At 49.6% G+C, this 140533-nt stretch overlaps 4 protein-coding genes, 1 long non-coding RNA gene and 1 other non-coding gene across 16 annotated transcripts in view; 3 read left to right on the forward strand and 3 right to left on the reverse strand.

Annotated features, from left to right (window-relative positions):
• Positions 1-420: 420 nt before the first annotated feature.
• RCC1L (RCC1 like) lies at positions 421-35543 on the reverse strand. 2 transcript variants are annotated; one of them, XM_049638762.1, is made up of 11 exons: positions 35163-35543; positions 29483-29612; positions 26346-26474; positions 25404-25470; positions 23878-23929; positions 22923-23007; positions 14792-14973; positions 10402-10489; positions 9376-9549; positions 7267-7352; positions 1143-1305 (listed from the first exon to the last, which is right to left on the reverse strand). In XM_049638762.1, the coding sequence occupies exons 1-11, from the start codon at positions 35481-35483 to the stop codon at positions 1228-1230; spliced, it is 1392 nt and encodes a 463-aa protein (XP_049494719.1). In that variant the 5' UTR covers positions 35484-35543; the 3' UTR covers positions 1143-1227. The 2 variants fall into 2 exon arrangements, with proteins under 2 accessions (XP_049494718.1, XP_049494719.1); XM_049638761.1 differs by lacking the exon at positions 7267-7352 and having other exon boundaries at positions 421-1305.
• Positions 35544-49810: 14267 nt separating this feature from the next.
• On the forward strand, positions 49811-101140 carry LOC125928165 (general transcription factor II-I repeat domain-containing protein 2B). 4 transcript variants are annotated; one of them, XM_049638765.1, is made up of 17 exons: positions 49829-50170; positions 51233-51929; positions 60276-60379; positions 69461-69599; positions 72075-72194; positions 75036-75219; positions 75382-75410; positions 77149-77203; positions 77540-77583; positions 80752-80829; positions 83970-84026; positions 86882-86944; positions 94093-94170; positions 95270-95353; positions 96440-96623; positions 96943-96971; positions 99337-101140. In XM_049638765.1, the coding sequence occupies exons 3-17, from the start codon at positions 60281-60283 to the stop codon at positions 100938-100940; spliced, it is 2847 nt and encodes a 948-aa protein (XP_049494722.1). In that variant the 5' UTR covers positions 49829-50170; positions 51233-51929; positions 60276-60280; the 3' UTR covers positions 100941-101140. The 4 variants fall into 4 exon arrangements, 3 of the variants coding, with proteins under 3 accessions (XP_049494720.1, XP_049494721.1, XP_049494722.1); XM_049638763.1 differs by lacking the exon at positions 99337-101140 and having other exon boundaries at positions 49811-50170; positions 86906-86944; positions 96440-98715; XM_049638764.1 differs by lacking the exons at positions 96440-96623; positions 96943-96971; positions 99337-101140 and having other exon boundaries at positions 49813-50170; positions 94979-95363.
• Positions 56811-56918, forward strand: LOC125928683 (U6 spliceosomal RNA). Its single transcript, XR_007459738.1, has one exon. It is a non-coding gene; the product is annotated as a U6 spliceosomal RNA (small nuclear RNA).
• A 4325-nt stretch (positions 101141-105465) lies between the features above and the next one.
• NCF1 (neutrophil cytosolic factor 1) lies at positions 105466-120977 on the reverse strand. Of its 2 annotated transcripts, none has more exons than XM_049638767.1 (11): positions 120866-120977; positions 115377-115457; positions 111993-112062; positions 111730-111895; positions 110464-110522; positions 109650-109772; positions 109124-109231; positions 108170-108287; positions 106608-106715; positions 105914-106047; positions 105466-105649 (listed from the first exon to the last, which is right to left on the reverse strand). In XM_049638767.1, the coding sequence occupies exons 1-11, from the start codon at positions 120935-120937 to the stop codon at positions 105525-105527; spliced, it is 1164 nt and encodes a 387-aa protein (XP_049494724.1). In that variant the 5' UTR covers positions 120938-120977; the 3' UTR covers positions 105466-105524. The 2 variants fall into 2 exon arrangements, with proteins under 2 accessions (XP_049494724.1, XP_049494723.1); XM_049638766.1 differs by having other exon boundaries at positions 111993-112068; positions 120866-120975.
• An 8173-nt stretch (positions 120978-129150) lies between these two features.
• Positions 129151-140533, reverse strand: part of GTF2I (general transcription factor IIi) — a 108634-nt gene continuing 97251 nt past the window's right edge. For all 6 annotated transcript variants that reach the window (XM_049638773.1, XM_049638772.1, XM_049638769.1 and 3 more), the window contains 10 exons: positions 139985-140168; positions 138510-138568; positions 137923-138003; positions 136449-136532; positions 135912-136095; positions 134667-134695; positions 132395-132436; positions 131549-131590; positions 130996-131071; positions 129151-130292 (listed from right to left, as the gene is read on the reverse strand). In XM_049638773.1, coding sequence (XP_049494730.1) covers positions 131013-131071; positions 131549-131590; positions 132395-132436; positions 134667-134695; positions 135912-136095; positions 136449-136532; positions 137923-138003; positions 138510-138568; positions 139985-140168 — 764 coding nt within the window. In that variant the 3' untranslated portion in view covers positions 129151-130292; positions 130996-131012. The remainder of the gene's footprint in view (positions 130293-130995; positions 131072-131548; positions 131591-132394; positions 132437-134666; positions 134696-135911; positions 136096-136448; positions 136533-137922; positions 138004-138509; positions 138569-139984; positions 140169-140533) is intronic.
• Positions 132430-133242, forward strand: LOC125928171 (uncharacterized). Its single transcript, XR_007459582.1, has 2 exons — positions 132430-132734; positions 132974-133242. It is a non-coding gene; the product is annotated as an uncharacterized LOC125928171 (long non-coding RNA).

Consider the following 140533-nt stretch of genomic DNA (forward strand, 5'->3'; position numbering starts at 1 on the left):
TAACCGTCTGACCGTATTTTCCATTTTGCCTGTTTACGGTGTTCCGCCTCCTAGAAGTCAGCTTCGTGACACCTGCTCGAGGGGCCCTTGGCCCCAAGTGACCCAGTGTGCTACACGAGCCTGGCATACAGGGGCTGACAGGAAGCATTTGTTGAGTGAATGGACAAAAGGAAGGGGGTGCAGCCACTGAGCTCCCCGGGTTGTGGCACGATTATCAATTATTTCAGATTTCGTCGTTTTCTCCCCACTGAACTGTGGGAGGACACCCTGTTCAGAAAAATTGCCTTCAGGCAGGACTGTCCCCTAAAGTTATTTGTCACTGGCTTCTAGCTGTCTCTTTGTCCAAAGCCCGGCTTTGGAAAGCTAATCTCTAACTGATCAGGTAAAGTGAAAATAAAAGACTTCTTCAGTGCTCAAAAATAAAAAGGCAGAAAATAGGCTTTATTGCAAAAGAGAGTTCTAAAAGAAGTTTTAAGCAAGAGGACAGGTTATGTTACTCCTTCTGAGCCTCTTCCCCGGGGCCGGCCCTCCCGCCAGGTTCCGCGGGGCGTGTTCAGTGCCCCAAGAATCGGGCCTCGCTCTTCCTCCTGCGGGGGCTCCTCGGCTTTCCCCACCAGACGGGGAGAATGGTTAGGAGGCTCCTGACGGCCGTGGGCCGTGCGTGCCGCCTGGGGCCCACCGGTACTCTCAAGGGACTGCGGCTCGTGTCCCAGCGCGAGCCGGCCGCGGGGCAGCAGAGTCGGGTGACTGGCCGAGGCCACAGCCCGACTCCCTGGGTCAGGCCGGGGCTCGCGCTGGGGTCCACGCGCCAACCGTGAGCTCGGCCGTGGTCAGAAGGTCACAGAAGCCCTGCCGGGGCCCCGATCCCCCTTTACGATCAAACATGCTGTGGAGCTAAGCTTTCCTCGGACCCGCCTCTCCGGCCAGAGATGACCCTGGGAGCCGTCGTGTGTTCCCCGGAAAGAGCGGAGACGTGTGGATTACCCTCGCCCTGCCAGGGCCGCGCGGCCTGGGACTCGTCTCACTGGAGCTCGGCCTGGTGAACGTGGCAGGTCTCACCCGCAGCCAGAGGGACTGAATCGTGGGACTTCTTCAGTACGCTCCTGCTAAGGGCACCGGGAGAGCGTGTCACCCTTCACGAAGGGCCCCGATCCCCTCTGACCCCCTGCTGAGCAGTCCAAGTGGCTCTGAGGCCGGGTCCGGGCTCGAGCCGGTCAGGAAGCAGCATCAGATAAACGACTTGGCCAGAGTCACCATGTGATCCACACCACAAGCCACATCCACGGGCTCCCCGGGCATCGTCACCTGCAAAACAGGACCCAGCACACGGTGAGGGGACAGGGCCGGCTGGGAGGCGGACGGGCTTGGAGGAGGCCCAACCTGGGCCTGACCCCTGGCTCTGCCTCTTGGTAGGTGACTTACCCTCCCGGAGCCTCGGCTCCCCACCCTGCAAATGGGGGTGCTTCTACCTAGCCGGCAGGCGTGTTAAGACGAATAAATGCGACCACCGTGGAAAGAGCCATCCCGACGTCCCACCCGGCCGATGGCAGACGGGACTCTTCATGCCCACCGTCAGAGAGGCTGCTAGAACATGCCTACTCCCCCAAGTATGACCCTGCCAGAGGTTAACACCTGCTCTCACGCCAGGTGCTTGCTGGCCATCCCTAGGGGTCACCACCACGGGTCACTGGGGCAGCTCAAGAAGCCCCTTCTCCTGCAGCCAGGTCCACTTTGGGAAGGAGGCTCCCGGGCCGGCGTCTTCACCCGAGTTAGCTGCCAGCCTCATTCCCAGGTCGGCCGTTTCCCAGATGACAGGCACCCTCGAGGGGTGTCCCCCGTGTGTCAGACGGTGCCAGAGGCCTCGCCGGCAGTCCCATCGGCACTGCCCACCTGCGCTGACATTTCACCGCACGCAGTCCAACCGGCGAGGTGACATCAGGCTGCCGTGGAGGCTCTGGCCTGCTCGCCTTCAAAAGACCTCTCACTGGGGGCGCCTGGGCGGCTCAGTCGGGTAGGCGCCCGACTCAGGATTTCGGCTCAGGTCATGATCTCGTGGTTCGTGAGCTCGAGCCCCGTGTCGGGCTCTGTGCTGACAGCGTGGAGCCTGCTTGGGATTCATTCTTTCTTTCTTTCTTTCTTTCTTTCTTTCTCTCTCTCTCTCTCTCTCTCTCCCTCCCTCCCTCCCTCCCTCCCTCCCTCCCGTGCTTGTACTGTGTTGGTCTCTCTCAGGATAAATAAATAAACTTAGAAAAGAATTTTAAAAATAAAATAAAATGACTCTCGTTGTCCTACAGGCCTTGGAAGTGACCACCCCAACCAGCTCCGGGTAGGCCCACAACTCAAGGATTGGCACGTCCCCATAGCCAAGCCCGTTCTCCAGAAGAGGGGCACTTTTCTTCCTCCTGTGACAATATTATTATCATTATTTTCAAGAGGTGAGCCACTCTCATGGCTCCCCCATAGAATGACATTCAGTGAAAAAGAACGAAAAGGCATTAGATACCTTTTTTCCCCCTGATTTTATTTTTAAGTAATCGCTACGCCCAGTGTGGGGCTTGAACTCACAACCCTAAACTCAAGAGTCGCACGCTCTTCCTACTGAGCCAGCCAGGCACCCTGGTATTAAATACCTTTTGGACGTTTATCAAATGTTCGTTTATTTTGAGAGGGAGGGAGAGAGAGAGCGAGAGAGCGAGAGAGCATGTGCACGTGGGGGAGGGGCAGAGAGAGAGGGAGAGAGAGGATCCCAAGCAGGCTCCACACTGTCAGCAAAGAGCCTGACGCGGGACTCGAACTCACGAACCGTGAGATCACACCCTGAGCCGAAATCAAGAGTCGGATGCTTCCCCGACCGAGCCCCCCAGGCGCCCCCTAAATATGTCTCAGTCCCACCCTGTCAGCATCTCCCCCTTTATTCCCACCTTCCCTCGGAACTGGATTTTTAACTGGTTCCATGGCCTTCCAGACAGGATGCTGCTGCCTCCGACCCGATCCAAATGCTGCCACCCTCCGCCGATGGCAAGCGCTCCGCCAGGCAGCGTGACAGCTGGAAAGGGGGTCCGTAGCAGCCTGTGGAGTTTACTGAGCATAAGAGGGGGAAAGGGCTCCCCCAGATGGCCTGGCCTAAAAGCCCAGAGGCAGCAGAGCCTGCTGCCTTCCGTGTGGGGTGGCAAGTCCATTAGGGGCTCCTGGCCGGCAGGCAAATGGATGCAAGTGATTGAGTCCTGTTACCTGCCCCTCCCTCCCCAAACAAACGTCTTCGGCGACACCCATCACAGAAATCACTGAGCACACTGAGCAGCGCCCCCGGCTCATCGCAAAGGCACAGAGGTGCAGAAAGCAGGCCAGGCTGGCCACAGAGGCAGAAGAAAACAGGTTGCCTCTGGGGTGACTGGGCCCAGACGAACTCCTAGCAACCTTCCTGGGCCATTAGAGCGCATTTTGTTGACCTTTCCCGGGGAGGGTGCCGCCCTCGGCACTAATGTGTCCCCGGCCCCGGGCGCTCTGGCCATTAGGGCCCCGGAGCAGAGCAAACCACCTGGCCCTGGTCTACCGGCTCGGAGGCTGGTCGGGGCTAGGGCTGGCCTCTGAGCCCCTTCTGGGGAGCAGCGGGGTTCCTGTGGTTCCCGCTCCCCCTGGCACGTGGGGGCTCCGTCTCTCATGGCCTCTGAACAGCGTCCGAGGGGAGATTGCCCCCGGCCGTGTGCTCTGTGTCTTCAACGAGGTTGAAGTTCCTAGTCTAAATCACTTTATGCTCACGACAGAATTACTGCAAAGGGAAACAGTTCCAAAAACTGAACCTACATCTGACCTGAAGGTTTGAGCAGAATCCTTCAGGAACATTCCTCTTCACGACGACAGGTGGTAAGACAAACATCCACGGGACAAAGGCAGGGGACTCAGAGGGAACACGGAGCTGGGCTCCCGGCTGCTCCCCAACTTGGCTGCGTCTGCCAGGTCGTTTGTGGCACCAAGAGGTCAGCTCCCCCAGACACCATCCTGGGGCCCAGGGCCCATCTGCCAGCCTGTGTGCCCCAACCCAACCCGGTCCTGACCCGAGGGGCACAGGGCGGGGGGCGGTGCTGCCTGCACACAGAGCCCCAAGTTCGGGTCGCAGCCCCTGCTTCTGAGTGGCCATGAGACGGGGCAGCCCCCTTGACCCCTGAAGTCAGTGAGCCCGGCTGCAGGCTGGTGGGGGTTGGGGGTGGCTTCAGGGGGTCCTGAGGCTGAGGGAGAACAGCAAGGTGCCCAGCACGCCGGAGAGCTGTCCCCTCAGGCAGGCAGCGACGCTGGCCTGGAAGGCCACACTGCCGGATGGGTGGGGCGCGTGCCCCAGTGGCCTGTTCCCACGCCCACGGTGCCGCCATACAGGTCGGAGGGTCCCGTAAAGACCTGGACGGTGAGTCCCCGCCTCTCCCCACCGCTGGGGACCTCCAGCTCCAGCCCCGGGCCCTCCCAGAGGGCGGCACGGAGAAGAGACCACTGTCTCCAAGTCAGACACATCGGAGTCTGAATCCGGGCCCTGCTGCTTCCTGGATGAGCGGCCCTGAAGACGTCACTGACCCTCCCTGAGCTCTGAGTGTCAGTGGGCGGCAGGAAAACCTCCCGGAAAGCTTCCGGAAGGAGAGGGTTTTGAATCGGGTGGCTCTGCGGTCACTCCCTGGGCCTTCGCACTGTCGGGGAAGGCCGGGCTCTGGGAGCCCAACAGCAACAGACTCAGTGCCATTGTAGGAGCTACAAATAAGGCTTTACTGGTTTTCCTCCCTTCTTGGAATGCTTTTATTTTCTTTTTAATATGTTTATTTATTTTGAAAGAGAGAGCACGAGCAGGGGAGGGGCAGAGAGAGAGGGAGACAGAGAATCCCAAGCAGGCTCCGTGCTGTCGACACAGAGCCCGATGCAGGGCTCGATCTCACGAACCATGAGATCATGACCTGAGCTGAAATCAAGAGTCGGACGCTTAACCGACGGAGCCACCCAGACGCCCCGACCTTCTTGGAATACTTTTAAATGAATGAACAGTCCCCCCCCCTCCCGAAGATTAGTAAGAAAACACAGTTTTTAAAATAAAAGTCGCCTGTAATTTAAAAGACAGTGAATGCTGGGGTGCCTGGCTGACTGTACAGAGCCTGCTTGGGATTCTCTGTCTCTCCTCTCTGCCCTTTCCTCACACACACACTCTCTCTCAAAAATAAGTAAACGTTTAAAAAAAAGAAGCGAGTGCAACTGAACAGACTAGAGTGAGGTCCGACTGCCAATAAGAGGCTGATCTGATCTTGAAGGAATCCAGCCCCGCTGACCCCAAACCCGGTTCCTGCCACGGCCCTCCCCAGAGCCCAGCCCGACACAGAGCACGGGAGGGGCCAGGCCCCCAGCACCACCCTCCACAGTGCTCTCCTTCGCCGGCCCTCCCGAACCTGCAAACACGCAGGGCTCGGAACACGTGCCAGGGGAGGACGACGGTCTGGCAGCCATCAGGGGGACAGCCCGGGGCGTCCCCTCCCCAACCACGCGGGTGCCCCACTGGCTGAGTAGGGAGTCCGTGGAGGCGGCTCCGGTCTGAACAGCAGGTGGCCCCGGGCCCCGGAAGCCTGCTGATTCCAGCTCCCCAACGGATGCCAGAGCCCAGCCATTTTTCGCTGGTATGGCGATCAGATTTGCAGTCTTACCTCGTGGTGGACCGTCACTCCGATGCGGAGGACAGGAGGGCAGGTGGGGAGTCACGCCGGTCATACATCCAAACACCCGGCTGCTCTACCGCGTCCCCAGCTTCCCCTCGGAGTGAAGGCAAGCGGGGCCTCTACCTTATCGATGCTCGCATCACCTGGCCTGCCACCCGCTGGCCACAACCGGCTGTCCACTCCTCCCACGTCACGGGAATCCCAGGCTCAGGGGAACAGGCGCGTGAGCAATGAGCAGCCTGCAGACAGCTCTGGTGCACAACCATTTGTTCCCAACCAACATCGAGCCTCAATCCTGCCCTGTGTTCTTAGAGACTGCATACATGGTTTTTATAAAGGGGTCAGGGCCTGCCAAGGTCACAGGGGGCCAGGACGGCGGGCAGCCAAGGGAAAGAGCCCCTAAAATGCTCAAGTGCCTCCAAACGTTTTGCAGGGGGATCTGGATGGGCAAATCCTCATTATTTGATTTAAGTTATAAATTCCTTTTGCATTTTTACATGTCGTTTCAAAAAATGCTTTACACAATTTCAAAACCTATTATTTTTTTTAATTTTTAAAAAATGTTTGTTTTTGAGAGAGAGAAAGCATGAGCAGAAGAGGGGCAGAGAGAGAATCTTAAGCAGGTTCCACACCCACTGTGGAGCCCGCCCGACATGGGGCTCGATCCCATGACCCTGGGATCATGACCTGAACCGAAATCAAGAGTCGGACGCTCGGCTGACTGAGCCACCCGGGCGCCCCTCACAACACATGATTAAAATCCAATGTTCACAGAAAATACTTTAAGCCGAGCACACACACACACACACGTGCATACACACACGCTTTCTATGCAGAGCCTGCTGTTTCCGGAAGGGAACATAAGAAACCAGTGCCAGCGGCTGCCTCCGTTATAAGAGATGGGGGGGGGGGGGGGGAGAGTCTCATATTTATAATACCTCTTGCACCATGTACGTTTGTGCTGTTCTCAAAAATACCAACAGCTTTTTCTGTTTTCAGGAGAACTTAGTAAACAACACTGAGATAAACTACAATTTAAGAGAGAACCTTTCTCCCCTTTAATTTTGAAACGAGCCTTTTTTGTGTAATTGCATCCTCCCACTAAGAAAAACTTATTTTTTTCACTCTGCCGGCTGTGGTTAAGGCACTCTGACTATGAAACAGCCCGCTTTCCTCCGAATTCGCTGTCAAACTTTCCTCTGCACAGGCCTCTGGGGACGGCCCCCCGCACAGCACCTTCTTCGTCTCCAATCTCCCCCTCGCGGGGCCCGGCCTGCGCCCACTTCTCTCCCAGGCAGTGGCGCGTCGTCTCCCCGCTCCACGTGCCCACGGCCAGCCTCCCACGAGGCTTCTCCCAGGGCACCGCGGGACCGGAAGCCTCGGCCGGGCGGGCCGCTCACTCGACGGGCCCCAGGACGGAGCCGAGGGCAGCGAGGAGCTGGAGCCGGGCGCCGCTCGGGCTCCTCACCACGGCGCGGCCTCCCCTGAAGCCTCGGGGCGGCGGGGAGCGGGTCCCCGCGCCGCCACCCTGGGGGGGGGGGGGCCTCCCTGTGGGTGTGGCCTGAGCCCGCCCGTGCAGCCTTACCCTCCACGGGAAATACTGGTCTTCCAGGCGACCGATGCCCAGGCACCCTCGGATGTTCTTGCCCCACACAAACAGCTCTCCTCTGTCTGCAAAGAAAGGAAAACGGTAGCTCGGTTGGGGCCAGGCCAAGGGCAAGTCTCCAACAGGGGGAAGGGTCATGAGAACAGGCTTTCTAGGCACCCACAGGGCCCAACGTGAAATCTCAATTTCTCCCAGGCGTTCACGCTTTCCTCTGAAGGGAACAGTTTACCGCCACCAGAACACGGCCAAGCCCAGACCCGCGCTGTGTCCATCACGTGGGAGGCTGGCACACGCGTGGGGCTCTGGCCACAAGCCCACTCTTAAACACACCCCTACTCAAATCTCGAAAGCTGAGCACCCTCAATCCCCGGTCATGCCCTGGCGGAGTGAGGAGTAGGGCGATGTATTCCTTGCCTGGGTTTCTCTCTATCTCGGGAGCATCTGGTTGAGAGCTACAAAGTGACCAGAGCCTCTCTGGGCCAGGTCTTCGTTGTGTGCTGGGAGCTGGGACACAGCAGTGACCGAACACACACACGGTCCCTGTCCTCATGGGGCTGGAGCTAGACACAAACAAATGAGCAGAACTCACTGTAAAAATGCAGGTTTACAAACTGTAAAACGTGCCGTGAAGGAGGACAGACAGGGTGCCGTGGAGGGCGGCCGGGAGACAGAACCCAGACGGGAACTCTGGGAATGCCAACCTGCCCTACGGAGCCCCAGCCCTAGCAGGGCACCGCCCACAGCCCAGCGCTCGCTTTAGACTTCCGTACACATCAGTTTGGGGTGCTCTGTGACACAGAGAAAAGGCTTTGGTCACGGGGACTAGAAGAAAGGCTGCGGAGAAACCGGGACAACAATAATCTGGTCTGATTAAATAAAGAATCCTTTTGTTCCGAGCTGGCAGATCCCCCTGATCCGACCGTCCTCCTTGGTCCTCCGCCCTCAGATGCGATGTGTCCAACAGACCCAGTCAGTCTGGGCCCCCAAAATGTTAGCAGACCTCAGGGTAAACCCAACGCCGACTCCCAGCTGGGCCCGGGGGCAGGGCAGAAACCCAAACTCTGATGCCCCCCCCCCCCCCCCGGCTAGGGACGGTGACCCCCCACGTGGAGAGTGGCCAGGTCTTGGGGGAAATCTAGACGGGGAATTCACCTCAAGGTGACCCACAATGGCCACACGGCACGACCACAAACAGAAAACAGTCGCCCGCAGGCTAACACTCCGTATGGATTTCCGGGCAGGCGACTCTGCACACAGACGCAGAGGCCTGAAAACATCCTGCGAGACACATCTGCACTGCCTCCAGAATCCGTCCACACCGATGCTTACTTGCTGAAAGCAAAATAAGCTTCAAAAAACTCACGTGACTCAGGACGACCCAAACTCACCGTCCCAGCCCAGATGCTTAAAGAAAAAAAGAACATAAACCAGCCAATTCCTAACCGCGAAACGAGAAAAAGGGCTTCTAATTGCAAGGAAACCGCGAGTCTGCTTGAGAATCACAACACGAAACTCAGTTCAGTCTTCCTATTCGACTAACGTGGGCAAACTGAACCAGCAGTCGCTGTGGTTCAAGAGAAGCACGCAAGCTAGAGGGCCACAGAGGAACCGGATGCTTCACGGCCTCGTAGTCTGGCAAACCTGTGCGCAAACCCCGTCTCGCCTCCCCTCGGTCACGCTCCTGCCAGCCCTCCGGGGCACTCGCGCAGACTCACCTCCACAAAACCACAGGAGGGCCGACAGATCTGCCTCTTGCCACCCCACACGACCAGTTCCTAATTACCCGCCGTGGACTCGCCAAACCTCCGCCGGTTTCCGCCGGCATCCCCAACACGCTCGACGGTCCCTCTCCCACCACCGCCTGGGGTCCTCTTGAGAGAACTCACTTTAACGTTAACCCGACCACAAACCAAATGAACCAAAAACACAACTTTGGGATGAAGAGAAGGTACACATCATACGTCCCCAAGCCAAGCAACTCTGGATTAGCCGCTCTCTTTAATTATCCACGCGGAAACATCACCCCACTGCCTGGGGAGACAGCTAAGCTCTGCCCGTCTTTGGGGCCACACGGGCTCGGTCACTTACTGGTAAGGGCGGCAAAGTGGCTGAGGCCGCATCGGATGAGGGAGACTTGGACTTCTGGGTTGAACTCTGTCAGGCCAAAGAGGGTGGGTGGAATCATTTCTGGAAGTGCAGTTTCCACGAGGTTTGGTCCTTTCCCAAGAATTCCGTAGCCCCAGACAAAAACATGTCCTTCTCCTACATTACAGCAAAAACAACGGTCAGTAAGCCAAATCAAGTGCAGCCCGCCCTCATTAGAAATTCAGACTGTACCACCAAGACGCATTATGTCCACATGGATTTTTTTCCCCCTCCTTGCTTGGCAAGAACATACAGACAGATACTTAAAATAATGTTTCTTTTCTCCTCTTTCTAATTCTTGCTTGTGGCAAATGTCTAGCCGGCTAGCCCACCTCAGGATACAAATTCCCCACATCTTGAGGGTCACCTGGATGGGCCCAGTTCATCAATCACGCAGAAGCCCCATGAGCACAGGGGAGGCCCAGAAGGATGGTTTTCCCCACAGTGACACTCTACGTTTCAAACGGATCCGGAGACCAACCCAAGTACACAAAGAGCCTCTGGCCCGATTTCTGCAAGTCTTAGAAATGATTCTTTTCGTCATAAAAGTTTTTAATGCTCCTCAGCGACCCTAGACACTTAATCCCAGGGGCACAGGCCTCGGTATCCAGACCCTACGGCCCTTCTCCTATCTGCCTTTGCCTCCTGGCACAGCCTCGCTGGGAAGGCAGGGCTGAGTCTCTGGCCGAGGCTAAGGGAGCAAGAGAGACAGCTCGGCCCCTCCGGAGGTCTGCTGTAATGGGCCAGAGTGACTGTGCCCGTCGCTGTCCATCTGTCCACATCTGAATCACGACTATTACCTCCTGCCAACAAGTCAAGCTCTCCCTCTAGTAACTGAGCCCAGTCTAGCTGGACCTTCCCAGGGCCACGCTGCCCCCCCTCCCTCCCTCAGGCTAAGGTCTGTGGCTGTAACGCCAACGGACACTGACCCTTCTCCCGCCCAACCCGCTGGCCGTAGGAGGGTCTCACCATTTAACACCGCACAGCCTGTGCCACCGCACGCGGCCTGCTTCACCCTGCCCACTCCTGAGAAGGGCAAGCACCGGGGCACGTTCACCTGAAGCAGAGCAAGAACCACACTGTTAGGAAGGCAAACTCGGGAATGTTCCGTCTTGTGGACAAAGCACGGAAGTCCCGGTTTGTTCATTCAATCTACAGATACTTCCTGAACATCCAGGATAAACTAAACATCTAACTGGGCACTGGGAACTCGACAGGGAACAGGAGACTCGGGCCCTCTCTCAGAACGGAGTCTGGTGGAGAAAGCAGAAGCCGGTCAAAATTAACATGAAATTAATCTGCGCTGAGGAGAGTCCAGGGTCTCTGAACGTCGGGGAACCTGATCTAGTTTGGGGGTAGGAGCGGTCAGGGAAGCACCAGGAAGGCTTCATTTGATCCTGTGACCTGAAGGATGAGCAGAGCCAACCAGGCAAGGGGAGAGAGGACATCCCAAGGAGTGGAGATGGCACGTGCACAGGACACCTTCGGGGAGTCTGAACAAGGTTGCAGTGGCTGAGCAGACGGGGGAGGGGGGATACGGAGCATGAGCTGGCGAGGAAGGAGGCCAGATCGGCAGGCCCGTAGGCCACAGTAAGGAGCTGGTCTCTATCCTGAGCACAATGGGGAGCCAGCAAGGGTTCTGGGTAGAGAGGCGATGTCAGGGGACGTGGGAGCCAGTGGAGGACCGGGATGTGGGGGATGTGCCTGCATTCCCTGGTGGATGTACCCAACTCACAGCGCCCAGGGACGGCCGAGTGGAAATGGCAGGTGACGCTCACAGATGCGTGACCCTGAAGAACAGTGTGGGCCCAACGTGTGAGCTGGGGAGTCACTGGCACACTGCTGGTAACTGCAGCCACGGGTGCGGGTGAGACCTCTGAAGGGACCAGACACAAGGAGAGGACCTCCAACGTGTAAAGCCCGGCACAGGAGGAGCACCAGAAAACGAGGCCAAGAAGAAACAAAGAGGGAGTCGGGAGGGTACTTAGGAGTCATTAGGGGGCCCAGGGAGGAGTGTTTTAACAGACAGTCAACAGCTCATGATCAGGGTCAAATGCTGCTGCGAGGTCAAGATGGATAAAGGCTGGGATATGTTCTCCAGAGTCTTGGCTATTATGTGAGCAACATGAAGGCCCTGGTAGCCCAGTGAGAGGCTCTCTGCCAAGTGAGAAGGGTGGAAGCCAAGTGGAATGGACTGAGGAGTGAGGAGAGGGAGACAAGAAGTGAATGTGGCTCTGAGAGTTGGCCCTAGAAGTGGAGGCAAGGGTGGGTGGAGATAAGGGGTGAGGGGTGGGGGGGAGTAAAGATGGGGGAAGGGGCAGGGTGGGTAGAGATGGGGGAGGGGTGGGGGTGGTTAGAGATGGGGGAAGGGTGGGGGGGGGACAGACGGCGGCGGGGGATGAGGGGGGGGGGGGGGGGGGGGGGCAGGGGGGGGGGGGGGCAGGACTGGGTGGAGACCAGGAAACCCACACAGGGCTTCTACAGACAAAGGCCACAGGGGGTCAGGGGTAAGGATGGCTGGGGAGGGACCAGTGGAGAAGGGGAGGTTGAAGCTATGGGGAAGAAGGCCCAGTAGGTGGAGCAAAGCTCCTGAGAAGGCGGGAGGAGACAGGACCCGGGGCCCAGGGCGGGAGGTGCCTTCCCCCAGCCCTGCCCCCTGCTACAGAAGGGGTGGGCCTGGCTGGAGTGTAAAGGGCTCGGCATGGGAAACTGGGGGCACTCCCATCTGACAGCACGTGTTCTCTCTACTAATCGGGGGCCAGACATGACACGAGGGTCGGGGGTTTAGAGGATGAGGTGCTGCCCACTTAGCTCTCCAGCAGGACTTGGTGTTGGTGCCTCCACCGAGGCCGAACCCCGGAAAGACAGACCTGAAGTGCTTCAGTGGCGGCCACGAATCTTTACGGAGGTACTTTTAGATGCGGACAGCTGGAGGCTGACAACCCCTCAGTTGACTCAGAAGGAACAGGCGGCCTCACTGATCCAGAAAGCGCCTGCCTGGACGAGGCGAGGCGGTCAGAGGGTCTCTACCTGCCCGTGCTCTGGCACGACGCGCTCGGCAGATGCCGAGGAACACGCCGGCACAGGGCCTCTGGGAACACCCCGCTGCCGTCACCGACAGGACGAGGCTCAGGCCACGGTTAGAGTCGGGCCGCGGTGGGCTGCTTCCAAGACCCACGCCCCCCGCCCCCGCCACGCACACCCGAGTGTAACGCTGCCCTCGTGTGGGGCTGGACCCCCTGACTGGCTTCCGACGAGCAGAGTACCGGGGAAAGCAAGGCGAGGCCACTGCCAAGACTAAATTACGAAACGCTGGCTTCTGTCTCACCGGCACTCTCTCGCCCTCTCCTTTGCCTGCTCTGATGAAGGCAGCTGCCATGTTGGGAGCTGCTACACGGAGAAGCCAGGGACCAAGGGAGCCTTGGCCGACAGTCAGTAGCTGGCTAGCCACCAGCAAGCAACTGGGGCCCCAGTCCAACAGCCCACGAGGATCCGCACCCTGCCGACAAGCACCGGGGTGGTCCTGGGAGCGGGGCTTTCGCCCGCGGAACCCTACGATGCCTGCAGCCTTTGGGGGACCAGGGCCAGAAGACCCGGCTAAGCCACCCCTGGATTCCTGACCCACAGAAACTGTGAGGTAATGAATGCGTGTTGCTTTAAACCCCTAAGTCTGGGGTTTAAACTAAGTTGGGGTTTAAACATATGGCTGATATGCAGCGATAACAATGCCACGACGCCGGACGTGTCCCCCACAGGAAGGCCGCGGGAGCCATTTTTCTCAGGACCGGTAGCAGGAAGTGCAACACTCTTCCCGAAAACAGCATTTGTTTGTCTTATAGAAACAGAGAATCATTTACATGGGTACGTTTTCTTCTCTGCTTTGGCTACTAGGAAGCTCAGAACCAAACCTGCAACTGCTTCTAGCCACTGTGTCGGACCCCAGGGAACGCGTTCTCATCTTCTTCACTGGCTTTTAGTTTCTCTCCGTGCTGATCTCTTTATCAATATACATTTAAAACCCTCTGTACCTTGTCAGCAATTTGGTGGTATTAAGGAATAACGTATGTTTTTAAAATAGTCCTTATCTTTTTTTTTTTCAGTTTATTTATTTTGAGAGATAGACAGTAAGGCACAGACAGAGAGGGAAAGAGAGAATCCCAAACAGGATCCACACCTAGCATGGAGCCCGACGCGGCACTCGACCTCACGACCTCGAGATCATGATCTGAGCCAAAATCGAGAGTCAGACGCTTAACGGACTAAGCCACTCAGGCACCCCAGTCCTTATCTTTTAGAAATATGTATGGAGACTCTTATGGATAAAACATGACGTCTGACCCGAGCCTAGGTGGCTCAGTCGGTTAAGCGTCCAACCCTGGGTTTCGCCTCAGTTCACGATCTCATGGTTTGTGGAGTTTGAGCCCTGCCTCGGGCTCTGGGCTGACGGTGCAGAGCCTGCTTGGGATTCTCGGTCTCCCTCTGCCACACTCGCTCTCAAAAATAAATAAGTAAACTTAAAATATATACACAGACCTGGGATTTAATCCCAGGAATAATCCAGGGCAGAGGAGCAGATGGCAACAAACACTGGCCATTAGGGCATGGGGCTTTTGGCGGGGGGGGGGGGAGGCGGCAGGTAATGAAACTGTTCTGGAATTAGCCCACTGCACAACCTGTGACTCCGCTAAAACCCACCAAATTCTACACTTGAAAATGGTGAATTATATGTTTTCTTCTTTTTAAATGGGCCGTTAGTTGGTAATCGTTGAACACGGCTGAGAGATACATAGAGATTAATCATGCAGGGAGCTCTACTTTTGGTTCTTATTTGCAATTTCCCTTCACGTTTGAAATCCTGCCGTACTGTACTGACCGCGGGTGACTCCCTTCAGTGAGGAGGAGGGCGCGGTGACCGGAGAGGCCACGGGCAGTGGCTTCTGAAGTACTGTGAGTGTCCCACTGCTTGCGGCGAGGGGGCGGGGGACACAGACGTCCTCATCCAGGTGCAGACTCGGGATCTGCACCCTTTTGGGGCACTCATGTTACACTGCAATAAAAAAGCACAGGGCGACCCCACGGGAATGACATGAACAGCCTCGTACCCCTCGTGAGACGGGGTACACGGCCACACCTATCAGCCTGCTCTAGACCAGGACTATCGCATCAAAGGGTTGATAACGATGGCTTTGAACCCACGCTTTCTTTCCGGACTCCAACGAGATGGCCAAGGAGAGGCGGTCTTACAGGTGGCCAGGCCTTCACAGCCTGAAGGCCACACTTTGCTGAAGAACTTCTTATAAACACCCTTAACGCTTCGTCGTCTCCAAATCCCCCAGCCCGGCCGTAAGCGACCGCATACCTGCGTGGAGTCCGTGACAGAGGCCAGCTGCAGGTACTCGGAGTTTCCCCAGCCGAAGAGGCCACCCTCAGCAGACACGGCCAGGCAGCAGTCACCGTAGGTGGCAAGCTGGACGACGTGCACCCCGGCCAGGTCTCCGCCCAGCTTGGTGGGTACGCTGGTGATATTGTAGTGACCCAGACCTAATACAGTGGGGAAGCGTTACTCTCGATTACCGACTCTCGGAACACTTTCGTAGACTTACTACGCGCCAAGCACAGTTTTGAACGCTTAACAAACATCAGCTCGGAAACGAGAATCTGCCTCTGCACTGTCTGCAACTTCCTTCCCCGGGCTCACTCAGTGCAGGATAAACAACGTAACAGTCACTGTTTATTCGTAAAACCCTTGAGACGGAGTCTGATTCACGCGAGAAACCCCTGTGAGACAGAATACCATTACAGTGAGACCAGAAGACCCTATGACAACACACACAAAGAATTCTCAACCAGCGATCTCTAATGTACTGCTGGACTTGTGAGAAGATAGAGGACGTCTCTGAGAGTGTATCCCACCTCAACCCCCCAACATCGCCCCCCAAAATCACAGTAAACCGAAACTGGCAACCTGGCATGGCAGAGGAAAAGACAGGGCTGGCCAGAGGTTATCAGGACGCATATCACTGCCAGCACTGTGATGGCGTTAAGCCCTGGGCAGACCAAGGCAAAATGCACAGCACGGACTCCCGCCTTAAACCAGGCTTCTGTAAATAAACGTTTTTTAAAAACAAAACAAAAACAAAAACACAGGGGTGCCTGGGTAGTTCAGTCTGCTGAGCGTCCGACTTCGGCTCAGGTCATGATCTCACAGTTTGTGGGTTCGAGCCCCGCTCTGGGCTCTGCAGTGACAGCTTTGAGCCTGGAGCCTGCTTCAGATTCTGTGTCTCCCTCTCTCTCTCTCTGCCCTTCACCCACTTGTCCCCCACTCCTCTCTCTCTCAAAAATAAACAAACATTTTTTTAAATAAAAATAGGCCAGGCTTCCGCAAAGGGACCCAGAGCAGCATCAGAATGGCAGCACCCTTTAGCAACAGGTAAAAGCAAATCCGAATCCTCCCTGGAGGAATGCATCTCCAATTAAGGCCCTGAGAATTTCCACCAATTCAATTCAATGAAATATGAGCCCACAGTCAAAACTTACTAAACACATAAGGAAGGATGCCCCTATGAGTCAGAGAGTAAAATGAACCAACAAACTACCAACTGACGGCCTCCAGGTTTCAGACCCTGGGATTATGATGTACAAAATAAAAATAACTCTGTGTGCAATGTTTACGCAAATAAAAGCAGGAATACGAGGCTATCGAAAATGGCCAGGTACATCTGAAAAGGAAGCAATAAGAAATGAAAAAAAAGACAGTTAAAATTCAAAATCCAAACGGATGGACAAAAAGGCAAGCCACCGACTGGGAGAAAACACATACAACACTAGAACTGCAAAGAATACAGATGAGGATAAAGAATTCCTAAAAATCAATAAGCGAAAGACACATAAGTCAACAAATGAGCAAAGAACACCATGTACATTTCAGAGAAGAGAAAATAAGACTGGCTTATAAACGTGTAAAACGGTGGTCACTCTCAAGCAGTTTTTCGGAAAACGAAATTGAAACCTCAATGAAATACGATGTCACACCCACGAGACAGGGAAAAACTTCAAACTGGACAATACCAAGCCCTGACGAGGCAGTGAAATACCACCCTGTGGCCGGGGGTGACTTATTACGACTATTTTGGAAAACAACCGTTTGAAAACAGCTCTAACCCACGACCACTCAAGGCATCTTCACAAGAGAGACGAGAGCTGTGGAACACGTGACCAAGAAGACAGACAGACGGCCCCGGAAGCACTGCTTGACATGTAACAAAAAGTTGTAAACCATCCAAACATCCATCAACACGAAACTGAATAAATGGAGGTATATTCCGTGGTAGGATGTCATCCAGCTATAAAAATGGACTGCATTCAGCAAAGAAGCAGAATACAAAATCAACACAAAGAAATCAACTGCCTTTCTCTACACTAACAACGAGCAATCCAAAAAACAAAATTAAGGGGCGCCTGGGTGGGTCAGTTGGTTACGCCTCTGACTCTTGATTTCGGCTCAGGTCATGATCCCCGGGTCACAGGATTGAGCCGCACAGTCAGCACCTGGGATTCTCTCTCTCCTCTCTCTGCCCCTCTCCCACTTGTGCACGTGCACACATGTGCATTCTCGTTCTCTCTCTCAAACAAATATTCTTAAAAAAAGAAAAAATAATTAAGGAAGACAATTCTATTTACAGTAGCATCCAGAAGAATAAATACTCAGGAATTAACTCAACCAGCGATGTCAAAGACGTGTACAAGGAAAACTATGAAATACTGCTGACGGAAATTAAAGAAGGCATAAATATGTGAAAAGACATCTTATGGGGGCGCCTGGGTGGCGCAGTCGGTTGGGCGTCCGACTTCAGCCAGGTCACGATCTCGCGGTCCGTGAGTTCGAGCCCCGCGTCAGGCTCTGGGCTGATGGCTCGGAGCCTGGAGCCTGTTTCAGATTCTGTGTCTCCCTCTCTCTGACCCTCCCCCGTTCATACTGTGTCTCTCTCTGTCTCAAAAATAAATAAACGTTAAAAAAAAAAAAGACATCTTATGTTCATGGGCTAACAGATCTAATATTGTTAGGACATCATTACTATTCAAAGTGATCTACAGACTCAATGCAATCTCTACCAAAATCCCAATAATGCTTTTTACAGAAATATTTATCCTATTATTCATACGAAATCTCAAAGGACCCTAAATAGCCAAGTGATCTTGGGACGACTCACACTTCCTGATGTCAAAGCTGCAACAGTCCAAACAGGGCGGCAGTGGCATAAAAGACAGACATAGAAACCAATGGAATAGAACAGAGAGCCCAGGAATGAGCCCTTGCGTTTATGATCATGTGATTTTTGACAAGAGTCCCAAGACCGATGGGGAAAGGGTAGCCTTTTCAACAAACGGTGCTAGGAAAACTGGATATCCACCTGCACAGGAATGAAGTTGGACGCCTACCTAACACCACGTACAAAAGTTACCTCCAAATGGATCAAAGACCTACACACAAGAGTGAAAACCATAAAGCTCTTAGGAGAAAAACAAAGGGCGAGAGCTTAACGACACCGGGTTTGACAACGACTTCTTGGAAATGACCCCAAAGGGATAGGCAACAAAAAACAGACAAACCGGACTCACTACCAACAGGGTAAGAAGGCAACCCACGGAATGGCAGAAAACATTTGCAAATCATATATCTGATAAGGGATCAATATCCAGAACATAGAGAGAACTCCTAAAACTCTACACCACCACCAACAAACAAACAAAGAAAACAAAACCCAAAACCCCAAACAACCCAATTAAAAACTGGGCAAAAGGACTGGAACACACGTTTCTCCAAAGAAGACATCCAAATGGCTGCTAAGCCCAGAAAATGATGATCAACATCACTGAACACTAAGGAAATGCAGATCAAAACCATGAGTTATCAATTCACATCCATTAGGACAGCTTCAATCAAACAAAACAAAAATTGAAAGTGGCCACCTGGGGCGCGCGGCTGGCTCGGTCAGTGGAGCGTGTGACTCTTGATCTCGGGGTTGTGAGCTCGAGGCCCACGCTGGGTGTGGGGATTACTTAAAAATAAAAATCTTTCTTTTTTTCATTCTTTTTTTTTTTTTTTTAGTTTAGCTTATTCATTTTGAGAGACAGTGAGCGAGCCAGGGAGGGGCAGAAAGAGAAGGAGAGAGAGAGAATCCCATGCAGGCTCTGCACTGCCGGCACAGAGCCTGATGCAGGGCTCGAACCCATTAACCACGAGACCATGACCTGAGCTGAGATCAAGAGTCGGACGCTTACCCGACTGAGCCACCCAGGCGCCCCTGAAATAGGTCTCAAAAGTCTACGTCTTTAATTGGGTAGTACTCTCACAAGTGTTGATTTTATTACCACGTTTTATAATTTACATTTATGTTGCCTATCGCTATTTTATTTTTTTGTATTTTTTTTAAAGATTTGTAAGTAACCTCTACACCCAACAGGAGGCTCGAACTCACAACCCTGAAGCCAGAAGTCGTATGTTCCACCGAGCCAGCCAGACGGCCCACCTGTTGTTTTTTATTGAGATAAGGTTCCCATGACACAAATTCACCATTTCCACTCTTCTGAAGTGTACAACTCAGCAGTTTTTAGTACATTCACGATGTTGTGCCACCGTCGCCTTTAATGAATTTAAGGACATGTTCGTCACCCAGAAAGAAATCCCCTCCCCGTTAAGCAGTCATTCCTCACTTCCCCCCCTCACCCTCAGCCCTGGAAGCCACTATACTTTCTGTCTCCATGGATTTGCCTCTTCTGGGCACTCCGTATCAATGGAATCCCACAACATGTGAGCTTCTGTGTCTGCCTTCTTTCACTTAACAGCATGTTTTCAAGCTTCGTCCACGTTGTAGCGTGCATTAGGGCTTCGTTCCTTTTTAGGGCTGAATGATATTCCACTGTATGGATATACTACATTTGGGAGCTTGGTTGGGTTAGCCTGACTTTGGTTTGGTCTGGTCTGGAAAAGGCCCAACGCAATTCGTCTCCAATCCTTCCCTGCACCGTCCCCGGGATTCCCCGTGTAGCTGAGCGGGTGAGCGGCGTGTGCGAATCCGGGCTTAGGGGGATCTGAAGTCCGAGTGTGCGACTCTGAGCTCTATGCCCTGGAAGTGCTTCCACAGGGCGCTATATACAGTCTGTATAGCACAGGACTGGCAAAAGGGTATTTGTGTAAATGACACCTGCCACGGGACGGACGTGAGAGCAGGCATTCGGGGTTGGGCCGTGGACAGAGATGAATGAGGCTGTGCTTACTTCTTCTACTGCTGGAATTTTTCCCTGGTGTGTTGGCTTTTTTTTTTTTAATTTATTTTTTGACCCCCCCCCCCCCTTTAAATAAAATGAATGTGTGCCGTTTATCCATTCAACAGCTGATGGACATTTGGGCTGTTTCTACTTTTTGGCTGTCATAAGGAATGTTGCTGTGAACATTTGCGCACAAGTTTTTGTGCAGACAAATGTTTTCATTTCCCGTGGGTCCCCGGCTAGGGGTGGGACTGCTGGGTCAGATGGTAATTCTCTGCTCAACTCTCTGAGCACCGGCCAAACTGTCTTCCACTGCAGCTGCACCATTTGACAATCCCCCCAACAACGTCTGAGGGCGCCAATTTCTCCTAAGCCTTGCCAACGCTTGTTATTTTCTGGGTTCTTTAAATAGTAACCATCCTAATACATGTGAAGTGGTATCTCATTGTGAAACCAATTTGCATTCCCCTAATGACTAATTAATGAGGATCTGTTCCACATGTTTATTGGCCATTTTGTAGATCTTTGGAGAAATGCCTTCACAAAACTTTTGCCACTTTTTTTTTGGGGGGGGGGGGAAGAGCAGGGGGGAGGCAGAGAGGGAGGAAGACAGAATCCCAAGCAGGCTCTTGCACTCGACACGGGGCTCAAACCCACGAACCATGAGACCACGACCTGAGCCGAAATCAAGGGCCAGACGCTTAACCAACTGAGCCACCCAGGTACACTATCTTTTGCCATTTTTGAATTAGGTTGTTTTATCTTGCTATTGGGTTGTGAGAGCTCTTTATATATTCTGGTCCTAGACCCTTATCAAATATACAACTTATGAATATTCCTTCCCATTCCGTGGGTTATTTTTCCACTTTCTTGGTAGCATCCTTTGATGCATAAAACTTTTTCATTTTCGTAAGCCCAATTTACCTATTTTTCCTTTTTGGCTTATGCTTCGGGGATCATATTTAAGAAATTGCTGCCTTGGGGCGCCTGGGTGGCTTAGTCGGTTAAGCGTCTGACTTCGGTTCAGGTCACGATCTCACAGCCTGAGTTCAAGCCCCGCGTCGGGCTCTGTGCTGACAGCTTGGAGCCTGGAGCCTGGAGCCTGCTTCGGATTCTGTGTCTCCGTCTCTCTCTCTGTCCCTCCCCCGCTCGTGCTCCGTCTCTCTCTCACTCTCTCAAGAATAAATCAACATTAAAAAAAAAAAAAAAAAGAAATTGCTACCTAATCTGAGGTCACAAAGAGTATACCCACGTTTTCTTCTAAAAGTTTTACAGTGTTAGCTCTTAAGTGGACTTTGATCCATTTTGAGTTCAAGTTTATTTATTTATTATTTTGAGAGAGCACACATGCGTGCACACATGAGTGGAGGAGGGGCGGAGAGAGAGGGAGAGAAAGGGAGAGAGAGGGAGAGAGAGGACCCCAAGCAAGTTCCACACTGTCAGCACAGAGCCCGATGCAGGGCTCGAATTCACGAACCACAAGATCATGACCTGAACCAAAGTCAGATGCTTAACCGACTGAGCCACCCAGGTGCCCCATTTTGAGTTCATTTTTATAGATGGTGTAAGGCAGAGATTCAGGTTCGTTCTTTGGCATGTATGTAACCAGTTGTCCCAGCACCGTTTGTGAAAGACTTTTCTTTCCCTCACTGAATGGTCGTAGCATTCTTGTCAAAAATAATGGATCATGTAAAGAAACTACGGTATACAGGTACAATGGAATATTACTCAGCCAGAAAAAATAATGACATCTTGCCATTTGCAACAACACGGATGGACTCTGACAGCATTATCCTAAGTGAAATAAGTCAAACAGAGAAAGACAAATACTGTATGGTCTCATATATATGTGGAATGAATGAATGAAAGAGAAAGAAATGGTGAAGGAAAGGCAGACAAACAAGCTCATAGATCCAAGAGAACAGACTGGTGGTTGCCAGAGGTGGGGGTGGGGTGTGAGCAAAGTGGGTAAAGGTAGAAACTTCCAATTATAAAATAAGTAAGTCCTGGGGATGTAATGTACAGCATGACAACTACAGTTAATAATACTGTACTGCAGGGTGCCTGGGAGGTCTGACTCTTGATTTTGGCTCAGGTCATGATCCCAGAGTCATGGGATTGAGTCCCACATTGGGGTTCAGCATGGAACCTGCTTAAGATTCTCTCTCCCTCTGCCCCTCCCCCACTCGTGCTCAAGTGCGCGGGCGCTCTCTCTCTCTCTCTCTCTCTCTCAAAAAATAAAAATAAAAAAGGGCACCTGGGTGGCTCAGTCGGTTGGGCATCTGACTTCATCTCGGGTCATAATCTCACAGTCTGTGGGTTTGGGCCCCGCGTCGGGCTCTGTGCTGACGGCTCGGAGCCTGGAGCCTGAATCGGATTCTGTGTCTCCCTCTCTCTCTGCCCCTGCTCACGCTCTGTCTCTCTCCCTGTCTCTCAAAAATAAATAAACATTAAAAAAAATTTAAATAAGACGAGCACATAAAATCACACCTATGGTATTATTATGATATAAGAGAGATGTACATGCATGAACAATAACTGGAAGAAAACACAAAACAGTGAACAAAGGTGATTTGATGCAGTGGTAGGATGATGGACGATTTACACAACACTGAAGTCCTAAATTTGAAAAACAAAACACACACAAAAAAGAAATAACTCCTGGGGCGCCTGGGTGGCTCGGTCGGTTGGGCGTCCGACTTCGGCTCAGGTCATGATCTCGCGGTCTGTGAATTTGAGTCCCGTGTCGGGCTCTGTGCTGACAGCTCAGAGCCTGGAGCCTGCTTCGGATTCTGTGTCTCCCTCTCTCTCTGCCCCTCCCCTGTTCATGCTCTGTCTCTCTCTGTCTCAAAAATAAATAAACGTTAAAAAAAAAAAAAATTAAAAAAAAAAAAAGAAATAACTCTTAAATGTGAAGGCCCTCCCTTCAGACAAATACCAAAACAAGAAAAGGATTAGATAAGCAGGGTTAATACCTCCCGCCCTTAATCACGTTCTCGTCAAAACAGTTAAATTGAGCTCCCTTTAGATGGCATTTGTGCAGCTGTTTGTTGAGCAGCGGCCGTAACCCTGTCCCCAACCCTTCATGGGTTGTTCGCCGTGGGAGCTGGGGGTGAGGGGAAGGAGACAGAAGAGTCTAAGGAAGGGGGGTTCTGGCCCACGAGAGCCCTACAGTCCACAGCCCCCGGGGCGCCACCCCGGGGTGGGGGTAGGTCACCCACCTGTTTGCCCGTCGGCACCCCAGCCACACGAGTACACCTCTCCTTTATCTGTCAGGAACAGGCTATGGTCCTGGCCACAGACGACCTACCGGACAAACAGAGAGGAGGCCGATGAGAAGAAATCCACGGAGGCGCAGGATCCCGGTGGACGGACCCACAGCTTGCCACGAGCCCTACAGCAGCGAGCGAGACGGCCGGGTCCGGCAGGCTGCCCCGCTCGGCCTCCGCATCTTACTCATCCCCAGTCCGCCTCAGCCTAGCGTTTGCGTCCCGCTCCCTGAAACTGCTCCTGCTACAGCCAAGTGCCAGATGTACCGAGGAGACCTCCCCTCCGCCCCACCCCTGGGGAACCTCTCCCTTCTCCTTAAGCCTTTCTTTCCCCCCTTCCGCTCCTCTGCCTCTCTCTTTGGCTCTAGCTCACCATCTGCCCTTCTGAGCCCTCAGGCTGCACCTCCTTCTGCCATGAAACCTCTCCTACCACCCAGCCCCGGTCTATCTGATACACCTGCTCTCCCTCCCACTCCACCCCTGGCAGACTTAACAGACCTCCTGCGCTCAGAGCCCTTCGTGTACGCACCCGCTTATGTATCTAAGGATTTTTCATAAGTACTTACCACGTGCCAGGCACTGCACCAGGGATGGAAATAAAATGGTGGGCCAGATGCAGCCAGCCTGGGACACACACAGAGCGCTGTGGGACACTGTGACACAGCTAGCCTCACTTGTCTCTGCCCCCTAGAGGGTTACCCCCAAACCTTATTACACTCTGTACCCCCATAACCTAGCATAAATCAACCCTCTCCTGACCTACAGGAGGCAGCCAAGACTTTTTACTAGAATAATTCACCAATTCAGAAAACTGCCCTAACCGAGTTGCCGTCACCCCACCCAGCTTTCACCCCTGCAAAAGCACCCCCGGGGGCTGGCTGAGTGGCTCTCAGCACGTGTCCCTTACCTGAACCACCTGACCTTCGAAGTCCTGCAGTCTAGTGACTCTGTGACTTTCGCTGCAGCCAGAAGCAATTTGGGGAGAAACAAGAGATACGGTCACGGCAAGCACTGTGTGGTCCCGCCCCCTCTTGTCACCCCTGATGGCTGCCCCCCACAGGCACACAGTAACTATTAGGGAAATTCTCAAGGTCAAATGTAAGGCAGGGGTAGGCCTAAGCATGAAAGTAAAACAAAACAAAACAACATCCCTTCGGTGGTTTTTTTTTTTTTTTAAGTAGGCTCCACACCCAATGTGGGCCTGGAACTCACCACGACCCTGCGATCAAGAGTCACACACTCTACTGACTGAGCCAGCCAGGGGTCCCCCCTTTGGCAATTTTAATACGATGTCAGAGATGAGACTGGAGTTTAGACCCAACAGTATAATGTAAGGAAGGAGAGGGGAATTCTTTTAAAGACTAAAACAAACAAGGGGCTCCCGGGTGGCTCAGTTGGTTGAGCGTCCGACTTCGGCTCAGGTCATGATCTCACAGTTCGTGGGTCTGAGACCACATTGGGCTTGCTGCCGTCAGCGTGGAGCCCACTTTGAATCCTCGGTTCCCCTCTCTCTCTCTGCCTCTACTCTGCTCATGCTCTCTAAAAAATAAGCAACATTTAAAAAAGTTTATGTGTTATACATATATTATATATTATATATATTTTATATTTTATATTATATATATTTTATATATTACATACATATTTTATATATTATATATATATTATATATATAAACACATAAAGAATGGAACAGAGAGGAATTTTAATTAATTAATTTGGTAAAAATAAAAAACTAATTGGAGGGGCACCTGGGAGGCTCAGTCAGTTGAGCATCCGGCTCTTGATTTTGGCTCAGGTCATGATCTCACGGTTTGTGAGTTCAAGCCCCACATCAGGCTCTGCGCGGAGCGTAGAGGCTGCTTGGGATTGTCTCTCTCCCTCTACCCTTCTCCCCTACTTGTCACTCTCTCTCTCTCAAAATAAATAAATAAACTGGGGCGCCTGGGTGGCTCAGTTGAGCATCCAACTTCAGCTCAGGTCATGATCTCATGGTTCGTGGGTGTGAGCCCCGCGTCGGGCTCTGTGCTGACCGCTCAGAGCCTGGAGCCTGCTTTCGGATTCTGTGGCTCCCTCTCTCTCTGCCCCACCCCCCGCACTCATACTGTCTCTCTCTCTCTCTCTCTCTCTCTCTCTCAAAAATAAACATTGAAAAAAAAAATTTTTAATAAATAAACTTAAAAAAAAACCTAACTGGAAATAAGTTCTACACACCACAATCAACGCTAGTCCGCCCTCCCTTCCACCAAGCTAATGTCCGGAGCTCAACCCACAAGGGAACGATGGCACAGCTTTCCAGTGACTTCTCACTGCCCCTCTCAGGCATCAGGAAGCCTGCAGTTCCCTGCTCCATGGGTGCATCACTTAGTAACCACAGAGAAACGTTAAATGCTTAACGCAACTTGGGGAAGGGCAGTCCTTTGGGGCACTCACCTGTAAATTTCATCTTCGACCACGTTTCTTCCACACTGCCCGTAAGAATTGTTTCCCATGCTGAAGACTGAAGAATACCACCACCGATTAAAACCATTCTGCAGGTTCACGGGATCCCCGCACGTCAGGACTGCAAGGCGGTCTCGGAAGTGGTCTTAGTCCAACCGCTCATCCTCACCGCCTCCTGACCTCCTTCTCTGACAACCCCAGCCCGGCAGGCACACCCACAGGCGTGCTGGGGTCTAGCCCCGCACCAACAGCCCGGGCCACCGTGACTGTTCCTTCTGCCTTCCCCCCCAGGCCCTCGTCCCACCTCTCGAGAACTCCACGTTTGAGGCCAGCCCATCCTGGGGAAGGCCCCAACAGCCCCACTCCCTGGACCTGTCACTAGGTTGCCCTCCACGTCAAAGCTACTCTTGAAAGAGTTCCTGAACTCCACCGTGGCCTTTTCCCGCAAAGCATGCTTAGCCAGAAGATGAAATTGGAAAAATCTAGTCCAGTGGGCCTTTCCGTAGACACCACCGGTCTTCTGGAGAAAGTCGGTGTTATCTGGACTCCGAAGCCCACCAAATGAAACAAGTATTAGCAAACGGGCTTCTTTCAGTACAAGGGAAAGAGCTGTCTCCACACACGCACGCGCACACACGCCCCCACAGCCCAGCTCGGGGACTTCACAGCAAAGCGAGCAGGAGGCCTTGCTGCGGTATGCGCGGTCACATTTCCAAATCCCTAAGGTTTTCGAAGAATCGCAGAGAGGAGAGAACACAAAAGAGCTAGCAGAGTCTGCCCAACGTGGTGACCCTGAGCCATCCTACCGATTCGCTGGGGAAGTGCCGACAGCCTCACTGATGAGGTGCGGTTCAAGCAAACGAGCCACTGTGGACCCAAGGGCAACCGCGCGGCTCCCCCACTCCCCCGGGAACCCGGAGCAGGCCCGTTCACCTCCTTCGCGGTCTGTGAGGATGAGGGAATGGGCTCTGCCGCACGAGACCTGCAGCACCTGCGTGTCCTGGGGTCTGTCCAGAGGCAGCGGCACAGGCGAGGGCTCCAGCACATACTCGTATCCCCTGGCTGAAACGAGGACGGCCGGCGTCACAGCACGTCACACTGGCGGAGAGGCACAGCGCTTCGGGCGTTAGAGATCACCCCCCACACCACAGTGCCCCGCGGCCAGAGATGAGAGCGGCTACTCAAGGCACGCAGGCGAGGGGCAGAGCGAAGCCCAGAGGCCCGGTCCCCATTTCTGGACCCACGACACCCTCCAGGACGCATCGGGCGGCTGAAAATCAGACAGAGTCTAATTAGCCTCCCCGCGTCAGCGAGCACCATTTGCGCCCAAAGAAAGGAAAGCATTTTGCTCCTGTCATACCCACTACCATTTCTCAGGAAGGAAAACAGCAGCATATACTGGGCGATACCACTTATGTTAAAGCTGCTTACGCTAGAAGGAGGCGGAAAGAACGCGTAGAGGCATCCGCTTGCCTATACGCTAAATCCCTCTAGAAGGAGACAATGGAAGCTGTGGACAGGTTGTCTTCCCGGGGAAAAACCGCGTGGCTAGGAGGGCAGAGGCAGAAAGCAGCCTTTTCACCATACATTCTACCGCACTGTTGGGATTCTAAAGGTACACGAATATGCTCTCTGGTCAAAAAAAAAAAAATTTTTAGGGGCAGCTGGCCGGTTCAATCGGTAGTGCGTGCGACTTGATCTCAGGGATTGTGAGTTCGAGCCCCATGTTGGGTGTAGAGCTTTAGTTAATTAATTAATTAATTAGGAATTTCTCATTTAATTTAATTTTATTATTTATTATCTTTTTTTTAGGAAAATGTGAATTTTAAGTAAGCAAGTGAGGGAGAACGTTTTTTATTTTATTTTATTTTTTTTTAATTTTTTTTTTTTCAACGTTTTTTATTTATTTTTGGGACAGAGAGAGACAGAGCATGAACGGGGGAGGGGCAGAGAGAGAGGGAGACACAGGATCAGAAACAGGCTCCAGGCTCCGAGCCATCAGCCCAGAGCCTGACGCGGGGCTCGAACTCACGGACCGCGAGATCGTGACCTGGCTGAAGTCGGACGCTTAACCGACTGCGCCACCCAGGCGCCCCGAACGTTTTTTAGAAGTCACTCTACAGAAGAACCCTAATGTTCTTTACAATCCTGCAGGAGAAGCCAGAATGGCCTACGTGGGGAATTCCCCTTACAGGTTTTAAACAAAGAGCTTTTCATTTTAACATCTGTAATGTTGACTGAGGTTAAGGTCTGCAAGTACCAGTTCTCAACTTGTCACTAACAACTCCCGTGGTTTCTCCTATGGACCCCGTGTTTAAAAAGACTCTACCGAAAAAACGGCACTGTTACGGTCACAAGAGCACGCTTGCTCATTTGTATTCGTCAGCGACTGATAGAATATTCAGAGAGACCTTTCGATCAGCATGGAGTAACTGCTTTATCACTATGAGATGATGTCATTCGAGGCAAAATCAAAGAAACTGGGCAATGCTGTCAGCAGACGCAGCCTCATTAGCTGAAAATATGTGGTGCTTCCAAATACTAAAGAGTGATTCACATACCCCATTACTCTCTGCATAGAGCCCGAAGGGCCTGGGAAGCAGTAATTACCTAACATTTAAAAGGAATCTGGGTCTAAAAAAGAGGGGAGGGAGGGAAGGAAGGAAGGAAAGAGGGAAGGGTTGGAGGGTCAGTGGGTGGGTCCGGCTCTAAATGCAGCTATCAATTGACAGGAAATACAGAGGACAGAGGATCGTGTTAAATGGCACCACAGGGATACATTCAGCAAACTCCAGACTGGAGAATTCTATAGGGTAACCAGTGTGGTTTCTCTTCTTTTTGTTTTTATTTTTCAAAGATTTTATTTTTACATAGTCTCTGCTCAACCGACTGAGCCAGCCAGGCGCCCCTCGTTTCTTTGTTTCACAAATAAAGCTGGATGACTTCGTTGCCAAAGTCATTTCTTCGGCCAATAAGCCTTGTTCAAGGAAAAAAAGATTAAAATAGACTTAAAAGAAGTCTTATCAACGGGGGGGCGCCTGGCTGGCTGAGTCGGGACAGCCTGTGACTCTTGGTGCCCCGTGAGTTCCAGCCCCACACTGGTGTGGAGTCTACTTAAATAAATAAATCTGTACATACATACGTACATTGGTCTTATCAACTGATTGCAATGCCAGGACCTTATCTGGATACTGATTCAAACAAATGTTTAAAAACTGAAATAAAAATGTACCGACATTGATGAGACAACTGACCGCTTGAACACTGATTGGATATTTGATAATATGAAGGGATCGTGTTGTTCATTATTTTTATGCACTTGCTGTTTTTTAAGGGTCTTTTATTTATTTATTTTTTAGATACATACTGAAATGTTTACTAATGAAATTAACAATGTTGGGATTTGCTTCAAAACAAATCAGGATTGAGTTGGAAACTGAAGCTGGCCACAGGACATGGCATGCTTTACAGGACTCGGCCCATGTCTGTGCGTGCCTCTAGGTGCTCCCAGTAAAGGGCACAGCAAATGGAATGTGGCATCTCACAGCCGAGACTTCAGGACTGACTTATAAAAGACTCTCGATATAAAACTAAGTGGGAAAAGGCAGAAAACATACAGTGATCCAAATTGTGCAAAAAACGGGCACATGACTAAGAGAACAAGGAAACAACAAAAAGGTTTATCCAGGCGGTAAAGGTACAGCCGGCCCCCCCTTAACCATGTGGGATACATCCCAAGACCCCCAGTGGATGCCTGAAACCTCAGATAGGACCAAACCCCATATATACTGTTTTTTCCTGTACGTACATATCCATGATAAAGGATAAGTTATAAACTAGACTCAAAAAGAGGAATACCCTTGCTTATCAGCAAATGCTCTTTAGCCTAAAGGTTCAGTGTCCTTCCCAATGAGGCTGATAATCTAGTCCAGATGGTCTCAAATAACATCCGTTTAAGACGCTATCTTTTCTGTTGTCCCAGTCTGGCTTATGTAATCATGTTCTGGAAAACAAAAGGGAGCTCTCTCAGACCAATCACGGCACAGGGAAGCCAAGGTGACAACACTCACTAGTATCCTTGCGGCTCCTGTGAAATCCAAGCTGGGAATCTTTGTTGAGTCCCATGCCCCAGACTTTCGTAACATCCTTGGTTTTAGAGGACAGCAATGTGAATCCGTAGCCACAGGCAGCAGATGAAATCTGAAAAAGAGTTCCATGAAACACTGATTTGTGATAATCGAGTTTTCTCAGCAATAAATGAAGGTTCTTTACCCAAAGAACACGTGCTATTAACGTAGCGAGTTAACATTTTTCTTTAAGATTTTCTTTAAATCTCTACACCCAACATGGGGCTCGAACTACAATCCCTGAAATCAAGGGTCCCATATTCTACCAACTGAGCCAGCCAGGTACCCCAAGTATAGCGACTAACATTTGCCGAACATTTATTGTGTTGATATGTAGTATCTCACTTAATCTTCATAAACACCCGAGAACGAATTATTATCATCAACCCCATTCACCACGACACGGTCTTACATGGTAGTAAAGTGAAAACTGCCTTTGTTTGAATCTCAGGTCTACCCCTTACCAGCTCTGTGACCTGAGACAGATCACCTCTCTGTAAAACAGAAACAGTGTCTCTCGTACTGGGTTGTTGTAAGGACTAAATGAGTTAATAAAGCTGAAGCCTTATGATAAATAGTATGTGACTTCACCTAGAGCTGTACAATGTCCTGGTAATTATTATTGTTGTAGTAATAACAGTACTCTGCAGATGGGAAAACTGAGGTTCCTAGAGATTAACTACAGGCTATTGCTTCCAGAGAGCATGCTCTTAACCCTTATGTGGCACTGTGACATTCTCAAACCAGTGCCTAAAGAAGAATTCGTATCACAGCTACGGTGAATTTATTTATTATTTTTTTAAGACTTTTTTTAAATGTTTTAATTTATTTTTGAGACAGAGAGAGACAGAGCATGAGCAGGGGAGGGGCAGAGAGAGGGAGACACAGAATCAGAAGCAGGCTCCAGGCTCCGAGCTGTCAGCACAGAGCCCGATGCGGGGCTCGAACTCACGGATCCCGAGATCGTGACCTGAGCCGAAGTCGGATGCTCAACCGACTGAGCCACCCAGGCGCCCCAACATTTTTTTTTTTTAAAGTCATCTCTATACCCAACACAGGGCTCAAACTCACAACCCTGCAATCAAGAGTCATGTGCTCCTCCGACTGAGCCAGCCAGGCGCCCCCAAAATATTTCTTTTAAATGTGGTTTGCTTTTGCCTTGTTTTGTTGTCATCCACATGTGATTTTCCCCTCCTGTTGCCTTGTGATATCTTCTCCCACAATTTTCGTATGGAACTTACACACATGCAGCCATGTTCAAAAAACCTCAGTTCTCTGGCCTTCTGGAGCCCCTACACTTCTGGAATGGCTCCAACTCCACAGAAATGACCCAGTGAGGAAGCAGGAGACACAGAAAAGGAATAAATCCTTAGGTGATACCTGGCACACTACAACTATTCTCTTTGCTTGTGATCATCTGTTTATTCAACAGTCAACAAATATCTCCTAAGTACCTACTATAATATTAAATCTACTAACAGGCGAAAGGACTTTGAATGATACCTACACACAGTCAGCCTTACATAATTTTTGTGGTAACGTGCCATCGGGGGACTTCCAACTACAGACCGTGAGATCATGACCTGAGCCGAAGTCAGGCGCTCAACCGCCTGAGCCACCCAGGCGCCCCACTTTGTGGTATGAAGAGGTTAGCAAATCTCTCCCCCCAAAAAAGTACAGAATTGGACAAAATTGTAAAACAACAACCACCAAAAACAAACAAACAAACAAACCTCAACCATTTCAGGGATGGAGAAATCAAAGGCAAATAGACTGAGAAATATTTACTTGTGAAGCGCCGGGGTAGCTCAGCTGGTTAAGCATCCAACTAACTCTTGATTTCAGCTCAGGTCATGATCTTACGGTTTGTGAGTTCGAGCCCCGTGTCAGGTTGATAGTGTAGAGACTGCTTGGGATTCTCTCCTTCCCTCTCTCTCTGCCCCTCCCCTGCGTGCATGCTCTCTCTTTCTGAAAATAAACAAATAAACATTAAAAAAAGAGGAAGAAATGTTTATTTGTGAAAGACTGCTAGAGGGGGAGCCTGGGTGGTTCCGTCGGTTAGGCATCCGACTTCGGCTCAGGTCACGATCTTGCAGTCCGTGAGTTCGAGCCCCGCGTCGGGCTCTGGGCTGACGGCTCAGAGCCTGGAGCCTGCTTCTGATTCTGTGTCTCCCTCTCTCTCTGCCCCTCCCCCGTTCATACTCTCTCTCTGTCTCAAAAATAAAATAAACGCTAAAAAAAATTTAAAAAAAAAAAAAAAAAAGACTGGTAGAACTTCAGGTAACAAGAGCGGGAGTCTGCAGGTTTCCCGTCTGGGGCTGCACCATCTACTCCACTTCAGTGCACGAGTTTGAAAAGGCCAGGGTTGATCACCTTTGTGGCCAGGAAGGAAAGACGTACTTTAGGATATAAGGTGAAAACTCATGCCTGGTAGTGAACTCAGCGGGAAACAAACAAGGAAAACAAACCCACAACTCAGCCAGTCTGTGGTTGCGATCCTGACCGGGGGCAAGGGGAGAGGAAGACCAGCCAGAAGGGTAATGGAACGATCCTAGAAATGAAGTTGTCACAGAAGGCTCTCCACACATCCACGGCTGACAGGCAAGCTCCACGAGGGGACATGGGAGACCTGAGCACACAGGGCCACGTAAAGCCGAGGCAGACATGAGAATAGCCTGATCGCTGAACGTGGTCTCCAAACCTATACTCAGAATCAAAGGTAGAAGGTAGAAACCTTAGAAGCCCAAAGTGTTTGAGCACAACCTCTGGCCAAGTCATCGGCTGACCGCAAAAGTACACGGATGGGGGCGACACTCAAGAAGCCAGGCTAAAAAAAGGAGGGGGAGGGAGACAAATCAAAAACCTGAACAAAGACATCAGTGGCCGTGCACCGCAGGGGAGATGGATTCTACAGACGAATACAAGTTACTTAAAAAACCACAAAACAAACAAACAAACAAAAACCTCAAGGGAAAAATATCAGAATCCAAAGTTTTAACCAAAAAGGAAAAGAACTGCGAAGAAACAAGAAAGTGTGAACTATACAGAAGGGACAAAAGCAGCTGACAGAAACCAACACTAAGGGGACACATGCTGGATTCATCAAAGACTTCAATAAACCATTGTTCAAAGAATATTTTAAAACCGTGTTTAAAGAACGAAAGGAAAACATGATGACAATGACTTCACAGCTATGGAATCTCAATGTAAAAATAAAAACATTAACAAGTTAAATGGGGGGGGGGGGGAGGGACACCTGGCTGACTCAATGGGTACAGCATCTGACTCTTGATCCCAGTGTCATGAGTTCAAGCCCCATGGTGAATACGGAGCCTACTTTAAACAGTTAAACGGGGGGCGCCTGGGTGCCTCGGTCAGTTAAGTGTCCGACTTCGGCTCAGGTCGTGATCTCGCGGTCCTTGAGTTCGAGCCCCGCGTCGGGCTCTGTGCTGACCGCTCAGAGCCTGGAGCCTGTTTCAGATTCTGTGTCTCCCTCTGTCTGACCCTCCCCCATTCATGCTCTGTCTCTCTCTGTCTCAAAAATAAATAAACGTTAAAAAAATTAAAAAAAAATACTTAAAAAAAAAGTTAAACGGTATTTCTAGGGTTGTAAAGTACAGTAACAGAAAGAATTCTCTAACAGGCTCAGCAGCTGATGTGAGATGACAGAAGAAAGAAGCAGTTCACTTGAAGAAATATCAAGTGAGATTATTCATTCTGAAGAACAGGGCGTAAAAAGAAGAAAAAAGAACAGTGACTCAGAGACCTATGACCTAGGACACAACATCAAGTGTACCAACATCTATGTAATTAGAGTCCCAGGAGGGCAAGAGAGAAAGGGGAGGAGGAGGAAAAACAAAACAAAACAAAACAAAACTTTAAAAAATGGCAGAAAACTTACAAATTTTGTGAAAACATAAATCTGCAGATCAAAGCTACTCAATAAGTCACAGTTAAACTGTTGACAGGCAAAGAGAAAAATCCTGAAGGCATCAAAAGAAAATGGACTCAGCAAGGACAAGGGAACAATAAGTTTAACAGCCAAGTTCTTATCAGAAACAAGGGAGACCAGAAACCAGAATGACATATTCAAAGTGCTGAAAAGATAAAAAGTGTCCACCAAGAATGAATTCTGATAGCAGGAAAGGCCCAAACAAAGACTGAGCAAATTCAGTAGACCTTAACAAGTCCTGAAGGGGGGCCTTCAGGCTGAAATGAAATGACAGAGCACCCGTTAGCGGAATTATAAAGGTAACTACAAAGCACTGCATGAATAAATCTTTTCTCTTTTTGTACCTTAAATGATTTAAAAGACAACTGCATAAAACAGTAATGGTAAAATTGCATTACTGGGCTTAAAATGTATGAAGATGTAATGTGTATCACAATAACCACATAAAGGGGAGAGGAAGAAATGGAGCTTTGCTGGAACAAAGTTGCTCTAGTTTTTTTCAGAATTAGGTCATTATTAACCTAAAGTAGACTATGATAAGTTAAGACGGATATTATAACCTCAAGAAAGACCTCCTCAAATGTACAGCAAAACACCCAACAAAGGCATTTAAAAGGTACACTAGAAAAATACCTATTTAACACAAAAGAAGGGAGCAAAGGACAAACAGAGAAACAAGAAAGACATAGCAAAATGGCACATGTGATCCAACCACCTCGGTAATTACATTACAAGGACGTGGACTGAGTGACATCAGTGAAAATGGAAGGGCAACAAAGAACTGGCAAGCGTCAGAACCAATTTTTTCAGAACTCTGAAAATTACCCAAAGACTTAAAGCAATCTAGGGAATGTTTACTCAAGAAAAGCAGCTGCGTTTCAGTAAGAACCGCAAGCTCTGCAGCATTTTAACTCGACCTATTCCCATCCACCTCTGCTCAGCTCTGCAGTGGCTCTGAAAAGCAACAGCTCACAATTACAGCGCAAGCCAGCGGTCTTGCAGCCACTGGAGGGGTCAGAAAGGGACTGAAGCAACTTCAAAGCTCCACTCCCGGGGCATTCCCAACCATCTGTCTGGTGGATCCCCGGAAGACTCCATTCACAAGGCTCCATTGATTTGACCTGACCCAAATATCACTCGGTGCGAACAGCCTTTACCCCCAGGGATATCTGTTGAAAACAATCAGCGGCTAACGACGAACACTGCAGCTGCCTGAGCAAATAATATTTTAGCCAAGAAGTTACGGACTAACTTGACCTGACATCAACTCCGCCAACAGCCGAACACACATCCCTTTTCAGGCACACGTGGAAGATTCTCTAGGGTAGACCGTACGCTAGGCTACGAAACAAAGTCTCGATACATTTAAGAGGGCTGAAAGTAAAGAAGGTACATTCTGTAGCCACAACGAACTTAAACTGTAACTGATCACAACCCCGACTCCGGGGGTGACGTGAGAAGGACGCCAGTCGGGCACAAAACGGGCACGTTTCGGCCAAACGATAAATGCGAGCAGCGCCCTAACGCCTTCCCCTGCCGGGCCTGCAGCCCGCTCGAGGGTCCTCCTCCCTGACGTCGGACCACCCGGCTTCCCAACTTCTCGCAGAGGGCCTCGGGGAGCAGCGGCGGAGGCCGGAGGGCGCGACCGAGAGAGGGAGGCGCGGCCCGCACCTTCTGGTCCAGCTCCAGGCGGTAGGGCACAGGTTGGATCCTGCGTCGAGGCCGCGAGCCAGCGCGAGGCTCGGGCCCGGCGCCGGGCAGCACGAAGGTGGGCACGCCCAGCGCCCCCGAGAAGCTGAAGCCCCACACGAAGATGCGGTCGGCACGGGCCGCGCGCTCGCCCACATATTGGAACACGGGCGTGTCTGCCTCGCGCGGGCTCCGCGAGCGCCCGGCCGCCGTCCAATGCCCTCGCCCCGGCCTCAGCTCCGGTCCCGACCCGCTCAGCCGCCACCCCAGTCGAACCCTGGCGGCCAGCGCCGCCAGCCCCATCCTTAGCTCCACGCCTCAGCGCCTCCTGGGCGCCGCCATCTTGCGTGACCCTTGGCCCCACTCCGTGACGTCAGAGTCCGAGGCCACGTCGCCTACTGGCTGAAGGCAAAGGCGCCGAGGGCTGCCATTGGCTGAAGGGAGGCGGGGGGCGGGGCGGGGCGGAACCGGGGAGCGGCGGGCCTAAGTGGGCGGAGTGCCGGACTGGGAGTTCGGTCGCTGATCTGCGCTCCTGAGCGCGGCGGGTCTCCGAGCTGCGCAGCCGGCCGAACGCCTCGTTATTGAGCTCCGGCAGGAGCGGAAGGCCTTTGTTGCTTGTCGATTAGCAGAGGTAAAACTTAGAGGTGGCCCGCTCTGCGCGACTCCCTTGTGGTGGTCTCCCCTTGTCCCTGTTTTCCTGCCTTGTCGCAGCCTTCCCGTCCGCTTCCAGGACAATCAGTCGTGCTCCAGCCAGAGCGCGCTAGAGTGCAGCTCTTACGGGCGCGGGCGCTGACCCTGACCCTGCCGTCTTCCAGAGTGCTTCCTCTTCCCCAGCTCAACTCGCCCCACAGCCCCGCACGCCACTGGAGTCAGGTAGCTTTACTTGTAATTTCCGAATCCCAGGGCCGCTTCAGGCCTCCCTGCTTTGCACAGAGTGCCTCGAATGTTCTTCCCGCCGCCCTCTTCCCTGCAGATGTCTGGCAGACTCCTGCTAAGATCCGGCACCTCCTCAGAAGTTCCGTGAAGGAACCGGGGGACCTGGGTCTAGTCCTGGCTCTGCTACTGACTTGATAGGTATCTTTAGCAAGTTGTGTCGTTTTCTCTGGATCACACCTCTATAGGAAGGTTTAAAAAAAAAAAAAATCAAAACGTGAAATGAATTTTTTTAAGTGAATGAGCTATCTAGACTTGACCTCTTACAGCCCGTTATGATCCATGATAGATGTTCCCAAATACTAGTCCCTAATGCTGAGGACAGACTGTCCCGAAACTGGGGACCCCGGAGGATGGTAGCGTTCCAGAACAGCAGAGCCAGGTAGCTGGACTTCGTCGTCACAAGTAAGGTAGGTAGAGTTGGTAGATGAAGCGAGGACAGGGTGGCAACCACAGTGGCCATGACACCAGCGATCTATGCCGTTGGCTGTCCGACCATGATATTCCAAAGGAGGAGGTATAAGGGCCGACAGCTACAGTGCTGCCTTGACTTGAGGAACCAGAAAAAATCTGACCCAGTTCTCAGACCAGAGTCCAGCAATTGTAAGGGAGGTAGAATCCACTAGAGGAGGGACCCCATAGAGCCAGCACAAGTAGAGGCAATACTCTAATCATTCCCCAAAGGCATTTGTGGTTATTTACCAGAGTTATACACTGGAGAAATGTGTGCAGTGACCCCAGAGAACCTGAAACGCTAGCAAGGACCCCAGTTAGAGTGGGAGCTTACGGGGCCAGGCAGAGGCATGTCTCTCAGTGGGTCAGGGTGTGCGTGGACCCCCCCTGTGGAAATTTCCTTGGTTCTGAGCACACAATTGGGACAGACATACTCAGCAGGAGGTTCCCTCCTCCTGTCTTGACTCAGCCAGCATTAAATCAGGAGCCAGACCTGAGTGCCATCTTCAAAGATGAGGATTCAGGGGTGGTGGTTCCCTGTCTTAACCCCATTCAGTTCACTTGTTTGGCTCCTGCAAAAGCCAGATAAACTACATAAACTTAGCCAAGGGCATATAGCCCAATCATCACTGCTGTGCCAAGGGTAGCGTTTTACTGGGCCAGATCAACACAGCTTCTGGAACTTAACTATGGGATACTGATCTGGTGGATGGGTTTTTCAATTCCAATGGTAAAGACGCTCAAAGGCAGTTTGCCTGTATGTAAGAAGGACAGTATTGGGGCGCCTGGGTGGCTCAGTCGATTAATCATCTGACTTCGGCTCAGGTCATGATCTTACAGCTTGTGGGTTCGAGCTCCACGTTGGGCTCTGTGCTGACAGCTCAGAGCCTGGAGCCTGCTTCAGATTCTGCGTCTCCCTCTCTCTGCCCCTTCCCTGCTCACTCTCTGTCTCTGCCCCTCTCTCTCTCTCTCTCTCTCTCTCTTGCTCTCTCTCAAAAATAAATAAACATTTAAGAAAAAAAAAAAAGGACAGTATTATACATTAACTTTCCCTGCCCTTTCACTCCTGGTACCTCCCAAATTAAGTATCTGTGTACAAGATCTTGTCTCCAGCTCTGCTTTTATTTATCAATCTGAGACATATATTGATAAAGAAGAATTATGTAAATGTTATCACATTGGTGAGGGTTCTCCAGAGAAACAGAACTAGTAGAAACAGGAGTCCCATGATCCACCTGCAAGCTGGACACTCAGGAGAGCCAAAGGTATAGTTCCCAGTCTGGGTACAAAGGTCTGAGAACCAGGAACAGTGGTGTAAGTCCCAGGTCAGACACACTCAGAAATAATGTTTAACCGTCAGTCTGGGCATCCCATAGCCCAGCCAAGTTGATGTATTTAATAGCATAATTAACCATCTCAGTTATTAACGTAGTTATAGAATGCTTACTCATGAAATGTGTATCCGGTTTTCAACTGTTCCTGCACAAACAGGACCATCCTTTTATCTGAGTTCATGGCCTCAAGTATCTGTTCTTTTACTGGCCATGATGATAGATTATGCTTTTAAAACATCCTTACTTGTCAGAATTTAAAAATTGATAACCTAGGGGCGCCTGGGTGGCTCAGTCAGTTAAGCTTCCGACTTCAGCTCAGGTCATGATCTCGGTGCTTCGGGCTCTGTGCTGACAGCTCAGAGCCTGGAGCCTGCTTCGGATTCTGTCTGTCTGTCTCTCTCTCTCTCTCTCTCTCTCTCTCTCTCTCTCCTCCTCTCTCCCTCCCCCTCCCCTGCTTACACTCTGTCTCACTCTCTCTCAAAAATAAATAAGCATTAAAAAATGTTTTTTAATTGATAACCCTACGTAGGTCCCTTAAATTTATTTATTTTTTAAAGATTTTATTTTTTTAGGGGTGCCTGGGTGGCTCAGTCGGTTAAGCATCCGACTCTTGATTTTGGCTCAGGTCTTCATCTCATGGTCCCTGGATTTGAGCCCCATGTCGGGCTCCACACTGACAGCACAGAGCCTGCTTGGGATTGATTCTCTCCCCCTACCCCTCTCAAAAATAAATAAATAAATTTTAAAATTAAAAAACAAACAAACACATTTTTTTAAGTAATCTCTACACCCAACATGGGGCCGGAGATCAAGAGTCATGTACTCCATCAACTGAGCCAGCCAGCTGCCACTGGTCTCTTGAATTTATAGAACATTTGACTGTTAAGGTATATCCAAAAGATAGAAGCATTAGTTTGAGATTAAGGGGACAAGAGGCACAGTGATGGATTCCGCAATGTGAGCCACAGCCACTAGGTGGCAATGCTTGCCCATCAATTTTGTGTCTCTTGTTCACCAAGAAATGGGATAAAATCGACTAAAAGCCGGTTTTGCCAATGAAGAGCTGGGTTTGTAGTGACAACTGGGCTTTTATATTTTACTATCAAAACCTGGTTGTTTTATATACTGGCTGTATGCTAATTCTTGCGTTTCTGTCCATATGGTTGCTGGGGAAAAAGATGGTCCTACAGTGAAATATCAGCTCCCCTGGAGTATTAAAATATCTACTAGTGTTAACCAAGCTCAGTTTTTCCCCCCACCTATGATGACGTTTTCCTGTAGACGTTCTCATTTCTTTGTTACATTGGGATAGCTGAAATTCTCTGGTCTGGGAAAGAGTGAACCTACCGAGCCATATATACTTTAATTATTGTTATTAACTTTTAATTATGCAATTAATATATGATGAAGTCTCTTTGTAAAATAATTACTTAAGTGATTTATACCGATAAAGGTAAAGGCTCCTTCCCCTCTCCCCCGTGTTTATTTTTGAGAGACAGACAGTGAGCAGGGGAGGAGAAGAAAGGGAGAGGGAGACACAGAATCCAAAGCAAACTCCAGGCTCCAAGCTGTCAGCACAGAGCCCAACGCGGGGCTTGAACTCACAAACTGAGATCATGACCTGAGCCGAAGTCGGACGCTTAACCAACTGAGCCACCCCGGACGCCCCTAAAGGGTAAGGGTTTCTTTAACCATAGCCCCACATGTATCCATTGCCATAGAAAAAATATTTTTAAGTTGTTCTTGCATGTGTGTTTAAAGAAAATGATGTAATATGTATCTCATTCTGCACCCTTGTCTTTTCACTCAAAACTATGTTGGAGATTATTATTTTTTTTTTTTTTTTAGTTTATTCATTTTATTTTGAGAGAGAGGGAGAGCATGAGCAGGGCAGGGGCAGAGAGCGAGGGAGAGAGAAAGAGAGAGAATCCCAAGCAGGCAGCGTGAAGCCCAAACTCACAAACTATGAGATCATGACCTGAACCAAAATCAAGAGTCAGACACTTAACCAACTGAGCCCCCCCAGGAGCCTCCATTGGAGATACTTTCATAGCAATTTATTTTCACTTAGCCCATTCTTTTTCACTCTTGCATATTAGTTTGAATAAGTCTTAGTTAACCATTCTTTTGGTGGATATTTGGGGTTTTTGTTTTGTTTTGTTTTGTTTTGTTTTGTTTTGTTTTTGCTATTACAATATTACAATGAATGTTCTAGTACATGTTTCCACTTGCACCTGTGTGAGGGTATCTCTTGGGTAGATTCTGGTAGAACTGCCAGGTCATAGAAAATGCTCATTTTAACTTTTTTCTTTCTTTTTTTTTTTTTAAGTAGGTTCCACACCCAATGTGGGGCTTGAACTCATGACCCTGAGATCAAGAGTCCCACGTTCTGCTGACTGAGCCACTCAGGTGCCCCTGGGAAATGCTCACTTTAAAATTTCTGATAGCTATTTTCAATTCGTTCTCCAAAAGTTGTGCTTCAGGAGTATGAGTTGATTCATTTTTTCTGTATACCCAGCACCTGATAGAAACTTTTTAAAATGTTTGTCAGCCCGATACCTAAAGCATAGCTCTCACTGATTTTTTTTTTTTCCCATTTCTATAATCTCTAGGAAGGTCGAATAACTTGTGGTTACTGGCATTACATGAATTGTTTGGCCATTCATATCCTTGGGCACATTTCTGTTGAATTGTCTCGTATTAATTTTGGGGAGTACTTGATATAATCTGCATGAAACCTTTTGTTCTGAGTTGCAATATTTTCTCCTGTCTTTTTGCTTAATACGTGGTGTCCTTCTTTCTACAAAATTTTATTTTCATGTAGTCAGCACTAATCTTATCCACTAGAGCTTTTCTCTTTATTGCTTGCTTAGACTACCGATTATATAATTATGTTGTATAATATTTGTAAAACACCTAATCTAGTACTGCACTTTTATTTTTTATATTTAGATATGGAGTTAACTTTTGTGAATGGTATGATTGTATATTTATTAATATTTTATCTGATATATGATTGTCCCCAAATAATTAACTGGCTATAACAGACTTTAAAGATTTAAAATGTCATTTATTTATAGGGGCCCCTGGGTGGCTCCGTCAGTTAAATGTCTCACTGTTGATCTCCGCTCAGGTCTTGATCTCAGGGGCATGAATCCTACTTTAAAAAATTTTTTTTTAATGTTTATTTTACAGAGAGAGAGAGACAGAGTGTGAGCGGGGGAGGGGCAGAGAGAGAGGGAGACACAGAATCCGAAGCAGGTTCCAGGCTCTGAGCTGTCAGCACAGAGCCCGACCCGGGGCTTGAACCCGTGAACCGTGAGATCATGACCTGAGCCGAAGTCCGACACTTAACCGACTGAGCCACCCAGGTGCCCAGGCATGAATCCTACTTTAAACAAACAAATAAACAAATAAACAAAATGTCATTTATAACATATGATGCATTTCTATATACAGGGGTCAATTTTTGGAGTCTGTTCCTTCTGATCTTTTCTTGAACTAAATACAAGGGTTCCACGGCTACAGCTTCACACTATGCTTTGAGTTTTATTCAATCAAGTCCTCTTTGTTCTTTTACAAAATTGCCTTTGCTACTCATAATACTGCCATATAAATTTTAAAATCATCTTGTCAGTTGCATGAAAGATCCCCCTGGGACTTTTGTTGGAACTAGATTAAATGCATGACCTAATTGACATAAAATCACTAACAAATGCCGTTTAACAATCTTGAGTCTTCCCATATCACATAAGTGTGTGTACTCTCTGCTTGAATGAATTCAACCCTTTGCTTATAGGTAAGTTTGTCTATCAGTTTTCTGAGAACAGAACCTTCCAAAGTTTTAGGGCAATAATCTCCAAATCACTTTGATTATATATCCATATGGGTAAAATTTGTGAGCATGAAAAAACACATATGAATTATTTACACACATTACTGTCCTCATATGTACTTTATGAAACATACGAAGATACTATGTAAATAGCGTGATAAAGATTAAACAATATTTTTTTTAGTAAATAATTTTTAAATGAATGTCCTACTTTTTTTGATTTTTTTATTTATTTTGGATTTTTGTATTTATTTTGGTATTTATTTATTTTGGAAGAGAGCGAGAGCATGCACCCGTGTGTGAGCACAGAAGCAGGGGAGGCACAAAGAGAGAGAAAGAGAGAGAATCCCAAGCAGCTCCACACTCCATGCTTTGCCCGACGTGGGGCTCGATCTCACAACCGTGAGATCGTAACCTGAGCCGAAATCAAGAGTAGGATGCTCAACCCAACTGAGCCACCCAGGCACCCCTGTCCTGTTTTGTTTTCTAAACCATTTACTCTCATTAAAAATAGTACTGGTAAAAAAAAAAAAAAAAAAAAAAAAAAAACGGCCCGATTGGGATCAATAAAAACGCCAAATAGCGTCAAAAAAAATAAAATAAAATAAAATAAAATAAAAAATAAAAAAATAAAAAGAGTACTGGTTAAAAAAAAAAATAGGAATGGTAGGAAGCTAGCAGTCGTAAGATGACGTGAGAAGAACAGTGTGACGCACGTGCTTAACTTCATGATACAGAAATGTCAACGGCTGAGTCATCAATATCGGGGTAAATTTTTGTATAATAAATTGCACTCATTGAAACTGTATAGTCTGATGAATTTTGAGAACTACTCACTTGTGTGAGCACCACGGCAGTTGAGGTGCAGCATGGTTCCATCCCCCTAAAAGCATCTTCTTGTCCTTTGTGGTCAATCCCTTTTTCCACCGCCGGCGCTAGGAAATTGCTGTTTCCCCACACTGTGCGATACAGTTGATCTTTGAACAGTGGAGGGGTTGGGGTGCCCAGCCCCCATGCAGTCTAAAATCTGAGTGTAACTTCAGACTCCCCCAAAAAACTTAGGTAGTAATAACCTACACTTGACTGGAAACCTTACTGACAACACAGTCAATTAGCATACATTGTATGTTGTATGCACTATATATACTGAATTCTTCCAGTGAAGTAAGCTAGGGAAAAGAAACAGTCAAGAAAATCATTAGGAAAATGCATTTACAGGGGCGCCTGGGTGGCTCAGTCATTTGAGTGTCGGACTCTCGATTTCAATTCAGGTCATGATCCCAGGGTCATGGAGCCCCACATTGGGCTCCATGCTGAGGGCGGAGCCTGCTTGAGACTCTGTCTCCATCTCTCTCTCTCTCTCTCTCTCTCTCTCTCTCTCTCTCCCCCTCCCCCCCCCTCCTCTGCCACTGTCCCCCACTTGTGCATGCTCTCTCTTTATAAAATAAAATAAAAGGGCGCCTGGGTGGCTCAGTCAGTTGAGTGTCTGACCCTTGATTTTGGCTCAGGTCATGATCTCGTTTAGTGAGTTCGAGCCCTGCATCAGGCTCTGTGCTGGGCATGTGGAGTCAGCTTGGGATTCTCTCTCTCTCCCTCTCTGCCCCTCCCCTGCTCGTGCGCTCTCTCTCTCTCTCTCTCTCTCTCTCTGTCAAAAATGAATAAACTTTTTTAAAAGGTTAAAAGTAATAAAAAGGAAAATACATTTACAGTACTTTTTGTTGTTTATTGAAAAAAACCCACATAGAAGTGGGCCCGTGCAGTTCAGATCTTTTTATTCAAGAGTCAACTATAGTTTGCACTTTCTAGAATTTTATAAATGTACAGTCATAAAGTATGGATTCTTTTATGCCTGGCTTCTTTGACTAAGCATGATGAATTTGGAGATTACATGTACCCATAATTCATTTCATTTTCATTTTCTTTTTTTTTTTTTAAGTAATTGCTATACCAAAATGGGGCTCTGGCTCATAACCGTGAGAGCCAGAGTCACGTGTTCTACCAACTGAGCCAGTCAGGTGCCCCAATTCATTCATTTTTAATTCTGAGTACTGTTCCATTACATGGGGTACCACACAATTTGTTTCTTGATTCACCGGCTGATTGACATTTGACTTGTTTTCTGCATTCAGATATCATGAACAAAGCTGCTGTGAACATTGGCGTACGAGTTCTTGTATTCTCCTATATTCCTTTTATCTTGGGGGTAAATTCTTGTGAGTGGCATGGCTACGTCATGTGGAGGGAAATTCTCACCTTTAAAGTGTTTGTGGTCAAATATACATAACATAAAATGCATCATCTTAACAATTTTTAAAGCTACAATTCAGTGCAATAAGTTGAATTCACAGTGTTGGGCAACCATCACCACTTCTATTTACAAAACTTGTTCCTGACCTCCAACATTGTTACAATAAAGCCAGCTTTTATCAGTGCCCATACACTTCCTTTTGTTGAGGTCTTTATTTCTCTGTATGGCTTCAAGTCACCGTCCAATAGCTTTTCATTTCAGCTTATAGAACTCATCTGAACGTTTCCTGCAGGGCAGTGGTAACAAACCCTCTCCTTTTGCTTATATTTAGCAAGGGTGTCAGGGCCATTCAGTAGGGAAAGGACAGCCTTTTGTAACTTTGGTTTGTACAGGTTTTCCTTTCTACAGGTTTTAAGAGAGTAATGCATTTAAAAGAATTATTAGTTTGTGTTTCTGGGCACACAGTGTATAAAGATGTAATTTTTGTGACATCAGCGATCAAAAGGGCGGGGTTGGAGCTATTAAAGAGCCGAGTTTTCAGATGTCGTTGAAGTTAAGCAAGTGTAAATTTAGAGTGTTACAACTTTAGGATGTTAAATGCAATCCGCATGGTAACCCCAAAGAAGATAGCCATAGAATTTGCACAAAAGGAAATAAGAAAAGAATTTAAACATTTCACTATAAAAGTCAACTAAGCACAAAAGAAGACTGTAATACAGGAAATGAGGGACCAAAAAAAGCTGTAAGGCACCTAGAAAACAAGTAGTGCAATGACAGAAGTAAGCCCCTCCTTATCAGTAAGTGCTTTACTTTTTAAGGAATCTCTACACCCAACATGGGGCTCAAACTTACAACCCCAAGATCAAGAGTCACACTCTACTGACTGAGCCAGCCAGGTGCCCCAATAGTTACTTTAAATGTAAATGGATTAAACTCTCCAATCAAAAGATAGAGATTGACCAAAAGATAAAGACACAAGATCCAAATGTTTGCCATCTATAAGAGGCTCACTTTGCATCAAAGACACAAACATTGAAAGTGAAAAAATGGGGAGTCCTGGGGGGCTCAGTTGGTTAAGCATCCAATCTTGCTTTCAGCTTAGGTTGTGATCTCATGGTTCATAAGATTGAGCCCTGAGTTGGGCTCAGCACAGAGCATTGGAGCCTGGTTGGAAGTTTTTATTTATTTTTATTTAATTTTTTTAATGTTTATTTTTGAGAGAGAGAGAGACAGAGTATGAGTGGGGAAGGGCAGAGAGAGAGGGAGACCCAAAATCCAAAGCAGACTCCAGGCTCCGAGCTGTCCACACAGAGCCCGATGCAGGGCTCAAACTCATGAACCTCAAGATCATGCATGACCTGAGCTGAAGGCGGACCCTTAACCGACTGAACCACCCAGGTGCCCCAACACGGAGCATTAGAGCCCACTGGGGATTCTCTCTCAAAATAAATAAACTTGAAAAAATAAAAACTAAAAAGAAAGTGAAAAAATGGAAAAAGATATTCCGTACAAATAGTAACAAAAGAGCAGGAATGGCTATACTGATGCCACACCAAATAGACTTAAAAACAATTCCAAGAGACAAGGAAGGACGTTATATATTAACAAAATATAGCAAGATACAATAAACATTCACCCACCTAATGATACACCACCAAAATATATGAAGCAAAAACTGACAGACTTGCAGGGAGAAACAGACGGCTCTGTGATAATAATTAGAGACTTCAGTACTCCCGTTCATAACAACGGATCGGGCAACCAGACAGAAGGGGATAAATAAGGAAATGGAGGCATCACTAAGACAATAAACCACCTAGACTTAACAGACATATACAAAATACACTTACAGGAATAAGCTGGCTCTAAAAAGGCAAGTGCTGTGTGACTGCACTTATAAGGCACTTTAGTAGGCAAAGTCACAGACAGAAAGTGGAATGATAGTTGGGCAGAGGGAGAATGAGGAATCCTATTGAATGGATATGGATGGAGCGTCAGTTTCACAAGAGGACAAGAATGACAGAGATAGATGGTGGCGATTGCACATTATGAAGGCATTTAATACCACTGAACTGTACCTTGAAAAATGATTAGGATGGGGGGTGCCCGGGTGGCTCATTTGGTTAAGCATCCGACTCTTGATCTCGGCTCAGGTCACGATCTCCTGACTCGTGAGGCTGAGCCCCACATCTGGCTAGATGTGTAATAAATACATCAGGTCATGATCTCATGATCTGCGAGTTCGAGCCCCGCGTCGGGCTCTGTGCTGACAGCTCAGAGCCTGGAGCATGCTTCAGATTCTGTGTCTCCCTCTCTCTCTGACCCTCCCCTGTTCATGCTCTGTCTCTCTCTCTCTGAAAAATAAATAAAAACATTTTTAAAAATGTTTTTAATAATAAATAATTTTTTTAAATGGTTAGGATGGCAAATCGTATGTTGTGTGTATTTTACCACAATTTTTTTAATTGGGGGGAAAAGCTTATTGGGAATTTTTATATCTGTGTTCATGAGACATAGGTCTTATTAGTGCTTTTCTTGTGATGTCTTTGGTTTTGGTATCATGGCAATGCTGGCTTCCTAGAATGAGTTAGAAAGTATTTCCTCCTCTTTGGCCTTTGAGAAGAGTTTGTGTAGATTTTTTTTTAATGTTTATTTATTTTTTATAGAACACAAGCGGGGAGAAGAGAGAGAGGGAGACACACAATCTGAAGCAGGCTCCAGGCTCTGAGCTGTCAGCACAAAGCCCGACGCGGGGCTTGAACCCAAAGACCATGAGATCACAACCTGAGTTGAAGGTGGTTGCCCAATGGACTGAGCCACCCAGGTGCTCCCGTGTAGATTGCTTTTTACCTTAAAGTTTTGGTAGATACCATCAGTGAAATCATCTGGGCCTGGGATTTTTCTTCATGGGAAGGTTTTTAACTTAACTTTCAATTTTTTAAATAGATACAGAGTTATTCAAGTCACCTAGTTTTCTTTTCTTTTTTTCAAATTTTTTTAAGTTTATTATTTTGAGATGGGGGGAGGGGCAGAGAGAGGGAGACACAGAATCCAGAGCAGGCTCCAGGCTCTGAGCTGTCAGCACAGAGCCAGATGCGGGGCTCAAACTCTCGGACCACAAGATCATGACCTGAGCTGAAGTTGGATGCTCAACTGATTGAAGCACCCAGGTGCCCCAAATCACCTAGTTTTCTTGAATGAGCTTTGGTAACTTGTGTCTTTTAATTTTTTTTTTAAACGTTTTTTATTTATTTTTGAGGCAGAGAGAGACAGAGCACGAACAGGGGAGGGGCAGAGAGAGAGGGAGACACAGAATCAGAAGCAGGCTCCAGGCTCTGAGCCATCAGCCCAAAGCCCGACGCGGGGCTCGAACTCACGGACCACGAGATCGTGACCTGGGCTGAAGTTGGACGTCTAACCGACTGAGCCACCCAGGCGCCCCAACTTGTGTCTTTTAAAGAATTTGTCCATTGCACTCAAATTGGCAAATTTAGTGCCCAGACTTGCTCGTAATTTTCCCTTATTATTGCATTTTTTAAAGTTTTATTTATTTATTTTCAGAGAGAGAGAGGGAGCTCAGGTGGAGGAGGGGTAGAGAAAGAGGGAGAGAGCGGGGAAGGGAGAGAGAGGATCCCAAGTAGGTTCTGTGCTGCCAGCGCAGAGCCCAATATGGGACTAGAACTCACAAACAGCGAGATCATGACCGGAGCCGAAATCAAGAGTAGGTTGCTTAACTGAGTGAGCCACCCAGGCTCCCCTATTATTGCGTTTTTTTATTCTCGTGTTTGTCTTTTAGTTGTTTCAGGCGAGAAGGTGAATCCAATCCTGGTGACCTCATCTTGGCCGAAAGCATAACTCAGGACCTTTTACTTTTGTTCTGAGACGGAAAAGTTACAGGACAACCGTGAGCAGAGGAGTGAAACGAGTTACGGGTTCCAGGATTTTTCCAGTTGCTGTGTTAAGAAGGGTCTGAAGAGAGTTAAGGGCAGGATCAGGGAGACAAATTAGGAGTCTGTTGCAGGAGACGATGGCGGCTTGGACCAGTGTGGTGGTAGTCGTGGTCGGAGGGTACTTAGGAAATCGGAGCTGACTGGCTTGTCTGAAGGATGAGCAGCGGGAATGGGAGAAGCGAAGTAACTGGAAGAATGGCGCTCCAGTAACTGAGATGGGAAAGAACTACAGGAGAATCCCCAGAGAGGGTGGGTCGCGTCTGGCTTGAGCTGCCTCTTCCTCCTCCACGCGAAGTGTCAAAGTAGCCAGTCGGTTGTACAAACCAAGCTGGAGGTGAGCGGGCAGGGCTGAAGATACGTACTTGAGAGGCATCACCATATGGAAGGTTTGTAAAGACCTGAGATTGGACACAGTCATCTAAGGAGTGGGAGCAGGCAGCGAAGAGATCCAGGACAGCCCCGGCGAATGGTCATGTCAAGTGCTGACAGATCAAGCGACTCACAAACTGAAAAATGGCGAGCGATGCGGGGGTCACTCATGACCTTGGAGTGAACAGTTTTAGTGGAGTGGGGTGGGGGGCTAACTGGAGCGGGCTCAAGGGAGAATAAGAGGAGAGAAATCAGACTCTTGTTGATGTCAGCTGCTCTTTCAAACCACTGGCGTGTTTTGACATTTTAAACAAATGGTTCGAAACATTGAAACTCTTCCTGTGGAAGATTTTAAAAAGCGGATTAGAAAACTGTTTCCAGGTTCCTTGTCAAGTAGGAGTTTTAGGCCGCTCCTTGTTTTTGGCAACAAAACAGAACCAATCCTCCTTACTCATCAATTTCATGTTTGTGAATTCACCTACCGACTCATGCTTTCTTGGTCATCCTCAGACACGCGCCCAGTGGCAAGAAAACAACTGGGCATTGCCTGATGCACACTTCCCAGAGGAGGTGGGCACGCTTGTGTTAGCTCTCGCACTGTAAACAAGTGTCCTTTCCCTGGTCTTTTTTTTTTTTTTTTTTTTTAATGTTTATTTTTGAGACAGAGCATGAGTGCGAGAGGGGCAGAGAAAGCAGTAGACACAGAATCTGACACAGGCTCCAGACTCCGAGCTGTCAGCACAGAGCCTGATGCAGGGCTCGAACTCCCCAATTGCCATAGCGTGACCTGAGCCGAAGTCAGACACTCAACCGACTGAGCCACCCACGCACCCTTCCCTGGCTTTTTAATGCTACGTTTTCCACATTTTGTGCCTCTTGTTGGTGATTTTGCTGCTTAAAGTGGCTCTCAGACATAGTGCTCAACTGTTGTCTGGTGCCCCTAAGCACAAGAAGACTGTGATGTGCCTTAAGTAGAAAATGCCTGTGTTAGGTAAGGTTCCCTCGGGCATGAGCTGTAGATAGTGCTGTTGGCCATCAGTTCAACTAATGAATTGACAATGCATGTTACATAAGGTGTCTTTGAACAGACACACACATAAAACAGGGTTACGTATTGACAGGTTCGCAAAAATGTCATGACCAGAGGCTGGCAGAAACCTAACCTTGTATTACCCTGCGGAGTAGTGGTTCAGTCTTGCTCATTGTTTGCCTAACTTCATAGAACACAACTCTTTGGGATGAGGAGAATCAACTGTAACATAATGGGAATATTTTCCAACATCTCTTTTAAAAATAACATCAAGGGGCACCTGGGTGGCTCAGTCGGTTGAGCGTCCGACTGCGGTTCAGGTCATGATCTCATGGTTGGCGAGTTCAAGGCCCACATCAGGCTTTGTGCTGACAGCTCGGAGCCTGCTTCGGATTCTCTGCCTCCTCTCTCTCTCTCTCTCTCTCTCTCTGCCCCTCCTCTGCTCTCTCTCTCTCTCAAAAATAAATAAACATTAAAAAATAATAAAAATTTTAAAAATTAAAATAATGTCAAAAAAGCAGGCACTTTGAAAAAAAATTTTTAATGCTTATTTTTGAGAGGGAGAGACAGGGACACAGAATCTGAAGCAGGCTGCAGGCTCCAAGCTGTCAGCACAGAGCCCAACACAGGGCTGGAACCCATGAACTGCGAGATCATGACGCAAGCCGAAGTTGGATGCTCAACAGTCTGAGCCACCCAGGCGCCCCTGAAGCAGGCACTTTTCTAATTAAGTTTTATTTTTTTTAATCCCAGTATCGTCAATATACACTGTTATATTAGTTTCAGGTATATAATACAGTGATTCAACACTGCTGTACATCACTGAGCGCTCGTCATGGTAAGTGTATTCTCTTTAATCCCCACCCCCTCCCCTCTAAGTAACCAGCTTGTTATCTATAGTCAAGAATCTGTTTCTTGGTTTGTGATACTTTCAAAATTACTTGTTGAATTGTTAGCTTTACTCTGAAAGGATATGGTTTTTTTTTTTTTTTTTTTTTTTTTTTAACGTTTATTTATTTTTGAGACAGAGAGAGACAGAGCATGAACAGGGGAGGGGCAGAGAGAGAGGGAGACACAGAATCGGAAGCAGGCTCCAGGCTCTGAGCCATCAGCCCAGAGCCTGACGCGGGGCTCGAACCCACAGACCGCGAGATCGTGACCTGAGCTGAAGTCGGACGCTTAACCGACTGAGCCACCCAGGTGCCCCGGATATGGTTTTTTTTTAATGTTTATTTATTTAGAGAGAGAGAGAAAGAAAGCGTGGGCAGGTGAGGGACAGAGACAGACACAGAGAGAGAGAGAGAGAGAGAGAGAGAGAGAGAGAATCCCAAGCAGGCTTCACGCTGACAGTGCAGAGCCCGACTAGGGACTGGATCTCATGGAGTGTGAGATCGTGATCTGAGGTGAGATCAAGTCAGATGTTAAACCACTGAGCCACCCAGGTGTTTGTTTTTTTTTTTTTTTTAACAGCATCTGCTAGGAAGCATATCTTTGATAGACACAGAAAGAAAGTCTCAGCAAATTTGAGACACTTGTCTTTTTGCAAAATAAATGTATATTAGTGGGGCACCTGGGTGACTCTGCCGGTTACCGGACTCTGATCACAGCTCAGGTTTTGATCTCAGGGTTGAGTTCTGCCCTGTGCTGAGCTCTGTGCTGGGAGTGGAGTCTACTTAGAAGGAAAGACAGACAGAAAGAAAGCGTGTACTAGAACATATAAACTGCGAGACAGTAATTACCTGTGGGGAAGAGAAGGGAACAAGAACAGTGCCTTCGGTTGTGTCTCTGTAATATTTCTTAAAACTATGAAATAAATATGGCACACTAGGTTACATCTGAGCGATGGGTAGGTAAATGGTTTCTGTTCTTTTCTCCTTTTGGCACAATAATACACGTAAAGCGTAACTAAGAAGAAATAACACTACTGTAATCCTGGGCTGTTTGCTGGAGCGCCACCACCAACGGATGAAAGGCTCAAGATTGGTTGGCGATGGCACTGACCCTACCAAAAGGTCGGGACACGCCGTTACAGTTCCTGACAAATAACTCGATGGCTTCAAGGCAGAGTCTCGGGTCCGTCGAGTTGCAACCTCACCGCTTTAAAGCCACAAGCTACAGGCGTGCAAAATACCATATTAAACAACTGCACGAAAGGAGGCCCACGTCTGGGGGCGGTGTGCAGGGGTGAGGCGGGACACATGCCAGCCACTCATCAAAGGCTGGGGACCGAGGCGCACGCCTGGCCTTCTGCGGACCGCGGCTGAGCCTGCAAACAAATCCGGCGTGCAGCTCCTCTGGATTCCACAGCACCGGAAACGGCAACGCCCACTGGGGGCGCTGCGGACCACGAGTGGAGGCTGCCTTCCAGGAAGCCAAAAAAAAAAAAAAAAAAAAAACCACACACAACGGGGGTGGGGGGGTGAAGAAAGAAAGAGAAAAAGGAGGGATAGTGGAGAGCCGGGCCCCGGCCGCCGCCCCCACGCCGCGCCCCGCCTCTTCGCCGCCAGGGCCGCCGCCGCTGCCCACGGCCGCTCCCCGGCGGTCCAGCCGTCAGACCCCTCTGCTGACCCGGCGCTGCCCGCCGCCGGGGACCTCAGGTGCGTACCCGGCCCCCGCCGCGGCCGCCATTAAGAGCGGGTGCCTCTCCTGGAACTTTCTACGCTCGCGGGGGCTGGCCAGTGGGAAGACTGGGGCGGGGGAGGCAGGCCGGCCGTCCAGGCGCACGGCGGGAGGCGCCCCTGTCGCCGCCCCGGCGGCCCCAGAACCCCGTTCCCCGCGGGGCCGGGCTCAGGAGTGGGGGTGGGGCAGGGAAACCCCGCCGCGGGGACAACGGTCGCGCGCACGGACGCGCAGCCCTGTCCTCTCTGATTGGCTGGGCGGGGGCGGCGGGGGCGGGCGTCTGCAGGCTCTGGGCTCTCTGGGCCCAGTGCGCGTGAGGTCACGCTCGGCCTGGCGTACGTGGGGCTCTCCCGCTGCGTGCGGACGTGCTTGATTGGGTAGGTGAGGGGCGGGGCCGCGGCTGTTGCCTGGTAACTGCCGGGGCGACACGGCGAAGGCGTGGGACTCCGCCCCCCGCGTCGCGCGTGGCGAAGGGTCCCCCGCGTGGGTTCTCGCGTGGATTGTAGCAGCGAGCGGACTGGGGCGCCCTGTCTGTTAGAAGAGGAGCCACCGACCCCGTGCTGCGGTCCGTCTCGGTGATGGCTTAGAGTTCAAGGGCGGAAGGGCATTCTCCGCCTGTCAGACCCAAGCTTAGCTGTTTTAGTAACGGCTTTATTGAGATAGGTCGTCAGGTGCGCCTTTTATAGTGTATGATCCATGGTTTTGGGTCCACTCAGAGAGCTGTGCGGTCACCACCGTCGTATCTCAGCACTTTTCCGTCACCCAAAAAGAAGCCCCCTTCCCCTTCCCAGCCCCCTGCAACCGCCAGTGTCCTGTCTACCTAGGTGGTTCTGCCTGTTCTGGACGTTTCCCGGTAGATGGGCTCATCCTTAGGAGTCTGTGTCTTTAACTTTTTTTTTATGGCTGAGTAGTGATCCATTGTATAGTATAGATATGCCATGTTTCCCCCTCCCCGCCAATGGATATTTGGGTTGTTTCTACTTCTTGGCTGTAATGAGTAATGCTGTACGATGGACATTCGTGCACGTGTTTTTGTGAGGACCTGTTTTTTACTCTTCGGTATATACCACGGAGTGGAATTGCTGAGCCCAAATGTGCCTTTCGAGGGGAAAAGGTTTCATGTTTTGGTGGCCTGCTGGTAATGGTTTGTGTGACTGGCACAGGGGGCCTTCAGTACCCACAGGACTTGGTGTCAGGCTGCAACAGGTGTTAAGCTGCAGTGCTGATGTGGACTGGTTCTCAGTTCTACCTGCCTGCCCGTTACTTCCTGAAATGGGCTGCCTGAGCTCTGGGTCTTTACCAGGACCTTTACCCGGAATGCCTGGACATTCTCTTCCTCATTCTCAAGCTGCCCAACTTGGAAATCATGCTGGCGTGCCTTCATCATCTTATCCCTTTCGGTTACTCTGTTTCCACATGCCCTGGACCATTTCAGGGGTGGTCTGGCTTTCATTTAGCCTTTATTACCTGGTATTCCGCCCGGTCTATGGAGGTCTGTCCCACTTGAGAGCAGTGGAGGTAGAATTTATTCACCTTTCTTTCTTGGTGCCCTTCCTGTGAGCAGTGTACGCCAGGTGCTCAAAATGTGTTTTTAAGTTTTTATTAATTTTGGCTAAGCTAAAGTTCTTGACTAGTTGTTAATATTTAAACTTGACTAATCTTACTCTGTGACCTTGAAAATACATATTATTTCTTGTTCTCTTCCATATTCCTTGCTAATTGCAGAATAGAATACCTTGTTGTCTTGAAATTTATTGATATTTATTTATTTTAATTTTTTTAATCTTTATTTTTGAGAGAGACTGCACAAGCAGGGGAGGGAGACACAGAATCCAAAGCAGGCTCCAGGCTTCCAGCTGTCAGCACAGAGCCTGACGCAGGGCTCACTCATGAACTGCGAGTTCATGACATGAGCCAAAGTCGGAAGCTCGACCGACTGAGCCACCCAGGCGCCCCTATTTATATATTTTTTAATTTAATCTTTCTTTCATTTTTGGAAGGAAGAGAGCGCACCAGTGGGGGGCGCAGAGAGAGAGGGGGACAGAGGATCCAAGGCAGGCCCTGCACTGACAGTAGAGAGCCTGATGTGGGGCTCAAACTCACAAACCCCATGCGGGGCTCCAGTCCATGAACCGTGAGATCATGACCTGAGCTGATGTCAGAAATGTAATGGACTGAGCCACCCAGATGCCCCTGTTATTTTTTTTAACGTTTATTTATTTGTTTTGAGAGAGAGAGAGAAATCATGCGCATGAGCCAGGGAGGGGCAGAGAAAGAGGGAGAGAGAGAATCCCAAGCAGGCTCCATGCTGCCAGCACAAAGCCTGATACGGGGCTCAGTCTCACGAATTCTGAGATAATGGCCTGAGCCGAAATCAAGAGTCGGACGCTCAACTGACTCAGCCACTCCGGCACCCCTGTTGTTACTTTCTTTTAAGTTTTTATCTGGCTTTATTGAGATATTATCGGCATGTAACGTTGTGTTAGTTTTAGATGTACAGTGTAGTGATTTGCTATATGTATGTATTGCAATATGGTCACAACTAGTTTAAGCAACATCACCTCATGTAAGTTACAAATTTTGTTTTTTAGTGTTTATTTATTTTTAGAGAGAGAGAGAGCACAGACAAGGGGCAGAGAGGGGCAGAGAGAGAATCCCAAGCAGGCTCCGCACCGTCAGCACAGAGCCGGACAAGGGGCTCAGTCTCATGAACCATGAGATCATGACCTGAGGTGAGGTCAGGAATTGGATGCTTTACCGACTGAACCACCAGGCGCCCCACGCGTTGTTGTTTTCTTGTAATGAGAACTTCTAACATTCATCCTCTTAGCAACTTTCAAACATACAGTACAGTGTTGTTAACTCCAGTTGCCATCCTGTGAGTCATAGCCCCAGGACTTCCTATTTTATGACTGGAACTCGGTACCTTTAACCCCCTCCATACATTTGTGTTGAATGGTGAATAGGTCCACTTGAGTTTATAGTTCCCACTTACTGTGGCCCGAACTTTGGAGAAGGTGACAACTCAGGAACTTAATTAAAATCAAGGTCTCCGAGGGGCGCCCAGACGGCTCGGTGGGTTGAGTGTCCCGACTTCGGCTCAGGTCACGATCTCCCAGTTTGCGCATTCGAGTCCCGCATCGGGCTCTGTGCTGACAGCTCGGAGCCTGGAGCCCACTTTGGATTCTGTGTCTCCCTCTCTGCCCCTCCCCTGCTCGTGCTCTCTCTCGCTCTCAAAAATAAATAAACATTAAAAAAAAAGTTTTTTTAATAATAAAATAAAGGCCTCAGAGACCTGAAAAATTCACCTTTGGAAAGGAAAACCCAGAAACAGTCTGAAAAATAAACTGGGCCACTATTTCAAGATGTGAGGGGTTTGCCAAATGGAGCAGATGACATTCTAAATGATGAACAGTATAGGTGATGGAAGTGAATGCTGGATCAGGGATGGGCAAACTTCTTCTGTGAAAGGCCAGATAATAAGTATTTTCGGTCTCTGTCACATGCATGCAACCCTGTCTTTGCAGGAAAGCAGCTACAGCTGAGATGGAAACATCTGTGTTTCAGTAAAACTTTATTTACAAAAAGACGTGGCAGTCTGGATTTGACCCACAGGCTGCAGATTGTTTACTCCTGTTCTAGATGTTTGCTTTCCATTAGCAAAATTTTGCATTGAGCAGGAGAGACCCACAGCCCTCAAGGATTGCTGGGAAAATATGTGAGATTTGAGAGGGGTTTTGTTTTGTTTTGTTTACATCTCCAGTCTTAGAAAAAAATTGGGGCCCCTGGCTGGCTCAGTCAGAAGAGCCTGTGACTCACTCGATCTCGAGGTCAGGAGTTCGAGCCCCACATTGGGTATAGATTGCTCAAATAAATATACTTTTTAAAACCCAATAAATACAAGAGCAAAAGGTTAAGCACTGTGTAAAATCTCTGATCTAAAGGAACATTGCTTATTCTTTAGATTTGAATAGAAAAGAATTAATCACCAGGTAAGCTTTGGGAGATTTTACTCTGTGGTACAAGCTCTCACCGTTAAGGAATTTTAGCTTTGTTAGAATGAAACATGAGGACCCCTGGGTGGCTCAGTCAGTTGAGCGTCCAGCTCTGGATTTCGGCTCAGGTCATGTTCTCATGGTTCGTGAATTCAAGCCCTGCATCAGGCTCTGTACTGACAGCCTGGAGCCTGCTTGGTATTCTCTCTCTCTCTTTCTCTCTCTCTCTCTCTCTCTCTCTCTCTCAAAATAATAAACTTTTAAAAAAAGGGGGGGGGGGAGAATGCAGTGATTTTTTTCCTGGAAAATGTTCTCAGGGTGGGAGACCCCAGATCAGCTTCTAATCATGTTTCGTTGTATTGTTTTAAGTAATCGCTACACCCAGCACAGGGCTTAAACTCACGACCCCAGGATCAAGAGTCACATGCTCCAGCGACTCAGCCAGGCAGGCGCCCCCAGCTTTCATTATTTCTGATGCTCCATTACTGGATGGGGTCTTCTAAGTCAGAAAATTGAAAAGACAAGGTTCCTGCCTGCATTCGTTGCTAGGTGAAGGATGCAACAAAACGATAGTTATGCAACACTCGCTTTTTTGTCATTGCGGGTAGCGCAGTGGATACCAAGTGATCATATCCTTTTCAGTTCCACCTCGCTTGATTTTGCCTATTATGTATTCTCTTGTAAAAACCGGAGTTTTGACATCACAGTCCTCTTAGGGATTACTGTGGTGTAATTAGCAGAAATGATACCTGTACCAGGGGCACTAACAGATGTCAATCAAGCAGCTCACTCTTGGGTTTTGCAGGCAGGCTTTGCTAGAACCGTCTCCATGCAAAAAATCGTGCAAAAGGAGAGATAACGACGGTGCTTGCTTCAGCAGCTCGTACGCTCAAGTTGGAACAACACGGAGAAGAGTAGCACGGCCCCTGCACGTGGATGGCACACAAAATGAAATAGATACAGTGGTGTCCATACCTGCACTTGACTTAGGAGAGTTCAGCCATGGTCGAATTGCAACAGTGAAAAGAGGAAAATCACTATTTAAATATTTTAGGCACCTTCTGTCGTTCCAGTGGAGGAACATCCGACTTACGAGCACGCAGGACACAGGAGCCTGGAATATTCCAGTCCCTTAAAGGGTCTCAGTTCTCAGGGGCCTCTCAACAGGAGCATCTCAAAGCACCATATGGGATTCCAGTGTTTTAAAATGTGCTTTTTGGGGCACCCGGGGTGGCTCTGTCGGTTAAGCGTCCGGCTCTTGGTTTCGGCTCAGGTCATGATCTCGTGGTTCGTGGGTTTGAGCCCCGCATCGGGGCCTGTGCTGACAGTGTGGAGCCTGTTGGGCTCTCGTTCTGTCTCTCTCTCTCTCTCTCTCAAAAATAAGTAAATATATTTTTTAATGTGTTTTTTGGGGGGTCACCTGGCTGGCTTGGTCGGTGGGACGTGTGTGACTCTTGATCTCAGGGTTGTGAGTTCAAGCCCCAGGTTTGGTGTGGAGATTGATTAAAAATAAAATCTCTAAAAAAATGTGTGTTTTTCATACATCGTGGCCCCTAAACTAGTTCACTGGATGATTAATGGAAGAAACCATGTCAACGCTGCAGGGAAAACTGGCTGGCGGGACTCCATGAAGGGTTACGATCAGAGACATGGTCACAGTGAATGTAGTAGTCCTGCCATCAACACGTGAGTCATCAAACAGTGGCATTTCGTGTTCCAGTAGCTGCTTGGTGACCAGCCAAATAGGTGATAAGATTTTAGACAGATGGAAAATATTAAAATTGTGGCTGAAAGACATGAACTCTGAAGATACAGTCATTGATGGCAAAATTCGGAAAGAAAAGGGAGCCCTCCCCCGACCCAAGAAGAATGGCCTTCTGATACGCAGCTCAAAGTCACTCTGAGTGGTTGACATGTTTCAGGACCACCGCCTTGAAAAAATGTGCGTAGTGTTGGCAAAGTTGCATCGGGTGATAAAGAGCTAGAAGTCAGCTCCCTAAACAATTAACTCATAGAAGGAAAATGTTCCCTCTGGGACAGATAATTTATTGCTTCCTAAGATAATTTTGACCATGGGTGAATTTGCCTTTGGACGTACCTACTTCCGTTATAATATGGGACTCTGATGTAGGAAAAGTTTGGGTTTGTTTTTTTTTAATGTTTATTTATTTATTTATTTTGAGAGAGAGACAGAGAGCACATTTGGGAGCAGGAGAGGGGCAGAGCGAGGGGGGAGAGAGAATCCCAAGCAGGCTCCTTGCCATCAGTGCAGAGCCCAATGTGAGGCTCTACCTCATGAACCATGAGATCATGACCTGAGCTGAAATCAAGAGTCAGATGCTTAACTGCCTGACCCCCGCCCCCACCCCCCTACAGCTTTTTGTTTTGTTTTGTTTTGTTTTGTTTTGTTTTTTTAGCTGACAACACTCTGTCAGATAGGATACAGAGCACTTGAAATTCTCACGTATTAGCAATAGGAACACAAAATAGTACAGCCACTTTGGAAAACAGTTTAGTCCTTTCCTATAAAGCTTAAAAAGCCTACTTCTCTTGGGGCGCCTGGGTGGCTCAGCCAGTTAAGCATTTGACTTCAGCTCAGGTCGTGATCTCACGGTTCATGAGCTTGAACCCCGCATCCAGCTCTCTGCTGACAGCATGAAACCTGCCTTGGATCCTCTCTCTCCCCGTCTCTCTGCCTCTCCCCTGCATGTGTGTACATGCGCGCGCTCTCTCTCAAAAAAAAATTACAGATCTTACACTCAAAAGAATGAACTTTACATAAATTATACCTTAATTAAAAAAATTTTTAAATGACACGAACAGGTCTTTCTTTAATAACCAAAGATGTGAAATGTAATCCTACTAAGGATCTAGTATACAGCAATTATAAATAATTTTAAAATAAAAACTTTCCTTTATTTAAAAGGAAACTGCGAGTGATCCATTTTTTTGACCATTTTTTTCCCTTGCTAAATAAAATCTGCAGACATAAACAATGTTTGAGTTCAGAGATGAGTGCCCCACTTTGATTGCTTTATGCTCCGCTTCATTGAGAGACCTCTGTACTTGGAGGTTATTTTAAGCACATGGAACACCATGTCCTTTTTCATGTTACAAACCACCCACACATAAACAGCTTATAATTACAGACTTCTACTTGTTCTCAAAAATGGGTGTGATAACAAGAAGACACTCAAAGGTTTTAGGATCATTATTTAAAAGCTTCAAATTGGGGGTGCCTGGGTGGCTCAGTCGGTTGAGCCTCCGACTTGGGCTCAGGTCATGATCTCACGGTTCGTGAGTTCAAGCCCTGTGTCAGGCACTGTGCTGACAGCTCAGAGCCTGGAGCCTCCTTCGGATTCTGTGTCTCGTTCTCTCTCTCTGCCCCTCCCCTGCTTGTGCTCTCTCTCTTTCTCAAAAATAAATAAAAACATTTAAAAAAGAATACAAAAAAAAATACAAGCCTCAAGTTGAAGTGTGTATATTTCCTCAATCACTCGTGGCCAGGTCATGCCTGGTACGAAGTCACATTCTATTTCATAATAGGGAGACTGATTTATAAAAAGTTTTAACCAAAAACATTTGCATCCTAATGGTTCTGCTAGCCTATGGTCTGTCTCAGGAAGAACATAAATCTAATTAAGGCATCCTCAAGTGTCTTCAGAGAATTTATTTATTATTATTTTCTTAATGTTTATTTTTGAGAGAGAGAGACAGAGCGTGAGCAGGGGAGGGACAGAGAGAGAGAGGGAGACACAGAATCCGAAGCAGGCTCCAGGCTCCGAGCTGTCAGCACAGAACCCGACGCGGGGCTCGAACTCACAAACTGCAAGATCGTGACCTGAACCAGTTAGACGCTTAACTGACTGAGCCACACAGGCACCCCTATTTTATTTTATTTTATTTTATTTTATTTTATTTTATTTTATATTTTATTTTATTTTATTTTATTTTATTTTATTTTATTTTATTTTTTTATTCTATTCTATTCTATTCTATTCTATTCTATTTTTAGTGTGTATTTAGTTTGAGATAGCACTGGTGGGAAGAGGGGCAGAGAGTGAGGAGAGAGAGAATCCCAAGCAGGCTCCACGCTGTCAGCATGGAGCCTGAAGCGGGGCTCGATCTTATGAACCATGAGAGCATGACCAGAGCCAAAATCAAGAGTTGGACTCTTCACCGACTCAGCCCCCCAGGCGCCCCGGTTTCTTCACCCATAAAGGGAGGTGGCAGCTAGGTCATCTGTGAGAACCGTCCCAGCTCTAGATGCGTACTTAGAGGTCACTGAGGATTTCTACCACTCACTGTCTTGTTACTTCTCTTGGACAGGGATCATGGCCCAGGTGGCGGTGTCTGCCCTGCCCATGGAGAACGAGGAGGCCTCAGAGAGCAGGATGGTGGTGACGTTCCTCGTGTCCGCTCTGGAGTCCATGGTGAGGCGGTCTGCGGTTCTGTACAATGTCCCCTAGTTGGACCACTGTCGAAATCCTAGAGCTGGGCCACACTCTGACGCTCGGCCGCAGTTCTGTACCCTGTCTGTGTAACCGTACCCTTCTGCGTAGAGGTCACGGGCTGGGCAGGTGATTTTAAAGCCGCTTCTTACATGGTGGAAGTAATTCTGTCAATGTGAACTTTCCGGATCTGAAAATTTAATGAAGGCACCTCTCTTCCCTTGTTTGAGAACGTTTCTGCTCTAAATTCAAAAGCAAACCAATAGGCTATTTCTGCACGTCTATTTAGGTCCGATGTGCAAAATGTACCTCGTGGGTAAAAACATGGTGAGAAACATGTATAACCTCAAAGTGTCTGATTGCAAGATACTTACCGATTAGAAAGGGAAAATCAGCACCTTAATAAAAGTGGAGAAACCTGAGAAACACCCCCTTTAATCAAGCGATCAGAGTGGACATCAGCAGTAATGGGACAGACCGACATCCCACGCCTCCCGACGTGACGCTCCAGGCGGGGGCTTCACCATTTCTGTGCCATTCCTGCCCAAAACGCATGCCGAATCTAATGGGGAAACACCAGGCAAGCCAAATTAAGGGACATTCTACAAAATGACTGGGCTGGACTTTTAATAAACATCAATGTCACGAAAGACAAAGACTGGAGAACCATTTCAGATCGAAGGACAACTGAAGAGCCAGGACGTCATGTAGAAACTGTGACCCTGGGCTGGATCCTTGACCGGAAAAAAATAAATAGATTTTTTCTTTTTCTATAAAGAACACTACTTTTTTAAAAATTTTTTAATGTTTATTTATTTTTGAGAGACAGAGACAGAGAATGAGTAGGGGAGGGGCAGAGAGACAGGGAGACACAGAATCCAGAGCAGGCTCCAGGCTCTGAGCTGTCAGCACAGAGCCGGACATGGGGCTCGAACTCATGAACTGTGAGATCATGACCTGAGCCAATGTCGGATGCTTAACAGACTGAGCCACCCAAGTGCCCCTCTATAAGGAACGTTATTGGGTCTGGGCCCCTGGCTGGCTCAGTCTCAGGAGTATGCGACTCTTGATCTGGAGGTCGCAAGTTCAAGCCCCACATTGGGTGCAGAGATTACCTAAAAGTAAATAAACCTTTAGAAAAAGGATATTACGGGGTCAGCTGGCAAAATACCAAACACACACGAAGCTCCCTCTCATGCACACGTACATGTGCGCACACACACGCGCGCTCACACCCCTAGAACCATCATGTTTGAACTAGAAAACCAAATGTAAAGAGAAATTTTGAAAGTAACCCGAAGTAAACTGAATAATGGCCCCCAAGATGTCTGTGTCCTCACCCCCTGTGCCTGTGAATGTTCTTACTTGGCAAAAGGAACCTTACAGATGTGATTAAGTTAAGGATCTTGAGATAGGGACATTATCTTAGGTTATCTGAGGGTAGATAGATAAAACTGTTTTAAAAAAAAACTTGGAATAAATTTTAAAAGAAAGTGTCAGTGTCTGTTTGAAGAACAAACTAGAAATGTTTTACTCAAGAACTGACCATCTTCCTTCCCTTGACAAATGTTCATAAAGTGCCTTCCACGTCTGAGCCCTTTTTTAGGCACTGGGGCCACAAGCTTTTTGAAAAGACAGATAAGGTCCTCCTCAGACGATCCCACGTCCTATTTGGGGAGACAGACGATAAACAAATTCCATGTGGATGTTTATATTGGTAAAGATAATAAATAACAAAAACAGAGGGTCAAGAAACACTTGGAGCGAGAACAAGTGGTTATGGCGGGGTGATCTGGGGGAGATTCTGTGGGCAGTTGCCTTTTATGCAAAGACGTGGATGAACTGAAGACGTAGGCCAGGCCGGTATCCAGCGGCAGAGTGCTCGGTGAGAACAGCTTGTGCAAAGGCCCCGAGGTGGAAACAGGTGTGGTATTTTGGAGGAGCATCAAGAAGTCCAGTAACGCTGCAGCAGGGGGAGGAAAGGAGAGGTGGCCAGAGGTAAGATTAACAAGGCACCAGGTGGCCAGATCATGTAGAGCTCGGGGCTTCTCTCCTCAGGGCTCTGGGAAGCCATTGGAATGTTCTGAGTGAAGGAATCATTTGGGGGAGTGGTTCCAACGGCAGTGGACTAGGCTGGAAATGGTGGAGGTGGGGAGAAGTGATGGCTCCAGAAGGGTCTGTGGAGTTGACAGGACTTAGCGATGGGTTGGATGTGAGCCGTGAGGTTTTCTTGGGGGAAAAAAAAATCAAGAGTATTTTTCATATTGTGATAAGGTATATAAAGATCACAAAATTTACTGGTTTCACCACTTTTAAGCGCACAGTTCAAGGGCATGAAATGCAACCGCATTGATGTGCTGCTGTGGTCACTGTCCCTCTCCAGAGTTTTCCGTCTTCCTCAATCGAAACTCTGTCCTCATTAAACAAAATTACTCCCCACCCATCCTTCCCCTAACCCTATGGAAATCAAGTAGAGTTGTGTTGTTGTTGTTGTTGTTGTTGTTGTTGTTGTTGTTGTTAAGATTTTATTTTTAAGGGGCGCCTGGGTGGCTCAGTTGGATGAACCTCTGACTCTTGTTTTCGGCTTACGTCATGATCTCACAGTTCATGAGTTTGAACCCCACCTTGGGCTCTGTGCTGACAGTGCGGAGCCTGCTTGGGATTCTCTCTCTCCTTCTCTCTCTGTCCCTCCCATGTGCTTGCTCTCTCTCTCTCTCTCTCAAAATAAGTAAAATAAACTTTAAAAAAAAATTATTTTTTTAAAAATAAATAAAATAAAATTTTAAAAGATTTTATTTTTAGGCAATCTCTACCGCCAATGTGAGGCTCGAACTCACAACTCTGAGATCCAAGAGTCACATGCTCCACCAACTGAGCCAGTCAGGCGCCCCTGATTTTTTATATAATACACTTTTATTTAGGAATACTTCGTTTTTATTTTTATTTTGAGAGAGAGCGTGCACGCGCAAGCAGGGATAAGGGGCAGAGGGAGAGAGAATCCCAAGTAGGCTCAGACCAGAGCCCGACGCGGGGCTCAATCCCACGACCCTGGGAAATGACCTGAGCCGAACTCAAAAGTCAGACGCTCAACCGACTGAGCCACCCAGGTACCCCTGTTTAGGAATACTTTAAAGATTTACGGAAAAGTTGCAGAGTGAGAGATCTCCCACGTGCCCCTCACCTGTCACTTACCTAACTACGGCACATTTGTCCAGATTGATAGATCAGTATTGCTCTCTCACTACTAGCCAGCTCCATACTTTCCTCGATTTTCATCAGCATTGTTTTGTTTTGTTTTTTTCAACCTGTTATTGTTTTTAATTTTTTTTAACATTTATTTTTTGAGAGACAGAGAGGGATAGAGTGTGAGTGGGAATGGGACAGAGAGAGGGGGAGACACAGAATCCGAAGCAGGCTCCAGGCTCCGAGCTGTCAGCACAGAGCCCGTTGTGGGGCTCGAACTCACGAACTGCGAGATCAGGACCTGAGCCGAAGTCAGATGCTTAACCGACTGAGCCCCCCAGGCGCCCCAAGATTTTACTATTTTTAAACGATCTCTACACCCAGTTTGGGGCTCAAACTCACAACCTTGAGATCAAGACTCGCACGCCCGTCCTTTCTCTGTCCAAGGTCCACTGGTGGCACCACATTCCTTCCGGTCATCAGGTCTCCTTAGGCGCCTCTCATCTGTGACAGCTTCCCAGTCTTCCCTTGTGTTCCATGACCTTGACGGTTTAGAAGAGGACTGGTCAGGCCTTATATCGAGTCTCTGTCAATCTGGGTTTCTCTGAGGTTTCACCTCCTGTTTGGACTGGGCTTTTGGAAAGAAGACCACAGAGGTGAGATGCACCCCCCCACCCCATCACATTGTATCGGGGCGCACGACATCACCGTGACCTGTCGCCAGTGGGGCTCACCTCGGTCTCTTGGTCAAGGCGGTGTGATGGTTAACTTTATGTGTCGACCTGACTGGGCCACGGAATGCCCATTATTTCTGGGGGCGTCCGTGAGGGTGTTTCAGGAAGAGATTAGCACTTGAATTGCCGGGCAGAGCAAAGCAGGTGGCCCTCCCCACCATGAGTGGGCGTCACCCAGCCCGTGGAGAGCCCGAATAGAACAGAAACTCAGAGGAATGGTCCAGTCCCCTTTCTGTCCGACTGCTCGAGCGGGGACATCCATCTTCTGCCCTTGCCCTTCTGGCTCTCGGGCCTTTGGACTCAGAGTTGAATCTATACCGTCAGCTCTCGGGCTCTCAGAACTTAGAACTGCCCCTCTTGCGTCTGCAGCTTGTGGACGGCCCGTCATGGGACTTCTCAGCCTCCGTAATCGCATGAGCTAATTCCTTATAAGGACCCGCACATTAGCGAAAGAGAGAGGCAGAGAGAAAGAGAGATCGATTATCTCCTAGTAGGTCTCTCGAGAGAATCCTAACACAAGTAATGTCTGCCGTGTTTCTTCATCATACAGTCGCTGTATTTCCCCCTCCATGTCTGGTTCTTGGGAAGCAGGTCACAAAGTCCAGCCCACGACTGATGATCCTCGTAATGGGAAGGTGTCATGGCCTCTGTCACGGTGCTGGTGGGAGTATGAGCCCCGCTGAAATGTTACCTGTAATATGTTTGAAGAAGCTGACAAGAATTGGGGGGCGCTGGGGTGGCTCAGTCGGTTGGGCCTCTGACTTCTGCTCAGGTCATGATCCCAAGGTCGTGGAATCGAGCCCTACATCAGGCTTGGCATTGAGTGTGGAGCCCACTTGGAATTCTCTCTCTCTCTCCCTCTCTCTCTCTCTCTCTCTCTCTCTCTCTGCCCCTCCCCCCCCACACACACACACTCTATGTGTCAAAAATAAATACCTATTTTTTTTTAATGAGTGACTCTAGGGGCACCTGGGTGGCTCAGTCAGTTGAGCATCCCACTTCTACTCAGGTCATGATCTCACAGCTCATGAGTTTGAGCCCTGTGTTGGGCTCTGTGCTGACAGCTCAGAGCCTGGAACCTGCTTCATAGTCTGTGTCTCCCTCTCTCTCTGCCCCTCCTCTGCTCACCCTCTGTCTATCAAAAATAAATATTAAAAAAAATTTTGGGGGGGGTGCCTGGGTGGCTGAGTCAGTTAAGCGTCTGACTTTGGCTCAGGTCAAGATCTCATGGTTAGTGAGTTCCAGCCCCGCGTCAAGCTCTGTGCTGACAGCTCAGAGCCTGGAGCCTGCTTTGGATTCTGTGTCTCCCCCTCTCTCTGCCCTTCCCCCGCTCGTGCTCTGTCTCTCTCTGTCTCTCAATAATAAATAAACATTAAAAAAATTGTTTTTAAATTTTTTAATGAACAACTCTACTGGATACCAGGTTCTCTATTTCAGATAGATTAAATGCCGAATGTCAGGTTCATTCGACACAAACACAGAGAGATTTGCCATGAAGCTAACAGAGCTTAAACTTCCTGCCCTCCTCTTACAGTGGCCCCTCCCGTGGCTGTGGGAGAACCCCAGCAATATGTGCATGTATGCATTTGCACAGATTTCTAGGTAAGATATTTTCTTTTTTTTTTTTTTAATTTTTTTTTTAACATTTATTTATTTTTGAGACAGAGAGAGACAGAGCATGAATGGGGGAGGGTCAGAGAGAAAGAGGGAGACGCAGAATCTGAAACAGGCTCCAGGCTCTGAGCTGTCAGCACAGAGCCCGATGTGGGGCTCGAACTCACGGACTGCGAGATCATGACCTGAGGTGAAGTCGGCCGCTTAACCGGCTGAGCCACCCAGGCGCCCCTCTAGGTAAGATATTTTAACCACATCAGCTAAAACCACATCGCTGTCTCCTCTCACTTTCTTGCTGCCACAACCCCTGTATCTGTTTCCCGTTGCTGCTGTCATTAAGTCCCACGAACGTAGTGCCTTTAAACAACATGCACTTACTTCGAGGCGCCTGGGTGGCTCATTTGTTTGAGCGTCCCACTTCAGCAAAGGTCACGATCTCGCAGTGTGAGTTCGAGCCCCACGTCCGGCTCTGTGCTGACAGCTCAGAGCCTGGAGCCTGTTTCAGATTCTGTGACTCCCTCTCTCTCTGCCCCTAACCCACTGGCATTCTGTCTCTGTCTCTCTCAGAACTAAATAAACATTTTAAAAGAATTTAAAAAACAACAACAACATACGCTTACTGTTAAGACAGTTCTAGAGGTCCGGAGGCAGGAAATGGGGTTTTATGGGGCTCGGATCAAAGGATCACTGAGCCTTCATTCCTCCTGGAGGCTTCCAAGGAGAATATGTGGCTTGCCTTTTCCAGCTTCTGAAGGCTGCCCGCATTTCTTGACTCATGCTCCCTTCCAGCAAGGGTCCACTCTGCCCTCTGCTTCCCTTGTCACCTGTTCTTCTTCCTCCTGCCTCTGGCCCTTACCAAGAACGTGGTGACTGCATTCGGTCCACCTGCATAGTCCAAGATAACCTTCCCCAAAACAGTCACATCTGCAAAGTCCCTGTTGCCACAGGAGGGAATATATTCACAGGCTCTGGGGATTAGGATATGGACATCTTTGGGGGGACATTATTGTGCCTCCCAGGATCCCCTGTGGCAGGGGATACTGGAGTGGACACAGGCACCTTCGGGGTCTCAAAAGGGGAAGCTCCGTTGCATATACGTTTAGTTTTAGTTTAGCTTCTTAGGTGACTTGCTGTCATTTCTGTGTCGAGGTGAGCTATTGCTAGGGACCCCAGCATGGGAACGGTTTCCAGGAATATTCTTACGATCCAGTGGGTCCACTCACCCAATGATGGGACATCAAGGGGTATGTTACGACCTGAGGTCACCCTGTGGTGTGAATATGTACTCAACTCCAGAAGGATGTGGGGAGCAGAGGAAAAACAGGTCTTAAATGTGCAGAGCCAGAGGGGCCTGGGTGGCTCAGACGGTTGAATGTCAGACTCTTCATTTTGATTCAGGTCATAATTCCAGGGTCATGGGATCGAGCCGTGCATCGGTCTCCACACTGAGCATGGAGCCTGCTTAAGATTCTCTCCCTCTGCCCCTCTCCCCCGCTCATGCTTGTGCGCGTCCTCTCTCTCTCTTTCAAATGAATGATTGAGTGAATGAGTGAGTGAATCAATGAATGAATGAATGAATGAATGAAGCCAGAAGCTAGTCCTGGAAAATCCTTCCAGTCGTTAAATGGGTAAATTGTAAATAGGGGACTTGTTTCTCTCAAGACAGAACTCCTCTCTGGTCAAGAACAGACTGTCCACTGTAGCATCTGCAGTCATAAATGCACCACACGTTCTTTTAAATCTGTGGAAGGAATTGCACAAAGTAGAATCTTTCAGAATTCTCGTCTGTAGGGCATATAGCCTATAGCACTGTGATGATAGCCGGCGTGTCTTACATAGGAATTTTCATGTTTTATGCATCCCTACCATCAATAATAAAAATGCAGTCAACCATGTTGGAGGAAATATTAAGTTATCTCTCTGTTCTCTCTATAGAAAATATTACAGAATTATTGTCACGGGAAGAGGCAATCAAAGAGTCTGTAGCCAAAAATGTAGGGGAAGAGGGCATGTTGGAGAGGCATGTCACTGGTAAAAATACTGCACCCAATTTCGACAAGCAACAAGCAATTCTCTGGCCCCAGTGTCCTGCAGTTTAACTCAGTTCTGACTCTTATCTCTGTGGAGAGAGTGTCAGATCCCACAGGTTAAGGGCTCAACCCTCCGAGGCCGCCCATCGCTTCAGACACTAACATCAAATCCAGGTTGCCAGCTGGGCTTCTGACCGATGGCTATAGATCGGAAGTTCCACAGCCCCCCACGTTGGGTCTGCTTGATTGGCTAGAGCAGCTCACAGAACCCAGAAGCATTTTACTTACTGGATTACTGGCTGATTACAAAAGGATGTAACTTAGGAACAGCCAGAAACAAGAGATGCAGAGGGCAAGGTAGGGGGAAGGGTGCGAAGCTGCCGTGTCCTCGCCCAGCTAGCCACTCTCCCTAAATCACCAAGTGTTTACCCACCCGGGAGCTCCGACTCTGTCCTTTCGGGTTTTTATGGAAGCTTCATAATATAGGCACAGTTGATTACAACACTGGCCATTAGAGATTGAAATTAACCCCTATCCCTCCTCTCCTTCCCAGAGGCCAGGGAAGCCACTCCTCCAATCACGCGGTCGGTTCCCCTGGCCACCAGCCCCATCAGGTGCCCACCTGGAGTTACCTCATCACCCTTGACCAAAGACACTGCTCTCAGGAAATTCCAAGACTTTCAGGAGCTCTGTGCCAGAAACAGAATGGATGAAGACCAAATATGTATTTTTTAGGTGGCTAATAAAAATATGGCCTTCTCTGGGTTGTATGATGTTTATAGTATTTGCTTAGTGGATGCGTTTCATTTTTCTTTCCTGGGGGACTTTTCTTATTTAAAAAAAATTTTTTTACCTTTATTTATTTATTTTTTTGAGAGACAGAGAAAGAGCACCAGTGGGGAGGGGTAGAGAGAAAGAGACACACACACACACAATCCAAAGCAGGTTCCAGGCTCTGAGCTGTCAGCACAGAGCCAGACACAGGACTTGAACCCACGAACCATGAGATCATGACCTGAACCAAAATCGGACACTTAACCGACTGAGCCACCCAGGCGCCCCTGTATTTTTTTTTTTAATTGAGTAATCTCTATGCCTAACATGGGGCTCAAACTTACAACCCTGAGATCAAGAGTCTCATGCTTGAGGCACCTGGGCGGCTCAGTCAGTTGGGAGTCTAACTCTTGATTTTGGCTCAGGTCATGATCCCAGGGTCATGGAATCGAGCCTTGTGTTGGGCTCCGTGCTGTCAGTGCAGATCCCGCTTGGGATTCTCTCTCTCCGTCTCTCTCTGCCCCTCCTCTGCTTGCATTCTCTCTGTCTCTCAAAATAAACAAACATTAAAAAAAAAAAAGTGGGTGGCTTCAAAAAGGAAAGTTAAAAGAGTCTCGCGCTCTACCAACTGAGTCAGCCTGGCACTCCTATATTTTCTGCTTAAAGCAGAGCCTCTTAGGCTCCGCAAAATCTGGTATATAATACTTCATTCTTTGTTTCTATTTCAGTGTAAAGAGCTGGCCAAGTCCAAGGCAGAAGTGGCCTGCATCGCAATGTATGAGACAGACGTGTTTGTTGTTGGAACCGAGAAAGGACGTGCTTTTGTCAACGCCAGGACGGATTTACAGAAGGATTTTGCAAACTACTGTGGGTGTTAACAGTTTTATCCTTTGTATTCATGACTCTTAAAATACTTGCAGGGAAGACTTATGTAATGTTTTCTTCTACAACAGTCTCAGCAGGGGCACCTTGGTGGCTGTTGGGTGGTTAAGCGTCTGACTTCGGCTCAGGTCACAATCTTACGGCTTGTGGGTTCGAGCCCCGCATTGGGCTCGACAGCTCAGAGCCTGGAGCCTGCTTCAGAATCTGTGTCTGCCTCTCTCTCTGCCCCTGCCCTGCTCGTGCTCTGTCTCTGTCTCTCTATCTCTCTCTCTCAAAAATAAATATTTAAAAAACCTTTTTTAAAAATAGCCTACACGTTATCCTGAAAATGGTTCTGATACGTCTCTTGACTTGGCATACCAGCAAATATCTGCTTAACACTGATAGGTCCAAGAAACATGGTCAGTGTATTCTGTACTTTGTCCTCAGAGGCACCCTGGTTTTATAAAATAAATTTGAGGAACATAGAGTAAATTGTCTTTGATTCCTAAAATAAACCCACATTAAAATAAATTCTTATTTTACTTGTTCCCAGAGGAAAGGGAATAAAAAAAACTCTGGGCTCGTCAGGTGGTCCATTGAGTTAACAACCATTTTCTCTTTTTTCGCTATGGGACCTTCAGAGCCTTTTCTCTTTTCTTTAACGTTTGTTTATTTTTGAGAGAGAGAGAGAGACAGAGTGCAAAGGGGGAGGGATGGAGAGAGAGACACACACAGTCTCAGAAGCAGGCTTCAGGCTCTGAGCTGTCACTACAGAGCCCAGTGTGGGGCTCGAACTCACACACTGTGAGATCACCACCTGGGCTGCAGTCAGACGCTTGACTGACTGAGCCAACCAGGTGCCCCTTTAGAGCTTTTAATGTGTTATAAGTGTCCAGCAGCTCTAGTGAGTGGATGTGGCCACATGCAACAGAAACTAGGATGTTAAAACCTACACCTTGTATAGCAATGGTCTCTACCATGGTAGGTCATCCACCTAGCACCTTAGTATTTTCTGGAACCAAGAAAGGAAAAACAAAACCCACCAAAGTTATGAGAGGATGTAATGTCATTAGGACTGTGGAGAGAGACAATAGATGAACATAGCTGTAGATGTTTCCAAAGGTCGTCAGAGGGGATGGGAACATGAATAAATATTTACATATGTCCAGATCATCAGTATGTATGTAAGGGAGAGAGGGATTGATTGATTCAGATTGGTTTCCAAGACCAAAATTATAGTCTCCACAATCAGGAAGATAGATTCAAATATGAAGCAATCTTTAAATAATACAGTAAGTGTATAATAGATGAACAGGAAGGGTGTCCTCAACTCATTAATGTCAGTTGCCAGATGGATGTCTAATCGTTGAGATTTAATTACAGACTTTTTCAAGTTTCCCAGTTGCATACTCATTTTTCAGATATAGGGCTATTCATACTTTCTATTTCTTCAGTGCCCATTTCAGTAAACTTTATTTTCAACTTTATTGTTTTTAAAAAAAATTTTTAACGTCTATTTATTTTTGAGAGGGAGAGACACAGAGTACGAGCGGGGGAGAGGCAGAGAGAGAGAGAGGGAGACACAATCTGAAGCAGGCTCCAGGCTCTGAGCTGTCAACACAGAGCCTGACGCGGAGCTCGAGCTCATGAACTGTAAGATCACGACCTAAGCCGAAGTCAGATGCTTAATACACTGAGCCACCCAGACGCCCCTCAACTTTATTTTTAACTTGTTCATTTCATGTACGTTGTTGAATCTGTTGGGGAAAAAAATGGTTTACAGTATTTGCTTTGTAATTTTAATGTCTGTGTTGATGTCTCTACTTTTGTGACGGTGAAGGTCCTCCTATGGTCACTTTCAGACCGTATAGCAAATAACATTTTTGTTATCGTTTCCTTTGAACTACTACTATTCCCTCTGTGTTGAATTATTTATAGTTCTTTATCAACAGATTCATTTCAGAGGTGACCACCATGTTATACTATCCTGTTCATCATAAATACCCTTTCTTGGGGCGTTTGGGTGGCTCGGTCAGTTGAACGTCCCAGCGTCAGCTCAGGTCATGATCTCGTGGTCTGAGTTCGAGCCCCATGTCGGGCTCTGTGCTGACAGCTCAGAGCCTGGAGCCTGCTTCAGATTCTGTGTCTCCCTTTCTCTCTACCCCTCCCCCACTCATGCTCTGTCTCTCTCTCTCTCTCTCTTAAAAATAAATAAACATTAAAATGTTTTTTTTAATGTTTATAAAAAAATCTTGTTTTAGGGGCACCTGGCTGGCTTAGTCGGTAGGACATGTGAGTCTTGATCTTGGGGGTCGTGTGTTTGAGTCCCACGTTGGGGGTAGTTTACTTATAAAAAAAGATCTTGTTTTATGTTTATCCATTTCCCCCTCTTTCCGGTATAATACCAGAAGCGTAGACATTGAGGGAATGTTCGGAACAAGCGCTTGAAGACTGACTGTGCCTGTCGCTTGTTTACAGGCATTGCCGAAGGGGTGCGTGAGGCCAGATCCCCATGTCCTGCGAACGGGATGCAGATCGATTCAGGAGAAACAGAAATACTCAGAAAAGCAGTTGAGGACTATTTCTGCTTTTGTTACGGTAAAGTTCACGTCACCCATTAGGATCAGCATAGGTCACTAAGGAGCTGGAGTGTTACAGATCACTTTATTGGTGTGACTGTTTAGATGCCACTAACATTTAAGACTCTACATTCTCCTTAAGCCAAGAGCCAGATCTTCAGGACCAGAGGGCGCCTTGCAGAAGACAGCTTGATCTCTGCTGGTCCATAGAAACCTCTGATTGATCAGCCTTCATTCTTCATTCTTTGCTTCCATTTGAGGGAGCCCCCACTGCAAGGCCAACGCAATTGTACCTGACCTTTGAACCATGCAGGGGATGGGACACCCACCCCACTGCGGTCGAAAATCCATATCTAATCTTTGACTCCCCCAAAACTCAGCTAATAATAGCCTGCTGTTGACTGGAAGCCTTACTGGTAACAAAAACAGTCCATTATTACCTCTTTCGTATGTCATACGTATTACACAATGTATTTCTGCAATACAGTAAGCTAGAGGAAAGAGTTATTAAGAAAATTGTCAGGAAGAAGGGCATCTTGGCCGGCTCAGTCGGTGGAGCGTGTGACTCTTGATCTGGGCGTTGTAAGTTCGAGCCCCACGATGGGTGTAGAGATTACTTGAAAAAACAAATTCTTAAAAAAAAAAAAAAAAGAAACAGAAAATCATAAGGAAGAGAAAATACGTGTGTAGTATCATGATGTGTTTATTGAAAAAAGTCTACGTATATGTGGACTTGAGCAGCTCAAACTTGTGTTGTTCAAGGCTGAACTATATTAAAGACATTCGCTGCTGGTTCAGGCACCAACCTCAACCTCACCAGTCTCTCCATGTACTCATGTCTTTTTTTTTTTAATGTTTATTTATTTTTGAGAGAGAGAGAGAGCACGTGAACAGGGGAAGGACAGAGAGAGAGGGAGACACAGAATCCGAGACAGGCTCCAGGCTCCGAGCTGTCAGCACAGAACCCGACACGGGTTTCGAACCCACGAACTGTGAGATCATGACCTGAGCCGAAGTCGGACACTTAACCGATGGAGCCAGCCAGGCGTCCCTCCATCTACTCATGTCTTCCACAGGCATTAAGAGGGATTTTTCTTGTTTATTTATTTATTTAATATAATCTCTACACCCAATGTGGGGCTCAAACTCATGACCCCAAGATCAGGGGTCACATGCTCCATCGAGTGAGCCAGCCAGGCACCCCAAGATAAGGATTTTTTTAATACCTATGCAGAATTTTATCTCCTTTTATTATTAAAAAAAATTTTTTTAACACGTATTTATTTTTGAGAGACCAAGAGAGACAGAGCATAAGTCGGGGAGGGGCAGAGAGAGAAGGGGACACAGAATCTGAAACAGGCTCCAGGCTCTGAGCTGTCAGCACAGAGCCCGACGCGGGGCTCGAACTCACGGACCGCGAGATCATGACCTGAGCCAAAGTCACACACTTAACCCACTGAGCCACCCAGGTGTCCCCTATTATTTTTTTTATTTGAGAGAGAGAGAGAGAGAGAGAGAGAGAGAGAGAGAGAGAACATGTGCACACACAGGGACAAAGGCCAGAGGGGTAAAGAGAAAGAGAGAGAGACAGAGAGATTGAGAGATAGAATCCCAAGCAGGCTGTACATTCAGCACAGAGCCTGACGAGGGGCTCCACCCCTCAACCCTGGGATCGTGACCTAAACTGAAATCAAGAGTCAGATGCTTAACCGACTGAGCCACCCAGGCGCCCCCTGGGTGGCTCAGTCGGTTAAGCATCTGACTCTTGATTAGGCTCAGGTCACCGTCTCACAGTTCATGGGATTGAGCCCCAAGTTGGGCTGTGTGTTGACAGTGTGGAGCCTGCTTGGGATTCTCTCTCTCAATCTCCCTGTCTCTCTCTCCGCCCCCTCCCCCTGCTCTCGTGTGCCTGTTCTCTCTCTCAACACAAATAAATAAACGTTAAAAAATAAAATAAAATCTTAAAAAAGAAAAGCTGGGTAACTCAATAACCATACAGGCGTTGGGCTTAGTTGTGACACAAGCGCCTGCCTTAGCCTCTCAGAGTCCTGTCGTTTTTAGAGAGCGTCACACGTTTATGGGACCTGCAGGTCCCTGTGAGCATTTGACTGTGGGGGACCTCGAGCCTAGGGGATCTCAGAGTCTCAGGCTACGCTTCTGAGAGAAATGGGGCTCCTGCACCTGGGGGCTGGCCAGCCAGCGCAGCACGACTGACCCGGCCCCAAGATGGTGACCCGAGGCCACGTTGACTCCATAACTTCTCCACAGGCAAGTTGGCCTGAGTTGTGCAGAGCCACCTAGGGTCCTTGTGGACCTTCGGGTGGGGGCTCTCATCCTCTTTGGGCACTGAGTAAGCGTGGGGCACCCTCTGCTGCCCTGGGTGTGCCACCTACAACCGAATGGAGAAGACCTGTTATTTCCTCTTTCTTATGTGAAGATGTAAAGTAAAACGTCTCATAAGCTTTTCCTGTGGCCCTTTGGGAATTCTATTAACGGGTTATAGAGGACTAGGATGCTTCAGCTGTTACTGTGGCTTCAAAGCCGGGCATTGCCACCTGTGTTTCTTTCTTTTTTGTTTGTTTTAAAGTGTATTTATTTATTTTGAGACAGAGAGGTGGGGGGAGGGGCAGAGAGAAAGGGGGAGGGACCCCCCAGCAGGCTCCGAGCTGTCAACACAGAGCCCGACGCGGGGCTCGATCTCACGAACTGCAAATCATGACCTGAGCCGAAACCAAAAGTCAGACGTTCAACCGACTGAGCTACCCAGGCGCCCCAGCACCTGTGTTTCTTTACTGCACTGAATGCAGCTGACAGGTAGGGTTTATGTTCGTACCATCTAAAGACATCTCCCCTCTTCTAGGCAAAGCCTTGGGGACCACAGCGATGGTGCCTGTTCCGTACGAGAAGATTCTGAGGGACCCAGCGGCCGTGGTTGTGCAGGGGCTTCCAGAAGGAGTGGCCTTTCAGCACCCCGAGAACTATGGTCTCACCACCCTGAAATGGATTTTGGAGAACAAAGCGGGGATTTCATTCATCATCAACAGGTGGCAGGCTCTATCCCCCTCATAAAGCGTAGTTCATTTGAGGATAAACTGACAGCTTAATTTCAATTCGTTTGTTAATTATGTCCTCTTACACTTAGAAGTTGGTTATTCAAATGTTTAATCTGTCTTTCATGTCGGGTAATAGTGTCGGTTTTCTTGCAGACCTTTCGTAGGTCCAGCGAATCAGCTCGGTAAGTGACAGCTTCTCATAATCGGTGACTGCCTTTGGCTACTAAGCCAGTCCTGCTTTTCTTTAAAAAAAAATTTTTTTTTGTTTTAATGTTTCCTTTATTTTTGAGAGACTGAGAGAGACAGAGTGCAAGCGGGGGAGGGGCAGAGAGAGAGGGGGAGACACAGAATCCAAAGCAAGCTCCAGGCTCTGAGCTGTCCGCACAGAGCCCGATGCGGGGCTCGAACCCACGAGCTATGAGTTCCTGACCTGAGCTAAAGTCAGATGCTTAACCGACTGAGCCACCCAGGCACCCCTCCAGCCCTGCTTTTCTTACTTGAAATGCAAGTCTGGTACATTCTAAAGCTTGTGTGTCCCTTGCCTGCTCACCATGGAGGAAGTAACTTCTGGCACCCCGAGGTGGGGGGGGGCCATGCCTCTTGTGGGGTGCTCAGCTCAGGGAAGGACACACCCCGACAAGAGCTGAAGGGATTCTGCTCCCAGGTCTGAAGCCGGCAAGCTCCCACGGCCAAGCTCCTAGGTCTCAAGCCGGCAAGCTCCTACTGCCCACAGAGGACAGTAGGCCTATCTTGTCCTCGAGTCCAGGGTCATGAGGATGCTGGGTCACTTGATAGTCCTTTGACCCCCAGCCACAGGCCGGGCATCATTGGGTTCAGGAGTGGATGGAGGAGGTATGGCCATTTCTCGTGCTTCTGAGACTCACCGTCTAGAAGGAGCAAGTCTGTCCAACAGAGAACCAGGGGTGACCCGAGGTCTCCCCAGGACGCCCGGCGGAAATCCCCGGGAGTCCTGGGGAGGGTTTAGAGTTGTATGATCAAAGGGGCTTTGTGGAGCCACCAGGTGGCTCTCAAGCCGAGCAGGGTCTCAACACGTTGGTTCTGCCGGGAGGCCCATCCACGTGCCCAGGCAGAAAGCAACGTGGATGGGTGTTTGAGGCCGAGTTTGAGAACCCGGGGCCCTTTGTAATCTCCTCAATTTACGACGACGAACGGACCAAAAGAATAGCAATTTTTCCAGAAGCGTTTAGAGATCCACCTCTGCCCACTTCTTATTTTCCCAGATTATTAATCTGGAACATAGCTGGAAACTGTGGGCCGTACCTGTCCTGGAGAGACCAGGTCTGTCTAAGAGGGTGCTGTGCTGAGACTACCTAGGTACAGAGACAGGATGTCCAGAGAGGGGTGGGCAGAGTTCACGAGGCGCACACGGGAGCACACAGGGCTTGGGCTGCTCACAGAGCCAAGTCCGTTTCCAGAGCAATGGAACGTTCCCAGAATTCCCTAGCTTATGTTGAAGGGGAGACCTGAGGGGGAGGGGCGGCGGGTGACTGGGCGACCATTGCCCCAGACGGCTTGTATTTTCATCATAGAACAGTAATAGCCGCACCCGCTAATTCATTGCTTCCGGCATACCCGGCATGGTTCTGTGTTCTTTGCACGTTTTAATTGATCCTCACCCAACCACCATTTTCAGATGAGGAAACTGAGGCCCAGGAAGGTTTAGTGACTTGCTGGAGGTCGCTGCGGCCCCTGTCTACTCCTCAGCCCCCACTCTGCCCACACACACGGCACGAGGACACGGGGGCCTCTTTGAATTGGTCTCTCCCCACTACTATTCTGTAAAGGCCTGGAGCTGGAGTTCTGTTCTCTCTGTATTTACTTTCACGTTACGTGCCTTCGAATGGTGTCATTTTCAAGGTGCAGAAAGGGGCTAGTGTGTGTCTTTTTACTCCTGCACAGGTGGGTCTTTGGTGGTCACGGATGCGAAGAGATCGGTGACGTCACCAAGTGAAAGGTAAGGGAAATAAAAAATAAAATCCATATCTAACCCCAGAGTGTTAGTTTTTAGACCATGGAAAGTTTCCCTTGTTTTGTTATATATTCTTTATTCAAAAGGATGTTTGAGGTTTTAAGACTATGTTCAATGGACTCCTTTAATGGTATAACAGATTATTAAGAACGTTAACGTTACATGAATGAGTTAGTTTTGCGTTGAGCTGGATGGCGGGCAGGGGAGGTAGGACGGCGTGGAGATCTGGAGATTGGGGGGTTTGAGTACAGTGCGTCCGGATTCCCATGGTCACGTCTCACCGGCCGGCTTGTCTTGACAAGGGTTCCCTTCTCCTTGCAGCTGTGGCCCCATCAGTGTGAAAACTGAACCCATGGAAGATTCAGGTACGTACACGGATGCTTATAGAATCGAGTATTTGGCAGATTATCATTTGATCCCTTTCTTTTGTTTTACTTCTAAAACATGGACTTGCAGTAAACTAAGAATGGGGGGCAGGGCACTTCCTCAATTTGGTTTTAAAAAATCTACAAAAAGCCGAGTGAGAGGCTAGAACCTTTCCCACTGAGGTCAAGAACGAGGAAGGATGTCCCCTCTTGAACTTCCTTCCAGTGTTGTACTGAAAGTCCTTGCTAATGCAATAAGACAAGAAAAGGAAATATAGGGCACGCAGATTGGGAATGATGAAATATAACTGCCTTTGTTCACAGATGACATGGTCATCTATATAGAAAATCCTGGGGCGCCTGGGTGGTGCAGTCGGTTGAGTGGCCGGCTCTTGATTTTGGCTCAGGTCATGATCTCACGGTTGTGGGATCGAGCCCCGCATCGGGTTCTGTGCTGAACGTGGAGTCTGCTTGAGCTTCTGTCTCTGTCCCTCCCCCTGATCACTCTCTCTCTTTCTCTCTCTCAAATAAAAATAAATGTTAAAAAAAAAAACCAAAGAATTGACCAGTGAAAGGGGTGGTGGTGACTAGGGCACTAAATAACCTCAATAGGGACCTTATCCCTGCCTTCCCCCACTCCTCAAAGAAAGAAAAATGGCATTGATTAGAGGGGAAATGTTAAAAGATCAAAAAAATGTTTTAGATGCAAATGCTTGAGGGATGGGAAAATCTTTGAAAGCATTAAAGGGGCAGAGGTTAGAAAGTACATAAAACCAAAACTCAAAATTCAAGTTAATAAAAATGAACACAAGCTGGGGCACCTGGCTGGCTCAGCCGGAGGAGTGTGTGACTCTTGATCTCAGGGTTGTGTGTTCGAGCCCCATGTTGGGCGTCGAGCTTACTTTAAAAAAAAAAAAAGAAGAGCCGTGCAGTCGGTTAGGCGTCCGACTCTTGATTTCAGCTCAGCTCATGATTTCATGGTTCATGAGATGCAGCCCCCCTGTCAGGCTGTGTGCTGACAGCACGGAGCCCCCTTGGGATTCTCTCTCTCCCTGCCCCTCCCCTGCTGGTTCTCTCTCTCTCTCTCAAAATAAATAAACTTAAAAAAAAAAATAGGTCTCTTTTTGTCTTTAAGCTCTAAACTGAACCCAGGGCTTGAACTCACAACCCCGAGATCAAGAGCTGCACACTCTTCCGACTGAGCCAGCCAGGCGCCACGAGGCCTCTTTGGTTGATGCTTCCTTTTGGAGATGTGGTTCAGTTTAGACAAAAATGTGCTCCCTACTAACATGACTCTCTACCTTGGATTTCATGATGCCATTCAGCTCGCTGCCAGATGGCCCCTGAGAGCCTCATTTCTTGTGATATTTCTGCACCCCTTGCTACACAGAACAAGTGTCAAAATGGTTTTGAGTTTCAAATTTCTCTCTTTCTCTCTCTTTCTCCCCAAAACAAAGTGGCTTCAAACAATGATTAGTCTTTTGTTTTTCTTTTATTATGTTTATTTATTTTATTTTTTTTTTTCCAACGTTTTTTATTTATTTTTGGGACAGAGAGAGACAGAGCATGAACGGGGGAGGGGCAGAGAGAGAGGGAGACACAGAATCGGAAACAGGCTCCAGGCTCCGAGCCATCAGCCCAGAGCCTGACGCGGGGCTCGAACTCACGGACCGCGAGATCGTGACCTGGCTGAAGCCGGACGCTTAACCGACTGCGCCACCCAGGCGCCCCTGTTTATTTATTTTTGACAGAGAGAGAGACAGAGCACGAGTGGGGGAGAGGCAGAGAGAGGGAGACACAGAATCCGAAGCAGGCTCTAGGCTCTAAGCTGTCAGCACAGAGCCCGACGCGGGGCTAAGCTGTCAGCACAGAGCCCGACGCGGGGCTCGAACCCACGAACCGTGAGATCATGACCTGAGCCGAAGTCAGATGGATGCTTAACTGACTGAGCCACCCAAGCACCCCCAAACAATGATTAGTCTTTCTGGCAATTCCACACATTGGCCGGGCAGCTGTCTGCTCCCAGGTGACCTCGCTCCTGGGTCCGAGGCCGCTGGGAGAGCCTGGCCTCTGTCCGCTTGGTCTCACGTCCCCTGGGAGCCCGGGCGCGTTCACACGGCCACTCAGTTCCGAAGCAGCAGCTCGGACGCACCTGCACTCTTCAGGCCTCGGCTCGCGTCCTGTTGGCCAACGTCCCATTGGCCAAAGTGAGCCATGAGACGAGGCCCAGCTTTACAGGATGGAGAAGTAGCCTCCACTTCTAGAAAAGAGCAAGAGAGACATTGCAGACAGGCGTGCACACCGGGGTGGGAGAAACCTGTGGCTAATTTTGCAGGCTACCACACCTTTCCCTGATGACGGCTTTTGGTTTCACTAACGTAGTTCCCCCAGGTTTTGAAATTTTGAAATTCATGTCATTGTCGTAGGTAAGATTACACGTAGCCACCGAGTGATGTATGGAAGGCTTGAATCACCGTATTGTACCCCGGAAACTGATACTACACTGTGTGTTAATTAACTGGAATTTAAATACAAACTTTACAAAAAAGGGGGGCGCCTGGGTGACTCAGTCGCTTAAGTGTCTGACTTCGGCTCAGGTCATGATCTCGCAGTTCGTGAGTTCGAGCCCCGCGTCGGGCTCTGTGCTGACAGCTCAGAGCCTGGAGCCTGTTTCAGATTCTGTGTCTCCCCCTCTCTGCCCCTCCCCGCTCACTCTCTGTCTCTCTCAAAAATGAGTAAATGTCAAAAAAATTAAGGAAAAAAACCTTAAAAAGGTGACATGTGCAAATGCATATCGCATTGGAGAAGAATATTTTACCGTATTTTGCATAAACGCACGTATGTACGAAGCCTCCTTGAAAAGGAAAATGTTCCCAAACTGGGAACCAGACCTTCTTCTTCCCTTCTTTCCCTCCCTCCCTCCTTCTGTTCCTTTCTACATCCTTCTCTCCTTCCTTCCTTCTTTCCTTTTATATTGATTTTATAGTGTTTTGGTTCTGTTACTTGTATTGTTATACGGGAAAGCTGACTGTTCAGTGTGTGAGCCCCACGTTGTTTTGCTGGCGATCACGTTGCCCTGTTCATCAAGGCAGAGCCTGGAACTGTCCCAGCCGGTCCTAGTTCTCTGTGGCCTAACACGCGATTTTATGATTTTCATTGCTTCCAAAGGCTCGGCACCGAGAGCGACGGCTGTGTCAGTCAAGAAGGAGTCAGAAGATCCTAATTACTATCCGTCTAATATGCAAGGTAATCCCATTTCATTTTCATTTCCTTCCCCAAATGTTGTTTGTGACAGGAAGTTTTTGTGTCGTATTTTTAAAAATTAATTTGTTTTGAGAGAGAGGGAGATAGAGAATCCCAAGCCGACTCCACACTGTCCGCGCAGAGCCGGACGCGGGGCTTGAACTCGCAAACCACGAGATTGCGACCTGAGCCGAAATCGAAGAGTCGGACGCTCAACGGGCTGAGCCACGTAGGCGCCCCCGAGATGAGAAATTTTAATTAGCCCCCATCTGGAAAACAGGCCGAAGCAATACGTTTACTGGGATGTAGCATACTGCCATTTAAAGTAAAGCATTTTACGGTTAGGAAATAGATCCGTGTTCAGCCTAAATCCGCATGCTTCGAGGCAGACGTGAAGACAGAGGTATCCTGGTGCGTTTTACTTGAGTTTGTCTGTTAAGTATTCTTATTTTGCATGTTCTAAAGTATGTCCTCCTAATCCTTTGCTGTCCTGTCTGTCCCCTAAGTTACTGAGAAAATATCGAAAGATCAAGACATTCAGGTACCCTGTTCTTAATAATATTTGCTTCATTGATGTCATACAATTTAAACGGCGGAACAGCAGACACTGATTAGCTGGTGGGCGGTCTATGCACTCGCCTGGCTTGGCCCTGTCCCCAGAGACCGGATCCCTGCCGGTCCCCGACGTGGTACCAGTTTGACGACGTGGTGTTGTGCGGGATGGTTCTAAATCCTCGACCGAGACCAGGTTTGAAGCGCTTCCTACAAAATCTTAATTTTGAAGTTTTCCTGCAGCATTACAGAGCTCTGTAACGTAGACACTTTTTTCAGAATACCTGGGTGGCTCAGTCAGTTGAGCCACCCCCTCCTGGTTTTGGCTCAGGTCATGATCTCAACAGTGCGTGAGTTCGAGCCCCACGTTGGGCTCTGCGCTGACAGAGTAGAGCCTGCTTGGGATTCTCTCTTTCTCTCTCTCTCTCTCTCTCTCTCTCTCTCTCAAAATAAACAAACCGCTTTTTTCAAAAACTCTGAAGACCAGTGAAAAAGTGTCCATTGTCGCGGCACCTGGGTGGCTCAGTCGGTAGAGTGTCCAACTTCGGCTCAGGTCACAATCTCACTGCTTGTGGGTTCGAGCCCCACGTCGGGCTCTGTGCTAACAGCCTGCTTCCGATTCTGTGTCTCCTTCTGTCTCTGCCCCTCCCCCACTCACACTCTGTCTCTCTCTTTCTCAAAAATAAATAAACATTAAAAAATATTGTTTTTAAATAAAATACTTAAGGGGCGCCTGGGTGGCTCAGTCAGTTAAGCAGCCAACTTTGGCTCAAGTCATGATCTCATAGTTTGTGGGTTCGAGCCCCGTGTCGGGCTCTGTGCTGACAGCCCGGAGCCTGGAGGAGCCTGCTTCAGATTCTCTGTCTCCCTCTCTCTGCCCCTCCCCCACTTGCATGCTGTCTCTCAAAAATAAATACACATTAAAAGAATTTTAATACTTAAGAAAAAATTTAACCAAAGAATTGCAAGACTTGTACACTGAAAACTATAAAACGTTGTTTAAAAAATTAAAGGAGATCTAAATAAACGGAAAGATATTCTGTGTTCACGGACTGGAAGACTTCCTTAAGATTGTTATGGAAATTCAAGGAACCCGGAATAGCCAAAACAATCTTGAAAAAGAACAGAGTCAGAAGACCCACATTTCCTGATTTCAAAACCTACTGCAAAAGCTACAGTTATCGACTGTGGTCCTGGCATAAGGTTAGACAGTGGATATTCAGTGGAATAGATTTGAGAGTGCAGAAATAAACCCCTATCTTTATAGCTACTTGATTTTCAACAAGGGTGCCAAAACAATTCATTGGGGAAAGAATAGTCTTTTCAAAAAAATGGTACTAGAATAACCAGCTTTCTACATACAGAAAGATCCATTCGGACCTCTACCTCACACCATATACAAAAACTAACTCAAAATGGATCAGAGACCTAAATGTAAGAGTTAAAAATTCTCATGCACTTAGAACTCCTAGACGCAGATGGTTGTGACCTTGGATTAGATAATGGTTTCTTAGCTAGAGCAGCCAAAGGAAAAAAATAAATTAAACTTCATCAAAATTAAAAACTTGTACTTCAAAGAACTCTATCAAAAAAGTAAAAAGGCCACCAATGGAATTAGAGGAAATGTTTGCAAGTTATATATCAGATGAGGATATCCTATCCAGAATAAGAACTGTTTTAACTGAACGACGAAAATGCAAATTATGCTATTTAAAATGGAAAACGGGGTGCTGGCTGGCTCAGTCAGTGGAGCATGTGACTCTTGATCACGGGCTTGTGAGTTCAAGCCTCACATTGGGTGTAGAGATTACTTACAAATAAAATCTTTAGGGGTGCCTAGTTGGCTCAGTCAGTTAAGCGTCTGACTTCGGCTCAGGTCACGATCTCATGGTGCGCGAATTCGAGCCCCACATGGGGCTCAGACCCTGGAGCCTGCTTCAGATTCTGTGCCTCCCTCATCTCCCTGCCCCTCCCCCGCTCATGCTCTGTCTCTCTCTCAAAACCATAAATATTTTTAAAAAAAGAAAAAAGGCTCTGAAGATCCCATAGTGAAAAAAGGGGGCACAGAAAAACAGGATATGGAGTTGGTGACTATTGGCACCAGGGAAGGGCACGTGGAATTATTGTACCATCCCTGCTTCTGTAGGTGTGAAACTTCTCCAGAGTGCAGGTAAGACAACAAAAGACATAGAGAAAGGATCATTTGTGTGAATTTTATTTCAAGGAGTTGAAGTATTTTTCATGTGCATTCCTGCGTGGGTCTTGAACTATTTGGACGGTTTTAAATGGATTCTTGTTTAGGGGAACCTGGGTGGCTCAGTAGGTTAAGCGTTCAGCTCTTGGTTTCGGCTTAGGTCACGATCTCACAGTTCGTGAGTTCCAGCCTCGTGTCAGGCTCTGTGCTGACAGTGCAGAGCCTGCTTGGGATCCTCTCTCCTTCTCTCTGCCCGTTACTCTTGCTGTCTCTGTGTCTCTCAAAATAAATAAATAAACTTAAAAAAATTATTTTAAATAACAAACATAAATGGATTCTTGTTTACATTTTGCATTTTGCCCTTTTTAAGTATCTGTATCATTTGCTTCCCTTTCAGACAGCCATCATCCTTCTGGGAGCAGTGACGTAATAGACATGGAATTATCCATGGAAGGTTGGAAAAGCCATTTTATGCTTTTTTCTTTTTTCTTTTTTTTTTGGTTTTGTTTTAGTCTACAGTATTTTGCAAAGAACACAGTCTTTGAAACGCCCATGACACATGTTTGAAACTAAGGCAGCTTCCTGGCATGCCTTCTTAGAAAACCAGATGAGTCTTAGCCCTAGAATGTGGCTCTGGGAATCTGTGAGTCTCTTCCTTCTCCGACCTGTAAGAGATTCTACGTAAAGCACCTGGATTAGAGGTCGCGTGGTGAGAAAACTTCACATCTGTGTCATTTGTTGCTTTATTCTTTTCTCTTCTTGAATGGGTATACCAGAATTCTTTTTTTGTTAATGTTTATTTATTTTTTGAGAGACAGAGCATGAGCAGGGGAGAGCAGAGAGAGAGGGAGACACAGAATACGAAGCAGGCTGCAGGCTCTGAACCGTCAGCCCAGAGCCCGACGCGGGGCTCGGACTCACGGACCGCGAGATCGTGACCTGAGCCGAAGTCGGCCGCCCAACCGACTGAGCCACCCAGGCGCCCCAGCGTTGTTGTTTTTCTAATGTTTATTTATCTGTTTTTGAGAAAGCACAAGCAGGGAGGGTGCAGAGGGAGAGGGAGACAGAGAATCTGAAGCAGGCTCTCCACTGTCAGCACAGAGCCTGATGTGGGGCTTGAACTCACTAACTGTGAGAACATGACCTGAGTCAAAGTTGCACACTTAACCGACTGAGCCACCCAGGCATCCTTGTGTGGTCTTTTGTTTTTGTTTATTTTATTTTATTTTATTTTATTTTATTTTATTTTATTTTATTTTATTTTATTTTTAACATTTATTTATCTTTGAGAGACAGAGGACAAGCAGGGGACGGGCAGAGAGTGGGGGAGACAGAATCCGAAGCAGGCTCCGGGCTCAGAGCTGTCAGCACAGAGCCCGACGTGGGGCTCGAACCCACAAACTGTGAGATCATGGCAGATGCTTAACCAACTGAGCCACCCAGGCGCCCCTATTTATTTATTTTTGATGAGGGTCATACAGAAAGGGGGAGGGAGAATCCCAAGCAGGCGCGGGGCTGGAATCCATGAACCGCAACATTGTGACCTGAGCTGAAATCAAGAGTCGGACACCTTACGGACTGAGCCACCCAGGCGCCCCTGTGTCATTTTTAATAGCTTCTCTGAGGGGCGCCTGGGTAGCTCAGTCGGTTGAGCGTCCGACTTCAGCCCAGGTCGTGATCTCACGGTTCGTGAGTTCGAGCCCTGTCAGCTGTGCTGACAGCTCAGAGCCCAGAGCCTGCTTCGGATTCTGTGTGTGTGTCTCTCTCTGTCTCTCAAAAAAACACGAATAAACGTTAAAAAAATTTTTTGTAAAAAAAGATAGAGGAAGGCTTACATGGGAATCCGGGTAGAACTAGTATGGAGTGAGAATCAGAGAGATGTCACTGGATGTTGGCCTTTGAAATACTTTGTTTCTGAAGAGATTTTTTTTTTAAGTATTTTTTTTTTTTTAGTAATCTCCCCACCCAGCATGGGATTCGAACCCACAACCCCAAGATCAAAAGTTGCACACTCTACTGCCTGAACCAACCCACGCCCCCAAGAAGTTTTTTATTATTATAGTACAGCAGGAAACCCATTTATGATACACCTGAATTCGTTTGATTTGGGTTTTTTTTTTTTACCTTTTTAACTAAAGATTCAGAAAAAGCTGCAAGAAGAGTCAGAGAGGTCTGGTGTCTTCACCCGTTTCCCCCCAAGCATTACGCGTTCCATTACCACAGTCCAATATCCAAACAGCTGATTTGTTTTGCGTCTTTCTCCCTTCGTGAACAATTAATGGAAGGTATTTTTTTTTTTTTAGTGTTTATTTATTTTTGAGAGAGAGACAAGAGTGCTTTCTTTGATCCCTGTGATTCCTGACAACAAGGAAACGCTATGACCACAGGAATTCCATTAGATGGACATTCTGTGTCCCCTGACGTGGGTAACCGGGTGTTGTGTTATAAGATCTGAGAGTTTCTTCTCTCCCCTTAACCCTTATAAGGTTGTCCTTTCTTACCCTGTGATCCCTTTGAAAGTTAAAATTACAGGGGTGCCTGAGTGGCTCAGTCCGTTGAGCGTCCGACTTGGGCTCAGGTCATGATCTCACGGTTCGTGAGTTCGAGCCCCACGTCGGGCTGTGTTCTGACAGCTCGGAGCCTGGAGCCTGCTTCAGATTCTGTCTCTCTCTCTCTGTCTCTCTCTTGGCCCCTCCCCCGCTCATGCTCTGTCTCTGTCTCAAAAAAAAAAAAAAAAAACATTAAAAAATTTTTCTTTTAATTTTAATTAAAAAAATTTTTTTAATCTTTTAGTAAAATAAAAGTAAAGTTAAAATTACCTTCAGGGATGCCTGGGTGGCTCAGTCAGTTAAGCATCCGAGTCTTGATTTTGGCTCAGGTCATGACCTCATGGTTCGTGAGTTCAAGCCCTGCATCAAGCTCTGCACTGGCAGCAGGGAGCCTGCTTGGGATTCTGTCTCTCCCTCTCTCTCTCTTCCCTGCCCCCACTCGTGCTCTCTCTCTCTCTCTCTCTTGAAATAAATAAATAAACTTTGAAAATGCTTTCAGGTTTAGGGGCGCCCAGCTGGCTCAGTTGGAAGAGCGTGCGGCCCTTGATCTTGGGGTTGTGAGTTCAAGCCCCACGGTGGATGTAGAGATTACTAACAAAATAAAAATAAACAAAATTGTTTACAAAAATTACCTTCACGTTTATACCTCTACGTGTATTAAGTATGACACATGTCTAAAATGCCAGGATAAGCTCCTCTTGGAAGGCGAGATTACATAATAACAGATGTCATTTTAGAAATCTTTTTTTTTTTTTTCAAGATTCCACTCTGCTTGTCCCATCAGAAGCGTGTGAGGACCCCGAAGCCGAGGTGAAAATTGAAGGTCAGTTGCCTAAAGCCTTGTCAGAGTGACACGTGGCTGAGTGTGGCGTTCATCCATTCCTAAAGGGGTTATTGGGGGGGGGGGGGGTGGTATATGTGGGGGGGGGGTGTGTATGTGGGGGGTGGAGGTGTGTGTGCGTGCGTGCGTGCGTGCGTGTGTGTGTGTGTGTGTGTGTTTTACGCCATGCACATCAGCACCAGACTGTCCGCCCTCCCCAGTGAGGGAAGAAGGAAGGGGGATGGGCAGGGAGGGGAAGAGGGAAGGGGATGGGCAGGGAGGGCTGCATTCCCCTTAGAAAACACACCCCCACTTCCGCTAGATGGATGAAGAGTTTACAGATAACAACTGATCGGGCCTAGAAGCAGTAAACTCCGTTCAACGGCAAGTATCTCACAGAAGTCAAGTTCGAAGTGTGGTTTTAAACAGATTTATTTTTAAGATCCACCACGTAAGATAATTTTCGTTAAAAGACTTACAAACTGACGTGTAATCTGTTTGGGTTTTGTTCAGATGTCTGTTTCAAAACCACATCCAAGGGGCGCCTGGGCGGCTCAGTCGGTTGAGCGTCTGACTCTTGGTTTCGGCTCAGGTCATGATCTCACAGTTCGTGGGTTTGAGCCTCTCTCTCTCTCTCTCTCTCTCTTTTTCCTTTGCTTGTTTGTTTTGTTTCTTATATTCCACATATGCGTGAGATCATATGGTTTTGTCTTTCTCTGATTGACTTATTTGCTTAGCATTATACTTTCCACATCCATCCATGTTGTGGCAAATGGCAAGGTTTTGGTTTTTTTTTTAATTTTTTTATTTTGGGGAGAGCACACGTGGTGGAGGGGCAGAGAGAGGGGGACAGAGGATCTGAAGCAGGCCCTGTGCTGACGGGCTGACGACAGTGAGCCCGATGTGGGGCTCGAACTCCCGAACCACGAGATCGTGACCTGAGCCGAAGTCAAACGCTCAACCGACTGAACCGTCCAGGTGCCCCAAGATTTCGTTCTTTTCTTTATGGCTGAATAATGTTCCATTGGATATGTATATACATCCCTTCCTCTGTGGATAGACACGGGCTGCTTCCATAATTTGGCTATTATAAATAATGCTGCGATAAACATCGGGGTGCACGTATCCCTTTGAATTCGTGTTTTTATGTTTTGGGGGTAAATACCCACTAGTATGATTACTGGATCGTAGGGTAGATCTATTTTTCATTTTTTAAGGACCCTCCACGCTGTTCTCCAGAGCGGCCACACCAGTTTGCATTCCCACCAACAGGCAAGAGGGTTCCCCTTTCTCCGCATCCTCGCCAACACCCGCTGTTGCTCGTGTTGTTGACTTTAGCCATTCTGACAGGTGTGACGTGGCATCTCGTTGTGGTTTTGATTTGCATTTCCCTGTTGCTGAGTGACACTGAGCATTTTCATGTGTCTGTTGGCCATCCGGATGTCTTCTTTGGAGAAGCGTCTGTCCACGTCTTCTGCCCATCTTTTAATTGGATTATTTGGTTTTTGGGTGTAGAGTTGTATCAGTTCCTTATATATTTTGCATACTTCACGCTTTATTGGATCTGTCATTTGCAAATATCTTCTCCCATTCAGTAGTTTGCGTTTTAGATTTGTCGATGGTTTCCTTCGCTGTGTAGAAGCTTTTTGTTCTGATGTCGTCCCAACGGTTTACTTTTGCTTAAAAGCAAGATTTCCCTCGCCTTGGGGGACATTTCTAGAGAAATGTTGCTACAGCCGATGTCGGAGAAATTACTACCTTGCCCTCTTCAAGGATTTTTATGGTTTCAGGTCTCACATTTAGGTCTTTAATCCATTTTGAGTTTATTTTTGTGTATGGTGCGAGGCGACGCAGTTTCATTCTTTTGCATGTGGCTGTCCAGTTTTCCCATCACCATTTGTTGGAGAGACTGTCTTTTCCCCCTCATATATTCTTTCCTCCTTTGTCGAAGATGAATTGACCATATAATTGGGGGTTTAGTTCTGGGTTTTCTGTTCTAGTCCATTGATCTATGCGTCTGTTTTAATGCCAGTCCCATACTGTTTTAATTACTACCGCTTTGTAATAGAACTTGAAATCTGGAATTGTGATGCCTCCAGCTTTGTTTTCGTTTTTCAAGATTGCTGTCCGAGGTCTTTGGTGGTTCCATACAAATCTTAGGAGTGTTTGTTCTAGTTCAGTGAAACATGCTCTTGGTATTTTGGTAGGGATCGCATTGAGTCTGTAGATGGCTGTGGGGAGTATGGCTATTTTAACAATATTTGTTCTTCCAGCCCATAAGCATGGAATGTCTTTCCATTTCTTTGTGTCGTCTTGAATTTCTTTCACTGGTACTTTTAGTTTTCAGAGTACAGGTCTTTTCACTTCTATAGTTAAGTTTATTCCTAGACATTTTATTGTTTTTGGTGCGGTTGTAAGTGAAATTGTTTTCTTAATTTCACTTTCTGCTGCTCCATTATTAGTGCACAGAAATGCAACAGGTTTCTGTATATTGGTTTTGTATCCCGCAACCTTAGTGAATTCCTTCGTCCATTCTGGTAGTTTTTTGGTGGAGTCTGTGGGATTTTCTATATATGGTATCATGTCATCTGCAAATAGCGAGAGCTTTATTTCTTCCTTACCAATTTGGATGCCTTTTATTTCTTTACATTATCAAATTGCTTACATTATCAAACTCTTTCCATTATCAAAAAGGGAGTCCTTTTTAATTTAGAGATAATATTACTTCTCATGAAACACCACAGGGTCTGGATTGATTTTGCCACGATTAGGGAAATTTTGAGAGCAAATGAATGCTCCCATCTGGACTTGATTCTTCCATTTGTACTTCATATATTTGAATTCTAAAAATGGTGTCATCAAGTTCATTGTTCTAGGGGGAAAATCCCTCTCGTCACCATTTTTTTTTTTAAGTTTATTTATTTTATTTTGAGAGAGAGTGTGTGTGCATGAGCAGGGGAAGGGCAGAAAGAGACGGAGTTAGAGAATCCCAAGCAGGCTCCGTGCTGTCAGCTCGAAGCCCAACTCGGGGCTCGATCTCATGAACTGTGAGATCACGACCTGAGCTGAAATCGGGAGTCGGCCGCTTAACCAGCTGAGCCACCCAGGCGCCCCTCATCACTGTTTATAACAGAGAAAAAGCAGGTGTGGCATAAGTGCCCAGCAGTTAGGGAAAGGGTCGTGGCCACCCGCTGGGGAAAATGCTCATGGGCATTCCCTGAAAGTCAGCTGTCTGGCTCAAGACAAGTTAGAAACAAAACAGAGGGACACTCGAGTCATAATTTACAGTAGGATCTCAATTTTGTTTAGAAAGAAATTTCATATAGAAAGAGAAAACTTAGGGGGCGCCTGGGTGGCTCAGTCGGCTAAGCGTCTGACTTCGGCTCAGGTCACGATCTCGCGGTCCGTGGGTTCGAGCCCCGCATCGGGCTCTGGGCTGACGGCTCAGGGCCTGGAGCCTGCTTCGGATTCTGTGTCTCCCTCTCTCTCTGCCCCTCCCCCGTTCATGCTCTGTCTCTCTCTGTCTCAAAAAAAAAAAAAAAGAAAAGAAAAGAAAGAGGAAACTTAGGCGAAAATACAAAAAGAAAGAAAAAAGGAGCCATAGCCACCAGTATTAGAATTAACGTGATTTTACTTTTCTTCCTTTTGCCTTTACCGTTCCCCCACCCCGCTCCACCGGAAGCATAGATTCTTTAAGTATTAGGGGGAAAAGTCAGGTCCTGATTGGTTCTGTGTGAAGGGACCACTTCTCTGCAGGGTGTTAACCCTGAAAGCTTTATTGGGAATTATGTGGCGATGCCATCAGGATAATTAGACTCGGAGGAGGTGCTTTCCTGTCCGGGGACAATGTCCCTGACGCCCCAGCCAGCAGGGGTAGATGGATTTTCCCTTAGGCGGGTAGATGTGTGCGGATTCACTCACACCTGAAGTCAGGGGGGCCTCAGTGGGTTTAAACGTGATATTTACATTGCCCAATTTCAGAGCCATCATAAGGCCTCCGGTACCTCCCATTCTGAGCCATACGGTGTGGGGCTTTTTCCCCCTAAAACCCCACGAAAGGAAACCCTTAAATTACCTTAAATGCTTTTTATTGTGGTGAAACTCACATCACATAAAATTAACCATTTTAGAATAAATGATTCCGTAGCAGGTAGTACATTAATGGTGTTGGGCAACCACCACCTCTATCGCGTTCCAGAACATTTCTGTCTCCCCAGAAGGAAACCCTGTACCCATTACCATCCCTCCCCATTCTCTCCTCCCCACCCCCCGTCACGGTCATCCACCAATCTACTCTCTGTCTCTGGATTTACTTGTTCTACATAGTTCCTACCGGTAGGATTGCACAATGTGTGACCCTTGGGGCCTGGTTTCTTTCACTTAAAATCTCCAAAGTTCAGGGCTGGGTGGCTCCGTTGGTTGAGCATCCAACTTCAGCTCATGTCATGATCTCACGGTCCAGGGGTTCAAGCCCCGAGTCAGGCTCTGTGCTGACAGCTCGGAGCCCGGAGCCTGCTTCGGATTCTGTGTCTCCCTTCTCTCTGCCCCTCCCCCGTTCATGCTCTGCCTCTCTCTGTCTCAAAAATAAACGTTAAAAACAAATTTTTTTTCAATCATGGTTTATCCGTTCTTCCATTGATGGACGTTTGGGTTGTTGCCTCACAGTACTTCTAAGAATATAACAGGGACGCCTGGGTGGCTCAGTGGTTAAGCATCTGGCTCTTGATTTCAACTCAGGTCATGATCTCATGGCTCATGAGTTCAAGCCCCATATTGGGCTCCGTGCTGTCAGTATGGAGCCTGCTTGGGATTCTCTCTCTGCCTCTTCCCTGCTCGTTATCTCTTTCCCTCTCTCCCTTTCTCTCTCAAACATTTTTAAAAAAATATAGCGGAACATGTCAACTCACTGTGTCGTACCCCTGAAGCTATTGCGATGTTGTATGTCACATCTCCTTCAATTGAAAAAGGAAATGGGGGAGCCTGGCTGGCTCAGTTGAAAGAGCGTGTAACTCTTGATCTCAGGTTCATGAGTTTGAGCCCCACATTGGGTGTAGAGATTTTTTTTTAAAGAAATAGCTTTTTTTATTTTTATTTTTTTTTTCAATGTTTATTTTTGAGGGAGAGAGAAAGAGCGAGCAGGGGAGGGGCAGAGAGAAAGGAAGACATAGACTCTGAAGCAGGCTCCAGGCTCCAAGCTGTCAGCACAGAGCCCAACATGGGGCTCGAACCCACGAACTGAACCATGAGATCATGACCTGAGCTGAAGTCGGACACTTAACCGACCGAGCCACCCAGGCGCCCCTGGGTGAGCACCTTTAAACTAACTTACAGTTGAGCAGTAACTAAGAAAGACTCGTTTACGTACAGAGATAGTTTTAGGAGAGTTAAGGTTTACACCCATTCGTGAAAATACCATCCATTTATTTGAAATGCGCGGGGCCATCAAAATGGGTTAACTGCCAATTTATGCATTAATTACAATCGGATTTTGATTAGTTTGCAAATCATGCTTAGTATGTTTTATGACAGATTTTACATGTTGAAGAGTCAGTTTTATCTTTATTTTTAAGTTTATTTGGTTTTTTTAAGTAATGTCCACACCCAGCGTGGGGCTCAAACCCATGACCCCAAGATCAAGAATCACACGCTCCTCTGACAGCCAGCCAGGTGCCCTTGGAGGAATCAGGTTTAAGGATAAAACATTAGTACTTTATCAGATCATAATGCCTTATCTTCTGACACTGTTTCTTAATTGAGTCTGGTGACCCAAATTAGTTCTGGGCTTTTTGGAGGCTCGACGGCGTAAAGTGCCCTGAAAGATTTTTTGTTTGTGTGTTTGCTTTTTAATTTGAGAGGCGGTGCGGAGGAGGGGGGAGGTGGAGGTGGGGGGGGAGACAGAGAGAGAGAAAGAGAGAGAGAGAATCCCAAGCAGGCTCCACATTCAGCATGGAGCCCGACACAGGGCTCGATCCCACAACCCTGGGATCGTGACCTGAACTGAAATCAAGACTCAGACGCTCAACTGACTAAGCCACCCAGGCGCCCCGGGAAGGTTTTTCTTACTTCAAGTTGATGATGGAAATTGACAGTAGTTTCAGTAAGCTCTTAATGTTCAACCAGGTTGTTAAGGATAGGGCTTTCCAGGACCTACTAGATTTACCAGAAAAATGAGTCATTTTGAGGTCAAGACTTACAAACTTTGCCACATTTCCTCCCCAAATTCTGTGTTTGAAGCAGCCCCGGAACACTGCAGGATAACCTAATGGCTTTTGTTGACAATGTGGCTCATGTCCCTTTGAGGTCTTGCTCTTTAGATGCAGAAAACGGTGGGGCGCCTGGTGGCTCAGTTGGTTGAGTGTCTGACTTCAGCTCAGGTCACGATCTCACGGTTCGTGAGTTCAAGCCCCACATTGGGCTCTATGCTGACAGCTCGGAGCCTGGAGCCTGGAGCCTGGTTTGGATTTCGGATTCTGTGACACCCTGTCTCTCTTCCTCCCCAGCTTGCTCTCTCTCTCTCTCTCTCTCTCTCTCTCTCAAAAAATAACAGTAAAAAAATTAAAAAAAAAAAAAAGCAGACGCCAGATGATGGATCGTTCACAGAACACATGGATTGAGCTTTAAGTTCTCAAGGGACTAGAAAGTTCCTTTACATTTCCCACATATAACTTCACTTGTGTTTGTCGTTTGACCAGAAAACGTGATAATGTCCACTCTGCTTTTGTTCTTTAACCCTGTCTGAGCCTTTCCTTGACTGCCTGTTAAATCGTTTTTCAGAGGACGTATGCTTCTTAAATGTCCTCTTGGCCATTTATGTTCTATTTCCCCTCCCCCTCCCCATCCCCCTCCTTTAAACTGAGTAACAACAAAGAAAATACACGTTTAAACATCCCTTTGAAGTCAAATTATACCGACTGATGCATTAGAGGCTATGAACTAAATAAAAACTTAGGCTCTTTCCCCTGTGACCTTGACACTGAACTGCAGAGACCCAACTATCAGTTATGCCGTGGCGCCTTGTTATTCTGCAGCTAATTGTTCTCTGAAGCTTTAAAAATCGAATCTGTGCTTCTGACCAAAGTAGCACCTTGGCATTTTTAGAGGAGAATTGGCCTAATTTGCTTCGAGTTCTAAATTTCAGTTTCTACTTTTAGGAAGGACAACTGCCTCGGGTATTACACGTTCCGCGGTGGGTGTTGAAGATCTTAACATCGTTCAGGTGACAATTCCAGGTATGGAAGCTTATCTGGCTTTATCATTATTTATTTTCTATGTTTCCTTTTGTTCTATTTTTTAAAATATTTTTTTGTTTTGTTTTTGAGAGACAGAGAGAGACACAGCATGAGCGGGGAAGGGGCAGAGAGAGAGGGAGACACAGAATCCAAAGCAGGCTCCAGGCTCTGAGCTGTCAGCACAGAGCCCGACGCAGGGGCTCAAACCCACGAGCTACAAGATCGTGACCTGAGCCCAAGTCAGATGCTTAACTGACTGAGCCACTCAGGCACCCTCCTTTTGTTCTGTTTTAACCATTTTGTGACACGGGTTAGTCCCTCAGAGCTGATATTTATCTATTGATTTATTTATTTATTATATTTTGCTTCACCCTGTCAGCTAAGCAATGACAATTCAGAAATAAAAAATACGCTACAGATTGTCACACACTGCATATCTCGCTCATATCAGACATCATCAGATCTGTTTCTTTTCACAGCCATGCCCTGGAATTACCTGGAAAATACCCGCCAGGGCAGGCAACTCCAACCACCAGCTACCGTTAAATTGGAATTGGCCACAGAGGTGAAATTTATCTGCTTCCTGCCAAGCAATCTCTTCTGAATACATATATCTAAGGTCTATCTGGAGAGATGCAAAAGAATCTAATAACCTAGTTTCTCCAAGGAAAGAAACAGACTGAAGAGAGGGATGGGAGAGAGATGTTTCATTGTACACTATTCTGTGTCTCATGAATTTTGAACCATGTAATTTCTTTCTAATCCTACTACATCTTCTTCCTTTTACTTGTCATATTGCATTGGCTAGGATTGCTAATGTTGAAGAGTATTGGTGAAAGTGGACATCCCTGTCTTGCATGATGTTGAAAATGTTCCGAACCTAAAGTAGTATGGAGTGTGTTTACATGGAGTTATAATTTGGCAAATTCTCTGTCATCTGTAGCATTTTCAAAATGCTTAATTATTGCTAAAACTAGAATGATAAGCCAGGTAAAGTGTTTTTTTTCATGTGCCATCAGGCACTTCCTCCAACAGCTTTCATGGGGGCAAATAAATACATCAATAACCCTTGTTTGCTTGATTGTCTAATTATTTTTAGATAACGAGAAGGACCAATTATCCAGCATTGAAAAGATAAAACAACTAAGAGAACAAGTCAATGACCTCTTTAGTCGAAAATTTGGTAAGTTTTTATATTGTTACGTATCCCAAATGTGTATTTTGAAGTATTTCTTTTTAATTGAATACTTTATCCAAGAAATTGATCTTTCTGGGGGCACCTAGCTGGCTCAGTCATAAGAGTGTGTGACTCTTGATCTGAGGGTCATGAGTTTGAGCCCCATGTTGGGTGCAGAGATTACTAAAAAAATTTTTTTAATAAAATTAAAAAAAAATTTTTTTTGGGCGCCTGGGTGGCGCAGTCGGTTAAGCGTCCGACTTCAGCCAGGTCACGATCTCGTGGTCCGTGAGTTCGAGCCCCGCATCAGGCTCTGGGCTGACAGCTTGGAACCTGGAGCCTGCTTCTGATTCTGTGTCTCCCTCTCTCTCTGCCCCTCCCCCGTTCATGCTCTGTCTCTCTCTGTCCCAAAAATAAATAAAAAACGTTGAAAAAAAAAATTAAAAAAAAAATTTTTTTTTTAATGTTTATTTTTGAGAGAGAGAGAGAGAGATAGCAGGTGGCGGAGGGCAGAGAGAGAGGGAGGCACAGAATCAGAAGCAGGCTCCAGGCTCCGAGCTGTCCACGCAGAGCCCGACGCGGGGCGCTCCAACTCACAAGCCACGAGATCATGACCTGAGCCAAAGTCGGACGCTCAACCGACTGAACCACCCAGGCGCCCCAATATTTTTCCAAAAAGAAATTGATCTTTCTACGAAGGGGTTATGATCAAGATGCGTGTGTATTTTTTCCCAAAGAGCTTTTACACGCACACACGAGTTACAATGATAATAGCTATTTTTGATTTCCTTAGTTCTTACCGTGGCTGAACATTGCTTTTAGCACTCACCTGTGATTAATCACGTACCCTTCACAAACCTTTACCCTATGGATGCTATGATTGTGTCTCTTTAACGGAGAGAGGAACCGGATCTGCTTTACGGCCCGTTGCCAGTTTCCCAGTCAGTAAGATTATTCGAGAAGTAGTAATGGCTGATTGCCCGTGTTGGTCACTTGGCGAGAAGGATTTTAACCTCTTGGCAGTAACCCCACGGTCTGGGCAAAAGTAAGTGACCCACTCAAGTAGGCCTTTCGTTGTCTGTCTCATCCCAGGGGAAGCAATCGGGGTAGATTTCCCCGTGAAAGTTCCCTACAGGAAAATCACGTTCAACCCCGGCTGTGTGGTCATCGACGGCATGCCCCCGGGGGTGGTCTTCAAAGCCCCCGGTTACCTGGAAATCAGCTCCATGAGAAGGATCTTGGATGCTGCGGAATTTATCAAATTCACAGTCATCAGGTGAGTGAGAGCTCCCAGCTTGGCCACGAGAACCAACGTGCGGCTCGCCGTGTGCACAAGGTGGGCCTTTTTTTTTTTTTTACCCCAGGAGGTGGGCGGTGGGTCCCTGAAGCCAAGCTTCTGTGCCAAGCCGCCTCCCCCACTGAGTTTACCGTACTCTGCTCCTGGGAGCCGTGTGTCCATGTCCCTGGTGACGGCGGCGGCCTCCCCACTGCACCTAGCGTAGTGTTGACGCTCGCCGAAGCCCGTCAACCAGAACTGACCGGGCAAGAGGGGCCAGATGACCTCTGTTGCATTCACCGTGTCTCTTTCTCTTCAGACCGCTTCCGGGCCTCGAGCTTAGCAACGGTGAGTATCCCGGATGGCGAGCAGGGCGTTCCGGCACCCAGCGTGCGGTGCGACGCATCTCGGTGGGCACTCCTTGCTTCTTGAGCCTTGAGCCTTAGAGCAAAGCATGGTGCTCTCTAGATGCAGTTTCTTTTTTCCCCGCTGGCGATCAGGTCCTTTAATTCTGCTGCTCAGCCAGGCATTTCTTCTCCCGCAATGGTTTGGTGCGGCTCACTGGTGCGCCCTCATCCGGGAGCCCTCCAGGGGCTGGTAGGTTGATGCTGAACTAGCCCATCCTAGCCGGTAAATAGGGCCTGCCCGGCCACCACAGCTCCACCCGTCCCGTGATCCCCCACCCAGATCTCCCCACAGTTCAGACCCGAAAGGGGTACCGCCTGGCACAGACAGGGGCTCCCAGGGCCCCCTCAATCTGTTCTGACAGAGCAATGCCCCAGCCACCGTGCGTGGCAGATATCTCCCCTGGAGTCCTTGCACGCAAGTTAACACCCTGGAGGGTGAGTAAAGCAGGTGGAGAGCTGTTCGCAAGAGTGCGAGTCACGAGGGAACCTCCTCGTTTACGGTTTGAAAACAACGAAAACACTCTTGACAAACGCCCGACTGTTATTCCTAAACTCACCTTGTTGCCAAATGAATTTTTTTTTTTTTTTTTGGTACGTTTTTGGTAGCTTTACTGGGGCATGGTTTACGTGCCGTAAGACTCGCTTGTGTGCAGTGTGCACACGTCAGTGATTCTTGGTAAATTTACAGAGTTGTGCAACCGTCACCACAATCTAACATTAGGACATTCCTGTCACCCCCAAAACATTCCTTCTACCCATGTCCCGTCGTTTCCCGTTCCCGCCCCCAGCCCCAGGCAACCACCGAATTGACTTTCTTTCTGTCTCTGCCTTCATTTTCTTAAAGTGAATTTTTAGGCCTGTGTTTTCTCCCAAGTAGAGCTCACCTGCATCGTGGCCAGATTTCTTTAAATTTCAAACAAGTAAGTTCTGTGCGGTCCTGTGGCTATCTATGACCATGGTCTTTTGTGACTCACAGCAGGTAAATCACGCGCCTTCTGTGGCCATCCATGTCTCTGTTATTTCAAAGTTCTCTGGAGACCCAAATGAAAAAATATGCATTAAGATGCAAACATACTGCCACATCATTCTTGCTTAAACCAGATGTGGCAAACATAGGTCCTTGTTGAACTTTACAAAAGATGCCTTTCTTTTGGCTCATGTACCTTTTTTTTAACTTTTTTTTAAAGTTTATTTATTTATGAGAGACAGAGAGACAGAGGGTGAGGGGGGAGGGGCAGAGAGAGAGGGAGACACAGAATCCGAAGCAGGCTCCAGGCTCTGAGCTGTCAGCATAGAGCCCAACTTGGGGCTTGAACCCATGAACCGTGAGATCATGACCCGAGCCGAGGTCAGACGCTTACTGCGTAAGCCACTCAGGCGCCCGTGGCTCATGGACCTTTTAAAAATGGGAACATGCGGCCAACATTGAAAAGCCAGGGACTTTTGCAGAAAAAAAAAAAAAGAAAAGGAAAAAGAAAGCCACAGACTTTTTCATAAAAGTCTATTTCTGGGGGTGGGGGGCACCTGGCTGGCTCAGTGGATGGAGCACGTGACTTACTCTTGGGGTCGTGAGTTCGAGCCTCACCTGTGGTGTAGTTTACTTAGAAATTAAAAAAAAAAAGTCAATTTCCAAAGTTTCTTTTTTTTTTTTAATTTTTTTTTTTTTTTAACGTTTATTCATTTTTGAGAGAGACAGAGCATGAGCGGGGAAGGGGCAGAGAGAGGGAGACACAGAACCCAAGGCAGGCTCCAGGCTCCGAGCCATCAGCACAGAGCCCGACGCGGGGCTCGAACTCACAAACTGCAAGATCATAACCTGAGCCGAAGTTGGTCACTCGACTGAGCCACCCAGGCGCCCCGTTTTTTTTTTTTTTTAATTTTTTTTAATGTTTATTTATTTTTGAGACAGAGAGCATGAACGGGGGAGGGTCAGAGAGAGAGGGAGACACAGAATCCGAAGCAGGCTCCGGGCTCTGAGCAGTCAGTACAGAGCCCAACGCGGGGCTCGAGCTCACGGACCGTGAGATCATGACCTGAGCCAAAGTCGGAAGCTCAAGCGACTGAGCCACCCAGGAGCCCCTCCAAGGTTTCTTTAGAAATCTGAAGATCTGGCCACCGTGGGCCCACGTTCCCTCCAGCGGCAATTCGCTGGAGCGGAGGGTCTGGCTGTCCCTCTCCGCAGGGGTGGGTTAACCATGCCCATCCCCCAGCCGCTTTACCCCTGACATTTATCATCATGCTTTTGCAATCATTTTTTGTAAAGAGAAAAAGTGAACTATTTCTTGTCTCCGTGTCTCTATCAAAAGTGGGAAAGAGAAAGATAGACCAGGAGGGCCGCGTATTTCAAGAAAAGTGGGAGAGAGCGTATTTCTTCGTGGAAGTGCAGAACATTCCTACGTGTTTAATATGCAAACAGAGCATGTCGGTGTCCAAAGAATACAACCTCCGACGTCACTATCAGACGAACCACAGTAAGCACTACGACCAGTACACGGAGAAGCTGCGTGATGAGAAGCTCCACGAGCTGAAGAAAGGACTCAGGAAGTACCTCCTGGGGTCCTCAGAAATCGCGGGTCCCGAGCAGAAACAGGTGTTTGCGAACGCGAGTCCCGACAAAAACGCTGCCGCGCAGCCCGTAGAAGACGTGGCTGGGAAATTATGGGAGAAGTTACGTGAAAAAATCAAGTCGTTTGTGGCTTATTCCATTGCAATCGACGAGATCACGGACATAAACAACACCACCCAGCTGGCCATATTCATCCGTGGCGTGGACGAGAATTTCGACGCGTCGGAGGAGCTTTTGGATACGGTGCCCATGACGGGTACAAAATCCGGCCACGAGATGTTTCTGCGGGTCGAGAGAAGTCTTAAGAAGTTTCACATCGACTGGTCAAAACTGGTAAGCGTGGCCTCGACCGGCACCCCCGCGATGGTAGACGTGAACGACGGACTGGTCACGAAACTCAAGTCCAAGGCGGCAACGGTTTGCAAGGACTCGGATCTGAAGTCTGTGTGCTGCATCATCCACCCGGAGTCCCTCTGTGCGCAAAAGCTGAAGATGGACCACGTGATGAGCGTGGTGGTGAGCTCCGTGCACTGGATCTGCTCCCGTGGCCTGAACCACAGCGAGTTCACGACTCTGCTGTACGAACTGGAGAGCCAGTACGGCAGCCTGCTGTATTACACCGAGATTAAGTGGCTCAGCCGCGGGCTGGTGCTCAAGAGGTTCTTCGAGTCGCTGGAGGAAATCGATCACTTCATGTCATCCAGAGGGAAGCCCCTACCTCAGCTGAGCTCTCAGGACTGGATCCGAGACTTGGCCTTCTTGGTCGATATGACAACGCATCTGAACACCCTGAACATGTCCCTGCAAGGGCACTCGCAGGTCGTGACGCAGATGTACGACTTGATCCGGGCGTTCCTCGCCAAACTGTGCCTTTGGGAAACTCACCTGGCGAGGAACAACCTGGCCCACTTCCCCACGCTGAGGTCGGTTTCCAGAAACGAGAGCGACGGCCTGAACTACATTCCCAAGATCGTGGAGCTAGAGACTGAATTCCAGAAGAGGTTGTCCGACTTCAAACTCTACGAAAGCGAACTGGCCCTGTTCAGCTCCCCTTTCTCGGTGAAGATCGAGAGCGTGCACGAAGCGCTCCAGATGGAGGTCATTGACCTGCAGTGCAACACGGTGCTCAAGACGAAATACGACAAGGTCGGGGTCCCGGAGTTCTGCAAGTACCTGTGGAGCACCTACCCCAAGTACAGGGTCCACTGCGCCAAGATTCTGTCCATGTTCGGGAGCACCTACATTTGCGAACAGCTCTTTTCCATCATGAAACTGAGCAAAACCAAATACTGCTCCCAGCCGAGGGGCCCGCAGTGGGATTCCGTGCTCCACATCGCGACGTGACTTTGAACGCGTCCCCGGCCGCGCGAGCCTGCGATCCCCTCAGCCCAGGGGATCGTGAGGTGAGAACGGAGTTATGAAAGGTCGCCGTTTCCTGTTTCTTCCCCACTTTGACTCGGAAATGGAACTTGCCGTATCCCTGTTTGTATGACATTTTATGCTTCACCCATAGTCCAGTAAAAAATCAATACTGTTTTCTTGTATTTCTCTGGCGGTCCCCTTTTCTTAACGCCTGGCGGGTTTCACTCGTTCACCAACGCGCCCGACCCCCGCCGGCGTTGAGGCTGGCACGCCGAAGGTTAAATCAGTCAACAGAGAAACAGAGAGAGGGGTGTAGATCATGGAGGGGTATATTTGCACACACATCGGTCTCCCCGCTTGTTACACGGCGCCCCATGTGCTCTAACGGGTTTGCGAGCTTGGGGACAGTCCGCTGGAGACACATTCACATACTCCTGTATGACCTGTCCCTGCCTCCACGCCAACCCACAAAGGTAGGACTTACCACTGGAAAACCCCAGAAAACAAATAACACGGGCTTTCGAAGGCTAAGTTACTGGTCAAGCCTAGGCTTGAAAGTTGTCTTTTTTTTTTCGGTAAACTTATTTGGAGGGGCACCTGGCTGGCTCAGTCATGAGAGCACCTGACTCTTGATCTCCAGGTGGTAAGTTCGAGCCTCGCGTTGGGTGCGAAGATGGCTTTAAAAATAAATACACTTTATTTTAAAATAATTTCTTTTTTAAAAAAATGTTTTTATTTTGGGGGCGCCTGGGTGGCTCAGTCGGTTGAGTGTCTGACTTCGGCTCAGGTCACGATCTTGCAGTTTGTGAGTTAGAGCCCCGAGTCGGGCTCTGTGCTGACAGCTCAGAGCCCGGAGCCTGCTTTGGATTCTGTGTCTCCCTCTCTCTCTGCCCCTCCCCTGCTAGTGCTCTCTCTCCTTTAAAAAAATAAAAACATTTAAAAAATTTTTTATGTTTATTTTTGATAAATAGAGACAGAGCGCAAGAGGGGGAGGGGCAGAGAGAGAAGGAGACACAGAATCCGAAGCAGGCTCCGGGCTCCGAGCTGTCAGCCCAGAGCCCGACGCGGGGCTCGAACTCCTGAGCCAGGAGATCGTGACCTGAGCCAAAGTCGGACGCTTAACCAACTGAGCCACCCAGGCGCCCCCTATTTTGAAATAATTTCAAATATGTAAAGACGTTGCAGAAATGAGACTGGTACGAAGAATACTTACATGTCCTCTTGCCAGATTCTCACCTTGTTGAACTTTTACCCCTTTGCTTTACCACTTGTTCACCTGGTTTCTTTCATGTGCGTGTGCGTGTGTACACAGCATTGCCTGCAAGTGTGCACGCCTGAGTGGTTTACATACACCGTCTACCCCTGACTACTTGTGGGAACCTCTTCCGAGAACGGGGATATTCGCTCACACAGCCACGAGTTAGTCACCAGCTGCAGAAAATCGAACATCGATGCGGTGCTTTGATCTCGCTCACCGTGGGTGCTCCAGTTCCCTCCCACTTAAGCCAGGAGCGTCCTGATGACCTTTCCTTCACAGCACCTTCCCCGGAGGGGTGGCCTCTGAATGCGTGTGTGCGCACCCGCGCACGCCCTGTGCTTAATCCCTGTTGGCGCTGGAATTAGTGACCCAAAATTGTGACTACTTTCCGGATTGGAGGAATTAATCTGACCAGGGAACGGTGTCCTGCACAAGGCACCCGGCCCCAGCTGAGGCCTGAACCCATGGCTTCAAACGCAGGGAAAATGACCCCAGCCCGGCAGTTTCTGTCCTTGACGGGGCTGACCGCAGGCACAGCTGGGTCCGGCTGGCTCAGAGGCTCCCTTCCGGGGAGGGGGCGGGGCGGTGGTCTGGTTTACAAGGGGGTCGGAGGGGACCCGCCCCTGGTGTACCTGTGACGTTAACACCAGGAGGTGTCGCCCCGTGGACCCCCGCAGGCAAAGATCGGGCCCCCTCGTTTTACAGACCGGCAGTTAGGGCTCAGAGTGATGAACCGGCCTGCCGAGGCAGCACAGCAGAGAAGTCGTCAGGACTCACACCAGGTCTGTGTGACTCCAAAGTCCATGCCGTTCCGTGACAGGTGGCTGTCCTGTGCAGCTTCCTGGCAGTTAGCCAGGTGATGCCGAGGGAGGGGCTAGCAGGGTTCAGCCTGGGCTGCCTTCTGTGACGGGACCATCCGCGGGCTCTTCTGTGTTGAGTCAACCCTTCTGGCTCCAGCTTCCTTTTTTTTTTTTTCTTTTTAAATTTTTTCTTAAGTTTGCTTATTTTGAGAACGAGAGCGTGCACAAGTTGGGGAGGGCAGAGAGGAAGAGCGAGAATCCTAAGCAGGCTCTGCACTGTCAGCACAGAGCCCGACCCGGGGCTCAAACCCACGAACCGTGAGATCATGACCTGAGCTGAAACCAAGAGTCAGACACTTAACCAACTGAGCCACCCAGGTGTCCCCCCCACCCCCCACCAGCTTCCTTCTTTACCCTACATGTGTGTTGGGACCACAGTGGCCCAGCACTGCCATTCATGTGACTGATGTGACTGAGCCAAGCCTGGGAGAATTGAATGAGCAGGTGGTATTCTGGGGTCGTGGTGATGGGGTGTCTGCAAATGAGAGCACGTAGGAGCGGGGTGGTCTGGCCCAGCCCGGGAGCTGGGAACTGGATTTGATGACCTCCATCAATTCCAAGGGCAAAACCCTACTGCACCTGTCCCAAGACCTGTCTTCTCATCCCAGGGTAGACACAGGACACTAGTCACTCCTCCAACACAGCCCTGGGGCAGGTGGCTCAGAGCTCTGGAAGCAAGGCCCCATGTCACCTCCCCCCTCCTCTGAGCACCCATTGGCCCCAGCACCACCACTAGGACTGAGCCACAGGTCAGGAGCACTGGGGGGTCAGGACAAAGTAATGGATCCGGTAGGGCTTTGGAATCAGAAAGAAAAGCCTGGCTCACCTCCCAGCTCTGCCACTTGCTGTGTTACCCTAAACAATTGCCTACAATTTTCTGAGGCTTGGTTTCCTTGTCCATAAAGTACCTACCTGACAGGTCGCCCTCAGAACCAGAAACCATGTAAGGAGCCCGGCTTTATGCCTGGCCTCAAGAAAACTGACCGCATAGGGCACTTGGGCGGCTCAGTCCGTTAAGCATCTGACTCTTGGTTTCGGCTCAGGTCACGATCTCATCGTTTTGTGGGTTCGAGCCCCACACTGGGCTCTGTGCTGACAGTGCGAAGCCTGCTGGAGATTCTCTCTCCCTCTCTCTCTGCCCCTCCCCAACTCACGCCCTGGCTCTCTCTCAAAATAAGTAAAATTTAAAAAAAAAAAAAAAATACTGGCGGCACACACACCATGCCCCTAACTCAGACCCAGACACCTACAGGCACACCCGCCCAGTGCTCTCTGTTGGCTCCACGGGGGACAGCAGAGGCCCCCGGACATGCCCCCCTGACCTCAGGCCCACACACCACCGGGGCCTACACATCAGCACATGACAGGGGGCATCATGAGGCCACCTCCAAGGGGACCAGAAATACAGAAAAACATGGGGGAAAACATTTGATCAGGACTTTAGCTAGGAGACATTGAAACTACAAATTATGAAGTATTATGAAAATATTTTATCTTATACAGTTTTTTTTTAAGTTCCAATTGCAACTGAACAAACAAAGGGCTTGGGGTTGTTGGTGTTTAATTCTCCCACAGCTTTGTAAGATAGTCCTTGACGGGCTGGACTTTTCCAACAAAGCGGGTCTGCAAAAAGCAGTAGAGCACAGGGCTCAGTGATTTTCTCAAGGCCTTTTGGGGGTCAGATTATCCTCTTGAGAAGCATCGGTCTGCCGATTTTCCCCCACCTCTAAGGGGCCAGCCTTGGCCACCCTCAGGTGCCTCCTTCCACGAGCAGGAACAGCTCTCCCTGCTACCCCATGGCCTTCCCCACAAGCTGCATCTGTTCCCAGATTGCAGCCCCAGGTTGCACCCTAGTGTCTTTGCATTTTGCAAAAGATCGACCAGCAAAGACTTTGAGGCCGTGGGCTGGCAGCAATGCTGGGGTAGGCCGTGAGGATCTGTTCATCACTGAACAATTGCTTTCTGGAACAACCTCCAAACCGGGCAGCGTCTCTGAATAATCAGAGGCGCTTCCTACCTGTACCTCAATTACAATTTCTCTTTGTCACCTAAGGTGCAAACACCGCGCGCTGTGGCACCCTTCTTCAGTGGGACCAAAGTTTCCGCAGGCAGTGTCTATCCAAACGGCCAGCGGGCGGACCGCGGGTTCCTCTTGCACCCGACCCTGTGCAGTTCTTGCAACTCCCCCCACCCCAAATTCTGGCCCCAGCAGAGCTCACAGCCCTCAGTCCTAATTCTAGAAATACGGCGTGCCCAACCCAGTCCGGCCCGCTTCTCTACAGAACCTCAGTCCACTCCAGGCAACATTTATTGACAGCGGTTAACAGGTGGGGCGGGGCCCGGGGCTGCCGGAAGCGTCCGGACCTCAGGATCTGTACAAGTGTATACTGGAAAGGGGCGGGACGGGGCGGAGGGGCCAGGGCGCCATCTAGGGGAGACGCAGCGGCCTCAGACTGCGGACGCCAGCTTCCGCTTGGTGCTCTCGCTGCAGCGGTGCAGGATGAGGTCTGCGCTGGGCCGCGGGGGCACCGCGGGCTGTGGTTTTGCGCCTCCAGTCTGCGCCTGTTCCCTTGCTGCGGAAAGCCCAGACCCGTGAGCGGCCGGGCTCCGCCCTTCAGGCCCCGCTCCGCCCTTCGGGCCCCGCCCCGCCCTCCAGGCCCCGCCCCGGGCACCGCCCACCACCAGGCAGCTGCAGACACTGACGCCGCCGGCTCCCAGCGCTCTGCGGCCCTGGCCGCGCCTGGCCCCGCCTCCAGGCCCCGCCCCGTCTTCCAGGCCCCGCCCCGGGCACGCCCCACCCCACCCCCGGCCGCGGGAGGCACTAAGTCCAGGGCTACCTGAGCGCTGCGGCTCCGGCCGCGCCTGGCGGCGGCGCTGCTGCAAAAAACGGACACTGTTGCGCCGATAGGTGTCCTGGCTGAGGCGCTTCCGCGACCGCTGGTGGATGCTGTGTGCGTTGCGGATGGACGACCTGGGCCCAGAGGGATGGGGACGTTGCTCAACTCCTGTGCGTCCCCCCCCTTCCCCCTCGTCCCTGCCTGCGGGGACTCGCACGACCGCTCCTGGAGTCCAACGACTGGCCGGGGGCAGTAGAAAGCGGGCCGGGACCCCACACGGCTGGGCGGGGCATGATTGCGGCTACCCAGCGCCGATACGGACTCCAGTCGGGTCGCAGAGCCCAGGTCTATTTCCCACGCCCTTCGGCGGCCTTCAGCCCGTGTCCTCCCCAGGAAGACCTCTGCACTGCCGCCCCCCTCATGGGCGGTCCCCAAGGACTCTAGGCATCGACGCCTACGCCTACGCCTTCACCTCCACCTCACACCCCTGCTTTCCCACCGCCCCCGTGCCAACCCCACGATGAAGGAGGGCACGTCCATCCTCGACCCAGTGAGGGTGCGGCCTCCCCAGCCTGTCCCTGCCTCCACCCCGGCCTCCCTCCCCAGCGCTGGCAATGCAGGGCCTGGACCGACCGGGGGACCCGTGGTACACCCCCCCTCCTCGGTCCCGCCCAGTCCCGGGACGCTCGCTCACCTCCGGGGCGGCGCCCCTCGACTCTTGATCTGGCGTTGGGCCTGGGCTGCATCCTGCCCAGACTTCTGTAGGTACATGGATGGAAAGTAGCCTGTGATGTCGCCTTTCCTGCAACAGAGGCAGCCCTTGAACCCCAGGCAGTCACGGCAGGGAGTAGGGGCCTCAGACGTGGGGGGCTCAGGGATCCCTCTAAACAGTCCGGGTTAAGGCAGCTGGGAGGTTGCAGACACCCCGGTGCCCGCGGACACCAGACCCTGCCCCTCTGGGCCTCAGTTTCCTCATCTGTGCAACACAGGCCCCCACAGCTGTGATGGTGGTAGTGGGAGGAAGTCAGCAGGTCCACCTTGCCCCCCAGGGACATGTGTTTGCAATGAAGCATCTGCAACAGCCTGTTTGTCAGATTTTTCGTTTATGGTCACTGCTTTCTGTATCTAAGAAACTTTCTGCCCATCTCCAGGGCACCAGGTTCCCCTATGCTTTCTTTCCAAAAGGTTTCTGTGCTTGGCGAGACCCACGACCCATCCCGAATACATGTGAGTGCTGTTGGGGTAGGGGCCTAGACGCCTTCTCTCCATGTGGACGCCCAAATGTTCCAGGACCACTTGTTGAAAAGATGTTTCTTTCCATTCTCACCACTATAATTTGAGAGCGAGAAAAAAAAAACAAAACACTTTGCATAATACAAACCTCACTCTGTAAAACTGATTCCTCTTGGCTGGTGGGAGAATCACAGGCAGATTCTCAGAGGTGCGTGGCGGAGGGGGGGAGGGGGGTTAAACTGAGTGATGGTCAGAAAGATTGAGAAACCCTGCCTCGAAACCTCCAGCCCAGGGCCATGCTGATGGTGGGTACCGTGGCCACAGGCTCACTGGGGCCCTGGACAGACTCAGGGCTCTGAAAAGGTGGGTATGGACCTGGGGAGCCCCAGTGGGCCCAAGAAAACAGCTAAGTCCTCAGGGTTCTCCTTTTCTCCAGGAGGAATGAACAGATAAGAATCATTTGCAACAGGGGCACCTGGGTGGCTTGGTCAGCTGATCGTCGGACTCTTGATTTGGGCTCAGGTCATGATCTCATGGCTTGTGGGATCGAGCCCCCCAAGAGGCTCTGCACTGCCTAATTGGGATTCTCTCTCCTCTCTCTCTGCCCCTCCCCCACTTGCATGCGCGCATGCTCTCTCTCTCAAAACAAATAAACTTTAAAAAAAGAATCAATTGCAGCAAAAGATTTAAAAGGAAAAGGGATGACAGGGCCTGCCTCTACCAGTTCGCAAATACAATAATGAACACAATTGTGTTGTTTATAGAAGGACTAATAGATGGCGAGGTGACCCCAAGTCTCAAAGGAAAAAAGGTCCCCACTCAGACAAGGACACTGAACCCCGAAAGACGGGCGGGGTGGGATTATCCCTGGTCTACCACCAAAATGGAGACTGAGTCCAGAGACAGGCAGTGGCTTACCCAGAGTCACGCACCCCAGTGGGCACGGACCCCAAACGGGCCCTGCCCCAGGCCAGGGCTGGCACTCAGGGTGGGCGCAGCGGGGAGGGAGGGGTGCTCTCCTACCTGACGACCCACCAGCCATCCAGCAGCTTGTGAATGACATCGATGGTTTCGCCCTCCTGCAGGGACACTTCGTCCTCCATCTGGGCAGTGTAGGCTTTGATGGTGACGTAGGGCTCACCTGGTCGTCCGCGGGAGCAGGGACGTGGTGTGAGGGTCCGGCTGCCCCCCCACCCCCGGCTTGCCTCCCTTCCTCTCCTCTCTGGGCCTGAGGCTTCCTGCAGCCCCCGCCCCCGCCACGCCCTCCCTCCTCCGCACCTGCTCCTTGTGGTCTCCCTCTGCAAACTGCTGCCCCCCACCGGTGAGGGGACGCCACTACACCCAGGGGCTCCCACCTCCCACCACCCGCAGCAGAGGGGCCCAGGCGCCCGGATCCCAGGAGGGGCCCGGCAGGAGGTGCAAGGGTGGAGCGCCCATCCACCTGTCACCTGAGCCCCTTGACGCCCGCCAACTGCCCACATCCGGAGCTGCCTACCCAGTGTATAGACCTTTCCCCGCTTTTCCAGAGAAGCCACAAATCCACACACCGTTGTGAGATCTCTCCCTTTTAAAATACGGGCAACCAACTCGAACTCGTCTCAACCTCCGCCTGAGCCCCATCCGGCCCAGGGGCTTCCAGTCAGCGAGGATGCCCCCGCCTCCAGGCAGTACGCCTTCCGGACCCTCACCCGTCGGCTTCCCGCCGGCCCGGGCCCCGGCTGGCCCCACCACCTGTCTCAGGCTGGCCGACCTCAGCGCTTCACCTCTACTCTACCTGCCGCGTCTCCGTCCTAACCAAGGGCACCACCTCCTCCCGGGGCCCTCCAACCGGACTATGGGGTGTCCACCCTGGCTGCCCCACTGCCCAGCCCACAATCCTATCCAAGCCCACGGCGGTCACTTCCGGCTTCTTGGCATCCCAGGGCCCCTCCGGTCCCTTCCCCTCACATCGTTATGGTCGTGGAGGGCAGGCGGTACCTTCATAGTTGGGCTCGGGGTCCTCTGCCTCATCAGGACTGTCCAGGGGCTCCAAGTAGGATGCGGGGACCCAACCTCGCTTTGTCTTCGTTTGGCAGAACCACCAGCCTGTGCCAGGCGTGCAAGGTGGGAAGTCTGGGCGGGCCCGGCAGCCGCCCCCCTCCCCCAGGGTGGTAAGGACGCCCCGACATAGGCACAGAGACACCCAACACTAGGATTCAGAGATGTCACCTTCAGCACACGCCATGCCCAAGTGACACACAGCCACACACACAGGTCACAGGGTGAGAGCTCAGAATCTGCCTCACACATGTCGTGACCCGGCCACCCGGGGGGGGACATAAGCCCCGGAGGTGCACGGGTGCCCGCAGCCTCAGCTCGGGGACAGAGCGGGGAGGACAGTCAGGGCCCCCGAAGGAGCCACAGCCCGTCAGGTGGGGAGGAAGCCCCAGGCCGTCCGAGAGGCTCGTGGCCACGGCTGCAGGCACCAAGGGGAGGGAGGTCCCGGGAGGGCGGGGAGGCTGACCACTCTCGCTCTTCTCCACGACGTCCACCACGTCGCCCGTGGCCAGAGCCATCTGGGAGCCCGAGGTCTTCTCGAAGTCAGCGATAGCGCGGTACGTCTGCAGGATGATGGGGCCCGTGATGTCTGGGCAGAGGGAGGGCAGGGTAAGTGGACGCCGCGGGGCTGGGCTGCCTCCTCCCGGTGGTCCCCTGCGTCGGCCCCCGGGGCCCTGGTGTCCCCGCCCCACCCAGCTGCAAGCACGCCAGAGGGGTATGCACCCTGCCAGCTGGAAAGCAGCAGGGACAAGCTAGTTAAGCCCCTGACTCTCGGTCTCGGCTCGGGCCATGGTCTCACAGTTCGTGGGGTTGAGCCCCAGGATGTGCTCTGCGCTGATGGCTCAGAGCCTGCTTGGGATTCCGTTTCCCCCTCTCCCTGCCCCTTCCCTGCGTGCACTCTCGCTCTTAAAATAAAGAAACTTTTCTTTAATGTTAAAAACAACAACAATGATCATGCAGTAAAGATCACACACGGTCATGCCCCTGTGTGAGCCATGAAGGCCACCTTGGCCCCCAGACCTGTTCACTCACTCAGCCACGACATCCCCGGGCTGTGGGCACCAGGGTCGTGCTGGGCAATGCAGCCACAGACATGAGCCCCCAAAGCTTCACGTCTAGTGACCCCCCCAAAGATCCCCACTCTTTAGTGCAGCCGAGACCCTTCAAGGCGCCTCTCCCCCACCCCCGGCTCCTGTCCCTGTACAGCTTGCACTCGGGATCTCTGATCACGTTCCCAGACCCCACAGGGTGACCCACACGTGACTGCCCATGTCTCTCACCCGTGACGCTGTTGTTCTTGCTGTCTTTGGGCACCAGGTAAGTCTCTGGCTTTTTCACCCTGCAGGAAAGAATAGTCCGGGTTAGACGGCTCAGAAGCCCCGGGCAGACCCACAGAACTCCCCAAGAGGAAAAGGAAGGTGGGATGGGGGAGGGCACTGTGGAGGAAAGGGCTAGAAAGGCCCCCCAGCCTCCGGCAGACCCAAAGAAGAGAATGCACTCGGGTCCAGGTAAGGATGCACTCCGGGATGGAAAAGCCTCTTGTCACCTCAGGGGTCAGCCCCCTCCTCCTGGGGCCTGGGGAGAGCCGCCAACGGGGAGTGGGCGTCCCCGCCCCCCAGGCCCGTGGGAGCTGCCCCGCCCGGGACCAGCGGTGCGTTCAGGGGTCGGTCCACACTGCTGGAGTCTGTCCACGGCATCCTCACCCATATTCAGTGAGCAGAGAGGACGGAGAGAGGGGCCACCCCAGCAAGACGGCACATCCCCCTGAGAGCTCATGAGGCTTCTCGGATATTTCCATGCTGGGCCCTGAGTACAGGAGACCCCAGGAGCAGGACAGGCGGAGAAGGAGGTGACAAAGCAGAGGCGTGTCCCGCAATTAGCCGTGACCACCAACCCCCCACCCTGCTGGGGCTCTGAACTTCCCAGTTGGTAATGCTGTCCACGGCATCCATTTCTGCATCTGGCCCTTACCACCCCGGTACAGACGGGAAAACTGCTCTCAGAAGGTTCGGCCAGGCTGAGGATCTACGATCTCAGGGTCCCGGCCCAGGGAGCCCCGCCCCCCCTGGCACCGGACTCCAGGGAAGAGACTTGGCAGGGCACCAAGTGGCTCAGTCGGTTGAGCGTCTGACTTGGTTTCAGGTCAGGTCACACTCTCGTGGTTTTGTGAGTTCGAGCCCCACCCCCACCCCTGTCGGGCTCTGCACAGGTAGCGTGGAGCCTCCTTGGGATTCTCTCTCTCTCTCTCTGCCCCTTCCCCACTCGAGCTGTCTCTGTCTCTCTCAAAATAAATAAATAAAACTTAAAAAAAAAAAAAGACAGAAGGACTTGGCAGGGATGCTGGGGGACGGAGGGGAGGGGTTGCAGGTCACACAGGCCACAGCTGGAATCCCGCCTCCTCCTCTTTCAGGCTGTGTGACTTTGGGCAGGTCGCCTCCCCTCTGAGCTTTAGTTATCTGTAACACGGGGGAGGTCCTGTGCCCCCCTCCCCGGGCAGAGCTCACCACCCTCCCCCACTTCGGGGACAGAGTGACGGGGCCACTCACTGGTTGTCCGTGGGGAGCTTGAGGTCGTCGGGGCGAACCTTGAAGAAGTCGAGGAGGTGGGGACAGCGGGAAATCTTGACAGGCAGGCTCATGAGCGCACCAAAGTACTCGGTGAGGGTGCCCTGGCGACTCTCAGCGACCCGCTGCCCGTCGAACCACCGCGGGGCTGGCCAGGCCAGGGAGGGGCACCAGAGAACTAGTGAGCACCTTCTCAGGTCAAGGTCCCGTGGACGTGGGGGGAGGGCGGTGACCCTGCTCCTCACCTGGCAGGTGGGGGATGATCCTGTTCTCTGCGTTGATGTCCCCGGCCTCAATAGGAAACATTTCCTTTAACTGTTTCTAGACAGAAAACAAAAGGGGCAAGAAGGTCCTTTTTTAAAAAAAATTTTCAAGAATGTTTTATTTATTTTTGAGAAAGAGAGAGAGAGAGACAGAGTGCGAGCAGGGGAGGGGCAGAGAGAGAGGGAGACACAGAATCTGAAGCAGGGTCCAGGCTCTGAGCTGTCAGCACGGAGCCCGACTCGGGGCTCAAACTCACGAACCATGGGATCATGATGTGAGCCGAAGTCGGATGCTCAACCGACTGAGCCACCCAGGCGCCCCCGAATGTCCTTTATTACAACACTATACAAGTACAGAGTTGGAAGCAACCCCTCGAATCACTCGGAGTAGAAACTTCTGGAAGCGTCCTTGGTTCTCTCTTCCTCTCTCACTTCACCTCCTTGCCACCAGCAGGTCCTTTTGCTTCTCCTCCTGAAATCTACCCAGAATCTGACCCTTCTCGCCACCCACAAGGCCACCACCTTGGTCTGAGTGCCACCGAGCCTGGGTTCTTACATAATCTCCCACCCTTGTCTGTCCTCAATCAGCACCCTCTTAAAACGTAAACTGGATCATCCGTCCCTCCTCTGCTCAGAGCCCTCCCTGCCTCTCAGCTCACTCAGAATGGAAGCCAAGAGCCTCACATCAGTCTACCGGGCCCCTCGGACCTGTTCCCGCCCGCCTCGCTGACCTCCTCTGCCACCACCCTTCCCTCCCTTGTTCACTCTGTACCAGACGCCCCTGGATACTCCGGGCCCACTCCTGCCCCAGGGCCTTTGCACTTGCTCTTCCCGTGCCTCCCCATTTGCCAATGGCGCTTTCTCTTTTTCTTTCTCCTTCTTCAGGTCTCTGCTCAGATAGCTCCCCTGCAGCGAAACCTTCTCCTTGACGATTTCCCTTCCTAACCCTATCCTCCCCGTCCCCCCTCCCTGCCTTATTTTTCCCATAGTTGTAATAACTAACACACTACGCACAGTACTTACGTGTTGTCTGTGTCTTATCCTGACTCCTCTGCTAGAACCTAAGGTCCACAAGGGAAGGCAAGGACTTGGGTCTTTCTTATGCCCTTGTCACCTTTACAGCACCTCCCACCCCCCAAGTAGAATGCCCCTGGCGCTTAGGAAGTACTCGGTAAGTAGTTGCTGAATGGACGAATGAGCCCAGCAGTCAGTAAGAGGGTCTAATCTTACGATAGAACAACCCAGCACACTTCAAAGAGGAGACGCGGAGCTGTGCATGGGCCAAGCAGGAGAGGGTCTCAAACACGTGACCCAGTGACGGTAGCGAGGCCAGCAGGCTGATGGCTTCTAGAAAGCCTGCAGAAAATGCGCGCTCCGCACTCCTGTACCTTGTTCTTGAACGTGTGTGTGCGCACTTAGCCGGGGCTGGAGCAGGGATGGCGTTATGGGACGAAGGATGCCTTCTACTTCTTTCGTAATGTTTTATTGCCTTTATCTTACAAAAGCCTTGCGGGGCGCCTTGGCTGGCTCAGTCGGCAGAGCGTGCAACTCTTGATCTCAGGATCATGAGATCTTGTGGGGCATAGAGCTTACATAAACACACACACACACACACACACACACACGCACACACACACAGAAAGCCTTGTAGCAAACAGCACAGAGACATTAACTGTGATCCTGAGTGCTGGCTGTGTGGGACTGCTTACACTACAGTCTTCTTCCCATTTCTCTGCATTTGGTTTTAAACCTCTCATGCAAGAAGTGCGGGAAAGTGCACGGTTCCGAGACTCGCTACCCGGACCCTCCATCCACCTGACCCCGTCTCAGACCAGGACCCAGCAGCCACACTGTGCACACCACCACCACCCCATGACCACCCCCGGCCCCGCGGGGTTTTAGAGCCTATGGGATCCTCTCTTTGAAGCTGGCTGACGGCGGACACCCACAAAGCAAGAGAAGTCAGGGTTGCCTGCCCTCCTTCTCACCTCCCCGGGGACCTCATGGGGCCAGTGACCAGGAGTTAAAGAGCAAACTCCTGGGATGACAACCTGGTGGTGACACTAACCAGGCTGTCCCTTTAAGAACACCCCCAGGATCGGGCGCCTGGGTGGCTCAGTCGGTTGAGCGTCCGAATTCGGCTCAGGTCATGATCTCACGGTTCGTGGGTTCAAGCCCCGTGTCTGGCTCTGGGCTGACAGCTCGGAGCCTGGAGCCTGAATCGGATTCTGTGTCTCCCTCTCTCTGCCCCTCCCCTGCTCACACTCTGTCTCTCTCTCCTACAAAAATAAACAAACATTCAAAAAACAATTAAGGGGGTGCCTGGGTGGCTCAATTGGTTGAGCGTCCGACTTTGGCTCAGGTCATGATCTCACGGCTCGTGAGTTCGAGCCCCGCATCGGGCTCTGTGCTGACAGCTCAGAGCCTGGAGCCTGTTTCAGATTCTGTGTCTCCCTCTCTCTGACCCTCCCCTGCTCACACTCTGTCTCTCTCTCAAAAATAAACAAACATTAAAAAAATAAATAAAATTATATATGTACAAAGAATGCCACCAGGAGTTTATGCGGACGGCGTTTCTGTGTGGGAAAAGGAAACTACCCTGGAGATGGACGGAAAGGATGGCTGCACGACATTGTGAATGTACCTCTTGCCGCCGAAATTGTACGCTTGAAATGCTACATTTGTGTTCTGTGTACCACATCAAAACAGACTTTAAGGAAGGGCGCCTGGGTAGCACAGTGGGTTCAATGTCTGACTTTTTTTTTTTTTTTCAACTTTATTTTTTTATTTTGAGGCGGGGCGGGGGGAGGGAGGGGCAGAGAGAGAGAGGAAGAGAGAATCCCAAGCAGGCTCCATGCCGTCAGCACAGATGCCCAACACGGGGCTCAAACCCACGACCCATGAGGTCACGCACGACCTGAGCCAAAGTCAGGCACTTAACCAACTGAGCCACCCAGGTGCCCCGAGTGTCTGACTCTTGATCTCCGTTCTTGATCTCCGTGTGATGGGGCAGAGCCTGCTTGGGATTCTGTCTCTCCTTCTCTCCGCCCCTCCCCCACTTATGCACACACTCTCTCTCTCTCTCTCAAATAAATAAAAACTTGAAAAAAGTTTTTAAACAGACTTTAAGACAAATGTTCTCTTAAGTTAAGAAATACATAACGCCCCCTTAACTGTGGGTGGGGGGTGATCGGGGTTCTTCAGTCCCTGGCCACAGCACCTGGGCTGCCCCCCCCGCCGTCCAAGGGCAGAGCTGGGAGTGGGGGTGGTGTCCCCTCCCGCCCCCGCCCCCCCTGTCCCCCCCCCAGTCCCCCCCCCGCCCGTCCCCCCCCCTCCCCCCCCCCCCGTGCACACCCGGGCACTCACGTGGAACTCGTAGATTTCCGGGAACCCCCGGTAGACCACCTTCTCGGACAGGTCCTGCCATTTCACCAGGAACATGTACACCTAGGGGGTGGCCGGGGCAGAGGACCTCATTCAGCTTCCTGGTGGAAGCCCAGGGGACTTGGGGGGTGGGGTAAGAGCACTCTTTGGGGCGACCTAGGCCAAGAGAGGGCACCGGCTTCCTGGACCCCAGAGCTGCCGCCCTCCAGCTTTAGGATCAGGGCAAGATGTTCAGCTTCTCTCAAATTAACTCAAATCCCTCCTCCATGAATTGGAGATACAGGGAGGGCCCCCCTCCTGGGGCCGGTAGGAGAGCGACAGGTGGTGAGACAGAAGAGCCCGGGCTGGGACAAGACAGCGTAAGGCTCCGTTTCTACCAAATGTCCAGAATGGACACATAGACACTGCAACGTAGATCCGAGGGTGCGGGGTGCTGGGCGGGCAACGCGGAATTTCTAATGGGTACAGGGGTGCTTTTGGGTGGTGACAAAAATCGAATATTAATTGTACGAGGGCCGCACAAGTCTGTGAATAGTAAAAACCACTGGACTGTACCCTTTACCTAGGTGGATTTGAGGATCGTATCTCAGTGGAGCCATTATTAGAAAGAAAAACAAAAAAACTTGGTAAGGAAAAACCAAAATACAGGCAGGACAATTCTACTCGGCCACAAAGAGGAACAAATTACTGACAGATGGCAGCCACAGGGAGGAATCTCAAGAGCGTTATGCTGAGTGAAAGCGGCCAGACACAAAAGGCCACACACAGGGCAGGACTCGGTATCTATGATGTTCCAGACAAAAAGCGTAACTAATTTAAGATGGAAAAAAATCAGAACAGTGGTTGCCTCTGGGGGAGGGTGGAGGAATGGGTGCGGAGCAGGAGAATCTGGGGTGATGGTAACAATCTATATCTTTTTCTTTAATTAAAAAATGTTTTAATGTTTATTTATGTTTGAGAGAGAGAGAGCGAGAGAATGTGAGCAGGGGAGGGGCAGAGAATCCGAAGCAGGCTCCAGGCTCTGAGCTGTCAGCACAGAGCCCGACGCGGGGCTCGAACCCACGAACTGTGAGATCATGACCTGAGCCGAAGTCAGACGGCTAACGGACTGAGCCACCCAGGCGCCCCTGGTAACAATCTGTATCTTGGCGAGGATTTGGGTTACATAGGGACATGTACCTTCAAAACTCGGCAAATGTCTCTAAGTCTGGTGGATTTCATTTCACATAAATTTTACATCAAACGAGGAAAACACTAGGGGCACCTGGCCGGCTCAGTCAGCAGAGCCTGTGACTCTTGATCTGGGGGTCGTGAGTTCAAGCCCCACGCTGGGCGTAGAGATGACTTCAATAAATGAATAAACTTCAAAAAAAATCCTTTAAAGAACTTTTTAAAAAGTGAAAGTAAAAAGACAAACAGTGTGATAGAAACATGAGCAAAAGGCATGAAAAGTTCACGGTTATACACCCACACATATATATGTAACCCTAAACATACAAAGAAGTGTCGACTTTACTTATAACAACATCAGGGCAGGGTCATTAGGTAATTGCCAGTTAGTGAGAACAATCGAAATGGTTGTTTGAGGACACAATGGTGCAGTCACACAACGGACTCTTATATACATGTAAAAAAAAATGGGACAGACTTAATGAACTAATTTGGAGGGAACTCTGTGATATTATAGGATCATGGGGAAAAGGCAGGTATAGCATATGTCATCATATAGCTTTGTTTATTGTCTGTGTAAAGAAGGAAAAATAAGAAAAAAATGCATATATATTTTAAAGTTTTATTTATTATTATTTTTTAATGTTTCTTTTTTTTTTAAACGTTTATTTATTTTTGAGACAGAGAGAGACAGAGCATGAACAGGGGAGGGGCAGAGAGAGAGGGAGACCAGAATCTGAAACGGGCTCCAGGCTCTGAGCTGTCAGCACAGAGCCCGACAGGGGGCTCGAACTCACGGACCGTGAGATCATGACCTGAGCTGAAGTCGGACGCTCAACTGACTGAGCCACCCAGGTGCCCCTAAACTTTTATTTACTTAAGTAATCTCTATACCCCACGTGGGGTTCGAACTCACTACCCTGAGATTAAGAGTCTCATATTCCTCTGATGAACCAGCCAGGCACCCCAAGAAAATATTTATACATTTTTCTTCCTCCCTCCCTTCCTTCCTCCGTTTCTTCCTTTCTTTCTTTTTAAATATTTTATTTTTAAGTAATCTCTACACCCACATGGGGCCGGAATCCACGACCACGAGATCAAGAGTCGCTCAGTCCTCTGACTGAGCCAGCCAGGCATCCCCTTTTTTTTACAAAGAGAAATACAGGAAAGATAAATCAGAATGAGCCTTTGAACATATCTTTCTAGAAAGTTTGATGATCGATTGCATCAAATATGTTAACATATGGCACATTTAAAAATAAAATTAAGAGGCGCCTGGGTGGCTCGGTCGGTAAGCGCCCAACTTAGGCTCAGGTCATGATCTCACGGTCCGTGAGTTCAAGCCCTGCATCGGGTTCTGTGCTGACAGCTCGGAGCCTGGACCCTGCTTCAGATTCTGTGTTGTTAATGTTTATATATTTTTGAGAGAGAGAGAGAGAGAAAGAGAGAGAGAGAGCAAGCGGGGGAGGGACAGAGAGGAAGAGAAAATCCCACGCAGGCCCTGAGCTGTCAGCACAGAGCCCGAAATGGGGCTGGAATCCACGGAACTGTGAGATCATGACCTGAGCTGAAATCAAGAGTCAGATGTTTAACCGACTGAGTCACCCGGGCACCCCAGGATTTTGTTTTTAACTTCAAATTGGAAACAAAAACAAATGAACCTCACTATCTGTCAAATGGGTAACAACCGTATTAAAGAGAAACTGGAAAAGAAAAATTCCAAGTAACTTTTAGTTACAGTATTTTACTACCCTCGGTCCAAAAGGAGAAGAAAAAATTGCAAAGAAAGCTTAAAATGTGACTTAATGAATTTGCAGTTTGATTGTTAATAATGGTGCAGGAGCTGTCATTCTGGTCAAACAAGCCCATGTGGATTGCAGCAGCGAGCAAAGGACTAAATATAATTTTGTTGGGAGCCTGGGTTCTCGCGGAGAAAGGAAGGGTCTACGAATATAAAGCGATACAAGGCAAGAATGAGATGAAATGGCCTTCCGCACCCCCGCCCCTCATTGGTCCATTGAAAGGACAACAGGCAATGACACCCCAGAGGCAACAAACACACTCAGCTTCCAGATCTAGGGTTTCTAACATCACTCCCCACTGCAAAGAAACAGGGGTCCTTAGTGAAAATGGCTGAGTCCAGGGGTCCGGCTGGAGGGCACCAGACGCTGGAACATCTCGTACCAGAAGTAAGAGTGTGCTCTTGGGGCGCCCGGGTGGCTCAGTCGGTCGAGAGTCCGACTTCGGCTCAGGTCAGGATCTCTCGGTTCGTGAGTTCGAGCCCCGTATTGGGGTTGCTGCTGTCAGTGCTTCGGTTCCTCTGTCCCCCTCTCTTTCTCTCCCTCCCCCGCTTGCGTGGGACGATGTGAGCATAAAGTAAGTTATGGTTCCCACTGAATAAAAGAGAAATCCATGCATCCGTATTGGCATAAGCAAATAGTAAGGAAGAGGGGAATAACTTTATGGTAAAACGCTGACTAATAAACGCAGAGGGAATTATAGAGTTGAAAACTCACTATTTGGCAATCGTTATGGGAATTTGACTCGGGCAAGCGTCATCCGCGTACTATATGAGCAATGGGATATTCATATTGTTTCACAGAACCTCCCCGCACAAAGGGAGAAATAGTAACCTTACTTACACTAGAGACACTTGGTGATCAAAATTAGCCATCACCATCGGAAGAAAAAGCAAAATCGCCTGCCTCTGATAGGATCAACGAGGAGAACACAGGGTCACTTCCGGGGTGTTCCTGCCACGGACGCATAGCCTGAATCTGAGGAAGAAGGAGTAGCCAAGTCCTTCTGTAGAAGGGATGTCCCACAAAATGACAGGTCCCAGCTCTACAGAATGTCAACGTTGGGAAGGACCAAGAAAGGTGGATTAAGACTGACCCGGATTAAAGGAGTCTGAAGGGTCACAGGCAGGTGAAACACAGCAGGTGGTCCTGGATGGGATCCTGGACCGGATCATTTTTACTACAGAGGACAAGCAGGGGAACTGGTAAAATCTGAATGAAGCGGGTGGACTGAATAATGGTGTTTCATCTACGGTACTTTGCCGATGTGGACACATTTGCAGAGAATGTTGTTGATTTTAAGAAATACACAGTAGTATTTAGGAGGGGGCGCCTGGGTGGCTCCGTAGGAAGAGTGGCAGACTCTTGATCTCAGGGTCATGAGTTCAAGCCCCACACTGGGCATGCTGCCTACATAAAAAGGGGCGGGCCCCGAGTGTCTCTGAGGGCTGAGTGTCTGACTCTTGACTTCAGCTCAGGTCAGGATCCCAGGGTTGTGGGTGGGATAGAGCCCTGCTTCGGGCTCCCTCGTGGAGCCTGCTGGAGATTCCCTCCCTCCCTCCATCTCTCTCTCTCTCTCTCTCTCTCTCTCTCTCTCTCTCTGTCTCTCCTTCTGCCCCTCTCCCCAGCTCGTGCTCTCTGTCTCTAATAAATAAATAATAATAATAATAATAATAATAAAAGAGAAAGGAACAAACAAGCAAACACAATGTCTCCAATTTCCTCTGGGATGGTTCAGAAAAGTTCTGTTCAGAGAGAGAGGGAGAGAGAGAGAAGGGGAAGGAGGGGGATGGGGGATGGAGAGGAGAGAGGGAGCACAGAGGTGGGTGGAGGAAATGTGGAGGAATTGGTGCTTTGGGGACAGCCTTTCTGTAAGTTTGAAATTATTTCAAAATTAAAAGTGAGGACAGGAAAGGATACATTTGTGTCCTGCAAATACCAGACAAAGCAGAGCCCCTCCCCGGCCTTCCTGAACTCTGGTCTTGGGGACCCTACCGCGGCGGGTGGACGTGTCTGGGCAGATAATTCCCAGCCCTGAGGGCACGGGGTCGGGGGGCCTTTTTGGGCCCCTTGGTGGTGTCACCCTACTAGAAGGGATTCCCCCTGTAATGTCGCTGACTCCACGGCGGGCCAGGGGGAAAGAGGGGCGCCGCCAGCACACCGTCCTGGAGGAGCACTCCGTGAGAGCTGGGGTGGTCAGGGAGGGCTGCCCGGAGGAGCGCGCTGGGGGCGAACAGGGCGCCACAGGGAACTCCTGGCCGGGGCGGGCAGGCCAGGAGGGAGGTGGGCTGGCGGGGGGGCCAGGGGCCAGGCTGGCTGTCCTCCCACCGAGGGCCGGGGGCGGGGTGGGGGGAGGGGCAGGGCGCGCATCCGTTTAAGGGACGCACCTCGGCCGGCCACGCGGGGACGGCACCGTCGGGCACCTGCGCGGCCCCGACAGGCTCGGCCCCGCGCGGCCGCAGGGGTCCCCCCAGTCCCCCCTCAGGGCGCTCGGCTACTCACGTAGTGCTGGCTGGGGACGAAGCGCTTCTCGAAGCCCAGGAGGGCGATGTGGCGGATGAAGGTGTCCCCCATGGCTGGGCTGCGGGGCGCTCCCCGGCTGGCGGGCCTTAAATGGGCCAGAAAGAGGAAGTCACTTCGGGGGGCAGGGCAGGAGGGGGCAGGGAGGGCGCAGAGGAGCCTCTGCTTCTCCTTTCAGTTTCTGGGATCCCTCAGACTCCCCTGGCGGGGACGTGAGGGGCCACACGCAGGCATGTCCTCCCCTCCCCCACCCCGTGGTCTACGGGCCCCACAGTTTGGGGGGGGGGGTGCCCACCCCCCACCCCTGTCTCTGGCTAACCCCAGGCCCCGCCACACCGGCCTCTCTGCTGCCCCTGGGACACCCCAAGCTGCTCCCGCCCCGGGGCCTCTGCCCTCGGAGCGCCCCCCCCACCCCCGGGACCATCTCCCGCATCTCTGGAAGTCCCTCCCTCGTCCCTTCGGGTTTCTGCTCAAAAGGCACCGCCTCCAAGAGGCCTTTCTTGATATGTTCACGCGAAACAGCAAAACTTCATGCTTCCCCACCCCGCTTTCCTGTTTTTATTCAGATGGACGTATTACGGAGCTCGTGTTTTTACAATGTCTCTCTTTACCGCAATGCGGGCCCCGGGAGAGCAAGGGCTTGGCCGCACCCCCCAGGCTGGAGACCGGCTGGCCGCGCCGCTTGGGGACCGTGTCCGTGGGAGGGCGCGCGGGCGTCAGGTGCACGCCGGCAGGTGTGTGTAACTGAGCCAGTGGCGGTGGGGATGGGCTTGGAGTGAGGCTTGCGTTCAACTCTGATCAAATCCGGGCGCCCGTGGGGCTGAGTCGGTTAGGAGTCCGATTCCGGCTCAGGTCATGATCTCACGTTTCAGTTCGTGAGTTTGAACCTTGCTACGGGCCCCACGCTGACAGTGCGCAGCCTGCTTGGGGTTCTCTCTCTCTCAATCTCTCTCTCTCTGGTCCTCCCCCACTCGTTCTTTCTCTCAAAACAAACTAAAAATTAAAAAAACAAAAAAACCTGATCAAATGGATCCTCAAGGCTGCCTCAGTTTTCTCCTGAGATGGGACCATGGTCTCCGCCAGGAGGGGATTTGGATTTGGGGTGAAGAGATGAGCAGGAAGTGGCTGGGGTTCTCCCACTGGCACCTAGGAGCCTAGGACGGACATGAGGGCCTGGGAGGCTTAGAGGTTATGGGGCTGGTCCAAGGTCACCGGGCAGGTGGCCCAGTCTGGCTGCAGGCTCAGGGTGGAGGGGCCAGTTTGTGTCCCAGACGCGTGATTCCAAGACTGTGAGACCATGGCAAAGGCCACCAGCACTCTGAGAGCCACGGGTCCCCCTGGACTACTGGGGGGTGAGGGTAGCCTCTGGCAGAGGGGAGCCAGAACAGGCCCTTTTGTGTCTGTTACCACGACTGGTCAGATTGGTGGTTGGATGTTCTTGGTTTTATCCCAGCGTGGGAGCCATGGGGCGCCTGCGTGGCTCAGTCGGTTGAACGACTGACTCTTGGTTTTGGCTCAGGTCATGATCTCACAGTTCCTGAGTTCAAGCCCCTTGTGGGGCAGCTCGGAGCCTGCTTGGGATTCTCTCTCTCTCCCTCTCCCTGCCCCTCCCCTGCTCGCTCTCTCTCTCTCTCTCTCTCTCTCAAAATGAATAAACTTTAAAAAACAAAGAAGGGCAGGGGCCACGCTCTCTGCTCTGAGATTTGGTTGGCACGTACCCTGTGGTCACGGGGAGGTCACCAGCCCTGGGTGTTGCCGGCCCTGCAGGGCCTTTCTCTGTTATGTATCTAGAATCTTCCCACACAGGATGACACGGTGCTCAGCAACGAGAAGGAACGGCCACACACCACATGGGCGAGGAAACTTCTAGGCACGCGGTGCAGGGAGATAGGGCACAGAGCACACCTTGGCTGCAGGGGGCCCTCACCAGTCTGCATAGTGTTGGATGGCAGGGTGACCTCTGGGGTGGGGGTGGGAGTGGGGGTGACAGCCGGAAGGGAGCAGGAGGCGGCAGCTGGGTGCCCTTTCCTGGTGAGGCTACGTCTGAGGGCGCCGCTCGCTTTCTGAAAACCAACCCAGCCGGGGGCCCAGGGGCCACGGGACTGTGCACCGCCCTTTTCTGAGGGTCTGTTGTGCTTGGATGAAAATCTGCAAATGAGGAATCGATTGAGGTCCCGCGCAGGGCCCTCTGGCCCTTTAGGCACCAGACACCCCGCTCGCCTCTGGCCAGCCCTGTCCCACCAGGGGCTGCCCCGCGGTCCCCGGAGACAGCAGCCTCGCTCACCTGGGCGCAGAAGGGGAAGAGGGGAAGTCAGGGGCTTTGCCGCAAGCAGGACCTCCTGAGCGCCGGTCGCTTCCTGCCCTTCCTCCCGCGGTCACTCCACTCTTGCACAACTGGCCGGCCGGGCTGCCCTGTCCCGCAGACACCAGCCACAGCTGTCAGCTGCCACCTTCCTTTCCACTTCCCTCCTGCGGCCTCCCCGTACTTCCTCACGTGGCACCGGCAGGCAGCACGAAGAGACCAGAAATCCTGCTGTCCCTGGCAGTGGCCTCTGTGGCTCAGCGGGCTCAAAGCCTTTGTGAGGCTGAGACAGGACTCACGTGCGTGGGTGGAAAAAGCAAGAGATCAAAGGGTTTTAAAAAGGTGTTTGGGGGGGGCGCCAGGGCGGCTCGGTCGGTTAAGTGTCCATTGGGCTCTTGATTTCGGCTCAGGTCACGATCTCAAGGTTCACGAGTTCGAGCCCCCAATAGGGCTCTGTGCTGTCAGCATGGAGCCTGCTTGGGATTCTCTCTCTCCGCCCTTCCCCTGCTCACACACTCTCTCTCAAAATAAATAAATAAACTAAAAATAAACAAATAAATAAAGGGAATGAACAAAGAAGGAGATGATGGATGGATAAAAGGTGGGTTTTTTTTGGGGGGGGAGATACAAAAATTTTAAAAAGCGTTTAAAACTTTTATTGTGAAGTATACAGAAAACTGTAGAAAATGGAGTTTAATGATTATCAAGTCATAACTATCACAAAGTAGATGTCTCACTACCTGTTGGCTGGGGATCACAACAATACCCCAGAGGACCTCCCCACCTCCCCTTGGTGGCTGGGTCAGGAATGTTTTTTCATAAACACCTCACATAAACAGCCTCACAACGAGGCTGTCAGGTGGATACTGTTATTTCCCCAACCTTATAGGTGGGGAAACCGAGGCACAGAGCGGTAAATAGGTTGCTGTGGCTAGCAAGGGAAGCGCTGGGATTTGAACCCGGGTAGTCTGGACCCCAGGCCCACGCAGCCAACCACTAGGCTCCCCTGCCCTGCCCTCGAATGTGAGTGAATGATGATGGACGTAACGGGATTCACGACGGAAGACTCAGCCTGTGTGAACACTGCAGAGAGGGAGACTCTCAAATCGGGCCAGCCTGGGAGGGCAGAGCTTTGCTTCCATGCTTGAGGGTCTTGGCCTCTTTCCAGGTGCCACCTTCTCCACCCCCAGGCCTCCCCCAGATGGGCTGGACTGGCCAGTTCCTCAACCAGGAAATCCCCAAGGCTGGGCCAACAGAGACAGGCTGAGTGGAGAGGGGTTTGGAATAAGAGCCTGAGGTCCAGGCAGTGCCCTCCGGGATCCCATGTTGAAAGGGATTCTAGGGCTTTCCAGGATTGGAACAAATCAGCCATCATTTTGAGGTGGTTCTTTCCCAAGTGTAACGCAGAGCCCTCCTTGGTGGAGAAAAGCCTGGATCAGCAGCCTGATGAGCCCTGGGCCAGCCCTCAGCACCAGTTCTCTTCTGGTGCCTGCACTGGCAGGATGGGGCCCTGAGTCACCACCGACCGGTAGGCAGACAAACCACTTGGGAGGGTACAGTGGCCGTGAAGGGCAAGGCTCTAATGGCACGCAGGTGTCTCTGTGCAGAAATGCAGGTTGCTGGAGGTCGGCTTCCCAAGGGAACGCAAGTCTTCATTTCTCGGCCAACCTGGGCCAGAAATGGGTTCTGGCTGGGCCGGGGACGGACCTCATCGGCAGAGAGCCAGGTGCCTGCACCCGGGACACATCTGAGTCCCACCCCTGGGAATTTCTTCTCCCCTTGGCCTAAGGATTCTGGAGTGAAGGCTCAGACCCCGCCAAGGGAGGACGCGTGCATGCCAACCGCCGGCCGTGGGCACGGAGGACTCACACCCACTTGCTTGGGACTCAGACGCCTTCACTTCTAGTTCGGAGCCCTTGGCAAGGTAACTTAGTTGTTTCACCTGGAAGATGGAGCTAACAGCTGCAGATTTCGCAGGCCGTGTTCTGGATCACATGAGGCTCAAGTGCTTAGCTTGGCAAATGACTCTCATCAAAGTGCTGTGCAGGACCAGCCCGGGGTGCAGCGGGGTGCAGGGGTGGGAGAGGTCTACTCTGCCAGTTTGGGTGTGTGTGGGGGGGCGCTTCTCACTGTTGCAACTGGGACTTGAACGAGGGCAGGGCCGAATGAGTGGCAGCGGGCAGGTGAGAGGCTCAGACCCCTGGACTGGCTCTCATTCTGCTGGGAGTGGTCACCCGAGGCTGGGACAGAGGCTTTCCCTTCAAGGTCAGGCGGAGGACAGAAACCAAGACCGTGGGCTTCAGCTTGGGGCTGTCCCCACTGCACTGCAGCTCTCTGGCAGAGCTCCGGACACGCAGTGGCCTGGCAGATCCGATGGATGGAGTTTGGCGAGCCCTCCAGGGCTTGGCCTTGTGCCTGCCCCCCTCCACACCCCAAACCCACTGCCTGGCTGACACTTCCTTGCTGACTGGGCCCAGATGTGTCATGCGGTGCGAGTTATTTAAAGCTCGTTGACCACAGAGGATAAATCCAGCAGCAAGCTGCCACCGCGGGGGGTTCGCGATTTGCTTGAGCTTCAAGCTCATTCCAGTAGCGAGGCAATCGCGCCTCCAGGTGCAGTCACCAGGGCTGAGCTGCCGCGTGCACATCTGTCCGGGCCTGGGAGCGGGAAGCCGGCTGGCGGTGTGGCGTCCGCGACTTGCCAGGGGCTCAGTACCTCTGCCATCCCCAAGGGGATACGGGACACTAAGGACGCACGGGTGTGGAGTGAGGGGACGGCCACCTGCAGACAGGTGGGGCACACAGGTGTGAAGCGACCGCTCACGCCATCCTGCAGCACACGGTCTCGCGCCACTGGTCCCTTCTGAAGGCCAATAAGCCAACACTTGCTATGGCTTCGTGACCACACTCCGACCCTGCATTTTTGGAGCCCCTCACCCGTTATCTCTTATGAAGGATTTTTCCTTAGAGGCTCTACACTGCTCACTATAAGGAAGAGGACGATTTTGGTCTGAGTTCAATAGATCCTCTCAGGGTCGATCTAGGCCTTCTTACAGCCTGTGACATCTCAGCTTCTGGAAGGCGGTCCTGTATTCTCTGCCTCTGGTTGGGTCTATCCAGTGGTTTTTATTGAAAGGATTGGGGACCTCTCCTACCAGGTCCCCTTGAGCATCGTCAAGGGCATGGTCCTTGATAAGGGTCATTACTGCTTTAGGGAACTTGAGGTTTAAATGAGCAGAGACCACACATGAAGTGGACACTACAAAATGTCCCTCAACCACCTGATCTCGCTTCTGAGAAGGAAACCCGGCAGGAAACCTCTTTACAAACGGGTGTACAAATGGGTGTTATGTCATCGCCAGCTTTCAACTTTGCAGGCACTTCCTTAAAATAAAACCACAAGGTATGCCTGGCTTGGGGGTGAGGTGGGGTGGGGCAGCAGGGGGAGGTAAGGTGATATACAAAACCATTGTTGACCAGACTAAAGAAGCTGGGGGAAAACCGAGTCTATGCGCCTTTGTTTTGTATTTAACCCAGTTCTTGGTGGGGAGAAAGCCCCTCTGGGGCAGCTAAGCTAGGTCCAGCCACTGTGCTTGTCAACTGGCCACCAGGCCCCAGGCCGAGACCCCTAGGTATACGTGGTTTCATAACCAGCCACAAGCTTTCTCCTTTGAGCTAAGAAGGTTGGCAGCCGTGGGGCAAACCCCTCACCTACTAGAGTAAGAGAGTCCAGACTGCAGAGGTTAGGAAAACAACTTCGGGGGGGGGGGGGGTCGGTCTCAACAGAAGGACGAACAGCCCCTGACTCACGGGCCGGAAAAGCCAAGCAAGAGCTGCTATGCTAAAGAGAGCAGCCTACAGGTCACCTCAGTTCCTGAAACCCTGCTCCATTCTTTGCCCCCATCCTAGGGAAACCAAGGCGTCCCTGGGGGAGAGCACGTCTTCCAAACACACGCGTGTCCAGAAACTGGGGCTTCCGTTTAGGAGAGCTACCCATTGGTGGGTGGCAATTCCCTACCCACTAAAGGTTAAGTCAACCAAGTCCCTTGAATTTCCTTAGACCAGGGCTTGTGGTGTTTAGTGGAAACTGGAAAGGCCTGGTCAGTCTTCCTCTCCCGGATTTTTTTCCCTTCCCGACACACCTTTCTGGTCTTTGGTGGTGGTGATGGTGGGGAAGAAACAAGGCACCAAGGTTGCTCCGAATAACAGACCTACTTCAAAGGGAACCAGCTGCCTGCTGCGGAAAGCAGTGCTGTGGAACATCGCAGGCTACAGATCTGGGCTCAAGTCCCATCCGTCTGTCAGTCTCAGGGGAAGACTGGGGCGGCGGGGGGCGCGACTCAAGTCTTCACTTCCTCATCCGCAAACTCTGAAAGCGACCTCGGCAAGGCACGAGAGCACACTCAATACCCCTAACCTCCCCTCGGGAACCAGAGGTCTGGAGAGGTCTCTTCTGACGCACTGCCTGCCAGGAAGGACCATCCTGCATACGCTCAGCAGCCGCGTCTGGGTCGGCTGGGCAAATGCACAGATCCCTCCTGACACGTTCCCTTCCAGCTTCGGCGGGGGCCCTTCCCCTCAGCCCCACCCTCCCTAGATCTCCCCTCCCTCCACCGAAGATCCACAGCTGGGAGAGGGGGTTTGCGCTGAGCCCGACTCCGTGGATGGGATCTAAAGCGTACAATCCCGGCACGGACACATTTCTTGGCTTTTACGGTTCTCCCGAAGGAAGGTTCCTCGAGTAACAACTGTCCAGAAGTGGAGCTTGGATTTGGTCACAAAGCCCACCTTCCCCGTCGCTCCACTTCCCAGAAGGATTGTGTTTAACCAGCACTCACGGAATAAGGAGGCTGTTTTCGGAAATACTAACTGACAAGGCCTGAGCTGTGTTTTTCAGTTCAGTCCTCACTGATCCACCAGAGATCTCGGGGGGCAAGTTTCACCCCCACTCCCTCGCAGAGCCACACTGTGTACCTGTGGTCTCATTTACATACACACTGCTGACTCGTGAACATGCCCCCCACCCCCGTCCATGGACAAGCCCCAGGGCCCCTGCAGGAAGGAGGCAATTGGGGAAGGCGGTCGCCTGGCCAGGAAGCACGGCTGCTCTGAGGCTACGGGACCGCGGGACGCAGGGGCCCAGGGCAACCGGACGCCTGGCCCCAGACACAGGCTCTTCCAGCAGGATGGGACGGGAGCACTCCTGGCTGCGGGGAGCTCGTTCAGTTCAGAGGGGAGGTGGAATGGGGCGGGCAGCATTCCTCAAGCCTGTAACAAGTCAGGACGACGGCGGAGCGCAGATTCTGTGCTGTCTGCCAGGAGACCAGGAACAGAAACCGATCCACGGGGCAGATGCGAAACGAAAAAGGAAAAGCTTTCCGACAACATACAAGAATAAAAAATTTGCGTGTGTGTGCCAGATTTGTTGCTCTTGCACTGAAGGGTTAAACAGATCTCCTTGCTGAGTGTGATCCCACAAAATGGTAAAAAAAAAAAAAAAGTGTTAGGTGTAAGCCTCCGCTCTTTTAAAAGCCGCCCGTGGAGGGGCAGGTTCTTAAGCAGCTGGGGGGGGGGGTGGGGGGGGGGCGTCGTGGGCGAGGGCGGCAGGGCCGCCCGAGCTTTTGGAGACGGCTTCACAGGAATCACGAGGCCCTCTACCGTAGCAGCTGTCACCGCGGTGTCGGGAGGCTAGCGACCAGGGCGCTCGTTCTGCCTTCCCCGAGCGCACCCGCGGAGAGAACAGAAAGTCCCCAGAGTGCATGCGCTGCAGGGTTCTGTCGCAGGAGGAGCTCCGGCTGGAGCGGCCCGGGGAGGGGACGGGGGGCGGCCCCAGCACCGCCCCGAAGGGCAGAGTCGGGGGCTCCCCGGAACGGCGCCCTCGTAGCCCTCGCCCTGCACGCCGCCTACCGCCGAACCACCCGGGTTCCCCAGACAGAACCACGAAAACACCTTCGAGAGCAATGAGTTAGTGTGTGAAAGGCATGGATGGATTTTATTTATTACCCTATATCTACAATTTAATTTGAGGTAAAATATAAGCAACACATAAAAATGCCTATTTCTGCTACCATGTAATATAATTCTCCATCGTGAATATTGTGATAAAGCTAATGGAAACTCTATGCCGTCACGTACTCTAGCTTCTTATAGCTGGTATTTTACAACTCTCATTGTCTGTGAAATCCCAACACACGTACGATTCTCCCACGAAGGGCGCAGGACTCTCAGAGGGCGCAGAATCAGCTCGTGGGCCCCTCCCTCCCCACGCTGGAGCCTCAGTGCTACACGTCGAGATCTAAAATGGCGAAGGCAATGGAAACGCGTGGGGCCTGACCCAGGCGGGAGCGGCGTTCCGAGGAGACCCACACCGCCACAGGTCACAGGGCGGTGAGGCTTTAGTGTCTCGGAGCTCGCCCCGACACTCATACCTGATCTTCAGCTTCTGGAACACCAGGCGTTTTATTCGGACGAGAAGTCAGGGTGGGAGAGGTTCCGAGGCTCCGTCTGTAAGCCACACGCCGACATGCTAACCTCTCGCTGGCTGTTAGGCGATCCGGATGGTGGTTTTTTTAATTATGATAAAAAAACATATGAACCATGATAGATAGCTTAGGAAAAGGTTTAGTCAAATATACAGATACTAGCTGTTCACTCAGTCGTCAAGGAGAGCCGTGAACAAAAGGATCATTTAAATGATTTCTCAAATAGAAAAAACCTAAAAGGACTGTCACAGGTGCTTTCTTCACTGCAGGAGCTGAGATGTTCCCGGAGGAGAGATCTTCACTTGATTGGAAAACAAAACACCACAGCTGAAGGCTCTGTTGCTGCGTAAAAAATCTGATGAGATTCATCCCTGCCATTTTCCCTGTCGTTTTTCCAGCATTGCTGTAAAATCCTTATAATACATTCCAAAGTAAACCAGCCATTCCAAATCTACAGTCACTCTGCTCTTTAATTCAATTCACAGAACTGCTGAAAAAGTAGACATTTCTATCTAAAAGTAGAAAAAAAGGTTTGTATAGAAGGTATTTCTGTTATACAAGTATATTACACAGCTCGGGGCAGTAACAGGTCCGAAAAGCTCTTCTCACCCACTGATACTTTAAGCTAAAACAGAAGAGAAAACAAACAAGCGAGAACACGGGTTAATCTGATTACAAGACTTTCACATCCGCAGATAACACAACTCAATCAGCACTCAAGTCCATGAACTGACAGTATTAAAAAAAAAAAAAGCCCTCAGGTACACCTCAGAGCCCACTGCCGCGAAGCTACACCCTCCGACCAGCGCGTCTACATTCAACAGCTGGGGCCCGGGGAGGAGCGACGGGACGGGAGCGGAGGTGGCTGACTCCCGGCATAGGGCTCCGCTCCTGTTAACAACCGGGCCAAGTTCAGGAAGTCTGAACAGCAGGTTCAGGGTTGTAAGTAAATTATGCGAGCTGCAAAATGGATTGAGCAGCTTGGCCAGACTCTGCAAACACCATTATTGTGATTGAGGAAAAAGCCAGCGTGGTGATACGGATTCAGAGTGAACTCCAATGGAGAGGATAAGATCTACCCTACAGATCAGAAACAAAACATTTTTCTTTTAGGGCAAAGCGCTTTTACGTCTTTGGCTCAAAGGCAGATATTGATCTAAGGAAAATCTTTCTGCTTGATCTTCTAACTCAAACCATCCGGTAGGGCTTACACTTGGACCTCATTATGGCCGAAGCAGGGAAAACACAGCATTAGATTATGAGCATGCGGGGGAGGGGGAAGTTCAGACGAACACTAGACGGCATCCCAGACACAGATGCTGATTTACCCTAGGAGGGAAGAGGTCTACCACGTAGGGTCTGGTTCTTGCTTGATCTGAGAGTTTCCGTCAGTCTCCTTTATTTCTATCAAGAAAACCAAAAGGGAACTGATAAATTACACTACGAATGCAAATCTGTATAATTATAAACCCACTCAGATCAAACTATGTGCTAAAATGACTTATCAAGAATTGTAAAGATACTAAAGATAACATTTTCAGAGACAGTGTTTCCCTAACAGTTCTTAATTGTGCCACTTAAGTGTTCACAGTAACAAGCATCTTCTTATGTATCTATTTAAAAATCTAGGTTAGAAAGTAGTTATTCCACTGGCTCAGAATTCATTTCGAGTCATTTGGAGAAAACGGAGCAGAAGAACCATGAGTCATCGCCAACACGCCATTTCTGGGCAAAAACGACACATCCAATTCACCCAGAAACAAAAGAAAACCCAAGCACACAGTTCTAGTGAGACGGCTCGAACACCACCGTCAATCCCTTGTCCTAAGAGCGCTCCTGGGGGCCTTCAGTCTTGGACCACCGGCTGCCCTACCCCTTTACCTTCTGTTGCAGGGCCCTCCAACTGGCTTGGCTCAGCGGATTCTGCAGAGAAACACATCAAGATTTGCTGTGACGCTGTTTTAACATTGCTGTGTCTCACTTATCTACAAGGGCCCAGAGGAAGCCAGGAGAAAGCCCTCCACACACCACACACCAAGCGCAAGTCGCAGATGAAACAGCAGCCACGGCTTCTTGGGATTAAACACACGTGTCTCACGTGTCTCAACTAGTGTCTCAACTGGTCTAACAAAAGTCTCCTTTTTCGGACATTTCAGTTTCCTCACGCAACCCAAGTCTTCAATAACAATTGTAGTTTCACATAGTTCGAACATGAGGGAACAAGTTCCTTTTTCACGTCCTTTTCCCCTTTTCTGTGGGTTCCCCTTTAATGAAAGCCTTTTTTTGGTTTCAGTGAACCACAGTAGCAGGCTTCAACGCTGGTTTCTAAGGAATGTTTAAAGCCACAATACACGCATTTCCACCTGGCACCATCCGGCTCGTGACCAGCAATGGAAATGAATGGCACAGACGGTGAAGTCTAGACAAGCTTCGCCCTCAGAAATTGCACTGCACACGCTTGGCCTTGGGGTTCCTGACCTCCTTCCCAGCTGACGGGGGCACTGGAGTCAAATGGCATATGCCCCACACTTCTCAGTTGGGACCCAGAGCTCGAGCACATACAGGCTTCCAAACACGGGAGTCAAAGACAAAGTCTAAGTGTGAGTGTGTAAATGACTTTCCCTAAAGTCAGGCGAATGTTATTAGCAAGTGAGGCCCCACAATTTTATGTGGTCCATTTTATCACAAAAGCAGGAATAATTCTATGTTTTACCCCACTTAATTTACCTTGTATCACTGGGCCTTCTGACTCACTCTGATCGACCAACTCTGAAAATAAAGTAGATTGATTTAAACAATAACTTAATGCATGCTGTTACAATGGAAAAGCATTTGTACATACATTCTCAATTTGGATGCTCCAACTTGGCCACAACAGGCACTATTTTCCTATGACAAGAAGGGAACACAAGAGTTCTGGCATGTCCGATCAGAAGAACTAATTTATAGTAATTACTGGAAAATTCTATTATAGACTACTGCACAAGGATGAGAACAAAATTGAACATTTTAAACAAAGTTAAGGGGGCTAGGAGGTTTAAAATACAATGCTCTTTGGGGCGCCTGGGTGGCGCAGTCGGTTAAGCGTCCGACTTCAGCCAGGTCACGATCTCGCGGTCCGTGAGTTCGAGCCCCGCGTCAGGCTCTGGGCTGATGGCTCGGAGCCTGGAGCCTGTTTCCGATTCTGTGTCTCCCTCTCTCTCTGACCCTCCTCCGTTCATGCTATGTCTCTCTCTGTCCCAAAGATAAATAAAAAACGTTGAAAAAAAAAAAATTTTAAAATACAATGCTCTTTGAAACTAACAGTTATATAGAAGACAGATGAATTGGGATTAATAATTAAAAAAAAAAAAAAAAATCCACGGACGCCTGGGTGGCTCAGTCGGTTGAGTGTCTGACTTCGGCTTAGGTCACGATCTCGCAGTTTAGGAGTTCAAGCCCCGAGTCAGGCTCTGTGCTGACAGCTCGGAGCCCAGAGCCTGCTTTGGATTCTGTGTCTCCCTCTCAATCTCTCTCTCTCTCTCTCTCTCTCTCTGCCCCTCCCCTACTCATGCTCTGTCTCTCCCTCTCTCTCTCTCTCAAAAATAAACAAACATTTAAAAAAAAAGAAAAAAAAAGAGGAAAAAATTATGGGATTTCTTTAAATGACCAAATTCCCTGGTGTGATCCAAGCTGAATGTCACACAGATGATGAAAATAGCTATGAAGCAAGGTGTGTGTCCTCTTTCATTACTGACATCACCACGGACTAACACACTTGGCCCAGACAGAGAGAGAATAAGAAAAACAGAACCTATGAAAAAAAAGTCATGGTTTGGGGGTACAATCAAATGAACACATTTTGTGATAAAGTGAAACCCAAAACTTGGGAGGCAGAGGAGACAGAACGAAATCCAGGACACTGAAGAGTGGAGCCCCCAGCGGGATGAACGGCTTGAGGACAGGGGGGCAGGCAGCACCTACAGTCACTGCGTGATTTCCCAGGCCGGCTGGGGGGGGGGGGGGGGGGGGGGCGCCACGCTGCTGCTCCGTGGGCCCCTAAAACTCCTGAACACTAAATTGAAGAGGCTCCCCACTTCCCCAGTGAACAGACTACAGACTGAGTACTCAAAGTAGAGGGGTTTTAGAGAGTTATAAAAATAATGCCAATTGGAAAAAAGACTGAAATGCTAACGGTACCGGGAAAGAGAATGTTCACTTTTGAAACATTTCAATGAAGTCGGCAGAACCTAAAACATACCAGCACATGTATATACAGTGTTTGCTCAAAATACAACTTAAAATGATAAGAACATCAAGGAATTGGAAGAACGGACATATATACATTTGCTGGTGCAACAATGTTTGAGAGCACATCGTGCCAGATGGAGGCTTGACCAGGAACGGAAGCAAGGTACGGCTCATTAAAGATCTACTTATCTAGCACAGTGATTACACAATAACAGTAAAGTTACTGTGGTAATAGTATCGAATACAGATTGTATTTCCTGAGCACATAAAGTACTGCTCTGGGTTAGGGGTCAACGAACTTTTTCATCAAGAGCTAGGTGAGTGCGTATTTCAGGATTTGCAGGGGACGATGCTCTCTGTTACAGCTCCCAACTCCGCCTAAGCAAACAGGCCTTCTTGGAATCGTTCTTTTTATCTCCCCCTCCGCCCGCAATAAAACTTTATTTACAAACACAGGCAACAACTCTCTGATCCCCGTTTAAGAGGTCTGACACGTAATGAGTCATTTAAAATGCTCTAAAGCTCTCAATATGGGTACTAACATCACCATTTTAGGAACAAATAAAGTGAGATTTAAAAGCTCACCAAGTGACCCCATTTCACATGTATAACGTGCACAGTGCTTTTACACTGAGGCTAAAACCCCAACTTCGCCCAGTTGCTGCTGTAGGTGAACGGAAATATCTACCGTGTGAGCAAAGTGCAAGTGCACACAGTCTCGCACACCCCGCACAGGACGAAACAAAAAGACTTCATGAAATTTACTCACGGTTATTAATCACAAGTCCCGGAAATGGTCTGAAGAGAGAAACAAATGGGGTAACCGTTTATTTTTACTCTACAAGCAGTTACATGTACATTCAGCTTATCTCACTAACTTGTAACTCATGTCACTTACGTGTCACAACGAGCACTGTTACCAACTACGTTTCAATCTCACACTTTTTAATCTATGGACACACAGACACGTGAAGAACTCTACAGGCCATTATTAGAAAAGGCCACAGTAAAGACGGTGAGAAGAGAACAGCAGTGAAGAAGAAAGAAGAGAGGAATTCCGGCAGCAGGGTCTAACGGAAGCAGGCTTTTACCGAGACCCCCGGGGGGGAGCACGGATGACAGACTCGGGTTAAGTGGGACAAAAACTGGGGGAAGATGAGCGGATGCGAGGAAGGAACCTCGGGAGAGGTTACCACGTGAGCTAGCTCCCAGAGCCAGACCTGAAGGACCTGTACCGGACACAGTGGGAACCTGGCAATGAGCTGACTGGGAGGATCTCGTGACAGCCACGTTTCTGGGAGGTGGGAGGAGCGTAAAGACGCCACGGATGCGTGCTCGGGCAGCTGGGAAGGAGGACACCTACTGCCAACCTCCTGGGACGGGCGCACGGTAAGGAATGGAATTCCCGACGGGGTTGGCGAGGAGGTGCGATCATCGCTCCCAACGCTGTGGATAAGGAGCTGATGCTCTCAAAGGTGACAACCCACACTACTGTTGTGCAGACAAGGAAGGAAACAAAAGGACCTGGCTGACTTGGGGTCAGACTCGACTGCCCGGAGCCTGCGATGACGGAGCCTGCGATGACGGGCCCGAGACACGGGCTGGCCATTTTTCCTTAATGGGCCAGGCAGTAAATATTTCAGGCTTTGCAGACGACGCTGTCTCCGTCCCAATGACTCAGTGTTACCCCTGTACCCTGAGAGCAGCGGTCGGCACTATGGACACAAGTGCATGGCACGGTGTCTTAATACAACTTTATAAGATAAACAGGTAGTGGGCTGGATTTGGCCCACAGGCGACGGTTTGCTAACCCCTTGCCTTAAAAACCAGAGAATCCAGAGTCAGCCCAGGGAGAAGAGAACCTCACAGTAAGATAACTGAAGTATTTTAGGTGTTTCCCTTCGCCACATGGTGAGCTGGACTCTACTATTCCCTAGGCCTACATTCTGGAAGACGACGTAGCCTCATGGTCTGCAGATTCATTCTTCCAAACAAGCAGGGAGCTCTCACTTACCGAATGACTGTGAATTTAATGAACTCGGCAGAATCTAAGATCCTTCTCATGGAGCTGATTTCCAGGTAACTGGGGGCTTTGAATGACACTCCAGGAGGCATGCCGTCAACCACCACACAGCCAGGGTTAATTGTGATTTTCCTGTAGGGAACTTTCACAGGGAAACCCATACCAATAGCTTCACCTAGGACAAGACAAACAGCACAAAAGCACAGATTAACCTGTCATCTTAGAAGCGGCTAAAAAGCACAGGACCAACATTTAAACATGGTCTCCGCTGTTAATAAAGGCAATGCACACGACAAGCAACCTTACCTTTGAACCTCAGTTCTGGTCACTTTGATATCGACCTGATGGTCAAGAGTCTGACAGAGCTAAGGTTTCCTTAGGAAAGAACTTTAGAGAAACTCAAACACTTACGTTGAAAGCTTATTTCCTTGCATAACGGGAAATAACAACTATCTGAGCCTAAGCTACAGTCCAGTACTGGAACACCCAAGCTCACCACAAGCAGCACCCTGCAAATGCAGAACTCACCGAATTTCCGACTGAAGAGGTCGTTCACTTGCTCTCTGAGCTGTCTCGCTTTTTCGACTTTTGACAGCCTTTCATTATCATCATCTAGAAAAGGTGAGAGGACAGTTCTAGCTTAATAATGCAATTAAAAATTTTTTTAAACGTTTATTCATTTTTGAGAGACAGAGTGTGAATGGGGGAGGGCAGAGAGAGGGAGACACAGAATCAGAAGTAGGCTCCAGGCTCTTAGCTGTTAGCACAGAGACTGACACTGGGCTCAAACCCACAAACTGTGAGATCATGACCTGAGGTGAAGTTGGATACTTAACTGAGCCACCCAGGCGCCTCAATAATGCAATTTTAAAGTATTTAAAAAAATTTTTTTTAATGTTTATTTTTGAGAGAGAGAGGGAGACAGAGTGTGAGTGGGGGAGGGGGAGAGAAAGAGAGCGGGAGACACAGAATCCGAAGCAGGCTTCAGGCTCTGAGCTGTCAGCACAGAGCCCAACACAGGGCTCAAACCCACAAACTATGAGATCATGACCTGAGCCAAAGTCGGATGTTCAGCCGACTGAGCACCGACAGGTGCCCCTAAAGTATTTTTTTTTTTAATTTTTTTTTTTTTAACGTTTATTTATTTTTGAGACAGAGAGAGACAAAGCATGAATGGGGGAGGGTCAGAGAGAGGGAGACACGGAATCTGAAACAGGCTCCAGGCTCTGAGCTGTCAGCACGGAGCCCGACGCGGGGCTCGAACTCACGGACCGCGAGATCATGACCTGAGCCGAAGTCGGCCGCTTAACCGACTGAGCCACCCAGGCGCCCCCCTAAAGTATTTTTTTAATGTCTATTTAGTTACGGAGAGAGAGAGAGAGAGAGAGAGAGAGAGAGAGAGAGAGAGAGAGAGAGAGAAAGTGAGTGCACAGGAGCAGGGGAGGGGCAGAGAGAGAATCCCAAACAGGCTCTGTGCTGACAGCTCAGAGCCTGGAGCCTGTGTGCTGAGAGCACAGAGCCTGATGCAAGGCTTGATCTCATGAGCTGTGATCAAGATCAGAGCTGGACGCTCAACCGAGGCACCCCAGTGCCCCAATAATGCAAGTTTAATTCCAAGTCAAATTTTACGTGCTGAGTCAACCTGTTTTATGTTTTTGGAAGACTGAAGTATTTTACACTACTCAAGATTAAAACAACTTAACCAAATGATTTGAGTATGACAGCAACCTGAAAATGCTAAGCCTTTATTCCTATTATGAAGAGCTTCACCTACTCTCTTGTACGGATTTCCTAAACAAGACGCGAGGTACTAGCTCATGCCGCATTCGGTAACCTCCTAGAGCGTTCTGCAAAGCAACCAATGAGATGATGTGTTTGGTGAGCGCTTTCTGAAGGGCAGGCGGGGACGCAGTGCTGCACAGGGCGAGCACCGGGAACCTGTCTACTCTAACACCCAAAGAAGGAAAACCCGACTAACGAGATAAAGGCAGAGAAACCATACCTGGAATCGTCACCTGAATGATGTTAAGATCTTCAACACCAGATGCAGTAGTATTAACATTGGGCGATGAATTTATTTTTCCTTAACATAGAAACATCAGATCAGAGTGTACACAGAATAGACTCAAATCCTCTCTACTCATGTGCTTACGATCCAGACTCCGCAAGATAGTATTTAACCTAACTTTGTTCAATGCTTGTTCCTTTTTATGGTCTATTTTGTCATTCTGTGGTATTAAGCTTCTTTAAAGACTTTCTCCCCCTCGCCACCTTTTCTTTCTTGTTGGGATTAGCATAGCACCAGACACACAGAGATTCTCATTCGTTAAACAGACTCCAAATCATAAACCAGTCACAACCCCACTTTTTCTCAAAGTGGGCTCCACGCCCAGCACGGAGCCCAACACAGGGCTTGCACTAACTTATGACCCTGAGATCAAGACCTGAGCTGAGATCGAGAGTCGAGACGCTTAACCGAACTGAGCCACCCAGCTGCCCCTCAACCACAACGCTCTGGATTTCATGGCAGTAGACCACTGCTGGGAGAGGGGCTGTGAACGGCACGCTTCCTGTAGCAAGGACACTCACTCGGAGGGCTCTTCGAGGAGGATGTGCTCTCCTTAATTGCGGTCTCAAACATTTCAGGCCTGCAACACGAGAAGAGAGGAAAAAACCATGTTTGCTAATAATCTGATAAGAAAACGTTAAACTTGCAACAAAATTAAAAAAACCATTTACTTTCTGTAAATATACATTCCAACTGTTAGGAATGGAAAAACAGGAAGAACAGCGCCTCAACGAAAGGAACGTATACAAAAAGACCAATTATACTTATGATCGTAACACCTGCCCTGCCCTCCCGAGCTTAAATTAGGGGCTTCTTCGCCCAGTTTCCACTCTACCCTGGAAGGATCCAGTGCTAGACTTGAGAATGGAGAGAGGGAGCAAGGCTGCACATGGGCAGCACGGAACCATAAGCACGAGTCTTTCTCTATTAAGTAGAAGCCGAGGCCTTCACTACTTACTGCCAGACCTCTGCAGACCCCAAAAGGTAGCCATTGCACTTGGTGGTGTTGCCTTCGAGTATTTGCCAACACTGCTGTGGGACTCCAAAGCAAGCACTAATAAATGGAACCTCAAAGTCACTGCAATTAATTTCAGATAATGCTTAAGCACCAATGAGTATTTTTAAATTCCAATTATTCCCCCCTATCTCAGTGGTGTTGGCCTAATTCATAGACCTCCAAGGCAAACAGAAATGAAAAACATTCTGTAAGCTGGAGAAGGAACAGGGCTCCACAAGACTCAACTACTACTCACCTTCCAGCAGCATCGACCAGTAAAATACGACGATGGTCGATTTCGACAAAATCAAGTTGTTAGGCCCTCTGGCAACCTACAGCCCTCCTTCCCTATTTTAACCAACTATGGAGAACGTGAAAGGTCCTCAGAGGTACAGTTTAAAGAGTTTTGGATCCTACAGCTAATTTGGCCACAAAGCTGAATCCATGCGCCAGTCCGGCTGTGCCCTAGTACCAACTCGTTTCGTCTGCACGTCCTTACTTTATTTTTTGAAGTTAAAACATTTTTCAGGGGCGCCTGGGTGGCTCAGTCGGTTAAGCGCCTGACTTCGGCTCAGGTCATGACCTCACCGTTTGTGAGTTCGAGCCCCGCGTCGGGCTCCGTGCTGACAGCCCAGAGCCTGGAGCCTGCTTCGGATTCTGTATCTTCCTCTCTCTCTCTCTCTCTCTGCCCCTACCTCTGCTCATGCTCTGTCTCTTTTTCTTTTAAAAATAAATAAAGGTTAAAAAAACTTTTTTAACTTTTTAACTTCTTTCTTAACTTTTAGAGAGAGGGAAAGAGAAATAAAGAAAGAATGTGTGCCCATGTTCGCACGTGGGACAGAGAGAGAGGAAGAGAGAGAATCCTAAGCGGCCTCCACATTCCGCTCAAGTCTCGGCATCGGACTTGATCTCACAAACCGTGAGCTCCTGACCGGAGCCGAGATCTAGAGTTGGACACTTAACTGACTGAGCCACCCAGGCACCCCTGAATGTCCTTACTTTTTAATGATGAACTTGATTTTGGCCTTGTTTCTGAGTATCTTCTCCAGCCTCGGGATGCCAAAAGTAGACGGCCGCCGGAAGGGTACACCCTCAGGCAGGCCCTCCACATAGAAGTCTTCTGGGAAAGACTCAAATAATGCAAACGGCACTTTCACAGCTTGCTTGAGGCCAAGAGCTTCGCCTGTAAGAGACACACACGTTTCTCTTATTGCTCACATTTGCCACTTTCCTAAATTCAACCTTTTTAAAAATGCATTTTAAATCAGTTTATAGATACAAAAATTACTTTTTTTAAGAAAAATATTTTAATTATAGAAAAATAGGTTCAATTTTGCAGTGCTCAGAAAAGTGGGAGAGATGATGGAATTCATGCTTGTGAAACCCACTTTCTTTAATGTTTATTTATTTTTGAGAGAGACCGTCAGTCAGAGTGTAAGCGGGGGAGGGGCAGAGAGAGGGAGACACAGAATCCGAAGCAGGCTCCAGGCTCCGAGCTGTCAGCACAGAGCCTAATGCGGGGCTCGAACTCATTAACTGTGAGATCAT

This window comes from Panthera uncia, chromosome E3 (genome assembly GCF_023721935.1).
Source record: "Panthera uncia isolate 11264 chromosome E3, Puncia_PCG_1.0, whole genome shotgun sequence".
Classification (NCBI taxonomy): Eukaryota; Metazoa; Chordata; class Mammalia; order Carnivora; family Felidae; genus Panthera; species Panthera uncia.

Bases quoted from the DNA above. Each gene is read 5' to 3' on its own strand.
- NCF1 (XM_049638766.1), bottom strand. From the start codon at position 120,937: ATGGGGGACACCTTCATCCGCCACATCGCCCTCCTGGGCTTCGAGAAG. The intron at 112,069-115,376 runs GTGAGTGCCCGG...TTTTCTGTCTAG, and splicing joins CGGAAATCTACGAGTTCCAC to AAACAGTTAAAGGAAATGTT. The intron at 109,773-110,463 runs GTGAGAGACATG...CCCTCTGCCCAG, and splicing joins CAAGAACAACAGCGTCACGG to ACATCACGGGCCCCATCATC.
- LOC125928165 (XM_049638765.1), top strand. From the start codon at position 60,281: ATGGCCCAGGTGGCGGTGTCTGCCCTGCCCATGGAGAACGAGGAGGCC. The intron at 60,380-69,460 runs GTGAGGCGGTCT...TTTCTATTTCAG, and splicing joins TGTCCGCTCTGGAGTCCATG to TGTAAAGAGCTGGCCAAGTC. The intron at 96,624-96,942 runs GTGAGTGAGAGC...CTTTCTCTTCAG, and splicing joins ATCAAATTCACAGTCATCAG to ACCGCTTCCGGGCCTCGAGC.
- RCC1L (XM_049638761.1), bottom strand. From the start codon at position 35,483: ATGGGGCTGGCGGCGCTGGCCGCCAGGGTTCGACTGGGGTGGCGGCTG. The intron at 25,471-26,345 runs GTGAACGGGCCT...GGTATTCTTCAG, and splicing joins CCTCACAGACCGCGAAGGAG to TCTTCAGCATGGGAAACAAT. The intron at 23,930-25,403 runs GTGAGTGCCCCA...TTCTGGCTGCAG, and splicing joins GTCGAAGATGAAATTTACAG to CGAAAGTCACAGAGTCACTA.